We start from the raw sequence: 138846 nt of genomic DNA on the forward strand, positions 1-138846 counted from the left end.
AGAGCAGTTACTACTCTTGCAGAGGACCCTGGTTCTGTTCCCCAAATCTACATGATAATTCAAAACCATATGTTAACTTCTGTTCCAGAGTAGTTCAGTGCCCTCTACTGGCTGCTGTGGACACTGCATGCATGTGGTGCATATAGATATAGGCAAACCACAAATAAACATAAAACAACAACAACAACAACAAAAACCCCTTATTCTCCCTGTCTAGTGTTGGCATTACAGGCACGCACATACCACCAGGCCCAGTGACAAAGATGCTCTCAAGGGGGAGGGTCAGGCTCAGTGGCAGATTCTTTTCTTTCTTTTAAAGATTTATTTATTAAAACACACACACACACACACACACACACACAGACACACACTGTAGCTGTCTTTAGACACATCAGAAGAGGGCACCAAGATCCCATTACAGATGGTTGTGAGCCACTATATAGTTGCTGGGGACTGAACTCAGGACCAATGGAAGAGCATTCAGTGCTCTAACCACTGAACCACCTCTCCAGCCTCCAGTGTCAGCTTTAACTAACGGTTAGCTGAATCCATTTCTTTGGGCTTCAGGTGAGGCAGAGAGGGTGGAAGAGTTTGCTTAGTCATAGTGGTCAGAAAGCAGAGAGATAGCATTAACAGGAACCCTTTGAGGGCCCCGTTCCTGTGATTTTCATGATCTCACACTTCCTTTTCAATAGTCTATTCAGATTTCGAGCTCATAAGTGAATCAAGCCATTGATTAGAATTAAGTTAGAATTAAACTATCTAATCATCTCTGAATCTGATAGGTTTACAATCAAGAGTAACCAATTAGCTCACTTCCCACTCTTCTGTAGTTCTATTCCCCACTCCCCCAGTTCCCAAAATCGTTTCAGGAGAGCATGGTGGTACATTTTTAATCTCAGCACTCGGAGATAGAGGTAGGTCATCCAGGTCTACATAGCAAGTTCCACACTAGCCACAGCAACATAGCTAGCCAGACCCTGCCTTGAAACATCAAAACAAAGCCTAAATACATAGTCAGGGTGATATGTATCTCGAGCTGGAAGAAAACTATGAAGTGGACCTTCAGGGGTCCTTCTGCCTGTACCTCCCAATGCTGGGATTATAGATAGGCGGTAATGGGATTTTTGAGGCGGGGTGTGGCTATGCAGCCTATGCTGCTTTATTCCCTTCCACATCCTGTAGGCATTACAGCCTTGGGCCAGCATATCCTGCCAATGTCTGGTTTGTGTGTATTTAGGTCCAATCTGTGTCACTTTGCTACTGGTAGTTCAACAGTACACTTTTGGGGTTATCGTAACAATTATAAAAGCATTTGTAGCGATGTACTTCGTAAATGTTAGTCTTTCCAATGTCAGTCTTTCTGTTTCAGAACTCCTTATCCTGTGGTCTCTGGGTTCAGCAGGCATAGCACTGTTTCCAAAAGTCCATTCTGACTGTCCTCTAAAGTTTTTTGGGGGGAGCGGGGAAGCTCACTGAGTATGACATAGTCTGTATTTTCCTCAGGGTTATTTACGGGGGTTGGAGAGTTTAATTAGGTGCTTTCCTAAACCTGGCTTATTTTGGGCTTTTTCCGTACTAAGCAAGTGAGTGGGAGACGCTGCTGGGGATCCAGAGTTGGAAAAAACAGTAATGTCACAGGAAACAAACCAAAACCAAACCGCGTTCCTTTACTATTCAGGTCTCTCCTTGGACGTGTCAGCGTCGTGCCCGCTCCGTCCGCAAGGGGGCGCGCCAGGGAGTTCCGGAAGTCCGTCCCGAAACCTAGCACGGAACTTTCTTCCTGGCACTTCCGTTCAGCTCCACGCAGTCGTTTGTCCTGTACGGCTACCCGTCCGCATACGAATCTAGCCCGGGAACTAAGATTCAGGGGAGCGCAGTCACCAGCCGGGAGCCTGTCGGTTCCAGACGCCCTCCGGACTGGCAAGATGTGCTCCCTGGGGTTGTTTCCCCCGCCGCCGCCTAGAGGTCAAGTCACCCTGTATGAGCACAATAACGAGCTGGTGACCGGCAGCAGCTATGAGAGCCCGCCTCCCGACTTCCGGGGCCAGGTGGTCCGGGTGGGGATGCGGCGGTGGTCTGCGCAGAGTGGGAATGGTGGCGACGAGGCGGGGGCTCCCAGGGGACACTGGAGAGAACGAAATATATTTTAGGGCCTGTAAGGGATCCCCAGGCATGTGAGGAAGGGTAGAGAAAAAAATGAAGGATGCCGTGAATCACGTCTTTTTTTTTTTTTTTAAGTGTCAACCCTGTGAAAAAAGATTGTGGTTTGCAGATGAGGACTGAAAATTTTTGTCTCACAAGGGTTACATTTGTGGTTATGGGAAATGGGGCCGTGGAATCTCCTATGCCTAGTCCAGCCATAGGCTGGAGATGGCAGGGAGTTCTGTTAAGATTTGGGGAAGAAACTGACTGCCACCCCTCCCTCCCTTCTGAGGTATAGTGGATCAATCTTCCTGTCCTACACCTCACCAAGGATCCCCTAAAAGCTTCTGGGAGGCTGGACCATGGTACAAGAACTGCCTTCATCCATCACCGGGAGCAAGTGTGGAAGAGGTGCATCAATGTTTGGTGAGGCATAGCAAACGGTTGCTTCGGTCATGGTCTACGGAGCCTGCTTTGGGTAGCTCTTGAAAAGGCTACTTATTGCAGTCTGTGTCTTACCACCAATCATATCAGATGATCCATCTTCATTGCAAAACTCAAGGGTTTACCAGAAGCTTCATTTATCCCTCATAGCCTGGCTTGATTTTACAAACCTGCTCTCAGTGGTGACTAAATATATGCAAAGCACTTAGAGGCGTTTCCTGGCACATAAATCCCTCAATATGTTTGCCTTCACTATTGTTATCATTGCCATTATCTGAAAATCGAATCCCTGGAAATTAAGTCCCTGGGTTCATGAGTTATGTTCATTTGTTACTATGTGATACAGGACATGGGTGTAGCTCAGTTGGTGGAGTGTTTGCCTTGCTTGCAGGAAGCCCTAGGATCAGTAACTAGCACCACGTAAAACTGGGTGTGGTGGTACATGTTTGATCTCGGCGCTAGGCAGGAAGAGCTGGAGTGTGTTGCCGTTCTTGAGTGCGTTGCAGACTTGAGACTATCTCAAAACCAACCAACCAAACCAAAATGCAAACAAAACAGAAATTGGGCAGTAGCATTGTGGTGATGGTTAAATTGACTACGGAAGCACCTAGACTAGTGCCTGACATGTAACAGACACGTTTCCTGACAAAAGTACTGCTGGACATCTCAGGACGTTAGTCGGCCTTACTGATGTCTTAATTATTCCGCAGGTCTGTGTCTATGTTTTCTGCTTCCTAAGTTTCTCAAACTTGTCTCTTTTGAATCCCATACATTCAGGTTACTTCACACACACCCCCACCCGGAATCCTTAAGTAGCTTCTCTTTATTTCATTTTATTTTTCAAGACAGGGATTCTCTGTGTAACAGTCCTGGCTGTCCTGGAACTTTCTGTGTAGACCAGTCTGACCTCAGACATGTCTCTTACCTGATCCCTTTCTCTATCCTGGACTCCTCTAATATCCGAATTGATCTTTCTGAAATGCTCATGGGATTATTTGTTTCCCTTGATGAGTGTTTGAAAGTATGGTTGATACCTCTCTCTCTCTTCCCCTCCCCCTCCCTCTTCCATCCCTCACCATCCCTTCCCTTCTCTCCCTCCCTCTCCATTTCCCTGTCCCTCTTCCATCCCTCTCCCTGTCCCTCTCCCATCCCCCTCCCTGTCCCTCTTCCATCCCTCTCCCTGTCCTTCTCCCATCCCCCTCCCTGTCCCTCTCCCATCCCTCTCCCATCCCCCTCTCTCTCCTTGTCCCTCTTCTATCTCTCTTCCATCCCTCTCCCATCCCTCTCCCTCTCTCTGTCCCTCTCCTATCTCTCTCCCATCCCTCTCCCCCTATCTCTCTCTCCTCTTCCTCCTCCTTTCCTCACTCTCTTTTTGAGACAGGGTCTCATCTCAATCTGTATGCAGCCCTGGCTAGATGAACTTAGCACTTAGACGAGTTTGGCTGAGGACTTACAGTGTTCTTCCCGCCTCTGCCTCCTGCAAACTGGAATTAAAGGCATCACACTTGGCCAAGTCCTAACTGACGAGCTCAGAAAGTCTACTAACTCCAATCCCTGAAATTTAGTTGCCTCATCTTAAGTGGGCAAAATGTCATTTAGACATTAATTAATGTGATAAAGTATCTAATATCCTAATTAAACATATAAAGTGCTTGATGCATAGTTGGTACTCACTAAAATATAATACCTCCTTTTTTGCTTGTTTTCTTTGTTGAGATAGGTTATCTGTATAGCACCAGCTGTCTTATAACTTACTTTGTAGACCAGTCTGGCCTTGAACTTAGAGATCTGAGAACTTGGGTACTGGGATTAAAGCCATGAGTGACCACTACCTCTCTTCCTTTTTTTAAGATTTATTTATTTATTATATATGAATACACTGTAGCTGTCTTCAGACACATCAGAAGAGGGCATCAGATACAGGTGGTTGTGAGCCAACATGTGGCTGCTGGGATTTGAACTCAGGACCTCTGGAAGAGTAGTCAGTGCTCTTGACCACTGAGCCATCCCTCCAGCACTGCTTCTTCTTCTTCTTTTTTTTTTTTTAAGTGAGATAATGCTTCATCCAGCCCGGCTGGCCTCATATGAACTGTGTTGCTAAGGATCTTCAACGTTTGATTTTCCCAATTTTACCTACCCAGTGTAGGGTTACAGGCATAAGCTACCATATTTAATTGTATATGCTGGTGGGGGTTGAATCCAGGACTTCATTTATGTTCTACCAACTGAGACACCCCCAACCCTCTAATCTTTGTTTGTTGAATGATTGAAACCTATTAGGGGGACTTATGACAGGATCAGAGTAACTTTTTGTCTTTTTCTCCTTCTGAGGCATGATGTGGGCCTTTTTGGAGTTCTGAACGAAATTGCAAATTCCGAGGAAGAAGGTAAGGCTCCCTTTCAACCCCTTCTGTTTGTAAGCTTATTTCCTCCCCATAACTTCCCAACCTTACTCCAACACCTGTTAGCCTAGCCTCTCCGGTTCACCTGCTTTTTCCTGTCACTTTTTCTCAGTACCCAGATACCCAAAATGGGTACTGGAGAGAACGTATCCAAGCCCATCCATTGCTGTGCACAGGACTGAAGAGCTCTGACTCTGTCCTCACCCAAGAGCATGCCGGTTATAGCCCGGTGCATGATGTCATCAGAGCTGTCTCTTTTACCTCACAGTGTTTGAGTGGGTAAAGACAGCCTCCAGCTGGGCCCTTGCTCTCTGTGGCCGGGCCTCCTCACTCCATGGCTCCCTGTTCCCGCACCTCTCAGTAAGTTTAGACTTCCTCCCTACCTTTTTCTGTTGTGGGCGGGGCTGGATGTGATGACAGGGTGGGCGTGGTCATTCCTCAGGAAAAGTTGAATAGGCGGCTGCTTCTGTACGTTATGTGTATTTGCTGTGTTCTTATAGCTCAGGAGTGAAGACCTGATTGCTGAATTTGCACAAGTAACCAACTGGTGAGTGCACAAACTCTGGCACCCTGTAGGACAGAATTCCTAAACTGAAACTTCCTTTGAGGAGAGAGGTCAGGGCAGAAACTCCTCTCTATACATGTCACCCCTGTTCTGGTTTGATGTTAGCTTGGTGTAAGCTAGCGTCACTTGCAGAGAGGAAACCTGTGGGGAAGCTGTGGGGCACCTTCTTTCTAGGCCATTGACGTAGGAAGGCTGACCTCACATGGCGGTCCTGGGCCCTATAAGGAAGCAGAATGAAATCTGACATAACTGTGATTCCCTTTGACCTCAGCACTCAGACAGAGGTAGGCGGATCTCTGAGTTAGAGGCCAGTATGGTCTACAGAGTGATTTATGGGCAGCTAGAGCTCAAACAAAACAAAAAGTCCACCCACTACCAATCCCACCCCATCCCCCAGAAAGAAAGAAGAAAGCAGGCTGAGCAAGCCAGCAAACGCCACACCATAGTTCCTGCCTGGGTTCCTGCTTGGGTTCCTGCCTGACTCCCCTGGATGGTGGCCTGCAGGCTCAAGGGTTAAATCAGCCCTTGACTCTCTGGTTGCTTTTGGCTGTGGTGGTTTATCTGCCCTGACTAAGTCACCACTCTGCTCACCCTCAGAAAGGAACCAGAGGAAACCTGACATCCTTGCTCCTGGGAAAGGGAGTCTGAGTTGCTAGGCTGTTGAGGGAGGTACAGCTGCCAACTGGGTGTCATCCCACCGCAGGTCCAGCTGCTGCTTACGGGTCTTCGCCTGGCATCCTCACACCAACAAGTTTGCAGTGGCCCTGCTGGATGACTCCATCCGTGTTTATAATGCCAACAGGTGTGTGTGTATGCAAGCAGGGTCAGGTTCAGACCAGTCTCACCCTTCTGCTGGCCTTGGTTCTGCACTTCATGGGCTGGTCCATAGGCCTCCTTCCCGAATTGGGGTTGGGGACACTCCAAAATTGAATGAGTCCTTTCTGCATCTAACTTTTTATTTCTAAGACTGGATTTCTTCTAGCCTTACACTCAAAGATCCCCCTGCCTCTGCCACCCAAGTGCTGGGATGAAAGAGGTGGGCTGTGACCCCTGGTGTCTGTCTAAGTCTGACTTTATCTGTGTTCTGTCTCACAGTACCCCTGGATGGGCTACACACTCCCTTTGGTTTCACCTGTGCTGAGGATCAGACCCGGCACTTTGTACAGGCAAAGTACCAGGGTTACCTCTGAGCTATGTCTGTAGGCCGAGCTGGATTTCTTGTCTGTGGTTGTACTTTTGTTTTACTGTTTTAAGTATTGATTGTATTTTATGCATATGGGTATTGTGACTTAGATCACACATATGTGTGTATCATGTGCATGCCTAGGGCTGTGAGAGGAGTTACAGACTCCAGTAAGTTGTCGTGTAGGTTCTGGGGATTGAACCCAGCTTCTCTAAAGGAGCAGCCAGAGCTCTTAACCTCTGAGCCATCTCTCCAGACTCTTTACTTTTTTTTTTTTTTTTTTTTTGGAGGCAGGGTTTCTCTATGTAGCCCTGGCTATCCTGGATCCTGCTTTGTAGACCAGACTAGGCTCAAACTCAAAGATCTGCCTGTCTGCCTCCTGGGTGCTGTGATTTAAGGCATGGGCCATGGCACATGCCTGTTTTACCTTCTTGAAATTCTTTGTTTGTTTGTTTTTTATTTTATGTGATTGAGTGTTTGGCCTGCATGGATGCCTCCACACTGCATCCATGCAGTGCCTGAGGAGGCCAGAAGAGGGCAACATATCCTCTGGAGTTACAGACAGTTGTAAGCTACCAAGTAGGTGCTGGGAACTGAACCCATGCTCTTTGGGCGATCAGCCAGTGCTGTTAATCGCTGAGCCATCTGGCCAGCACCTTGTTTTATTCGTGGGACTCTGGTTCTTTTTTTTTTTTTTTTTAAGATTTATTTCATGTATGTGGGTACACTGTTGTCTTCAGACACACCAGAAGAGGGCATCAGACCCTATTATAGATGGTTGTGAGCCACCATGTGGTTGCTGGGAATTGAACTCAGGACCTCTGGATAAGGAGTCAGTGCTCTTAACCGCTGAGCCATCTGGGACTCTGGTTCTTTGAGTTAAGTGTCTCTGCCTGGACTTAGTTTCCTACCTCTGTACCATAGCACTATAGTTCCCTCCCTGAAGCACCGTCTGCAGCGAAATGTGGCAGCACTGGCCTGGAAGCCCCTCAGTGCCTCGGTCTTGGCTGTGGCCTGCCAGAGCTGTATTCTCATCTGGACCCTGGACCCCACGTCCTTATCTACCAGGTGAGTCCTGGTATCTCCTCCTCACCTTTCTGAGGGTCCTGCCAGGGGCCCATAGAGTGTGCAACTTTGCAAGTTATCCACCTCATGGTACTTCCCAGGGCTGCGGGAGAAGCAGCTTAAGGTCAGGTGGGTGCTAAGATTCTCTGTCTAGACAAAGGGACAGACTCAGAGGTCTCTGGATTATGGGAGAACATATCTGGGTCATACACTGTCAGACAGAGGTATAAAAGTAGACAGGAACAAATACAGACATGGGTAGGAACCATAAAAGTTAGAGCACACAGCAGGCAGTAATGGCCCAGGGCTCTAATCCCAGCACTCCAGAGGTAGAGGAAGGTGAACAGCCTGGACTACACAGATAAACCCTGTCTCAAACAAAAGGAAAGCGAAACAAACAAAAAATTGGGATACCATGATAACTAAAAACCTTAGCCAGGTAGTGATGGTGCACACCTTTAACCTCAGCACTGGGGAGGCAGAGGCAGGTGAATCTCTGTGAGTTCGAGGCCAGCCTGGTCTACAAAAGGATTTCAGGACAACCAGAGCATTACACAGAGAAACTCTTGAAAAACAAAAATGAGACAAGAAAATACATTTACTTATTATATGTGGGGATATGTGCTAGGTCAAGTGTGGACGATGGTTTTGGGGAGTTGGTTCCCCCTTCCACTGTGTGGGTCCTGGGGTTGTCTGCACTCAGGTCTTCAGGCTTTACCGCCTCTGCTCCCTCCTGTTCCCTTCTCCGCTCCTGTTTCTTTCTTTTTCTCCGTGCAGCCCCATTTTAGCACAGTCTTCATAGAGAAGGCAGGAAACTACTAAGCTTCAGTATATATATATATATATATATTTTTTTTTTTTTTTTTTGGTAGGGTCTTCCTATGTTGGCCTAGAACTCACTATGTAGACCAGGCTAGTGTTGAGCACAAAGCATTGGCACTGGTGATGCTGAGTCATGTGTCTTTGGTTCTTTCTGAGACAGGGTTTAATTAGGTAACTGACCCCCAGGTTAAGTATAAATAGGGCTGGCCTTTAATCTCGATCCTCCTGCCTCCACCTCAAGCAAAAGGAGTGTAACACACATGCCGCTTCTCCTGGGAACTTTTTTTATAGTGAGGTTTATTTTATTTATTAAAATTTTATGTATGGGTGTTTTGCCTACCTGTATGTCTGCATAGCATGTGCATGCATTGCCTAAGGAATCCAGAAGGGGGTGATGTGCCCTGGGACAAGTTACAGGTGGTTGTGAATCACCACATGGGAGCTGGGAATCCAACCTGGATCCTCTGGAAGAGCAGCCAGTGCTCTTATCCACATAGCCATCTCTCCAGCCCTTAAAATATATCTTAATGTATTATATAGTTATATTTATATAACGTCTTCTCTGCCATATTATATGTGATATATAACATGTTATAAAACATTCATATATAAATATCATATCTATAATAACAGTAAAAGCTTGGACAGTGTGTGTGTGGACACTTTAAATGCATTTGAAGAGGTCTGGGGAGCAGGCTACAGGGACAGTGGAGCTCAGAGCTGACTGGAAAGTTGTCTGTCACTGTGAAGTTGAGTCTTCTGTCAGTTACCAGGCCTCACAGCAGTTAAAGGTGGTCACTGCTGGTGGAGGGGGAACCCAGGCCGTGGCTCTGAAACTGCTCAGTGGTGGAGCACATGGAAGTGGGGGACCCTGACACAGAAAGTGATTAGGCTGCTAGGGAGAGAAGAGGGGCAGAGGCTGGCTCCTTGATGTAATGTCAGAAGAGAGCCAGCCCAGTTCAGTGGGAAGTGACAGTCCCAGCACAGCCCCTTTTAGATTTACTGCTGAGAGCGGTCTTTATCCTGGCTCACACCCTACAAATCACAGGCTCTCTGAAGAACTTCCCTTTAACCTCTGCCATAACCCTTTTTTCCAGCCCAGCTTAAGGTTAGAGGCAAGTAAGGAAAATGGAATCATGATAGGGATTTTCATTTCTGTGTTATTTGGTGGCAGCGGCCAGAGGGCCTTGTCACCCCTGGAGCTGGAGTCAGAGGTAGTGTGAGCCACCTGCAGTGAGTGCTGGGACCCACTTTTCCCACCAGGAAAGCAGCTGCATTTGTTTGTTTACTGTTTTCTCACTGTGTCTCTTTGCTTGTCCCCGGCAGGCCCTCCTCTGGCTGTGCCCAGGTGTTGTCTCACCCTGGGCACACACCAGTCACCAGCTTGGCTTGGGCCCCCAATGGGGGGTGGCTGCTTTCAGCCTCACCTGTAGATGCTGTTATTCTGGTGAGTTGTTCCCTAACCCTCAGACCTTCTTCACCTGGTGATAGAAAGCATGAGGGAGTGTGGTTGTCTGTCTTCAGAGTTTCATCTGGACTCCACATCTGAACTCCGACAGCTCTCACTGTGATCTTGAACATAGGTCTCTTTTGAGTAGAGCTTTGTGTACAGAAGAGGGAAGCCCATCTCGAACTGCTTTATAGCCTTCTGAGTTTCTGTACTGACTCGCTCTATCAGGTATGGGACGTCTCAACAGAAACCTGTGTCCCCCTTCCTTGGTTTCGAGGAGGAGGGGTTACCAACCTGCTGTGGTCCCCAGATGGCAGCAAAGTCCTGGCTACTACTCCTTCCGCTGTCTTTCGGTGAGTAGGTGAAAAGCTAGGGGAGCGAAGAACCCAGAGAAAGGCACTTCAGCCAGATGTTGGGACTGCAAGTTGTTGGATCAGTCCAGGGTTGGAGCCTGAAGGACCTCTGCTGTAATCTGGCTTTCTTTGGCTCAGAGTCTGGGAGGCCCAGATGTGGACTTGTGAGGGGTGGCCGACTCTCTCAGGGCGCTGCCAGGTAAGTGGAGACTGATCACAGAAGCTGGGAGGAAGGGAATTCTCGTGGGTCTGGATTCCTTCTGCATGGCTCCCATCTTTACTTCTCTCCTGCTTTAACCCTTTTGTACATCTATCTCCTGTCTCTTCCTCCTTCCTGTCTCCAGACTGGCTGCTGGAGTCCAGATGGAAACCGACTGCTGTTCACTGTATTGGGAGAAACATTAATTTATTCCTTGTCATTCCCAGAACGATGTGGTGAGTTAGGACATCTCAGAATGTAGACTCGGGGTGGTCAGAGGGAGGCAGCAGCTATAGGGTGCATTGAGGGATGAAGGGAAGTTCAGAAGCCATGGGCACTGCATAGGAGCCTCTGCACTTACAGGAACAGAGAAAGGACATGTTGGAGGTGCAAAGTCAGCAACCATAGTAGCAGATCTTTCTGAGACAACAATTCAGACCCCAGATGGAGAGGAGAGGTGAGTCTGAGAAGCTGTGGGAGGAGTGGTGAAGCCGGAATGAGCCATACCCAATACTTGTCCTGTCACAGGCTCGGGGGCGAGGTTCACGCCATGGTTTGGGATCCTAGTGGTGAGCGTCTGGCTGTGCTCATGAAAGGTAAGGAGCAAAGAGAATGGCTGTTTTCCTTTGAGACATGGTTTCACTGAGTAGCTCTGGCTATCCTGGAAATCACCATGTAGATCAGGCTGGCCTTGATCTCACAGGTTCACTGGTTTTGTCTGCCATTGGACTCAACTAGAGACAGGGCTTTCTTAAGCCATAGCCTTGTAGATTTCGACAGCACCAGGGCTACTGTTCTCTGCCTCTGGGCCTTTGCTTCCAGAGTTCCCTGCATTAGCTGACCCACTTCTTACAGGAAACCCACGGGTTCAGGATGGGAATCCTGTCATCCTCCTTTTCCGAACTCGAAACAGCCCCGTGTTTGAGCTGCTTCCCTGGTAAGTGCAGGCAGATCTTGGAACAGGTCACAGAGACCTTCCCACATCTGCCCCTTTGCCTTACCTCCTCTTCTTTTTGCCATAGTGGCATTATTCAGGGAGAGCCAGGAGCCCAAGCTCAGCTCATCACTTTCCACCCTTCCTTCAACAAAGGGGCCTTGCTCAGTGTGGTGAGTCAGCAAGGGCTAGGCTGTGTGTGTGCACATGAGCCTGTGTGTGCTGGAGGTCCAGACAGTAATGATGCCTTTCTTTCCCATTCTCTGCAGTGCTGGTCCACAGGCCGAATCACTCACATCCCTCTGTATTTTGTCAATGCCCAGTTTCCTCGCTTTAGCCCAGTGCTGGGTCGGGCCCAGGAACCCCCAGCTGGAGGTGGAGGCTCTATTCATGAAGTGCCACTATTTACTGAGACATCACCAACCTCTGCCCCTTGGGACCCTCTTCCAGGACTATCATCTGCTCAACCCCACTCCCCTCATTCCCACTTGTAAATAAAGCTTTCTGTTTATACCCATTTACCAGGGTGAACTCCGGTGTGGCTGGGGTGTAAGACAGACACTGCTTACACTGCTGTCACTTTCCAGCTCCTTGGGAGCTTGATCAAGTTAATTTCATGTGCAATGTGTGCCTTGTGTGTCTAGTGCCCAGAGGTGAGAAAAGGAGTTACAGCTATGTGGGTGCTGGGGATGGAATCCAGGTCCTCTCCCACATCAACCATGCTAACTGCTGAGCTCTCCAGCCCACTGAGATTGTCAACTGATTTGAAAAGCAAAACTGAGAAGCAGTGGGGAGATGCCTAAGGTCCTGCACATAGGATGTTACACTTACAAGTCTGAGAAAACTCCCAGGTTCGTGATCAGGGACTCATTAGAGATGAATCAGTTTTATTGGACTACAGCATTTGCAAGAGATACAGGTGCTATGCGCTGGGCAAGGGTGGCTCGGGCCATGTTCAGGGCACCCTCTCGAGTGTGGTGCCCACCAATGAAGCCACTGGCATGGACGAAGATGCAACCAGGAATCCCACTGACTTGGTCCAGGGCCTCATCCCGAAGTCCCCGCCATGGCTCAGGCAGGGGCAGCCTATATAAGAACAGATGGAGACATGAGGAACTAAAGGGAAGGGAGCAGAAGGGAGCAGGCGTCACACACTGGCAGCCTCCAGCAATGCTGAAACAGACCTCAAGGTAGGAACTCACCGACTCTGGAATGAGTGAGGTTCCTTGGGCACACACTGGACTCGCCACTGTCCAGCCTGGTCAGTGTAGATGACAAAGGTGATGGCCACTGTGGGGGACAGCTCAGATTCTAGGTGGTATAGATGCTCCTTCCAAGGGCATCCGCCTTTTGCAAGTTCCACTATCTCCCCACTTGAGTCTACCTGAAAGGGAAGCAGGGTGTGGCTAGGTTTTTGTAGAGCAAGAGGCACAGTTGACCACATGGGTCAGAACCATCCCTGGCCCCAAGGCCACCTCTCAGGACTACCTTGAATCTCTGTGCCAGGGCCTCCTCTACCAAGGCTCGGGCTGGCAGCCAGCTGTGCTGGTAGAAATTCAGTCTTTGCAGAAACTCCTCTTGCACCAGGTCCATCGCGCGCCTGAACCCTGCCTGGGAAGGGTTGGAATGACTAGACCATCTTGGACAGTGGTCCAGATTTTACTTCACAGGGCTTGGAAGATCAACTGTTCCTGTGTTCGGAAGTTCTGTGGCTCGGGCTCACCTCAGTGTCTTGGTTGGGCTGGTTCCAGGTGGGATTGAGCCGAGCAACCCGGGCACTCAGTGTGGTGGTCAGTGCATACCGAGGTTCGCCCTCTGCCCACTGAGAGATCCCGTTGTCCACCGCATCCACCTCTTCCACAAAGTTCTCGTACATCTAAAGCAGCAGCAAGAGAGGGACTCCTGAGGCTTAACATGTAGACACACAGCACCTCACTAGGGATGGCAGCAGCTGAGTACTGGGCCTGGGATTCAGTCACCTGCCTTCTAGCACTGTCCCACCAGCATCCAAGGCCCCAGCGTCACGGGTGTGGAGGGACATTGCTTGCTTTCTTTCCAATAAAGAAAATTTTAACTAGTATAGTGGCACACACCTTTAATCTCAGAAGCAGGCAGATCTGTGGGTTCAAGGAACACCTGGTTTACACAGTAAGTTTCAGGACAGTTAGAGATACATAGTAATTTTGTCTATTAAAAACAAAAAATTAGGGGGCTGGAGAGATGGCTCAGTGGTTAGGAACACTGACCCTTCTTCCAGAGGTTCTGAGTTCAATTTCCAGCACCCACATGGTGGCTCACAACCATCTGTATTGGGATCTGGCACCCTCTTCTGGTGTGTCTGAGGAGAGCTACAATGTACTTATGTACATAAAATAATTCCTTAAAAAAATAAATAATAGATAGATGTGTTTTATGTCTATGGGTGTTTTGACTGCATGTATACCTATGTACAGTGTATATTGTGGTGCCAGTGGAGGCCAGAAGAGGGCATAAGATCCCCTGGAACTAGAGTCACAGATTTTTGCAAAGTACCATGTGGATGCTAGGAAAACAAGTTCTGTCCATCTGTGGTTTTGTTGCTGAGATTTGAACTCAGGACCTCTGGAAGAGCAATCAGTGCTCTTAGCTGCTGAGCCATCTCTCCAGCCCCACCTGGTACTAACTTGAACATGGGTTTCAGTTCCTACATAGGCTTGTGGGAATAGACCCTGTGCTGAGAGGAAGAGTAGGTGGGTCTGGCAAACACAGGTAAGTGGGGAAGCTTGACTGACATCCAGAGCTCTGATGTGGGGCCTTCAGAGGGAGCTTGTACCACATCACATGTTAGCAGCAGCTGCAACATCTGACCTGAAGAAATAGAAAGATGCCTCAGATTCTAGAGCGGATGAGACACTGTCCTGTAAAGCAGGTCTCCATCAGTAACATGGTGTATAGGGAGCACCAACCTCGGAGCACTGTAAAAGGAAGTCCTCCCTGCGCAGCACCTCTCAGTATATACCAAGGCCTTGAGCTCACTTAAAAATGGCTTACTCAGCTACTTAGAAAACCCGCCAGAGTGGAAATGGAAACTAACCCCAGGTGTTGGCATTCTCAGAACTCAGCGAACTCCCATCATTCACCTGCGGGACGGTCGCACGGGAGCAGGTGCTGGAGAATGAAGCCCAACACCTGAGCTGGACAGCCTGCTATCTGAGGTGCAGGGAACCAGGTAGAGCTGAGGTCTGGCTGGTGAGCCTCACAGGAACAGGTACAGTTAAGTGCTGTCCTTGGTACAGCTTGGCTCAAACCTGGAGGTGTCTGTTCTTTTCCTGAGCCTGCCAAACTTCTGTGTAGGCAGTGAATTGTGGAGATGCTGAGAGATGCTCTCAACAGCCAGGGTGTCAATCTGAGCCCAGTGGTTCTTCTGATATAAGCTGTTTACTTAGAAATATTGAAAATTCTGGTTTTGTCTGGTTTTTGAGTCAGGGTCCAGGTTAGCCTGGTGAAAGAAGTGTGCTCCGCATGTGGAGCACAGGTTTTCTTGATGTATGTTAAGAAAAAGACTGTAAAATGCTTTTAAAGCCCTTCCCCAGAATGACGTGGTATTGTACACTTAGAGTTCTAACAACACAGAACCTTTCTCAAAATAACAAAATACTAAGACCACTTTCCTATATATTAATGCCTAGTCCTCACTCCCCACTCCCAGATGCAGGTTAAAAGGAACAAAGAATGTGCCTGATTCAGAGAGTGACTGAAAGAGAATGCCCCATAGGCTTATATATTTGGACACTTAGTCATCACGGAGTGGTGGCAATACTTGAGAAAAATTAGGTGTGGCCTTGTTGGAGGAAATGTGTCACCAGGGGTGGGCTTTGAGGCTTCAAAGACCAAGCTGGGCCCAGCGTTACTTTCGGCTCCTGCTGCCTGCCAATCCATATATAGAACTTGCAACTTTTTCAGCAGCACGTCTGCCTGTGTGCTGCTGTACTCCTCACCATGACGACAGATGTTTACACATCTGAAACCACGAGCTAGCCCCAACTAAAAGCTTTCTCTTGTAAGTGCTGCTGTGGCCATGGTGTCTCTTCATAGAAATAGGCCAGTGACTGACCAGAGGCCTAGTTCAGGGATGCAGCAGGGAATGCACAGATGGAACACCTCTGTCCTTAGGCCCCTACCTTGTCATAGATGGTGTCCACCACGCTGTCCTCTTCACTAGTGCCCAGCAACTGGGCCAGGAGCTTATGCCCGAAGTGCAGATAGACAAGTCCCGCACTGCTCAACTTGGTCTGCCATGGCTTCCCAGGGCACAGGGAACTCATGGTTTCTGTAAAAGTCCTGAGGAGCACAGGGAGGGGCTGAGCTGAAGGAGCTGCTCCGTGAGCTAGTGTGTATGTGCAAGCTTACATGTGGATACCAGAATATCGGGGATGGGCAGACGAGCAACCACTTGAGATGATGTTAGCAATTCCTCTGGTACAACATAGGCCTTGGCTGAAAGCTTCTACATTGGCATTCCCATGACAACATGTGACTGTATGTTGGCTTTTGTGTTTTGAACATTATGGAGAAAAAGTAAAGACCCTATCCTTTCAAGTTCATCTGTGGGACAAATGGCAGAGCAACTGTACCTTACTGTCACTCTGGTTCCCAAGGACCTGGCCGCAAGATTTCAAGTTCTTTATGTAAAATGGGGCAGTGTTTGCCTGAAACCTACACTCATCCTGCGTGTGTGTGTCTATTTGGAGACAGGGATTCTCTGTAGTCCTGGTTGTCTTGGAACCCATTCTGTAGACCAGGCTGGCTTCAAACTCAAAACATCTACCCGCTTTGGCCCTCAAGGATTGGGATTAAAGGTGCAGAACATCATACCTGGCTATAATTTCTTTTCCTGGATGGGAATGGGTTTTATGTGGTTCAGGCTAGGCTCAAACTCACTAACAGATGATGATCCTCCTGCCTCCACTTGGGAAGTGTGGGGTTACAGGTGTACATCACACACCTGCTCCTCTTCATGTATCTTCTATGTCATCTCTAAATTACTTACAATGCCTAATAGGGTGCTGATGTTGGGCAAGTAGCTGTAATACTCTAGAGGACATGAAAAGACTATTCACAAGCTGAGGGTGTTGGTGGGGGTGGCACATGCCCTTAGTCCCAGCACTTGGGAGCCAGAGGCAGGAAGGAAGTCTCTTGTGAGTTACAGGACAGTCAGGATACACAAAAAAACCCTGTCTCAAGAAACAAAAACAAACCAACCAACCAAAAAAAGGCTATTCACATTTCATATAGGTGATATTTACTTATGTATTTACTTTAAAAGGGGAAAAAAAAGAAAAAAAGAAACCAGGCATAGTGGCACACACCTTTAATTCCAGCACTTGGGAGGCAGAGGCAGCCAGATCTCTGAGTTCGAGGTCAGCCAGGGAAATAGAGAAATCATGTCTCAAAAAACACAACAGAAGGGAACAAACTTTCCTAAATTGGAGGGTGGAGTTTTGAGATTTTTGGACGTAGGAAAGTGAGAAACACACACAAGGAAAGTCTATCTTTCATGAAAGGCGGGGACAGGACGTACTTTAGTGTGAGTCCATGTGGGAGGTGAGGGATGAGGGTACAATGGTGCTGTGATTACACAATGTGGAACAGCCAGTTTTCCTAGCTTCTGTGAAAAAACACCTAACAACAATCAACTCAGGGAAGCAGGGTTTACTGTAGCCCCAGCTTCAGGCTGCAGTCCATCACAGAAGGGAGGGAGGCAGAAATTTAGAATACCGAGTCACATCTCACCCAGACAAGCGCAGAGACAACAAGAGCATGCATGCTTCTAGTGCTTGGCCATCTTCCTCCACTCACACAGCCCAGGGATTAGTGCCTCCCAAGGTGGCACTTACAAGGCAAGCAAGACACCCCAGAAACTCGGCCAACCCCTTCTGGATAGTTCCTCAACGAACCAATTCCCTGGTGATTCTAGAATCTAAATTGTGTCAGGTTGATAATGATAATTCAAATTAGCCGTCATAGGGCTGGAGGTGACTAAAAGAGCTGACTGCTCTTGCAGAGGAGGCAGGTTCCCGGTGTCTCACAGCTTCTTTAACTCCAATCCCAGAGGATCCTGGCACCTTTTTTCCTGACCTGGGGGACACCAATGCACTTGGTGCACAGATGTGAATGCAGACAAGACATCCCCACTCTTAAAGCCACCCCAGTAGATTGTCCTTGAACTGGAAGGATCCAGCAGCCTTCGGCAAAGATAAATGAATGGAAAACTGCAGGTGTGAAAAAAATTATGGCAGGAGGGGCCTGATGGAGGTTCCAGGCCAAGGAGCAGACCCAAAGCAAGCTTTAATTCCCAGAGCAATAAGTTGTTTGGCTTCAACAATGAGGCAGTGGCCTTTGCATGGACTTGGGCAATGGGGTGGTGGGATTGGAGCACTGAAGTTAAATCAAGAAAATCAGAGAACAGGCAGCGAGTTTGTGAACTCACCTCTGGTGATGATCATAACGGTGTCTCTGAGGGTTGTACTCGCCGCCCACATCCACCACGATGTCACACGAAGCCAGTTTTTCAGGATCCCGAGTCCGCACAATCTCTGCGTTCTGCAGACACAGAAGGGGCTGTCAGGTAGGAGTCAGAGGCCTAAGGTTGGGTTTCTGGAGCGTGTGTCTAGGGGAGGGTGGTGCTCAGGCTTCTGCAAGCATCAGAGGGGACCGGGTTAGGTTTGCTGGCCCATACCCTGTACTCGGGTAGGAGGCGGAGTAATGCACAAGCCAGAGCCTCGTCGCAATGGAAGGTGCCGTTGTGCGTCCCGATCCGAGGCGGTGCCATGAGGTTGTTGCGAGGTCTTTTAGGGGGCGGATCGGGCTCTGAGCCAAGCATGCGGTGTTGAACTTGAAGAACTGACCGGACCGGCAACAGTGTTAAGACACCACGCAGGAAGCGTCCACCCATATGGTTCCCTACTCAGGAAGGTTGACCCGGAAGAGGAAGTATCTGGTACAGCTTCACTTCCGCCAACCATCCGTCTCCATGGCAACAAGGAAAAAAAAAAAAACCGCCGCATGCTACTTAGTGAAAGCCTTCTTACAGCTCTCAAACGAAGGTTGGAACTGAAAGATCCCCACCACTGAGCTAGCCTGACTGCAGTAACGCCATCTTGCAAGGTAAACATGCAAATAAGCATGAGTTCAAGGTAAAAGGCAAGGCAGAGCAGTTATCTGTGGTCAGCCACCTGGCACCAAAGAGGGAGTGGAGGGTTCTTGCAAAAATCCCCCACCCAAGATAGGGCCAAGTCAGCTACTATCTAATCACCATGTCCTGGGCAGGTGGCTAAGGACCTTGTCCCCAGTTCGACCCACCGCCTCATTTAAATCAACTAATTAAATCCCTGTAACCATGCATCTGCTTCTGTAAGCCTGCTCCTGCTTCCTAAAACCCTATGAGAGCGAGTGCCCAAGCCTGGGACGTGCCCAGTCCTCCGAGAGACTGTGTGCCCGCAGGTACCTGTGTACTTTGATCAAATAAACCCTCATGCTGATTGCAGCCAGTGGTCTCCGCTTGGTTTTTGGGTTCAAGGGTCTCCTCTGGGGGGAAGGTCCTCTCTGAGGGTCTTACAGAACCTCGGTTCCAGTGTGTCTAGTCCAGTTTGGGGGCTCTTGGCAAAAGTACACCCCCTGGGAATTCCCAGTTCACCACCCATCCCTTATTTAATGCAAGAAAAGACCACCATTTGCACAGCTGGCACATTTATTAACATTAAACACAAGACCCTCTCTTCCCAGACACTTTTCCCAGGCCACTTTCCCAGGAGCCATTGCCAAAAAAGTTCCAGGCCCCTTGAAAAAGGGTCCCTCTCTGCTTCATTTCTGCAACACATTCTCATGCCTTGGCAGTAGCCTGTGTTGCCCCCAGGGCTGTGAGCTGCTGAATCTTCTGGCTCATCATTTCCATGACAGCTACAAGAAAAGAAGCAGTCACATCCTAGTGAGAATATGTTGGAGAACCCACGGTTAAAAAACACTGACAGTTAAACTGTGAGGGCAACAAATACACAGACTTCGAGGCTACAACACTGTCAGTATGCTAACCACTGGAATGTAAAAATAAACACAATGTTAGCCATAACCAGAAAAGACTGTCGTGTGAGGGCTGACGACATACAACACTGAAAAACTCAATCAGATGCTGAGCCTGCTGGACAGTCTGGACCTCAAGGCCTGCACTGGCTATAGAATAGTCCAGACACTATTGTATACTCGGATAAAATAAGGTTCTGTCTCAAAATAAAAATAAGTCCCCCAGCTGCTTTAAAATCAGACTTTTAAAGCACAGCTTCCTATACCCCTTTTCCAGATTGATCTAGTTAGTCTGAACTGGACCTACAGTTTCTTTTTAAACTTCTTGGTAATTGCTAGTGTTTATTTAACAGATTCCTATGATCCACAATCACTTCATCCCTACTCACTAACAGATTTATTTCTTCTCAATCACACAAACCCTTCCAGACTTACATCAAAGAGAAACATCTTTTATATTGTTGCTGTTTTTGAGATAGGGTCTCTTTACTTGCCCTCGATGGCCTCAAACTCAGAGATCTGCCTGACTCTGCCTCCCAAATGCTGGTTAACAGGTGTGCACCACCACATCCCACAGACATGGCTTTAACCTGGAGATGTCTTCATGCTTCATGTCTGTACACGGTGTAGACGTGTGTGTCCACTGTTGGGATTCTGTAAACCCCACCCCTCAGTTACCTATCAACAGCCAGGTATACCCCACCCCTCAACTACCCAGCAGTGGCCAGGTATGCTCCTCCCCAGTGACCTGACACTATAAAAGGAGCTGCTTGACCCCTCCTCTCTCTCTTGCTCTTGCAGCCTTGCTCTCCCCCTCCTACCCCTCCTCTTCCCTTCCCTTCCCCCCTCTCTCCCAGCTCATGGCCGGCCTCTACTCCTCTACCTCTCTCTACCTCTCTCTCTCTCTCTCTCTCTCTCTCTCTCTCTCTCTGCCTCTACCACCCTCTTAACTCTCCCATGACCTGAATAAACTCTAAACTATACCGTTGTGTGGCTGGTCCCTCAGGGGGAAGGGATTCCCAACATGGACCCCCCAGAGGCATCTCCCTTGCCCTCAGGCCTCACCACACCTCCATGGGCCATATGCCCCCACTCTCTTCATCCTTCCCCTAACATCCACCACTAGTCATATGTGTGGAGGAGACCAAAGGAGAACATGGCACCTTACTGTGCTTTGTCATTCTCTTCACAAGTACTTGGGCCATGTCCACCTTTCATGGAGATGCTGGAGATTTGAACTTAAGTCCTTATGGTTATGCAGCAAGCCCAAAGAGCTATCTCCCCAGCCAGCCTTTGTTTTTTTGAAATTTTAATAATAAATTACGTGTGTGTGTGTGTGTGTGTGTGTGTGTGTGTGTGCGTGCGCGCACACACAAACATACCATGCTCATGAAGGAGCTACAGAATGCATATCTCCTGTTGCCAGCTGCCTGTGTTTTCTGCAAGCACATTAAGTGCTAGTAACTGCTGAACCTGTTCTCTAGCCCCTATTGTTTTATGAGACATGATCTTGGTATTTCCTTAACCTGGCCTCCATCGTCTTAGCCTTCCGAGTACTGAAATTACAGGTGTGCCCCACCACATACAGATGGATTACTCATTTAAAAGGATGCATGCACACATATATGTGTATGCATACATAAAAATAAATTTCAGCTAGTACCTATTCACTGAGCTATATCTTCCCAGGCCTAATTGGACTGTATTTATTTGGAGGTAGGAACAAGTGTCTTTACTGTTCACACTGCAGCCCACCCTGGCCTTGAGCCCGCTTCGTCTACCTCCTAAATGATGGAATTTAAGTGTGTGACACAAATCCTGGCTGCTGTTTTCTTCTGAGACAGGGTCTTGCTATGCAGTCCTGGAATTCACAGCCATCCTCCTGCTTCAACCGCCTCAGTTTTGAGATTACAGATACGGACCAGCATGCCTTCCTTATGCAATGAATGTTCTTTACCATGGCGGTAGAAAGCGTCAGGCAATTCCCTGGGGAGCTTGTGAAATGGCTTAACACTAGAAGTCACACAAGCCTGATGACAGAGTTTAATCTCTAGGACCCAGAGTTGAAGGAGAAAAACAATTTCTGAAGTTTTCCTTTCAACTTCCCCATGTACATCATAGCACTTCTAATGGCCCTTGTCTGTCTGTCTGTCACTCCCCCCCCCCAATAATAAATACAACTTTACAGACAGATAATAGCAATTTTATAAAAGAGGTGCCCTGGGCAGAACTTACCTTGTTTCATAGCATGCTTCTCCTGCAGAGCTGGCTGGATTTTCTCCATCTGTTTGGTAAGAAAGTCTATCTTCCTTTTGAAGAAGTCCTTGGCATCCTCAGCTGTCTGCAAAAGCAGAGGTGAAAGACTAGAGACCCCGGCCTACGAGACTTCTTCCCTTAAGCTCCTGTCACCTTCCCCAAGGACATCCACACCCTTCTCCCCGCTCACCTTCTCCACGTAGTAACCAGTCCCCACATCGATAAGCACGTGTTCCACATCATGTAGCTTCCCAGGGACATACATCTGAAAAGCCAGGATTAAGGGAAAACTGGCACAGCATGAGACATGGCTTGTTGGCCACAGTACTAACCCCAAAGTGCCTTTTCACAAAGCTGCAGTTGGAGCCTTAACTGACTGGCCACTGTAAATGGGGGGAGACAGAGTTGGTTCCTTGGGACAAGAGAAGCTGGAACACTTTCTCGTCCTGCTCCCATCTCATCCTTAAAGGAATTCCTGTGTTTTTCCACCTTAGCCTTTCCCAAAGGAACGGGGCAGATACTTAGGATTCTTTCCTAAGGTTTAGAATGGTATGAGAGAAAAGATAGCCTCACTTCCTCTGAACCATAAATTATCACTTTTATTTAAACATATATGTATTTTATATAAATATATACATACATATGTACCTACACACACACACACACACACACACACACACACACAATTTGTGGTGGTTTGAATATGTTTGGCCCATGAAGTGCTGCTATTAGGTGTGGCTTTGTGGAGGAAGTGTGGCGTGGACTTTGAGATCCTCCTCCTAACTACCTGAAAGTCAGTCTCTTCTCCTGGTTGCCATTGGATCAAGATGTAGAACTCCAAGTTCCTTCTACAGCACTATGTCTCCTGGACACTCCCATTGCTTCCTGCCATGTTGATAGTGGATTAAACCTCTGAATCTGTAAACCAGCCCCAATTAAATGTTTGCCTTTAATTAAAAGAGTTGCCTTGGTCATGGTGTCTCTTCACAGCAATGAAACCCTAAGACAAGACTGTATGTATGTATATGCATGCCTGGTACCTGGAGAAGTTGGAAAAGGTTGCTGTATCCACTTGAATTGAAGTCATCTACCTATACCATTTAGATGCTAGAAACTAAAGCAGGTTCTCAGCAAGAGCAAGTGCTCTAACCACTGAGCCATATCCAGCCCACGTTTACTTGTTTTGTGTATGTTTTCACAAGTGTGCATGCCATGGAGCAAAGAGGTCAGAGGACGACTTCTGGGAGTTGGTTTTCTCTTTCCACCATGTTGGCATCAGAGATTGAACTTAGGTTTTATGTGTGTCACCTTGCCGACTCTATTGTTGTGACTTCGAACAGTCCTCACCACACTGCTATTCTTAGGTTTCTCTTTGGACTGTCATTTCATGATAGAAACATCATTTCAAGGGGTGGAAACAATCTAGGTTTCTTAGTGAAAGCAGTTTACAGATGAGCCGGTTAGGTTGAAATTGAGAAAAAGAGACAAGTTCCCAATTTCAATATCCTAACATTTTTTTCCTATTGCTTTAGCCTAATGCCAACTCTATTGTATATTACATTAACATCTCTAAACAACAAAGAGAAACGCATTTCAATTCTTCATTGAACTCTGATACAAAGTATTACATGGACACTGGTCCGAGGTTAGACCAGAGAACTACGTAGTGTGCAACTGTTCTTAAAATCATTGGCTGACTAATCAAAACTCTCTCTGCTTTGGGAAAGACTGTGCAAGAAGGTAAGGTAGCATTTCCCGTGGAAAGGATACAGAACTCGTCAGTGGGACCAGTAAGTCTTTTCCTGTGAAAGTAATGAAGACAAACAGCTGGGGAAGGGTAGCCGCTCCCACGTGAAGACGTTAAGGGAAGCTCCCACCTGGGCTCAGTGTCCACAGACAGTGAAAAGAACAGCAACTGAGGAATGTCTTGTAAATTTTAGATTTCCGTAGGCAGCATGCGGGGGCTCGTGTGGCTATAAATACTATGTAACCGATAGTTTTCTCTAACGAAAACTGGACTAGGAAAAAGCGACAGAGAAGCTGGCTAGCGACGTTTCCCCAGGTGCCCTCACCCGCCTAGCCCATACCCTCGTTGCTCTTGTTCAGCACGTTCAGACAGTCCTTGGCTTCCACGTACTTAGTCTGTACCACCTTGAGCTGAGCAATGGACGTTGACAAAAACTCCACTTCCTACAGAAGCCGGGGAGAAAAAGGGTCAGCTCAGAAACCGAGAAAGGGGAGTTCGGGCAGAGGGGGCGGAACCTGGGGACCCAATAGGGGTTTCCCAGGGAAAGGAAGCCTCCCCCACTAGGAGGGCACGCAATCGGAGGATGTGAAGCACGAGTAAGGTGCTGGTCCTCACCTGGTCCAGCTGGCTCTTGAGCATTTCCAGTTGCGGCAGATTCAGCTCCGTGATGTTGATCGACTGCGCCATGTTGGGAAGGAGGACTGCCAAAAAGGAAGCCGGCTGTGCGAGTGACGCTCTAGCCACTCTGCGTTAGCTCTATGGTGCCGCAAGGGGATACGCTCTGCGCCCGTGGTCTCTATGATCCTACGTTTCCGACTGGTTGTATGGATTTCAGCTTCGTTAGAGGACAGAACAGTTTTTCTTTTCGCAGGGTACACTGAGTCTGGCACGATTAATTAGTAAACGCAGCTTGATCCCTCGAAACTCACAACCACAAGATTGTAAAGCGGTGTACGCTACTGCACATTGTTGGGACAAGCTGGGAGCCAGTGTTCTGATTGTACCACTAATGTGCATAAAGTGGAAATGCCAAACAGGAGCAACTGTCAACCAACTACATTTATTTTTGAGTTTCAGTTATGCAGGCAAACCAGACTTAGGTCTTCTGAAAGAGCAGCCCAGTGCTCTTAACTACTGAGCATCTGTCTAGCCCCACCATAATTGTTACTGTGTGTTGGATATGAAGGACATATGTGCTTCCCAGCAACTTTCAACAGTTTAGTTGGAGCGACAAACATGTGAGTAGCAAACCCCATAGTTGCCGCTGTTGCCATTGCTAAAGTGTAGCAGCCTTCATGAGATAAACAGTGATTTCTAGAATCATCCAGGAAACAATGGCAGTCTAGGATTAAGAGTCTGCATTGCACTATTATCACTGCCTTTCTTTGCTCCAATATCAACTTTGCTTTTTTTTCTTTTTTAAACTGACATAGTATTATTTTGTAGCACTGGCTAGCCTGAAACTCAACAGTAAATACTAAGCTGGCCTTGAGGTCACTGTTTGCCTCTCACTCTTAACACTTTGTTTTTGGTTTTGGAGACAGGGTTTCTCTATGTCACCCTGCTATTCTAAAACTTGCTAAGTAGACCAGGCTGGGGTTAAAGCTATGCACCACTGGGCCACTTTCAGTATTTTGATGGCCCTCTATTCAGCTTCACCACCCAAGCCCCAGCTGCACCAATCTTTGTCCCGTGGTGGTCTTTCTTCCCAAAGCTCTCAAACGCTGAACCCCCTTGTACACTTCCAATCTGCTTATATTCATAGAGCAGGAGTGAGGGGAGGAGCTTGAACTCTCACAAACCAAGATTGGTATATCTTTATTAAGGTCACATTAAAGTAAATATTTCATAGAAAACACCAGGGAAAAATCACTTTTAAAACTCTAAATATTCAAAAGCAAGTTTGGAGGTAGATAGTCACAGCTTCTACCATAAATAAGACAGCTTCAGGGTGTTTGTAGAGAGACAGGTAAGCCATAGGCTACAGGTGCAGCACCAATAAGATACTTGAGTCGAGGGGCCTGGCGGGCTTGGCTGGCATAGTAGAGAAGGGGAGCCCCTGGGCCTGCTCCCAGCCAGCTCTGCAGCAACGCCTCTGTGTAACGGTCAATGTCACGATCAGTCACATCCCAGAGATTACCTAGAAACAAGGGGCTTGGGAGAAAGAAATACAAAGTAAGGGCTCTGTAACGGGAAACACTGGAAAGCATTATTGGAAGCTTGAACGAGGGGCTCCCTTGGCTGATAGTCCCAGGAGAGTCTGGGAGAGGAAAGCTGAATGTGAGAAATCAGGGTTCAGACCTGGGAAAGAACCTGAGGATAGGGGCCAGAGCTTTCACGTCCTTGCCCTTTGACCTTACCAGCCAGCCATGATGTACTTGAGCACGATGCCAGCCCCCTCCAGGTTTCCATGCACTGCGAGGGCTGCACTGCTGCAGCCGAAAAGCAGGGCCACTGCGCGGCAGCTTAGCCGCAGCACAGCCTGCCCATCAAGGAAACGGGCACCAGCTCCATGCCCTGCATAGCTAAGGCAGAAGGAAGTGAGACAGCACTGAATACCTGTTTCCAGAGGCCCTAAGATGCACAATCAACCATAAAGATACCACCCTCCAGAATGGTCCTCTCCCAACTTCCCTGCCCCACACACTCACATATATAAATCGCGCTCCGTCAGGGCAGCCTGCACCTGCTCGAGACTTGGCACTTCCCCAATCACTCCTTTCCATCCGGCTTCACTGGAGGAAGAAGCTGGTAAATCAGTACATGGCAGACAACCACGCAGCAAGGAGCATGCAGCAGAGGGAGCAGCAGACAGAATGAGACGTAGCCACTGATTGTGGAGCAAAAGCACACAGGTACCCCTGCTCCGTGCCTCAACCCGTCCCCACTCTACTTTATGCTTTCATCATCTGACCTGCTAAAACTGGCTCGAAATCTCTCCTCTGTGCTTGACAGGTTGCTGTGAGGGTTTAGCACGTAGAAGGTATTCCGTGGATCAACACCTTGGCTCAGCACTGATGAGGCCCCAGCCTGAGGGGAAAGCACTGACAATTAGGTTCTTGGTCCAGGAAGCCCAGCCCCAGCATACTCTAAGCCCCTCTATAACCGACCCATTGTTCCCCTCTCCTATCCCCCAGGGCTCTAGCCTTCTTTCCTTAGGCTTTACCCAACTGCCAATCATTCAGGCCCTGTCTCCAGTTCCCCACCTCTTTAGTGATTGAGTAGCTGAGCAGGAAGCGCAAGGATGGCAGCCGGGTGACCGGCTGTGCTCGGAGACTGGGCATGCTTTCCCATGGCAGCTTTTGCAGGTCCTGGAAAAAAGTGTTTCAGGGTCACTGTCACCAGCCAAACTCAAATGTCTAAAGAAACCTAGAGAAGACCTTGTGCTCATTACCCCCTGGACACCTTTCAGTGCCCTAGCTCTTTACCTTATCTAACACCAATACAAGATGTTGACTTGGAGGGGCTGCCTGGTTCTGTACCCGTCCTACTGCCTCGCTGAGGAGAACTTGGGCTCGCTCAGGCTGGACTGGGCACAGCCCACATGCCAAAGCATGAACATCCTGGCTGGTAAGGATTCTGGCCCCACTAAGAATGACCTAGAGGAGAACAGAGGTTAGTGGGTGTGGGTGCCACACTCACCACCATGGCTGGCGGAACACGGCTATGCTCTCCCTCATCTCCTCTACTCACTTTTAGGAGTGTGGAGTCAGGATATTCCCAGCCACATTCCTGCAGCAACTCTTGTAGTTGGGAGGCCTCCTGGGCAAGGCCAGGGTCAGTGCTACCTGGCAGCAGCAGCCCCCTCCAGCAGCCCAGCACATGCTCCTCTAGGGAGGTGATGAGTGCCTAGGGCAAGGACGGAGCTTTCAGTTATACAGAAATACGCTTACAACCAGGAAATTCTACGTCTTACAAAGTCCGAAACGTCTTCTCATTTTCACTTGATCTTAGCCAAAAGGCCGAGAAGCAATGTCTTCATTTTCGAAGACACTCACAAGGTTGAAGATGCGGCTATGTGGTTGACAAATACGAACGGTGGACAACAGTCTACATCCTTCAGTCTATTTTTCTATCTTTGTTTTCTTTTCTTTTTCTTTTTGAGATAGGGTCTTCCTATGTAGCTCTGGGTATCCTAGAACTTAATATATAGACCAGGCTAACCTCTATGTAGTATGTATTCCCTATGTAGCCAAAATGATTTTGAAGCTGGGCAGGCATGGTAGTACATGCCTTTAATCCTAATACTTGGTAGGCAGAGACAGGTAGATCTATGAGTTCAAGGCCATCCTGGTCTACAGCATAAGTCCAGGACAGCTAATACTACACAAAGAAACTCTGTCTCAAAACAAACAAGGCTTTGAACTTCTGGTTCTCCTGTGGCCATTTCCTGAGTGCTAGAATTACTAGCTTGTATACCCATTTTTTTTTTTTTCCCTGTTCTGAGGATCAAACTGAACACAGGGGTTCCTAAATTCTGAGCTAATGCTCTCTCAACTAAGCTATATTCCAGCCTTGTCAATCATAAGAGGATGGATGAATGGAAGGATGGACAGAGGGAGGGAGTGTACCTAGACTGGCCTCAAACTAGCTATGTACTTAATGATGACATAATGTCCTGCCTCTGTCTCCCAAGTGCTGGGATTAAATACGAGAGCTACCACACATCAGTGTCCTTAGCATTCCACTGGCATACCTCCTGTTAAGCTCCTTTTTTAAAAGTCCCCCTCAAATGACATAACTTGTTTTGTTTACTTTGTATTTTAGAGACAAAGTAGTACTTTGTGGTCTGGAACTCACAGTATCCCAGGATATTTTTGAACCTGAGATAGCCCTCTTTCCCAGCCTCAGGAATACTGGCAGTGCTGGAAACAGTGCCCAGATCACAGCTGGCATCTGACAAACACGCTGGCCTGGACCTCTGCTCAGAAGGTATTGCCCCTACCCCCTGGGCTTTTCTGGGACGGGACTCAGCCTCTCACAAGGGAGCACATACCTCCATCCTTTGGTCGAGTGCCAGCCGGCCCGTCCACCACACTCGTTTCTCAGTACAGCTGCTGTTTTCTTTCTGGTCCTTCTGGATGGCATCAAACTCTTTCAGCACTGCGCTTAGCGGGAACTTTGGGAGACAAACAATTTATGAGGCTCGACCTCCCTGGTGGTCCCCGCCTTTCCATCCCTTACCCATAGAATATGGCAAACACTGCTCCTTGGTATAGGAACCCTACCTTATTTTGGGCAGTGGGGATCTTCACAGTGACTGGGGGGTTGTCCTTTTCCAGGCGAGTCAGTAAGAGAGTGTTGCTCAAGGTTCCAGGCTGGAGGGTGGCCAGGGCCAACACACAGACAGTCACCCCTAACATACACAGAAGACACACCCAGAGTCATGAAAACTTTCAGGAGGAACTTGCAGCCTTGTCTTCTACAGTGTGCCTCAAAACATCTTCAAGAATCTTCCCTGGTCAATGTAGTCCCAGCTAAGCTTTCATACGCTTCACATGAACAGGCTACTGGTGCTTATATGTGTCCTTCACAGCAACTAACAAAAGTTTCCACTCAGAGCAAAGTACTCACACCATCCCTGTTCATACCAGGAGACTCTAGACACTCAAAATAGAGGAAAACTTGGAATTAAGAGTACGTCTGGTGTGAGAAACAAGTGTTAATATTTAAAAGGGCATGACTAACGAGGGATGGTGGTACATGCCTAAAATCTTAGCATCCAAAAAAAAAAAAAATGGCTATACACAAGGATCCTGTCTCAGAAGGGAAAAAGAAAAAAAAAAAAAAAAGGAAGAACACAAGTCCAGAGAAACTAAGCAGTAAGCACTAAGAACACAAGTCCAGGGAAACTGAGCACTATCTTATGCTCATCTATTCAGTCCTTTGACAGGAGACATGGGCAGAAGCAGATACTGTACCACTAGGGATCAGAGCCAGGTGCTCCTGGAAACTGTCCTTCTCTGCCTGTGGGAAGGCGCCAGACCCCAAAGTCCTGAAGGAAAAGAGACGCTGCATGCGGGCAAGTGGGACACTGCCAGGCCTCTCCTGCAGGTCCAGCCCCTGCAGATGCTCTGCTAGTCCAGGTGACCCTTGCTGCTTCTGGGCCCTGCTGTAGGTAACACAAGAATGAGTCAGGCTCCTTCCAAGTCAGAACCTTCCAGGCAGGTCACCCATTTTACACTGTGACAGCAAACCCTCACCTGAGCTTTCGGTGCAAGTGGGTGAGCAGCTGGTGACGGCAGGTGATGGAGACAGACTCAGCAACAAGAAATGCAGTGGCATAGGGATCCCGGTGGCCCAGACACAAGGCCAAAAAGCGGCAGAGGTGCGCGTAGAGCCCACTTGGAGGGCAGTGACTAACACCACGAAAAGCAATGCTTAATGAGTCAGAGATGGAATCCAGGGTAGAAAGATCTAGAAAAAAAGTCAGGATTATTGCTAAAAATGAGCACTTTAATTCTTAATCAATAGGAAGTTACAAGGAGTCCCGATCTCACCACTTACAGAAGAGCAGCTACTACTTACAAGGAATGTGCTAAGATTGTTCCAATAGGCCTCACTGCACCCTTTCCTCCCCAAAGCCCCCTTTACTATAAAGACAACAAAAGCTCAGAGAAACTAAGTCTCTTACAGAAAATGCAAAATCCAATAAGGCTCAGAGACTGCTGGATCTAGGAAGCCAAAATGAGAGACAGTTTGGGTGACAGAGAGATTACTTAGCCTGTAATCCCAGCACTTCTAGAGGCTGAGGCTCAATATTCCCGAATTCTGGGCCAGCTGGGACCAAAGCCACTTCATGCTTCGAAAGCGAGAGGAAAAAGGAAAAGCCTGGTATAGTGGTGCATGAATGTGTTTTCACCATGTGTGGGTAGAGGAGACAAGCTTTGGCTAAACAGCATTCTAGACCAGCAAAGGCTACATCACACCTTGTCTAAAATAAAATAATTTTTTTAAAGCTAAGTCTTAGGGTGTGGTAGTACATACTGGGTAATCCCAGCACGTGAGAGGCTGAGGCAGGAGGATTAGGAGATCAAGGCCTGCCTGAGCTACATGAGTTTCTGTCTCAAAAACAAAACAAGGATTCTTATCCAGACGGCTCAGTAGGTAAGTAGGAGTACCATGACTCACAAAAGGTGTCCTCTGACCTTCACAGGTAGGCATGCAAAATGCTACTTTCAAAATAAATGAAAAGCTGGGCCTTTAATCCCAGTACTAGAGAGGCAAAGGCAAGCAGATCTCTGAGTTTGAAGACAGCCTGGTCTATATAATAAGTTCTAGGCCCACAAACTGAGACCCTGTGAAGAAAAACATAAAAGACAGGCTGGAGAGATGACACAGTTGTTTGTCCATTGTGCAAGCATGCAAAGCTGTGGACGCTCAGCAGACACTGCGAGAACCAGCCAGGCATGGGCGCCTGCAACCCCAGTGCTACAGAGGCAGAAACAAGTGCAGCCCTGGGGCTTGCTGCAGCCACTCCGTCAGTGAGCGAAAGCAACTGAGGAAGACATCTACTTCTGGCCTCTACACACATGCACAAAAACGACACATCTGCATAAAAATGACACATGCAGCATACATGAACATACAAAGACCTGGATGAGATGACGCATACCTGTAATCCTAGAAGCCACGCTGGGCTAATGAGTTTATGTGTCAAGAAAATTTTCTTTGAAAAAGAAAGGATAAGAGAGCTGGCTCAGCTCTCTCTGGGTAGTCTAACCTCAGTGGTCCATACTCACCAATGGGTGCAGAAACTGAGAAGGGCGGGAGCCAAGGACTAGGGTCACCATCAGCTTCTGTGTCTGGGTATAAGACAGGCCGCTCTGCCTTGCCGGAGTCCCGTCTCAACACCTCACGCTCTCCTATGGGCAGACCAGGGTCTGCAGCTGCTGCCTTCTCACCTAGGGAGACAACACTGCTTTTCATGCGTCCTCCTCCAGAGCTAGCAAAAGACTTTTCCTTCTGGGCCTTGGTACTGTTATTTCTTACGTTTTGATCCTAGGGACACCCAACAAATACTACAGAACACATACCTTCTGCTCGTCACCCTTGAAGTCCTACCTGAGGCTGAGTCTTCCCCATCAGAACCCCTGAGAATCTCAAAGCTTTTTTCCAGCTGGTTGTCCATGGGTTCTTCTTCAGGGATACTTCTCATGGTCTCGGGTTCCTTGAGACTCTCTTCCTCACAGTTTCTAGAAACTACCTTCCTGGCCCTCCGAGTCCTCCCAGTGAGACTGGAATTTCCAGGCGCACGACCTGCAGCAACCCTTGCATCTGTCTTTAAGCTAGGGCCCTTCTTAGTTTGACCTCGGGTACGGGACACAGTCCCTCGCCTCTTAGGTTCCTCTGTAAGTTGTGTTTCAACCGAGACAAGGTCTTCTAGGTCACTGTCATCACTGAAGCTCATCTGTAACAAAGGAAGAGACTCAACAAGGTTCAAAGAGCAGGTGGCACTAGGAGGCACTGGCAGGCCTCTGATTACATCAGAACTGACTTCCCACAGTGCTTGCCACTAAAAGCCCATGGCAAGTTTCAGTTTGGAAGAGGAAGTGACAGGAGATGGAGAGGAAGGATGACACAGCTAAGAGGGTAGAGTGTGCTTTAGACAGATAATACTTCACTTGGCTGGGAGCTACTGCCCCATGCTCTGTGAAAGCTATCCTCATATCGAGATCCCACCTTACCTTGAGGCGAGTCTGGGCCCGCCTGTGGACCCTGGGAGCCAAGGGAACCTCGAGCTTGCTCTTTGTGGAGTAGTCTTCTTCAAATATGGTGAAAGGGACACGAGGGCCAGCTTGCCTAGTCCGGCCTGGGGGCTTAGGGGTACAAGGTGGCCCTTCTTCCAGACCTTTTTGGGAGCTATTATGAAGGGGTGGGAGAGCAGAGGCTACCCGCCGGCGCCCCCGTCCAGAGCATTTTTGTCTCTGAATCTTAGAGGGCTCCAAGACTGGCGGACTTTTTACTGATGGTGGCTGCCAGCCCCAGGCGCTTGCAAAAAGTTTGGTAGTACAACAGCTGAAGCGGGCCAGCTTTGCAAGGGCCTGGACCAAGAGTAGGTTGGCTTGCCAGAACTCCAAGGATTGTATCCGCGTTGCCGCAAACTTCAACCCCGATGCCAGGACCTTCCCCAGGCTCTTTTCAGATGTCTGATTCAGGCACTCCAATGCCAAGTGTGTGTACACTTGAGCCATGATTTCATCAAAGAGTCTTGGAACACAAGAGGGGGTTGTCTTGTGATTCAGAGAAGCTTGAAGACTCTGTGTGAAGCGCTTGGTGGCTGCAGGGCAACCCTTCAGCACAGCTTGCAGCAGATCCAGACCCTGAGCTTTATGACCTGTGGCCAGCCTCACTCCCGCGGTGACCAACACCCAGCGAAGACAGACTGCTGAGAGAGCAGGGCTGGCACACAGTAAACACTCACAGCTGGGCAAGTGAGACAGGAAGCCAGGACTGGGTGGTGGCTTGGTCTTCAGGACCGGGGAGGAGTTTGCAGAGGGTTGGATGGGACCGGGCTCCTTGAGCACAGTGGCCACCAGCTCAAGGGCAGGGCCTCTCAGGAAAGGTTCCTCCTCTGGTAGGGGCGGGGAACAGGGGACTTGAGTTTTATGTTTCCCTTTGTGTGTGTGCACCTTCTTCACCGAGTCTGGATGCTGGGTCACCACACCAAACTCTAGGGAGAGAGCAGATCAGAAATTACAACACTGAGAAATGGTCTCAAGAGCTCTATCTACTCAGGGCTCAAACCCTCGACTGTACACACTATTTACTGTCAAATTACTCAGAACATCTATGTAACATAAAACAAAAAAAAAAAAAAAAAAAAGGAAGAAAAAGAAAAAAAAGAAGAGAAAAAAATCTCAGTGTTTTTTTCCCACTCAACAAGGGATCAACACCCCATTCCTGTACCTCAAAGCTTTGTGTTCCTACCTGGGTTGGAGCAGGTACACCCAAAGTAACAGAGGTTAAAAAAACATTGGCAGGCTGAGCATCGTGGATACACCTTTAATACCCAGCCCACAAATAATCCTTTTTTAAAAACCGAGTGGACATGACTGCGCCACACTGTAGGTAGAAGTTAGAGGACAGCTTTTGTTTTTCAGGACTTATTTATTATGTGCAGTGGTCTGCCTGCATGTATGACTGTACGCCAGAATAGGGGAAGAGGGCACCCAAGATACCCTCACAGATGGTTGTGAGCCACCATGTGGTTGCTGGGACTTGAACTCAGGACCTCTGGAAGAGCAGTCAGTGCTCCTAACCACTGAGCCATCTCTCCAGCCCACAAGGGCAGATTTTAAAGAGCTTTCCTCATCCTACTATGTGGCTAAATGGCACTGAGCATCTTGTCAGCCCTAAAATAATTACTGTTTGATTTTTGAGTCAGGTTCTCATTACATGGCCTTGGCTAGCCTGGAACTCAGAGATCTGCCTCCAGAATCGTGTAGTAAGACACGTGCCACCACACCCAGCCCTAAAAGAAAGCAAACTGCAGCAGGGTGTACTGACTTGTTGTCTTAGCACTGCAGAAACAGACAGGTTAGTGTCATGAGTTTAAAGCCACCCAGTTCACTTAGTGAGTTCAGGCCAGCCAGGACTATACCTTGTCTCAAAAAGAAAAAAAAAAAAAAAAGAAAGAAAGAAAGAAAAGGAAAAAGAGAGAAAAAGAAAAGGAAAAACAGAAAGGCCAACCCTAACCCTCACCCAGCCAAAGTCATCGCAGTGGCACTGAGATCAGCCAGGCACACTCTGCCTGCGCAGACTCGCTCTGGAGGAACATCGGGGAGCGACAATAACAGCTGGACTGAAGTCAGTGCTGTGCAGAACCAGACACCTGTCTGACTTAGAATGCAACCTAACCTTTACATATACTGCAACATGTAATATGAACGCTCCTCACCAAACTTGGAAATGAACGTAGAGCTCACCTGTGGAAGACTCAAGCAAGAACAGAACCTGCTGCAAGTCTGACTGACAGAGGTCAATGTCCCCCCGGGCCAGCTCCAGCTCACCCTTCAGTACGAGGAACAGGGCACACCTTGTGAGGACGGGATGAGAACCAGTCAATAACCTACTGTTTACCCAGAGTCTCTCCTTGCCCCTTCCCAGGCCCAGGCCTCCACATCTTTCCCTGAGTCCTTAAACTGACTTACAGCCTCTGGTGGAAACTTTCTATACCAGTGGTTCCCAACCTTCCTAATGGTTCCCAAACCTTTAATACAGTGCACCATGTAGTGGTGACCCCCCCCAGCCATAGTTATTTTCATTGTTACTTCATAACTGTAGTTTTGCTACTGTTATAAGTCATAACGTAAACATTTGACATGCTACCCACAAAAGGGTTAGTTCAATCCCCCAAAGGGTCTGGACCCACAGGTTGAGAAGCGCTGCTGTTTCCTCCCAAATCACACTTCAGGTGATTCCCAATTGTGCTCCTTACCAAGCCCATGGGCATGAAAGCTTAGGCAAAGGTAACACACTACCTATCCTGCACACATTATCAGGCATATGAGCCTCTAATCTTGGTTATCTCAGCATTTCCTGCTTGGCCTTTTCCCACAAATTTCTAAATATAACATGGAATTTCTACAATCACTGGGGAATCCACACTCAAAAGCACATGGCAGGAGCCAGCACTGGCGTCCTCATACTCACTGGCGAGGTATCTGCAGCTTGGTCGTAAGTTTTAGGGCCTCCAAGCAAAAGGCCTTGGCTTCACTCACACTCCCCAGGCGGCCCAGGCGGCCAACCAGCCTCTCCGAACAGGTCAGCACCTCTGTGAGAACCTGCCATTTTTGCACCAGATTCTCACCTGTAGTGAATGAAAGATGTCAATACAGAGCCAAGGTCAGATATGCTGAAGACAGAACAGCTATCACATCCAGTGTCCCTAATTCCAGAGGCCTGCTCTCCTCCTCAGACTCACCGTAATCCACAAAGGGCGAATCCGCAGCTGCTTTCGGAACTGAGAGCACATCACCACCCATCAGCAAGATGATGATACTTCTGAGGAGCTTGTGAGCGTCTATCAGTGCTGTCTCTGGGGTCTGCCAGCCTGTGTGGGAAAAGTGAAGAGAGGATTGCACCTTAGGCAGGCAGAGCTAATCAATCACAGAGCTCTTTCCCTGAGATCCCTTAGGGGTCTTAGAATTCCGTTCAGCTTAACATCCCAAGCAGCAGCTGACCAAGGAATCACAGGTGGCAGGTGGAGCAGCGGAACCATCTGCTGCCACAGGCACAGGCAGACCCTAGGCAGGCTTACAGCTTGAGAGCAGCCAGCACAAGAAACCATGGCCATCCCAGAAAGCCGGCAGTCCCTTTCACCTTGGTCCCAGAGCTGCTCTCGCAGGGCACCTGACAGGAGGTTGGATGAGAGGCTGAGGTAGAAAGCCAGAATTTGCAGGGCCTGAACGCGTAGCAAGTACCAAGCCTTGGATGACTTCTGGAGGGCAGGATCTCGAAGGACAGAAAGCAACAGAGAAACGCCCTCAGTCACCTGGGAGAGACAAAAAGCCAGAGAAATGTCACATAAGCTGGAGAAGCCCTAAGATGCAAATATCTGCCTTTAAGAATGAAAAAACAGTAACAACCCCTAAAAAACCAAAGCTTGGTCAGAAGAAGAGATCAAGGCACACAACTAATGTGGGGCAAAACTGAGATCTTTTGGAACCTACTAGGTCTTGACACCAATGCTCCCGTCACCCAACCCACTGTTTCCTCTTTCTGAGACAGTCTTGCTATGCAGCCCAGGCTGACTTCAAAGTCTACTTCCTCCAGCCCCAGTCTCAGAATTACAGAAATGGCTACCATACCAGTCCATCTCCCAGTTTCTAACCCCTTTTATGTATTCTGCCAATGTAGAAACGGGCAAGAGAGAAATATGTCTACTACCAGGTAAGGAATTTCCTACTGCTTTGCAGGGTCCTAGCTGCAGGAAAATTTCAAAGCACAGATAAATATCATGAAGATGCCCCAAAATTCCCTGAGGTGCAGAGCCTTTGGAAACTCAGGTGAGGAAAGAGTGTAGCTCAGGCACTTGAACAGCCGGCAGAAGGCCCACTCAATCCTCAGCACTACAAAAGGAAAAGGGAGGGGGGATAATGACTGCCTACCATGCAAGCACCAATTAAAAACCAGAGTTCTGCATCAGGATCCATATAAAAACTAGATGGGCACAACCAACCTTCCTAATGCCGAGACCCTTTAATACAGTTCTTCATGGTATGGTGATCCCCAGCCATAAAACTTTCCGTTGCTACTTCATAACTGTAATTTTGCTATGAACTGTAATGTAAATATCTGGTTTGTTTGTTTGTTTTCCAATAGTCACCCTTGTGAAAGAAAGGGTCCTCCAACCCCCAAAAGGGGTTGTGACCCACTTGAGAACTGCTGCCTTAGGGCAAGCTCTGGACTCTTAACAACACAGACAGATAGCGGGACAGCGGGAGTCACCTCCTGGTAAGCCCAGCAGAGCTGACTTCGAAGCAGAGCGCAGGTCAGGGAAAGCAGCAGGTACGGGTCACTCGTCCGGTCCAGGCTCTTCAGGCTTGACTCTGCCTCTTCCAGATACAACTAAAAGCAGACAGACAATGCCACCCACACACTAGTCAGACTCTTCAAATTTAAACCCAGTGAAACATTTGCAAACAAGGCACCGAATACTACATTATCTCAAATATTATAATCTGCAAAAGCTATTCATTTGATGCTTACAACACTCTCAGTTAAGTAACACACCAAAAAACAAAAAACAAAGAAACAAAAACCCTAAAGGACAACAGAGAAACAACCCTCAGCCACCTGGGAGAGATAAAAGCCAGGAGAGTCACATAAAGGTCCCCAGTGCAAACCTCTGCCTTTAGGGATTAAATGAAAACCCCCGCAATGCTGGGCATGTTTTTGATCCTACACTTGAGAGGCAGAGGCTGAGTGTGAAGCCAGCCAGGCCAGCCAGGACTTATACAGAAGTGTGAGACAGCCTGGTCTATAGTGAGTTCCAGGACAGCCAGGACTTACACAGAAGTGTGAGACAGCCTGGTCTACAGTGAGTTCCAGGACAGCCAGGACTTACACAGAAGTGTGAGACAGCCTAGTCTACAGTGAGTTCCAGGACAGCCAGGACTTTACACAGAGAAACCCAGTCTCAAAAACAAACAACTCCTCCCCCCAAAACAACAACAAAACCAGAGACAGAGAGGTGCACTCTGGGTAAAGGGACCAATACAACCACAGACAGAGGGGCACATACAGGAAAAGAGTAAGGGTTCACACTGGCTTAGGCTCACAAGAGGAAGAGGCAGAAAAAAGATTGAACCAAAATATGGTGACGGGGCTCGGGAGATGGCTCAGTAGTTCAGGCTTGGTTCCCGGCACTCACATGCTCACATGTATAGTTCACACCTGCCTATAACTCCAGTCCCAATGGATCCAGTACCCTTGTGACCTCCATGGATCCTGCTCACATGTGGTACACATACAGACAAGTAGTGTAAATAAATAAGTACATGATATTGGGATCTAAAGTGAATAAATCGATGAAAAAAATCATCTTATTAAAAATGTTTTTAAAAAGCTGTGTTATAAAGTCAGGATAGTATTGTTCAGGTTGTCAGAGAAGCCATGGAGTCTTTTAGAAGGGAAAGAAGTGATCAGATCTGTGCCAACTGGCAGAAAACAGAACATGAAACAGAGCCTGGGCTTGTGCAGTGTTAGAGCCTGAAGCCCTGGGCTCAACCACTAGCACTGCCAAGAAAGAAAAGGGGTGGGGGAGACAGAGCGAACTCAAGTAGGACAGTCAACTGAGTCAAGAGGAACAGGTGGGAAAAGAGGGCTGATCTGCAGAACTCAGTGACCAGCAGAGAAGCCTCCGGAATTCCTCACTCTAATGCACTACAACCAATTTTCACAAGGAAAGATGGGCCTTGAAAGCCATTTGGCCGCTGTAGCCTCAGACTCAACAAGTCAGCACTCACCTGGGCGTAGCTGGGACAGCCAAGGTTCAAGAGTAGTTGGGTAAGCTGGCAGGAAGAGCTGATTGCCTTTGTGAGGTCCTGTAGTCTCTTAGATACAATCTGAAGGAGCAGGAGGGTCTCCAGAGCCTGCAAGGGCTGGTCATCCAAGAGCAACATGTTGACTCAAATTCTATGAGAGCCTGTATGTCCCCCAACCCCCAGGCTTCTGAAACCTGGGACCTCAGGGCGTTCATATCAACTACCCAGAAATCTATCAACTACCACCCTCAGGGGACCTACAACCACTTTACACACTTTGGGCCTTGGGGCAGGGTGTCATGTGACTCATGACACCGGCCTCACTCAAACTCGCTATGGCCTTAGGTTGGGTGGTGGTGGTACAGGCCTTTAGTCCTAGCACTTGGGAGGCAGAAGCAGGTGGATCTCCTTGAGGTTAAGGCTAGCTTGATCTACAGAGGGAGTTCCATGACATCTAAGGCTACACAGAGAAGCTGTCTTGAAAAATAAAAAAAACATACCCTCTCAAACCGCCATCCCATACACACATAATGCAGTTTGTTGAGCCAAGTTGGCCGTTTGTAAAGGAGTTGATTTGGTTGGTTAAAAGATGCACCAAACCCAAAAGAAAAGAATTCCAGAGGACTGCCAGGGCCACAGGGATAGGATTTGCAACCATGGGATTCACTGGCTCCTTTGTGAAACGGATCCATGTCCCTATAACACTGTGGGTGGCTGAGTCCTTCCTCACCCTGGGAACTAATGAGCAAATGGGAGTATGACAAACTCAGAAGTAAAATGTTCCTGGACACTGTGTTCTTTCCTTTCCTCCTTCCTGTGAGGGTTTTTTTTTTTTTTTTTAATTTCTAAAAATAATCCCAAAATAAGCATTTTTTAAAAGAAAAAAACCAATATGAATAAATAAATAAAAAGACAGAAGAACTGGTCTGAACTTCTAGCCACCTGCCTCTACCTCTCAAATGCAAGACCATCACCCCTTCTGTTTCAAAAAACAGCCACAGTAGCACAGGCTTACAATCCCAATACTGAGGAAGGGAAGGAAGGGCTCAGCTGTGATTTAGAGACCAGTCTCACTACACTGCCAGACCCTATTTAAAAAAATAATAATATACTGACTAACAAATTCATACAGTTTTATGTAAAAATTATTTTAAAATCTGAAAAAAAAGTACTGACAAAAATGTATTATATAATTTTATGCAAAAAATGCTTAAAATCTGTACATTTATCTTTGTTTTGTAAAATAAAGTTGTTAAAAAATAATAATAATAATTACAAAATAACTGGAGGCAACACTTAATCTCAGCTTTCAGGAGGCAGGCAGGTAGATATGAATTTAAGGTCAGCTGGATCTACAGTGAAGTCCCAAGCAAGCCAGAGACATACAGAGACCATCTCCAAAATAAGTAAATAAATAGAAAAATAAAAACTAAATCAATAGGGAAAGCAGTTCAGTTAGCAGACTACTGTTTGCTTAGAATGTACAAAATTCCTGGGTTTGATCCCCAGCACCACACAAATTATAGGCCTAGATTCCAATCACCCCTGGCAAATGGGTACTCACTGTAAACCATAACCTTGCCAAGAGGTTCCCATGCGCCAGCATATGAATTCTCATACTGTTTCTAATCTCAACAGCACGGAGCAGGAAACTAAGACTCATTCACAGATGTCCCATAACTTAGATAAGTTCTTGCAAGTGCTCAAGTGGTTGACCCAAGATGCAAATCTAGGTCTGAGCTTGTGCCTCCTTGTGTTAGACTTTACACACCGTATTTAAATAAACTGTGTTTACTCCATTATGGTAACTGGGGTTGAACCCAAGCCTTGAACATACTCAGCAAGTGCTCTACTGCTGAGCTACCTCCACAGCCTCTCTGAATTATGATTTTAAGGCTGAAGTCAAACTTGCACTGTCTGTCCTGCCTAGGCAGCGGAGATTGCATACGTAGCCACCACACCCACTTTGCTTTGCTTTTATAACTTTGAATATTGGGTGAGTCTAAGGAGAGCTTGAGGGTGTCTTTGCAACTCCTTAAAGTTACACATAAAAGTACAAAGTTGGCAGATGGCTGAGATAGCTCAGCTGACAAAGGCTCCTGTCGCTTAGCTTCAGGAACCACAGGGGAGTAAACAACTGACCTCCCACAGTTACCCCTGGACTGCTGTACTCACATCTGCACACATACGATAAGTAAGCACAGTTTTTTAAAGTACGTGAAATTGGGCCTCATATGGTTGCAGAGGCCTATAACCCAGAGGCGGAAGCAGGGGGATTCCATGTTTTACCCTGGCCTAGGCTCCGCAATGAGATCTTGTCTCAATCAAAAGGAAATGGGGCTTATCGATTAACACACACTCTTGCAGAGGCCTGGGATTTAATTGGCATTACCCACATGTCTGTTCCAGTCTCGGGGGATCTGACACCCTCTTTTGACCTTAGCAGGCACTGGGCACACATGTGATGTGCATATATCCATGTAGGAAAAATATTCATGCACATGTTTGTAAAATGATGGAGAAGGCAGGACCTAATGGCACAGCCACTTGGGAAGCTGAGGCAGGACAGGAAGTTCAAAACATGCCTAAATACAGAGCTAATTCAAAGATAGCACAGGCAACTTAAGGAGATTAAAAAATTTTTTTAATTATTTTACATGTATTTGTGTTTGTAGCATACATGTGCACCATTTTCATATAATGTCCACAGAGGCCATAAGAGGGCATTAGGCCATCAGAATCTGGAGCCACCATGTGGTTGTTGGGAACTAAACTCAGGTCTTCTAGAAGAGCAGCCAGTGCTCTTAACCACTAAGCTATGTCTTCAAACTCAGGAGATCCTATCTCAAGACAACAAAGGTAGCCAGATGTGGTGGTTCACGCCTATGATCCTAGCACTTGGAAAGCTGAGGCAAGAGGATTGCTGTGAGTTTGATGACTGCCTTGGCTACATACTAAGGTTAATGGCAGTCTGGTAATGTAAGCCTTGTGTCAAAAAAATTAAAAAGTGGGGGCTGGAGAGACGGCTCAGCAGCTAAGAGCACTGGCTGTTCTAGAAGACAGACATTCAATTCCCAATACACACATCTCAGCTTATCAGCATCTGTAGCCCCAGTTTCAGGAGAATCTCACACCCTCTTCTGATTACTGTGGGTACCAGACTACCCACAGGCAGGCAAGGAAAAGCACCCATGAATTAAAGGTTAAAAAAATAATTTAAAAAGGACCCAGAATGATATCACAGACATTCTCTAATCCTAGCACTTGGGATACAGGCAGGAGGGTCTGTGAGTTCAAGGCCAGCTTTGTCTACATAAGTTCCACTCCAGTGAGACCATAGTGAAACTATCTCAAAATGGTGGGAGTTGTGGCAGGGGCACCTGGATAGACAATTCAGTCCATACAGTACCGAGAACATGAGTTTGTGTCTTCATTACCTATGTAAAATTTAAGCATGGCCAGTAACCTCAGAACTGGGGAAGCAGAGGCAGGTGAGTCCCAGGCCAGCCTGGTCTACAGAGCAAGTTCTAGGACAGCCAGGGATTAAAGAAATGGTCCACCACAGCCCAGAACTAGTAGTTCTTAAGGTTAACATTGGAGTTTTCCACTTACACAAAATACCTTCGTGCATCCCCGTGTTAATGTTAACAATGCCATTCCCACCTTTTTCCCACACTGGGGACTGAACCCAGGACTTTGCACTACTAGCCAAGTATTGAACCACTGAATTATAGATTTCCTCCCCACCCCCATTTTAAAAAAAGTTATCACCATGTAATGCAAGGTGGCCTGTAACTCGTAATTCCCCTGCCTCAGCCTCCCAAGTGTACAGCACCACAGCCAGCAGAGACACACTCTCAGGGGAGGGTATCCCAGTTCTAGTTCAACCTGTGGCAGAGACTCCAGTCATCCCATTACCTTTGCCACCAACTGATAGACAGCCGCTAGGATTTGCAGGGAGGCTGCAGTCTGCTGGAGACACCGCACAGCTGGCGCTGGCCCCTTGGTAAGTACATCCTTCCACAGAGTCAGGGCCTGGTCCAGGCATTTGGACTGAGCTGTAAATCAGAAGAGGGTGACACTTTCTCCACCTGGCTTTCCCCATACCATGCTGTGCCTTTGAGCCACCCTTCTTCCTCACCATTCCACATCCCCAACACATGTCCAGCCTGTGGCACATTGGTGGCATCTGTTACATGCTTAGGAAGACTCCAGGGTGCCTGCGCCACACTGCTGACTGCCCTCACCTGCATCAGCAGCCAGATTGAAGGCAATGTTACTGTACAGAAAACGATCTTCCTGCAGTTTATCTTCATAGTTCAGGTCATTGACTTCAAATTCCTCCAAGTTACTAGGGGCCTGGGCTCTCCGATCCCGCTCGATACCCTGTTTGGGCAAGAAAGAAGAGAGATGGAAAAAAAACCCAGGACTGGTACCAGCTCGGTGGGAACAACCCAGTTGGACTCAGTTCCACATACTTCCTGCATCTTGGCCTCTAAGGTACAGATGTAGAGCCATAACAAGGCCTGTGCTTTGTCATCCAGAAGGCGATCCTGCTCCTGGGCCTCAGGACTCACAGACTCCAGAAGCTGCAGGGCTTCCTGGACAGCATCCAAAGCAGAGCTGTAGAGAGATGCACTTAAGTGGGGTGTAGCTGGTTTTTGCTACTTTGTGGGTTCTTTTCCACAACTTTAGCATCCTGGTTTCTCCCCCCATCATCAGATAGAAGAGAAAGAAGGATAAAGAGTAGGAAGAGAGACAGATATTTCTGAATCTGATTTCTTATTCTTGTTTCTTCCTTGAGCACCATTAGCAAACTGCAACAAACCCTCCCAGTGACCAACAACCACCAGCCCCACTTCTCTGGGCCCTAGCATTTAAAAAGCTTTCGAAAAGTTTCCAAAATTCCAAAGTCACACAATTACAGGAGCTGTCTGCAGCTGGCAAAAACACGCCTCTGCCAAAGCACAAGGCAAATCATAGTCAGCTGCAGCAGATTGGCGGTGTTTTTAGGAAACCGATCCCCATAGCAGAGTTCTCAGCTCTCTCTCACCAGTCGGTCTGCTGGGCAAAGTTGTGGTAGCACAGCACTTGGGCCAGTTCCACCAGGTAGGTAGCTCGTGCCCAGGCTCCAGCTGCTGTCTCCTCAGGGTTGAGCTCAAGCAGATCACAGATGACGTTGAAGCGTTCCTGCCCAGTGTCAGCCTTTACAGCCTTGTAGGCCCGAAGCTCCTCCCCCAGGAGCAGGGACTGTGTCTCTGCATCCCAGCAGCTCAGGCTGTCTCGCAAAGTCCTAAAGGGCCGATCAGCACAGGGTGAAGAGAGTGGGCACCTTGCTAAGGAGCCTCTGCCTCAGTTTAGTACTTGATGTACATCTAATTGTGTAATGCAGGGGCTCTGGGAGGGATCACATCCAAACCTGTACCCACAAAACCCTGTGTGGACTGGCTTCTAACCCTTCCAGTGGCTACACCCTATCCCATCTCCCTTCCTCCATGCCGGCTTTCTCCAGCTAGTTCCCATTTCCAAGTCTGTTTCTACTTCAGCACCTGTGTATTTTGTGATTAGTTCTTCAAGGCATTTAATTTCTCCTCCAGGCCTTACATACAAAAAAAAAAAAAAAAAAAAAAAAAAAAAAAAAAGACTTCCCTAAATGACCCACCTAAAGTTTATCCCTCTTTTAGCAGGTCATGGATATTCTGTCTTTATGAAAAATACATACAATATAGTTGGTTGTGTTTCTCCACGCAGAACAAGAACCAAACAAAACAAGACAAAACAAGATCATTGCTTCTGACCACAATTTGCCTTATACCCAGGCACAAGTACTCAATGCATAACTGATAAAGAAATCACTTCCAATCACACCTTTAATTCCAGCTCTAAGAAGGCAGAGGCAGAGGGTCTCAAGGCCAGGACTACATGGATTGTGTCAGATTAAGGGACATGTCCAATCTATGGGCAGAAATGGTGGTTCTCCTCCCCTCCAACTCACTGCAGTTGTAGCTCCTTGTCTCCTGCCCTGGCTGCGTCCATTTTGACCCGAACCCAGAAAGTGACTGGTTCGACCATGTGTTCGAGACTGTAGGGTTTCAGAGCTGACAGCCATAAGGTCACCATCTTGCAGCCCTGGGCCTGTTTACCCAGTTTCTTCAAACTCTCCACATGCAGCCGGAAGCACCTATGTAGCTGACCAGAAACAGGAGAGAACTGGAACATGGAGCTGCTGAATGTGCACAGCACAGGGAAGAGGTAGCAGGTGGTCCTCCTGCCTCTCTACAATCCCCAGGACTAAGCTTCTGGTACACTTCGCTTCAGGAGCCCTTCTAGTCAACAGCTGACCTGAAGGACTGTGTTTCCTTGGCACACGAGACTGTCTGGTTGTGACTGAAATGCAGGGCCACTCTTAGGTTTTCCTTCCTACCATGCTAACTCACAACGTGGGCCTTGTACCATCCCCTGCTTTTTATCACAGCCGCTCCTGCACAGGCTGCGAGCCCCACAACCCAAGCTCACGCCCTCCCTCAGCTCCTCACCCACACTACCCACGTCACTTGCCAACGTAGCCAACCCATCTTTCAACCAGTTCTTAAGACACTGCTTTTTACTCTGGCTGCACAAAGAACTGTCCTAAGTGTATAGGAGACTTCTAGAACATGTAGATGCTTGAGATCTAGGGTGACATAATTAACAAGGCGAGCATTACACTAAAATGTCCCTGAAGGTCACTCAGATGATTCTAATGTGAAGCTAGGATTGGAGCTGGCTTAGGAGAACACCAAATGTGAAAAAGAGAAGGAGGAGGAGGAGGAGGAAAAAGAAACCATTTTAAGGAAACTGCCAGGTGAAGAAGCAGGTGGACACCTCTGGGAGTTTGAGGCTAGCCTAGTCTACACAGCAAACTCCAGGCCAGCTGGAGCTACACAGTAAGACTCTGTATCAAAAAGAAAAAAAAAGAAAGAAAGAAAAAGGAAGAAAGAAAAGAAAGGACAAAAAGGAAAAAGCAACAGCTCAGGCAAGGTTGTAAGGGAATCATTGCCCTAGGCATGGTGCCAGCTCCGAGATCCTGAAGGGCTGTAGGCTGGCCCTTTCACAACTCCCCCTACATAACCTCCCTTTCCACACCTCATTCCCTCCTACCTTCTCAGGAGGCACTTCAGGACAAGCGCCTGACTTGCCCAAGCCCAAGTGTTGACAGACTGGCTCGGAGACAGCACAAACCTCCTCGTAGAGCTTCTGACTAAAGAAACTGTAGGCTAAGTTGCTGGTGTAAGAGGCTATAGGGAGAGAAAGGACAACTGATGTCAGAGTTGTTATTTCCCGTCTTGCCGAGATGCTCCACCTGAGGTCACCTCATTAGCTTCTGGATGAGAGAAGAACATGGAATCCAGATCATCAGGGAACTCAGAAGAGGACAACCTTTGGCTCCACATGGGCTGCTGCTCGCTATCCCCGTGAGGAAACTCACACCGGCAGCCCCTCTACACTCGCGCAAGGCTGAGCTGCACTGACCTACCTTACCTCCTCCTCCCCTTATGCTGCTGGTTGCTAACTGCATGTTCTCCCCTGGGCATCGGCATGCTAAAGGCTTTGTCTTTGTTTCTGCCACACCACAAGGCAGACCCTGAACACCTGATTCAGTGGCACTCAGACTCCGTGGCTTTCCTGGACTCTGCTTTATTTCGTTTAAAATAAAGGTTGGGGCTGGAGAGATGGCTCAGTGGTTAAGAGCACTGCCTGCTCTTCCACAGGTCCTGAGTTCAAATCCCAACAACCATCTGTAATGAGATCTGATGCCCTCTACTGGTGTGTCTGAAGACAGCTACAGTGTACTTATATAGAATAAATAAATAAATCTTTAAAAAAAAAAAAAAAAAAAAAAAAAAAGCCCTGGCTGTCCTGGAACTCATTCTATAGACCAGACTGGCCTCAAACTCAGAAAACTCCCCCTGCCTCTGCTTCCCAAGTGCTGGGATTAAAGGTGTGTACCACCATGCCTGGCTCTGTTTTTTAAAACAAGGTTTCTGTGTAGCCCTGGCTACCCTGGAACTCTGTAGACCAAAATCCACCTGCCTCAGCTTCTTAAATGCTGGAATTAAAAGCATGCACCAAAAAAAAAAAAAAAAAAAAAAAAAAAAAAAGCATGCACCATGATACCAGGTTGGCTTGTCATTTTGTTATTTTATGTGTGTGTGGTACCTACAAAGATCAGGACATTGAATCCCCAAGTACTGGAGTTACAGATGGTTCTAAGCCACCACATGGGTTCTAGGAATCAATCACGGGTCCTCTCAAAGGATAGCCATTGCTCTTAACCATTGAGCCGTCCCTCCAGTCCTGGGGGCCTTTCTAATTCTATTCTACTCCTTGCCTCCCATTTTCCATTACATTTTTCAAAACTGTATTTATTGTGTGTGCTCATGTCACAGTGCATGTGTGCTCTTAACTGTTGAGCCAGCTCTCCTTTTCATGTGTAAGTAGTTCACCTTTTCATGTTTAAGTAGTTCATTTATTCAATTAAGTTTCCCCCAAACTAGGACGAGGTCCCAGTGGCAGGAATGTATCTTAGCATTGTCTGGCAGTTTTGTTGAATGAATATGTTTTAGTAAGTTATTTGTGGAGCTGGAGGGGAAGCAGTTCTAAGGCTAAATATAAATAAACTCCAGATGCTACACATGCTAGGCAAGTGCTCTAATCACTGGCCTATATCTTGACCTAATACAGTTTCTCAAAATACACAGATGTAGTGAGGTGTGTTGGTGTATGTCTTTAATCCCAACCTCTGGGTTCAAGGACAGCCTAATCTATAGTTTCCAGGACAGCCAGAGCTATATAAAGACCCTGTCTCAAAAAAAAAAAAAAAAAAAAAAAAAAAAGGATACATATACATGCTTGTGATCCCAGACTTGGGAAGCTAAGGCAGGAAGACTGCTACTGCTATGTGTTTGGGCCCAATTCGTACTACATAGTATGACTCTGGCTAAAAAAGAAAACTAACAAAAATAAAGTCTGTAACATTGCATGCCAGGCACAAATATTTTTTATAAAAACAATTATCAAATTAAACTACCAAATATAATATGGATAAAAATAATCCGCTATCCTAAGCCTCACCCACCTCTCCTGCTTTAACCAGATCCTTACAGATGTCTCCCCCTGCCTCTTTAAACCTTTGGCACTCAGTTGACAGAAATGTACACACGTCCTACTAGCCAGCCTGACAAGTGACAGAGGTCCCCTAGAGCAGTGAGCCCCATCACTAACCAGTCATGCCCAGGTAGTCAGCCAGCTCTCGGCCTGACAGACCCTCTAAGGCCTCCAACATCCAGACAATAGCAGATCTGCAACTGTCCACTAGCTGGGCAAGCTCGGCTACCTGAAGGAACAAGAAGGTCAGGTCAGAAGAGTCATGCAAGGTTCACAGGGACTCCCACCTCACCCCACGCCCAAAACCAAAGCTTTTTGTTTTGGTTTGTTTGTTGTTTCTAGATGGGTTTCTCTGTGTAGCTCTGGCTGTCCTGGAACTCACTCAGTAGACCAGGCTAGCCTTGAACACAAAGATCCACCTACTTCTGCCTCAAGTGCTGGGATTAAAGGTGTGCACCGCCACCGCCACTACCACCTAGCTCTTCTGAGAAGCAACCTTAGACTGTCCATATTTCCTGACTCCCAGACGGTACCTGACAGCCTTGGGCAAAGTCATACACGATCCCAGTGAAGAGGTGGAAAGCCTGGAAATGCATCTGGAGCAAACATTGCTGCTGCTTAGAGGACGCTTCAGAGACCTGAAGGAGAAAGGAAGGGGTGGCTGGGCTGAAACCCAGAGACCAGAGACGGAGAGCTTTGTGAAAGGAACAGTCTAGAATTCTTGAAGCCGAGTGCAGCCCAAAGAGCAGCTTACCAAGGATCCAGAAGTTCCAGTTATTTAGAGCCACTCCCCACCCTACTCTAGGTCCCTAACTCACCTCTCGCAGGTGCCGGACAAGGGAACGGTATCCCCCAAGGAAAGCAGAGAGATTCAATATGGCATCAAGCCCATAGTGCTTCTTGATGCCTCTCTCCAGGCCTGAAAGAAAGAACTGGCAGCTGTCATACAATGCCCGGAGCGGGGGCGACTGCCCATCCATACTGTTGTTGAGAATGGCCACTGCCTTCATCAGGAGCTGGGCCACTGCCCCTGGTTTTTTTTCTGCAGCTTTCAGCAGCTCAACCCCCATCTGGCACAGCTGGAAGCTGGGAGCAATACTGCTGTTCTCTAGGTGGTCTCGAGCCTCCTCCACCGCTCTGCTAGCCTTGTGGTGGTGGTGGTTCCAGCAGAGTCGACGACAGTGTTCCAAGGTGAGTTCCAAGAGGCAGAGGGCCCTCTGAGGAGAGAGGGGACCAGGAGAGCGACCACCCTCACCTACTAAGACTCTGATCACATGCCTAGAAAGCAAGTCATATAGGAAGTCTGCATCGGCTTCATCCAGACCGTGTCCAGGAGCATCAAACAGCTGATAGGCAGCTACTGCTCGACAGGCTGTTGGAGAAGCAAAGTGAGGAACCTCACAAGGGACACTGACATCTTCCAAGAGCACTAAGAAACCCAAGGCCTTCAGCCGAGTTGAGAACGCCACTCGCCGCTCAGACAGCCCTTCTGCTGCCTTCCAGAGCAGAGAAAAACTGCCCCGGGTCACAGCCTCGTAGTCCTGAGGGGCAGCCTCTGGAGAGTTCTGTACCAAACAGGCATGAAGAGGCTGGACAAGGCGGAGCACAGTGTCTGGGCTTCCCTGAGTCAACGCGTTCCGAAGTAAGATGAAGAGAATGCGTTCCAGGTAGAGGGGCGGGCGCTGTGGGGTGGACAACAAATACCCATCACAGGCCAGCTCTGCCAGGTCCAGAATACTCCTCAGGTGGCCAGGGCAATCGAGCTTGGAGGTCAGCTGCTGGGTGCAGGCCCTCAGGATGGTATCACAGACTTGTCTTCTCTCGGTGTCTACTCTGCTGCTGGCCACATCAGTTCGACCTCTGGACAGGAACTCCTAGGAGCAAGAATTAAGCTGGATGACCAGAAGAGAGAGGTGGAGAAAGAAAAGTAGAAACAGGGCCCCACAGGTTCCTACGCATCTCTCCAAATTAAGTCAAAAAGAAAAAGTGAAGGCATGCTGGTACATGCCTTTAGTTCCAACACTTGGGAGGCAGAGGCAGGTGGATCTCTCTGACTATAAGGCAAGCCTGGTTTACATAGTGACTTACAGAACAGCCAGGGAGAGACCCTACAGAGAGACCCTGTCTCAAAAAACCTTTATATATACATATTATATATTAATATATATTATGTGTGCTTGTATACAATATATAAAGATATAAATTATATGTTACTTTTAAAAGTGTAAACAAATACAGAGTTATTGCTCTGTGGTGAAATGCTTTTCTGAACACATGAGATCCTGGGTTCAATCCCCAGTATGGAAAAATAATTTTTTTAAAAATAAAACAACCAATAAAGAGGAAAGGGAAAAAAAAAAAAAAAAAAAAAAAAAAAAAACACAGATAATCTCAGAAACTAGGTGTGTCCTGAGCCAGAAAGGGCCCCACCTTCAAGTCAGGCAGCAGCTCCTGGGTTTCCTTCTTGCAGCAAAGCAGAGTGACGAAGTTGACTCCTTTAAAGTTTCTCATGGCAAAAGTCTAGATACAACGATGGTTTGTAGAAGCCTACGAAGGGTTGTAACGTAAATAGCTGGAGGAAAGAAGGGTTTGAAGGTTGTCAGAGGATTCAGATGAAACGGGGGGGGGGGTGGAGGGGAAATCCCACCAGAAATCCTATGGGGGCGGGGCGAACTTGCCTGGACGCTAGGTTCCCGTTATAAATTGACGAGTTCACTGTTCCGCCCTCCAGGGCTCACCTTGTCCCCCGTGTGCCACCAGGCCACCCCAGGGGTCTCCACAGGATCCTGGGCGCCGACTACGCCCTTTCGGGAGCCGCCTAGCCGTTTCTCCCAGGTCAGCAATGGGAACGTCACTTACCGCGGCTTGAGCGCGCGGTCACCAGACCCTCCGCGCCTTACTTCACTCGTAGCCGCCGTTCCTCACCGGTCTAGGACTACCCTCCAGCCCGAGCTCCACCAAACACCCGATGGGCACGCTTCGTTTTCCGCGCCAGCACCTCCTTTCAAATATCCCTAGTAGCCAATCAGACGAGAGAGCGTCACGCAAGCCGGCCATGTGGTGCTCTGGGAGTTGTAGTTTACTAGCCGCGCTGCCTGTCACGTGTCCCTGGAGGAGGGAAAGACTCTGGGGCACCAGCTGGTTCTTAAACTGCAGTCAACTACTCTCACCTCCCAATCGGGTGGTCAACCACTAAGTCTTGTTTTGCCTTTATCCCCTGAGCTCAGGCAGGATTTTAAATTTCAAGAGAATTAAAATACTAAAAACCCATATGGCTGGCTTTGTGTTACTAGGAAGGAAAAGGTGTTATTAGCCTTCGATGGATTTGTTTTTGTTTTTGAGATTAGTTCTTACTACATGTTCCTAGCTGTCCTGAAACTCGCTATGTAGACCAGGCTGGCCTCTGAGAGAGATCCACCTGCCTCTGCCTTAGGAATACTGGGGTTCGAGGTGTGCAACACCACACCGGGTGTTTGGAATTCTTTAAAACTCTTGCCTTTCTATAGAGGGATGCTGCAAAGGGTGCCAGGACGACCTCCGGATTCTCCAAGATCCTCTCTCCCCAAGTGTGGATTCCAGCCTACATGTTACATATAGGCCGTATGAAAAACCTAATTTGGTGGAGAATCAAGGGCTAAGTGAAGACTGAAGGGAAGAATTCACTGTGAGCATTCAGTTTTTACTGGTACGTTCTAACCACCACTCCAAACACATGGCTCATTCAACTCCACCAAAAAATTCAGTTCAAAACGGGTCTTCAGCTACTGGTGCATAACTGGTGCTTTCATCTACATGGAACTTCCTTTCTTTTCTTTTTCAAGATTTGTTTTATGTGAGTATGCTGTTGCTGTCTTCAGACACAACAAAAGAGAGCATTGGATACTATCACAGATGGTTGTGAGCCACCATGTGGTTGCTGAAGTCAGGACCTCTGGAAGAGCAGTCAGTGCTTTTAACCACTGAGCCATCACCCCAACTCTAATATGGAACCCTTAAGGACTGAGATTATGGTAGCAAAGATAATTAAGGAGAAGAGAAGAAAGTAAGAAGAAAGGAAAAAAGGGAAAGAAGGAGGAAGGGGAGGGAATAAGAGAAAAAAAATCCAACATCTACCCCCCCCAGAAAATTTTAGTGTAGTAATGGTGATATTTAATGCAGACACTAAGGATGCCAAGATTTTCTCTCAAGTCAGGGGCTTGAGGAAGAAGCAGCCATCTTGGAAATTTACCACCTTTATTTCCTAGCCTTGGTCCCTCTCCCCATCTGCCTGCCTACTAAGTAGTCCTGGTCTCTCAGATGCACTATAAAGTCAAGGGCAGCACCAGTAAAGAATCCTCACTAAGGGAGGCTGGAGAGATGGCTCAGTGGTTAAGAGCACTGACTGCTCTTCCAGAGATCCTGAGTTCAAATCCCAGCAACCACATGGTGACTCACAACCATCTGAAATGAGATCTGATGCCCTTTTCTGGTATGTCTGAAGACAGTGACAGTGTACTTATATGCATAAAATAAATAAATTTTTTAAAAAAGAATCCTCACTAAGGAAGCTGAGGCAAAAAAAAAAAAAAAAAAAAAAAAAAAAAATGCTTGGAGTTCAAAGCCATCCTGGATTGTCTGGTGAAACCTAGTTTCAAAAACAAACTAAACAAAATCCTTTTTAAAAGGGGGACAGGTGGCTGGAGAAATGGCTCAGTAGTCAAGAGCACTGGCTGCTCTTCCAGAGGACCTGGGTTCAATTCCCAGCAACCACATGGTGGCTCACAACCATCTATAACTCCAGTTCCAGGAATCTGGTCCATCTGGGTAGCAGACACACACATGTCACCCAGACATATACATATACCTGTATGCATAAGTATATAAAATTAAAATTTAAAACCAACAATATTTGTTACAAGGCCTGTTAATCCAAAACTATAACCCCAGATACTAGGGAGCCTGAAGCAAGAGGATCTCAAGTTCAAAGAGTAAAAATGGAGGGAGTTCAAGGCTAACATGGGCTACTTAAACCATTTCACTTGCAGATGTTGCTGAGGATCCAGGTTTGATTCCCAGCACCCACATGGTGGCTGTAACTCCAGGGATCATCTGTCCTCTTCTGACCCCTTCTGGCACCAGACACACATGGTCACATACGCACACAGAGGCAAGTAACTCATACAAAAAAAAAAAAAAAAAAAGAAAAAAAGAAAAAGAAAAATGAACAGGCCTTTTAAAACAAATGAATAAAAATAAAAAGTGAAAAAGAGGGCTGTGGATGTAGCTCAGCAATTAAAGCAGATTCCTAGCATACACAAGGCCCTAGGTTCTAAAAATCGGTACCACAGTAAACCAGTCAATAATGAATATAGACATTTCCAGGATTCTCCTTGGAGAGTAAAGGATCTAGGAGAAAGGAGGTGAGCCATGAAGTCTTCTATGTTCTCAGTACTGACTTCCTCCGACACTTCAATGTCACCTTTTTTTTAAAGATTTATTTATTATATATAAGTACACTGAAGTCAGGACCTCAGGAAGAGCAGTTAGTGCTCTTAACCACTGAGCCATCTCTCCAGCCCTCAACATAACTCTTAACTATATGTTCTTTACTGAAAGCTGGACCCAGTGCAAGTCAGGAATGGGACCCAACCCTTGAGAGATGGAAAGAGTTCAAGGTCAGTTGTGGTTACTTATCAAGTTCAAGGCCAGGCTAGGTGGGAAGCCAGGAATCAAAACAAAGCCAAATGTGGTGTCTTTAAGCCCTGCACCCTGGAGGCAGACACAAGTAGATCTCTGTTACCAAGAAGCCTGACTGGTTTACATAGCAAACATCAGATCAGCCAGGACTACCTAGACACCTTATCTCAAAAAACAGGACAAAAAAAATGTGCCTAAAGAACTTAACTCAAGTAATGTATTTATGTGAAGGTCAGAGAACAACTCCCTATTTGAAGAAATCTGTTCTCTCTCCACCATGGGGGTCCTGGGGATTGAACTCAGGTCATCAGGCTTGGTGGCAGCACGAATCCTTAACTTCTGAGCCATCTCACCCGCCCTAAGTTATGTAGTTTGATCTTATATCTGAATACTGTGTAAAAGGGGCAGCCTGGAGAGAGGGGAAAGGGCTTTGAACTTGAGCCTGGGCAGTGAAGCCTGATTGAGTCCCAGCTTCATTTGCTCAGTCTCTGCCAAAGGGAGAACGAGCTCCCAGCTCTCAGGAGGAAGAGGCCAATGGTCTCTCTGAGTATGAGGCCAGGGCCTACATAATGAGTTCCAGGCTAGCCAGAGCTACATAGAAATACAGTGAGATAATCCTATCTCCAAAGGGGACGGGGATCTGGAGAGATGACTGAGTGGTTAAGAACACTGTTCTTGTAGAGGATCCAGTTCCTAGCACCCATACGACTGCTCAAAACCATTTGTTAGTCTACTTTGATGCCCTTTCTGACCTTCTTGGGCTCATAAACACATGTTGTACACATGTATACATTCTGGAACACACATACACTTAAATGTTTTTTAAAGGGGAAGGGACGTAGGGATATGGGTTGAGTCAAATCTACTAGAAATAATTAGAGGTGTATAATTATAATTAGGGATTATTAGAAATAATGAGAGTTACGTCTTTTTTTTTTGTGTTTTGAGACAAGGTTTCTCTGTGTAGTCTTGGCTGTCCTAGAACTCGCTCTATAGACCAGGTTGGACACAAACTCACAAAGATACTTTTACCTCTGCCTCCCAAGTGCACAAATCAGCTAGGGTTACATCCTATAACAAAGACTCTGGAAGTGCTTTGGATTTCAGTTTCTGGAAGTTTTGTGTGTGCAGCATACATATATGCACATGTGGAAACATATGTAAATACATTTACATGTTCAAATACATACCTAAACATGCCTATGTATATGTAGTGTGTGTATATGTATAGACACACGTATATAATATGTGTACACGTATACATATATACATATACACATGTATATACAAATGTCTTAGGAATAAGGCACACACACACACACTGTGTACTTACTTTTTCTTTGTTTGTTTGTTTGTTTTTGTGTGTCAACTTGACCCAAGCTAAAGTCAGAGAATAAAGAGCCACAGTTGAGGAAATGCCTCCATGAGATCCAGCTGTAAGGTATTTTCTCAACTAGAGATCAAGGGGGTAGGATCCAGCCCATTGTGGGTGGAGCCATCCCTGGCCCAGCCCATTGTGGGTGGTACCATCTCTGGGCTGGTAGACCTGGGTTCTATAATAAAGCAGGCTGAGCAAGCCAGGGGAAACAAGCCAGTAAGTAACATCCCTCCATGGCCTCTGCATCAGCTCCTGCCTCCAGGTTCCACTCCTGCTTGAGTTCCTGTCCTGACTTCCCTTAGTAATGAACTATGGTCAGGAAGTACAAACTGAATAAACCCTTTTCTGCCCTGCTTACTTTTTGGTCATGGTGTTTTGTTGCAGCAATAAAAAACTTTAACTAAAATAGATTTCTTTTGTTTTTTGTTTGTTTGTTTTTTGTTTTTAAGATAGGGTCTCAGATACCTAGGCCATCCTAGAACTCACTATGTAACTGAGGCTAAGCTTAAACTTCTGATATTTTTGTCTCTGCCTCCTAAGTACTGTGACTACAGGCCTGGAGCACCACACTTAGCTTAATTACAGAATTTATTATGTATTTGTTTATTTGCAGTGCTATGGGTTAAACCTAAGGCATTGCTCATGCTGGGCAAACCCTCTATCACTAAGCTATACTTCCATTTTCCAACATAATTTTGCTTGCAGTGAATATTTGAATTTACTTTGTTTTATTTGGGGGGATGAGTTTTTTGACAGAGTTTTTCTACATAGCCCTAGCTACCCTAGAACATACAGAAATCTGTCTGCCCCTGCCTCACTGATGCCCTTAAAAAATTCATTTATTTATTTCATGCATATGAACACACTGTCACTGTCTTCAGACACACCAGGAAAGGGCCTCAGATCCCATTACAGATGGTTGTGAGCCACCATGTGGTTGCTGGGATTTGAACTCAGTACCTCAGGAAGAGCCAGTCAGTGCTCTTAAGCACTGAGCTATCTCTCCAGCCCCTGATGCCCTTTTCTGGTGTGTCTGAAGACTATAGTGTACTTTATATAATAAATGAATCTTTAAAATAAAAATAAAAAGACTGGGAATTTAATCTCTACCACCACACACACACAGCACAAAGCCATGAATAGTATGACATATTTATTTTTATTTTAAATTATGTGTCTGTGTACAGTATGTGTACATGAGTCTAGGTATACAAGACACATTGCCTGGGAGTGGAGTGACAGGTGGTTAAGTCTCTGTGCATGGGTACTGGAGATAGGTATTCTGGAAGAGCAGTGTGTGTTCTTGACCACTGACCTCTCTCTCCAGTCCAGTATAATCTAGCTTTTCTTTAAAACATTGGTGGGTCCAGCAGTCAAGAGGCAGAAACAGACAGTTCAAGGCCTGCCTTGTGTACAAAGCAAGTCCTTAGAAGAGTGGAGGTCCTACAACAAGATTCCATCTTAACTAATTAACTGTCAGATATGGTGGCAAATTTAATTCCAGCACTTGGGAAGCAGAGGAAAACAGAATTTGAGTTTGAAGTCAGCCTGGTCTACAAAGTAAATTCTAGGCCAGGCTGTGGTATATAATAATGCCCTGTCATAAGCAATAATAAAAATTAAGGGGAATGGAAATATAGTATAATAATAAAATAATAATAACGGGGCTGGAGGTATAGATCAGCAGTTATGAGCACTTGCTTTCTTCCAGGGGACCTAAATTTAGTTTCTATCACCTACAAAGCAGCTCACAACTGTCTTTAACTCCTCTTCCAAAAGAGTTGATGACCTCTTTTGACCTACTTGGGCGCCAGGCACACATGTGGTACACATACATATATTCGGGTAAAATACTCAATACACATTAAAAATAAAATTAATAGGGCTGGACAGATGGCTCAGTGGGTAAGAGCATGTCTGCTCTTCCAGAGGTTCAATTGCCAGCAACCATATGGTGGCTCATAACCGTCTATATTGGGATCTGCTGCCATCTTCTGGCATGCAGGTGTACATACAGATAGAGCACTCACATAAAATAAATATCAAAAAAAATCTAAAAAAATTAAATATATTTTAAAATGTGTGTTTATTTTTATATACGTTGGTGGTTTGCCTGCATGCATGTCTGTGTGAGGGTATTGGATCCCTTGGAACTAGAGGTAAAGACCGTTTCGAGCCACCATGCAGGTGCTAGCCTTTCCAACAATCTTTAAAGAAAATGTTTCTCTATATATCCTTGGCTGTTCCGGAACTCACTCTTGTAGTAAGTCAGTCTGGCTTCAAATTCAAAAGATCTACCCAAACTCTGCCTCCAGAGTGCTGGGGTCAAACAGATGCACAGATCCAACCCCCAGCCTGACTCTCTGGGTCACTTAGTATTTTTATTCAGTGTTTCTATAGGAACATGGTAACAGACAATAATAAAGTGTGTTTCGTGCTGGCTGGTAGACTGCTGGCTTCATGTGAGCAGTCTCCATGCGTGGGCTCCATTCCTGGTACTACAAAAAGGAGACAAGAAGGAGGAGGTCATGGTGAAACCTGTAATCCTAGCACTCAGGAGGTAGAGGCAGGAGGATCACATTTGAGGCCATCTTGGGCTAAGTACTGTTTCAGGATATCCTGGGCTATAGAAACAGAATGAGATCTAAACTGCACAGCACCACACACCTTTAATCCCAGCACTGGGGAGGCAAAGGCAGGCAGATGTCTGAGTTCCAGGCCAGCCTGGTCTATAGAGTGAGTATCCAGGGCTATGTAGAGAAACTTGGAAGGCTGAAGCAGGAGGAACAAGAGTTTAAGTTGAAGTGAGAGAGATTGCTCCACAGGGTAGACAGGTACATGATGCCAAAGCTGACAACCTCATGATGGAAGGAAAGAACTGCCTCCTGCAAGCAGCCATCTGACCTTCCCACTCATGCTTTGGCAACCCCACCCTGCCACACACATTATACACACGAATACATAAAATATAGTAAACGAGCTTTTAAAAGAGTTTAATATCCTTGGCTACCTAGGATGTACACCTTCTGTTATTGCTGTTAGTCTGTTTTTTGAAACAAGGTTTCTCTGTACAGCCCTGGCTGTCTTGGAACTCACTCTGTAGAACAGGCTGTCCTCAAACTCAGAGATCCATTGCTTCTGCCTCCCGAGTGCTGGGATTGCTAGCATTAAGTCCAACACCTTTAGTTCTAGCACCTGGGAGGCAGACACAGGTGGAGCTGTGTAAGTTCAAGACCAGCCTGGTCTACAACTTGAGATCCAGCCCCAACCAACAACAAAAGAGAGGAACGGAGGAGAAAAGAGAGATGGGAGGAAGGAAGGAATTGTGCTAGGGCGTGGAACACACACCCTCCTCCAAGAAGACTGCCAGCCAGGCCTTCGGACCAGTATTTCTTCACCCCCAGCCCTGTCTGTGTCCATTCGGCTCTGTGGGGGCTTCTGTTCTCTCCTCAGGACCATTTTAAAGCCACAAAGAACATTGTCCCTAGATGGATGGAAAGGATCTGGAATTCTTGAGGGAAGACTGTGGTCTGTATCAACTGACCCCAAACTGACCTTCTCACTTGAGGAAGAGGAAGAGAGTTCAAGTAGAACATACTGACAGTTCATCTGCATACACACCCAAAGCACAAGGTCACTTGGATAGCCTGATTTGTCCATCTGCGCTAGAACCAAGAATAAACACTGCTGGGAACCCCCCAGCCACTGGGATGTGCCAAACAGCTCAGTTTCTCTTACTACCCCATCCAACCACTCTCCCCCAAAGCCTGAGAAACTCAGCTATGGTAGGAGAGTCAGCTGAGGCTGAAGGTGACACAGACGCCCTGGGTTCAGTCTCCCGTATCTAGAAAGGTAAACCAAACACTTATGCAGTACTTAAAATGTGGGCCAAGTACTATTACAAGGACTTAAGCACAGTAACATTTCATCTTCTCAAGAGCCCTATAGGGCATAGGGAAGCAATGCTGTCCTTCCCATTTCACAGATGAGGAAACTGAGGTGGAGAGTGGAGGAACCTGATTTGAACCAAGCAGCTGAGTCTAGGCACCATCTTCTCCTCCTCCTCCTCCCTCCCTCCCTCTCTTGTTTGTTGGTTTTTGAGACACGGTTTTTTTTGTGCACCCTGGTTGTCTGTAACTCACTCTGCTGGAATTAAAGACACACATCATCACTGCCCAGCTTGTTTTGTTTTTGAGAATCTCATATAGCCCAGACTGACCATTTCACACTTATGCTATTTCACCTCATCTTTTTTTTTTTTTTTTTTTTTTTTTTTTTTTTTTTTACTAAGGGTCTTGCTACATAACCCAGCAGGCTGGGTTCCAAGTTGTTATGCAGCTTAGAATGACTTTGTAACTTTTCTATGTGCATACTGTATGCTATCTTCAGGCACACCAGATAGAGGGCATCAGATCCCATTACAGATGGTTGTGAGCCACCATGTGGTTGCTGGGATTTGAACTAAGGACCTCTGGAAGAGCAGTCAGTGCTCCTAACCACTGAGCCATCTCTACAGCCCCAAGACTTGTTTATTTTTTTATAAGATTTATTTATTATATATAAATACACTGTAGTTGTCTTCAGACACACCAGAAGAGGGAACCAGATCCCATTACAGGGATTTGAACTCAGGATCTCTGGAAGAGCAGTCAGTGCTCTTAACCACTGAGCCATGTCTCCAGCCCTGACTTTGTAATCTTGATTGTACAGCTCAACCTCCCAAGGGTGAGGAACACAGGCCTGAACTACTATGCAAAGGATAAGTTCGCTCGCTGTACAGGCCCAACACAGCACCTGTGTGCGGGAGTCAGCATCTCACTGAAATTGTAGGAACTGTTACCCACAGACAGATCAGACTGTACAGTCTAAATGCTCTCATCCTGATCTATTTCCAGGGGCAGAGCTTAGAACAGAGGAGCAAGGCTAGAGACTAAACCACAAGTGTGTGAGAAACCACAGTGTGTAAGTACTGTGTGTCAGGGAAGGGTCAGGGCCTAGCAGCAAGAGGTAAATTTACTCTGTCTGTCATTCATTTGCTACATGATTGTAAGCCAATTAACAACCTTTACTTAAAAAAAAAACAAGAAAGGGGGATGGATAGGCTGGAGAGATGGCTCAGAGGTTAAGACAATTAACTGCTCTTTCAGAGGTTCTGAGTTTAATTCCCAGCAACCACATGGTGGCTCACAACCATCTGTAATGGTATCTGATGCCCTCTTCTGGAGTGTCTGAGGACAGCTACAGTGTACTCATATAAATGAAATAAATAAATCTTTCAAAAAAAAGAAGAAAGAAAGAAAGAAAGAAAGAAAGAAAAAGAAAGGTGGACGGAGAGATGGCTCAGCGGTTAAGAGCACTGGCTGCTCTTTCAGAGGTCCTGAGTTCAAATCCCAGCAACCATATGGTGGCTCACAACCATCTGTAATGAGTGAGATCTAATGCCCTCTTCCGGTGTATCTGAAGATACAGTTTACTTATATATAATAAATAAATATTTAAATATACATATATATACATATATATATATATATATATATATATATATATAAAACTTACAGTCCAGAGCTTCCGACAGTCTAACAGGAAAGAATACACCCTACGTACTCTCATCAGCCCCCCCCCCAGGGGGGTGATTCTTGACTAAGATGGGAAGTAGGCTGTTTCTTCTCCAGGCATGCACTAGGCATTGGCATGTTGTATAATGTGAGGAGGCTCAAGTGAATGAGCCTCCTGCTCTCAAGAGATTACATGATAGGAAAAGACAGAATGTCTACAGATAACTATAAAATGCGTCTCAGTCTAGTTCAACTTGGTCGGAAGAGGAAGTTAAATTATTGCAACAGACTTTGTTTTGTTTAGCCTTGAGATAATGGAGGGAGGAAAGTGATACCTGTCTTTGTCCTCAACTTCCACAGCCTGGGTGGGGAGACACTGCCTTCTGCTGAGTGCACACTTGAGATTGTGTTCCATTTCCCCCAGATCCTGGTGCAGAGACTCCTCCCCCAGCTTATGCTAACTCTCCACACTGGCTGGCACTTAGAGGACCTGGAACATCCTGAATTCTTCTGAGACCCAAAGAAAACATAGTTAATTCCTTTCAGAACAGGAGGGTCCTCCATGCCCATGTCAAGCACATTCCTGGACACACCCCTATGCCACTGTCCTTCACCCTAACCCTTCTTAAAGCAGGCTTCGATTCCCTGGAGAAGCCCAGGTTCTGCAAGTAGGAGGAAAAAGGCAGATACAATCAGAGGCGAGGCAGGGAGGGGCCCACAAAACTGGTGTTCCCACTGGTACAATTTCCTGCCCTGATGACTTACTAGCCTTCACCTAGGCTGGGTGGGGAAGAATCAGGTACAGACAAGATGCCTCAGTCCCTCACCCTTTCCCACTCTCTTCTTGGAAGCCCTTTGCTTATGTTTCTTGAAGGGACCTAGTAGGCTCAGATGGCCTTGGACAAATTGGGTATTTGAGTCACAAAGGCAGAGAGCAGAGGAGCATGCACGTTCAGAACAGTAAGTCCATTCCTATAGGAAAGGCTTTTGTTTACCATAGCAGGGTAGCCACTGCAGCAGCCCAAACATCTGGAATCTTTGTCCAATGGTCTGGTATATTGGGCACTTTCCCCTTTTCTAGAGAAATGGCTCAGTGTTTTAAAAGCCCTTATGGCATAATCATGAGGATCAGAAGAGGTCAGATCTCAACACATGTAACAGGTTGAGAGAGGGTCCTGACTGTAACCCCAAATCCAAGAGACCATCTTTCCCCTGCATGTGGACTGAGGATTTTGCTTGATGACTGGAGAGGGTACCTGTCCTAGTCACAAGTAAGACCTTAGGAGCCTCTGAATCTCCCTACCCAGTTCTGTTGGCAGGCATTTCACAGTTCTCAGTTTGGCTGGAGTCCTTTGACTTGAAGACATTAGAAATAGCATTTGCCAATAACCCAAACTGTACCTCAAAAATCTCCAGCTGCCCCCTCACCAGAAACTGAGGTGGGTACAGGAGAGGACAAGTAACTCGAATCCATTAAAAGTGTTTATTTTTACACAGCAAGGAGAAAGGGAAGGACACAGTCAGCTTTTGGCACCTTTCCAGTCTGTCACCCCCATGTCCTTCCCAAGACAAAGCACTGGCAACAGGGGTTGCAGGACAGAGTCACAAAGTGAGTCCTAGGAGGGAAGGTGGGGTTCCAGAGCCCATCTCACACCCCTTGTCCTGGAGGGTCAAAGCTCGGGGGCATAGGGCTCCCCGGTGGGGGAGGGGACCCGAAGTTCAGCATCATGTCTAACCACAGTGAAGAGTCCTGCCACAGCCAGCAGAGTTGTCACCATGACGGCAGAGCAGATGCTGAACATGTTCCTGGTGCCTGTTTTCCGATCGCTGTCGTGGAGGACAAGGAGCCCCAGACAGGCCAGCAAATGCAGGGGCACTCGGAACCAATTGAGAACGCCGGCCTGCTCTGTCTCAGGGATCACTTTCCTTCGCAGGAAGCTCATGCTGGGGAAGTAGAGCCCACAGGCCAACTCGATAAGTAAAAAGGCGATGAAGGACTCCACAGGACTTTCTTGGCCTGGGCTGGTGGAGAAAGTCAACATGAAGAGAGAGAAGACGACAATGAGGACAGCAAGGGAGAGAAGGTGCACGGGCTGAAGGTGGTACTTCTTGGAGGTAGCGATACGGTACAAGGAAGAACCCAGAAGGCTGGCAGCCATGAAGCTGGAGAACACAATGCCCAGCGGGGCCCCGTGTGGGTCCAGCACAGGTGTCCAGAGGAAGACAAAGATGAAGATGACACTCTCAAACAGGGCTTGTATGACACCTAGCAGCAACACCCGGCGGTCAGACAGGAGGCAGCGCAGGCCTCCAGCACAGGTCTTGGAGAAGGCACGCTGACGGTCATAGTTCTCTCCCCAGTTTCGAAGGGCCAAGGCCCCAGCAAGAGCCAGAAGAGGGATGGCAGCCACAAAGGGTGCTACAGGCCCCATCCCCATCCAACTAGCCACAGCCTCAGCCGCCACACCTGCTGCCACAGCCAGCACATGGTTCCAGAAGGCAGCTCGGGCAAAGGTAGCCGGGATCCACTCAGCAGGGAAGTCATGCCTCTCCACGTGCTCGTGGATGTACCAGGCCTCAAAGGCTGAGAAGAGGAGAGCTGTAGACAGCCCACCAAGTGCTCGGCCCACCAGCAGCACAAAGTAGTCTTGAGAGAGCTTGGTTATGCAACACAGAGAGTAAGTGAGGGAGAAAAGGACACAGGACTTCTTACGACCCAGCCAGTCCACAAGGGAGGAGGCCACGAGGCCAAAGAGGACCGTGGAGGCAAGGCCACAGACGTAGAGGATAGCAATCTGACCCTCCAGGAAGTGGTAATGCTGATAGAGTTTATACAGGTACGGGGCTTGGAGCCAGTCCGCTGCCAGGGCCAGAAAGTACACTTGATAGAAGTCCAGTTGAAACTGAAGGAAGGAGGGGTTGCTGCAAGCTCTTCCAGGGGGCCTGGATCTGCATCTTGACAGTTCCAGGCCCAGGCAGGAGGCCAGGAGGCCCACAAAGGACAAATAGGCAGTCACCAGCATGGTGGGCCCCCCGGACGACCTGAGGAGAGAACAGTGGTCATAGTCACATCCATAACCCAGGTAACACAGTCAAGGGATTAGGTGTCTTAAGCAGAAGGTAACTCCGCCCAACTGCACTGTCAATTTCTCTCCCCCAGAGCTGAGACTGGAGGGACCAGTTGGGTGGGTGGGAGGAGTGGTTGTCTCCTAGGAATCTGTGGGGCAGGTGAGGGTGACAGTGGGGAGAGGCCAGAGCACTCGCCCCACCCTTGCCTGGTACAGCAAGGGGGACTCATTTCAGTAATCCCGGTCCCGCAGGTTCGAAAGGGGCCACTGTCCTTCTCCATGATAGGTTCTGCAGGCTTCTTGTACCTCTCATCCTCGCAGATGAGCCAGTTTTGGAGCTTAGTGTCTCCACATCTATTCGCGAGCATCCCTTCCGCCCCCGCCGGCCTCTCCAATGCTTCGCGGTCACGCGCGCGCACCGCAGGTTCCCCGACTCCGGGTCACAGGGGACCCCCTACGCCCCCTAGCCTCAGCCGAGCGTCCCCTCACCGGCTCGCGCCTCGCCCCGCACCCGTCTCACCTGCTGCCCCGGTCTGCGGGGACGCTCCGGACACGTCCGGCTCCAGGCCGCCGGGCCACCCTCCCAGCACTGGCTCCGGCCCCGCTCGGGTTCCAGCAGCGCGCCCGCCCCTCACAGCCTGCTTCCGGGAGCCGGGCTGGCTCGTGGCCGCCGCCATGATAGTCCCGTCACGTGACGGGGGCGCGGCGCGGAAGCCCCGCCCCCTCGCCGCGCCGGGCTCTGAAGCGGAAGAACCGTGGGGTCCGGGGATGCTGGAGCGGCGGGCTACTCCTGCGGTCGCCTCTGGGTTGGGTACCATCGGGTCCTCCAGTTGGCCCGTACCCGCGGGGTCGTCCGGAAGAAGGCGTAATTTCTGTTTTCCTCCACGCGGTATCTCGGACTCCACGCAGTCCCTCCGAGCCAGCGGACACTGCTCGCTAATGAACTCCACTGCCCTAAACCCAGGCTGCTCTAGGGTTCGGACCTCCCCTGACCTCTGGTCCAGCAGTCAATATTGTCCAGACACCTGAGGGAGGCGATGTGGTGTAAAGCCAGAGATTGAGATTGCAGTCTTTACCACTTTCTCTGTGTGAAATCAGGGAGCAGTACTTAGATGAAGGCTTAAGGATCAGTGGCGGATTTAGAGTTCAAAACTTCAACCCTGGAGCTCGACTCCCTCCTGCTACCTAGGATCTGCTTTATCTTGGATTGATAAGTTTCAATATTCAATATTACGTCCTGAAGACCCTGTAATGGCATCCCTTTTCACTAAGGAATAGAATCCGAAATCTTTATTTTTTTTTAAAATTATTTTATTGGATATTCTCTTTATGTAATTAAACTGTAATTAAAAATAAAAAAATTAATTTATTGGAAATTTTCTTTATGAAATTATGTAAACTCTAAAGGCATGCAAATGCATCTGTCTGGGGGATTTTTTCTATGTCCATGACTCCATCCCTTACCACTCGGTCTCCTCTGTCTACACTGGCTCCCCACCTGGGCCTTTGTACACTGCTTCCTGCAAAGTTTCTCCACAAGATAGTTACCTTCTTTCCCTCCTCCAGTTTTCTCTCCCAGACGTCTTCATGTTATTAGAGAGGGCTTCCTGTCACGGTGTGGTGCCTCATGTAATCCTTGCACTTGGAAAGCTAAGGCAGGAGAATTTCGGAGAATTTAAGACCAACTTGAGCTATATGGAGCTCCAGGCCTAGACTAGAATGAGGTCCTGTCTCAATAAATAAATAAATAGATAAAAATAAATGCTCAGTAATTAGCAGATGAAGAGCACTTGCTGTTCTTGCAGAGGGGGTGGGGAGGAGAGGTAAAGAGCTCTTGTTCATCTTGCAGAGCAATATACAGAGTAGTTTTCACAACTGTTTGTAACTACAGCTCCTCCAGGGGATCTGACCTCTTCTGACTTCTGAGAGCACCTGTATGAAAGTGGTGTGAGTAGAGTCAGGCACACACCGTGCACATAAAATAGTAAACTTTTAAATAAAGTAAATCTTTATAAATAAAAGTAAATAAAACAAGCAAACAAAGACCCTAAGACATCCTCTTCTTTTCCCACAAAAGGGGGGTATTTTTGGAGGGTTGGGGTGGCAAGGAGTCACCTCAATTTTATTTTAGATTTATTTATTTTATATATGTAACTGTTTTCACTCATATATGTCTGTGTATCATGTTGAGTGACTAGTGTCCACAGAGGTCAGAGAAAAGTGTGGGATCACCTGACACTGGAGTCACAGACAACCGTGAAAAGATGTGTACTGCATTGACTGGGGCAAGGGGATGTCATGAATCTGCAGGCTTTTGATCTTCAGTCTTGGGAACAAGAGTGCTGAGCTTTGTGTGTGCTAGATGGGAACTTTACCAACTGGCCCACATCCCTAGCCCCGCCCCTTTTTTGGGTTACTTATTTTTTTATAGACTAGGTCTTGTGTTGCCCAGTCTGATCTTCAACCCAGTACGTAGCCAAAATTAACCTTGAACTCCTGATCTTCATGCCTCCACCTCCCAAGTGCTTGGGTTTCAGAGATGCACCACCAGGCTTAGTGGCCCCACTGTCCTTCCTTCTGTCTGTCCCTGTTTGCTACATTTTCTCTGTCACACTTGACACCATCTGGTGGGCTGAATTTTCTATTTGCTCATTTACTTCTTCTCCCTGCAGTTCTGTATTTGTTTCTCCATCTATATTCTCAATATTTAAAGCAGCCATTAACGATGTAATGAGTACTCTATAATTATTCACAGATAAATGAATTTATAATTTAATCCATGTAAATTATCTTAGAAAACCCTGGCTTGTACTAACTTATCATTTATCAGATAATTGTTATTTACCTAACCTCTGAAAAATATATATATACATATATTTGTGGTTGTTTGGATTTTTATTTATATTTGTATTAATGTGAATGTGTGTGAGTTCATGTGCGCCACCTGTGTACAGATGGCGTGGTAGGTAGGTAGAAACAAATTACCTAATATGGGTGCTGGGAGCAAGACTCCTGTAAAGGAGAAGTAAGTGCTCTTAACCTCTGAGACATCTCTCCGGCTCGCTTCAGATTCCTGAAATATATATATAAATACACACATATGTGTGTATATGTTTACATTTATATATGTATATGTATATTTGTGTATATATACATGAAATATATAATGAAAACTTAACAATGATAATAATGTTAATTAACTTTAACCAGGGTATCCCTCTGTAGCCCAGCCTGGACTAGAACCTTCCATGTTCTTGTATCAGCCTCTCAGTTGCTGGCATCATTATGCCTGGCTTTTCTTTCTTTCAGTGTTTAATAATTTATTATATTTATTTTGTGTGTGTATTTTGCCTCCATATATGTCTGTACACTGTATGTGTTCAGTGCCTGTGCAGCCCATGGAGGGTGTCAGATCCCCTGGGCTTGGAGTTAGCCACCACGTGGGAGTTGGTAACTGACCCTGACTAACTACTGAGCTGACTCTACAAGCTTTCAAATTTCTTTCTCTCTCTTCCTTCTTCTTGTTTTGTTTTTGAGACAGTTTTTTTTTTTTTTTTAAAAAAGATTATTTATTTATGTATACTATAGCAGTACACTGTCACTGTCTTCAGACAGACCAGAAGAGGGCATCAGATTCCATTACAGATGGTTGTGAACCACCATGTGGTTGCTGGGAATTGAACTCAGGACCTCTGGAAGAGCAATCAGTGCTCCTAACCACTGAGCCATGTCTCCAGACCCGAGACAGGGTTTTACTGTGTAGCTCCGGCTGTCCTGGAACTCACTCTGTAGACCAGGCTGTCCTTGAATTCCTAGAGATCCACCTGCCTCTGCCTCCTGGTTTTGAGATCAAAGCCATGAGCCACCACCGCCCAGCTGTTTTTTTTTTTTTTTTTTTTTTTTTTTCTTTCTTAAAATCAAATCCACAGGGGGCTGGAGAGATGGCTCAGAGGTTAAGAGCACTGACTGCTCTTCCAGAGGTCCTGAGTTCAATTCCCAGCAACCACATGGTGGCTCACAACCATCTGTAATGGGATCTGATGCCCTTTTCTGTGTGTCTAATGTGTCTGAAAACAGCTACAATGTACTCATATAAATATAATAATAAATAAATCTTTAAAAAAAATCAAATCCACAATTCCCATTATCAGTTACATGTCCTATAAAAGGAGGTATGGCCAATGGGTCAGAGTTGTTAAAAAGAAAAGAAAAGGAAACAAATGCAAGTTTACAAATATCCGTCCATTTACTTGGTTGTGGGGTTGTCTATACATCAAAAACAATAGTTACAGTTGTTGGAAGCCTAGACATACTTCACACCCACGGGAGCCACACACACCTTTTATAATCTCACCCATGGATTATGTACATCATCAATAGAACATTTGCCTACCATGAATGACAGCCTTTGGTCCTTAGCACTAGAAAAAAAATCTTGGCCGACTACTATGAATGGCATTTAACTGTTACAATAATTCATAAGGGAGGTGCCATTAGCCCACATGGTTGAAAAAGTTTATCCAGCATTCCATGGTGAGAGATAAAACAGCAATTAAGACTACTAGCTCATTCTCACACAGTTCCCGGGGAAATGAAATGGGTGCAGTACCTGTATAAACTACTTGTAAATGATCATTTTTTGTCTATTTAAAACCTTGGAGATATTTTAAAATCTGAAAAAAAAGTACTGACAAAAATGTATTGTATAATTTTATGCAAACAATGCTTAAAATCTGTACATTTATCTTTGTTTTGTAAAATAAAGTTGTTAAAAAAAAATACCTTGGAGAAGCCAGGCAATGGTGGCAAGTGCTTTTAATCCCAGCACTCAGAAGACAGAGGCTGGCAGATCTCTGAGTTTGACGCCAGCCTGGTCTGCAGAGTGAGTTCCAGGACAGCCACACAGAGAAACCCTGACACAAACAACAACAAAAAAATCAAAGCAACAACAGAACCCCAAAGATTTCTTTATTTTGATTTTATGTGTCTAAGTGTTTGCCTGTGGGTCTGTTTATATACTTACCATGTGCTCCCCTCCTTCAGGGGCCAGAAGAGGGCACTAAAACAAGAGGTTGCTAACTGTCCTGTGGATGCAGGTAACCAAATGTGGGTTCTCTATGAGAGCAGCATCCACTCTTACCCACGGTGCAATCCCTCCAGCCCCTGTATCATTTTGTATTATTGTAGGATCTGTTGAAAATCTGTATATCCTTAAGGCTGCTATGACCCCTCAGACTCTGAGGTACAACTGGGAAAGACTAGGGGAGCCTCTCCATTTAGTTTATCTTCAGAACAATTTCTAGTAGCTAGGATCTGTGTGTGAGAAGCCATGAGGAAGTCCTAGCTTTCAGGGAGAAGTGCTCAGAGCGTTGCTAGAAACCAAACTTACCAGAGGAGCTTCACTTAGTATTTTATTATTAAGATATCTATGACCCCATTCACATTTAATCCAGCAACGATACAGTCTGTCCCTCTCGCTTCAGCCCTCCCCACTGAGACATTTCAAACCAAGTAGACCGCTTCATGAACAACCCCAGAGCCATGTTTACCTCTAACAAAATTAGCACCAGCTTTTCGAACTATAAAAACTCAGTCCAGGGTCAGGAGATTGGCCCAGAGAACTGACTGCTCACCCTCAACCCTGACATCCTAAGTTTAATTCCCCGAGACCCACTTGGGGGAGGTAAAGAACAGACTTGAAAAGTATCCTCTGATACTAGTGTGTGTGCGCGCGCACACGTGAACGGTGTGTGCATGTGCACATGCAAGAGTCCACATACACACACGTGTGTGTGCACACACATGCACATAGGAACACATGCATTAAATAGGTAAATGTTAAGTAAAATTTAAAGCTATAGGGTACAAGCTGGGAATAATGACACCACATACACTGAACCTTACTCAGCACTGGAAAGGCAGAGGCAGTGTAAGTCACCGTGAGCTCAAGACCAGCTAGATCTATATCTCGAGTTCCAGACCATCAAGGGCTGTATCATGAGACCTTGTCTCATAAACAAAAACTAAACTACCATCCTGTCTACCGTTAAATGTTCTCAGCTTCTAAAGCTTTATAGTTGGCACCCCCAAGTCTTGAACAGAAAGAGACCCATATGTTCCACGTGGTCGTCCACATCCTCACACCCGCAGGCTTCATGCATCCTACATACGGGCTCTGTCCCAGAAGTGTGTTCTCAGCTCTGTATCTGTGATTTAAGCTCCTTCTCATTTTCCCCACAGCCGCTGACTTATTTAGGTAACCAGGTCAGATTCCCTTTAAGATTGCCCACATTTTACCAGAGTCCACTTCCCTGTGTCGTTTATGTTTCTCCATCTCCTGCGTTTCTCGGGGGTTGTAGAGGTGGCTCAGCAGTTAAGAGCACTGACTGTTCTTCCAGAGGTCCTGAGTTCAAATCCCAGGAACCACATGGTGGCTCCTTACCATCTACATGTGATCTGATGTCCTCTTCTGGTGTATCTGAAGACAGCTACAGTGTACTCACATACATTAAAAAAAAAAAAAAAAAAAAAAAAAATCAAGGTGGATCGTGCTCTGAGGAATGAAACCTAGGGTTGATCTCCATGAATGCCTGCATACACACAGGATGTGAGCATGCCACGCTCATGAACGCACGAGCACTCACACTCTCTCTCTCTCTCTCTCTCTCACACACACACACACACACACAGACACACACATACACACACACAACACACAAGACCTGAGGGTTTGATTTAATTCACATTGAGAGGTCTGTTTGCTTCTTTGGCCAGCATCTTTTCTAGGTAGTGCTGCATGCTTCAGACTGCATCATGACATGACGGCAGGCAAGCGGTGCCCGTGCCTGGCTCTACCACATTGAGCGATGCTAAGCTTCGGGTGACGCATCATGATTCCTCCTCTGTAAAGTTCTCCATGAACCAGTTAGGCACCGTGGCACACAATCTCCCCAGCACCACCGGGGTGGCTGTGGCCAAATAAGACAGAGTTTGAGGCCAGCCTGGAGTAAGAGTCTGTCAAAAAGCAAAAGAAAACAAACAAAAGGAGAAAAGGAGAAGAATGAATGGAACAAAGAGAAAAGGAAACCGGAAAGAGGGAAAACAGAGACTGGGCCAGGCAGGATGCACAGCACCCACTGCCAAGCTTTAGGACCTGAATTTAATGCCTTGGGTCCTATGTGGTGGAAGGAGAGACCTGACTCCCAGAAGTTGTCATCTGGCTTCCGCTGAGGCACTAGGGCTTGCCAGTGCCCACACACATACACACAAAGTAAATATGATGTATCCAAGAAGAGAAGGGGGAGGAATTGAGGAATGCAGTAAATTAAAAGACCAAGGGAAAGTTCAGTGTGGTGGTACATACTTTTGTGATCCCAACCCTTGAGAAATAGAAGAATAGGAATTTAAGGCTAAACTTGGCTATCCTGTAAATTCATATATAAAACTGTGTCTCAGGGTTGGGGATTTATCTCAGTGGTAAAGCTTTTTTTTTTCTTCTAAGATTTATTTATTTAATATATGTGAGTATACTGTTGCTGTCTTCAGACACACCAAGAAAGTGCCTCAGATCCCATTACAGATAGATGGTTGTGAGCCACCATGTGGTTGCTGGGAGTTGAACTCAGGACCTCTAGAATTCTTGCCAATCAAAATCAAGCATAAGGCTCTGTCCTTAGCTCCAGAAGAAAACAAACAACAAACAAAAAATTAACAAAAACCAAAACGCCACCTCACTTGGTGGCTTTTGAATATCTTGCCTCCACCCTAACAGGGAACTTACAACCACCCATGTGTGGGTAGGACCCCCTGAAACCTGAGGGGAGGGTCCCCAGCTCCTCTCTTCCCCAAGACAGATGAGCAAGGCTGTCTCAGACGGTCAGGATTACTGCTGCAAGATTGAGGTCATGAGGCTAAGTGAGTGCTTAGAAATTTCCAACACAAAAACATCCACATCCGGGTGGGCAGAAGGTTCCTGGATGAACACAAAAGACCAGAAAAGGATGTCAAAACTATCCCAGGGGAGGGAGAAACCAAAAGCTCTCTGCTCAGCCACCTCTTCTAGTCCGAGGGGCTGCTTTGTCTGGCTTAGGATGAGAGGTTAGGAGGCCAGAGACAATCAGGAGTAAGGACAGCGACCCAGAGTCAGAAGTGACTTCTGAACAAAGTGCTTCCCCATTCCTATCCTCTAGAAACTGTACAAGGAGACAAAGCAAAGGTCTCCACTGGGGTCCGAGTGGAGAGGAAGGAACCACGGACATCCTTACCTTTAAAGGGCTTCAAGGAAGGCTCTGAAGACACTTTCCAGGAGGAGCAGGTTTGGGAACCAGCAGGATCAAACACCTAGAAGCAATTGTCCAAGGACTGGTCCCCTGTTGCCTTCAGTCAGGGGTCCGCCTGATGTCACCCAGGCTCTCTATTCGAAGCTTTTGTCTAAGGAAGTAGCTCCAGGACCAGCCGAACCACCTTTTGCAGGACAGGACCGCTCAGCCTAGATTATCTGACAGAGCCCTCGAGAAGCCCTCTGTCTTCTAAAGCAGACACTGCAGCAGCCCGTGGAGCCCCGAGGCCCCCATGCAACACCATGGCCACAGCTGCAGCTGCTACTGCAGCCCAAGCGGGAGCTCCGACAGGCAGTTTGGCCGGCGGAACACGAGTAAATGGGGCATGGCGAGGGGCGGCAGTAGGTCGTAGAAGGACTCGAGCAGAGGACGCAGTAGGTATGCGGACAGGCAGGGCAAGGAGGGCAAGAACACGTGCAGGGTGGGCCAGGGAGGCCTGGACAGGAAGGGCAGGTAGCAGTGGTGTCTGAGGGACAAGCAGTGCAGAAGCATGGGGGAGGGGGACAGCTGGGACAGGGACAGGAACAGGCGGAAGCGGGACAGGACAAGCAGGGGGAGGCAGTTGGAGGTCCACGCCCAGAGGACGGAGGGGGCTCCTGGTAGGTAGCCTTCTTATTCCGAGGCCCCAATCGAAGGCCCAGAGAGAAGTCCATTTGGCTGCAGGAGGCTGCTTTTGGGGAGATGGGTGAAAGGGAGGGCTGGGTGAAACCCGAGGGTGCTCTGTGGGGGGCCGGGAGCAGAGGGCGGGGGCAGGATTAAGCCTAAGACACTCTGAGCCTCGCTGATCCTGCAGGGAGCTCAGACCTCCCCACCTGGCCATTCTTTTCTAGACGTGCCTGACTTTACATTCATCCACCCTCCCTTCTGCTGACAGTCCCCTTACCTGCACCAGATCAGGACCCGCACTTCCGGGCCAGCGGTCACACAGTTCCTTCTGCCTGGAATACCTTTCCTGTCTTAGACTGGTCTTACCTTTCTGAAATCTTCCTTCCCTCTGTTCAACCCTAAGGTACTTCTAGCAATTCTAGGCCCTGTTAGCCGGCCTGCGTTTGTCTCTCCAACCCTGATGGCCAGAACTAAGACTTCGAGGTTCTTCCGAAGCTCCCAGAGGGGCTCAGTAAGGCGGCAGCACCAGCCATAGAAGCACTCCGGGACACTGAGTCAGGGATGTTGCTGGGAGACGGTAGGAGTCTTGGGGTGCCTGGGTTCTGGGAGTTTCTTATGTGAGTCCCGGTGTGGGTGTGGGGGTGCCTGGCTGTCTACGAGAAGCCAACAACTGGCTTGGACGACTATTATCTGCTTACTTATTCTGGATCAGGTGCTGGAGTGAACAGCTGACTTTCCTATCTTAAAAAGGGCCCTTAATGTAAGGACTAGGACAGGGTGGGGACAGAAACCCAATGGGTAGATAGATAGGTCAGTATTTCAGAGCTTCAGTGGATATATTCATCATCATAGGGTTATCAGATAAAAGGTGGTTTGAAACGGGGAATCCAGACAGCACCCAGTACTTAGAATACTTCTTAAGGATTCACAGCAAAATTTCAAGCCCTGGCAGAAGCGGGGGTGGGTGTGTGTGTGTGTGTGGTGTGAATGTGGATGTCTGAGACTGAATGAACCCAAATAACCAGGTAAGGAGAAAACAAAACAAAAAAACCAAAGTTAAAAATAAGGGACCCTGGGCTGAGGAGGTTCAGGCTCAGAGGTTAAGAGCACTGGCTGCTCTTCCAGAGGTCCTGAGTTCAAATCCCAGCAACCACATGGCGGCTCACAACCATCTGTAATGAGATTTTACAGAGTGGGTACACACACAGGCAGTACTCTGTATACACAGTCAATAAATATAAAATGAAAAAGGGGAGCCTCCAGGTTTATCCCAGCACCATATTAAAGAAGGGGAGCAGGCAGAAAACATGGGTTATTAGCTGCAAGCACTTGCTGCTCTTTTAAGGGCCTGCGTCCAGATCCCAGCACCCAAACCGCTCACAACCATCTGTAACTGCAGTACTAGGGGATCTGATGCCCTCTTCTGCCCCACGTGAGCACTAGACATGCTGTGCTGCATACACACAAGCAGACCACTCATATGCATAGAATAAAAGCAAACAAACCTACAAAATAAACATAAATAGAAGGAAGAGAAGCTGGAGAGATGGCTTACCCAGGAAAGTTCTTGCCTGCAAGCCTGGCAACCTGGCACTGGTCACTAAGCCCACATGGTGGAAAGAGAGAACCAACTCCGGAAAACTGTTCTATGGCCTTCACATGCGTGCTGTGTGGCATGGGTGGGTGACCTCCCAACAACAATAAGTGAAGCAAAGTGACAAGTAGAGGAGAAGGGGACAGGGAAGGGAAGGACCCAGACTACTGGAGATCGCAATGTTAAGGAAAGATAGCTTCAGGGAAAGACTTGAAGATGGAGAACAAGCCTCGGGGATTTCTAGTGCAAGAGCATTCCACAGAGTGCCATGAGCACACTACAACACAGACCAGAGGTTAAGGCAGAGGCTCCACCAAGCAGGGTTTGTGAGCCAAGTTAGGGACTTAGATGTTTGTTTTTCAAAACATGGTTTCTCTGTGTAACAGCCCTGGCTGGCCTGGAACTCACCCTGTAGACTAGGCTGTCTTGGAACTCAGAGATCTGCCTGCCTCTGCCTCCCAGGTACAGGGGTTAAGGGAATAAAGGCCTGCACCACCACCAGCTCCCTAGGGAACTCTAATCAGGCACAGATGGTTAGAGATAACAAAGCCTGTGGGGCTTCTTGTTGCTATTCTTGAGCTGTTAGAACTTATTGTTACCTATGGTTTTTGTTTTTGTTTTGCTCTTAACTTGTTTTGTTTTGTTTTGAGCCTTCTGTAGTTTAGCTTCAAACTCATTATGTAGCCAGTGACTTGAACTTTTGAGCCCCGTTTTTGACCTCCCCAGTTCTGGGATTATAGGTGCTAGCCTACACAATTGGCCTAGTAAACAACAAGGCATTGTCAGCTACAACCAAAGCAGAAGAACATGAGGGTACAGACTTCTAATCTCAGCACTCAGGAGCTGAGGCAGGGGTACACACTCCCTGTTCAAAGCCTACATATCCAAGACCCCCCCTTGTCAAACAAAACTAAACTGAAACCATCACCAACAGAAAAAGAAAGCTAAATACAGAGTTTGATTTTCTCGAGAAACTGATGTTCAAACTGCACTGGAGAAACAGCTTAGAAGTTAAAAGCACTGGTCACTCTCCCAGAGGACCTGGATTCAGTTCCTTGTGCTCATAGAGTGGCTCGCAACTGTCTGTAACTCCCATCCCAGTAGGATCTGACACCCTCTTCTGGCCTCTGTGGACACCAGGCACACGCATGGTGCCCAAACATGAAGACAAACCACCTGTATGCATAAAAAGAAAACAAACAAGAAAGATTATGTGTAGACACAGTGTTTGAGATGGTCTGAGCTGAGTTACCTTCCAGATCTATGGTCACTGGGATGAGAGGGTGAATTGTGGCATAGGAATGCAGGAATACGCAACAACAAAGACAATTCTGTATAGACACATCTCACAGGAAAACGGAGAAAACACGACAGAAAATAGCTGCAATACCGCTCCATTACAAACACCCAAAACCAAGGAAAATGGAGTACAGGCAAGACTGCAAGGGTAATGCTGTGTGTGTGTGATGCCTCCCTTTGAAAAACTGACTCGGAATTGTCTAAGTTTGAGGCTAGGCTGGACCACACATGAAGTGGGGGGGGGGCAAAATTGAGTTTTTTAGGGAATCATATATAGGTGCTAAGGTAGAACAGATGAAAAAGTTGAGGAGCTAGCTCACTTAGTCAAAGGGGAGGCATAAAGTCCTGGGCTCCATCCCTAGCATGTGGTGTTTGCTTAAGACTCCAGTACTGGGCTGGAGAGATGGCTCAGTGATTAAGAGCACTGACTGCTCTTCCAGAGGTCCTGAGTTCAATCCCCAGCAACCACATGGTGGCTCACAACCATCTGTAATGGGATCCGATACACTGTTCTGATGTCGGAAGATAGTGACAGTGTACCTTACATACATAAAATAAATATTTTAAAAAATATTTTTAAAACATACTCAGGTACCAGGAAGGCAGAGTCATGTGTCTCTGGAGCCCGCTGACCAGCCAACTTGGTGTACTTGGTGAGCTCTTGGCCACTGAAAGACTCTGTCTTAAAAACACAGAATGGAGCTTGGTGGTGGTACCAGCTCTTAGGAGGCAAAGGCAGGCAAGTCCCTGAGTTCATGTTCAGTCTGGTCTACAGAGTGAGCTCAGGGGAATGGTGCTGGAGAGGTAGCTTGGGAACTGAGCATCTGCTGTCTTTGCAGAGGCCTTGGGTTCAGTTCCCGATGTTAGAAGACAACTGTCTGAACTCTGGTTCCAGGGGATGAGATTCCCCCTTCTGGTCACTGAGGGCAATGCAGGGATGTAGTACACTTATGTAAGTGCAGAAAAACACGCATAAAACTCAAAAACAAATGAAATCTTTAGAAAGAAAACAACATGGATCAAATGATTTCTGATGAATGCCATCTTAGGCTTACATACAGACTCGCACACACTCACACACATACACACGCACACACATGCACTTACATGCACATCCACACACATGCATGCATGCACATGTACCCACACACATATGCACACACACGTGCACACACCGATATACTTGTATATACATACACATCTACATTTGTACATACTCGTACATACACATATGCACTTGCACACACATGCATAAGCAAGACTTCACACATAAGCAAACCGTCATGTACTCCACACGTAAACAAACCATCATACACCAAAATAAACAATAATAAAGGAAAGTCCTTGTTTATTGCTATTACAGATGTCAGGTAGCTACCTTCTCTCCTACCTTGTAGGTCTCTAGATAGAACTAAGGTTGCTGAGCTTGGCAGGACCTTCACCCACAGAACCATCTGACCAGCCCTGTTTGTTTGTTTGTTTTAAGATTCGAATACACTGTAGCTGTCTTCAGACACACCAGAAGAGGGCATCAGATCTCATTACAGATGGCTCTGGGCCACCATGTGGTGGTTGCTGGGAATTGGACTCAGGACCTCTGGAAGAGCAGTCAGTGCTCTAACCACTGAGCAGTCTCTCCAGCCCGGTTTTATTTGTTATTGACATTTTAAACACTGTGTATCTCTGTGTGTATGTAAATGTCTCAGACATGTCTGTGGGTGTTCACAAAGGCCAGAAAAGGATGTCTGATTTTCTAGATCTGGGGTTACAGGCAATTGTGAGCCCCTAACCTCAATGTTGGGTCGTTCTGGTAGAGCTGCTGGTACTCTTAACCACTGAGCTCTCTCTCCAGCAGTCTTTACTGGATTTTTTTTTTTTTTTTTTTTTTGGAACCTGGTCCAAAAAATATTTACATCCTGACACACACACACACACACACAGAGACAGAGAGAGAGAGAGAGAGAGAGAGAGAGAGAGAGAGAGAGAGACAGAGAGAACCACTGGGCTGGAGACTCCTCAGTTGGCATGTATAAAGCCCTGAATCCCTTCTGGTCTCTAGCAGCACGTAAACAGGTGCTGCATGCCCAGAAATCTGCATTCAGGATCAGAAAGCTCATCCGAGCAACAGTGCAAGTCCATATATGCATCTCTCCCACCGATCTTGAAGACAGTGACCCCTTTATTTTTGGCACCTCTCAGTGCCTGGGGTATATAAGATGCTCAGCAAATGTCCTCTGAATTAGGTTATACTTAATTTCCAAGTCTCTTGTCCCATGGAGAGGGGAGAGGGAAGCTAGAAGGAAAGGCATAGAAAGCCTGCTGTGGTCAAGAGAGCTCAGGACTACCAATATCTGGTGACTGCACCTCGGTTATGTCCTAGCAAGGTGACATTGGGCAAGTCATTCAGCGCCTTTGAGAATGAACTATAAACTCTCTGGATCACATTGGTGTGTATTACATGAGATACTGCATGCACCTAGATAGTGGCTGGCACAGAGTGAATGATCAGCAAAGGATAGCATCCTGTAAGCCCTGTCTTCCTTGCCCCACATCTCCAAAAGAAATTCTTCAATCAGGCTTTCCCCAGAAGAGGCAAAAGGATCTCTGTGAGTTTGTGGCCAGCCAGGGCTACACAGAGAAACCTTGTCTTGAACCCCACCCCTCTACACACAAAAATCTTCAGATGGGGAACAGCCAGACATCAAAGAAGTCCCTAAAGGGAGGACCCACAGGGTTGGGGTCCCTTGGTCTGGGCATCAAGACGTAGTTTGACATGTAGAGTAATGGAGGTGAGCAGAAGAACCCAGGCAGTTGGTGCAAGTTGGCAGAGCAGGCAGGAGGCCTGGGTCCTGGGGCTTTCCAATCAGGGGAAGTCCCAGGTGTGGGTATAGGGGTGCCAGGCTGGCTCCACCCAACACACTGGCCTCAGGGGATGTGGGCACAGGTAGAAAAGTAGGTCAGATCAGGATGGCACTTACCCCATTGATTCCATGACCTGTACCACCTCCAGAGGTAGCAAGGCTTCCCTCCTCCAAAGGGCCTTACATTCTTCTCTACAGAAAGGAAAATCTGCGTAACTGGTATGTAGCTCCATGTAAAAAGCTCTTGTTAAACACATCTAAGGCCCTGGGTCTGATCTCAAGAACTGAATGAAAAAAGCAGCATTTGAAGGGCCATCCTTAGAACTTTGGTACCTGGGCAATGGATGGAGGAGAAGGAAGAAGTTCCTCCCCTCCCTAAGCAGGTTCTGTGCAAAACAGACAGCTGCGCCCGCCTACATGCTGCTGGCAGACACCTGGAGTGCTCACCTCGTACACACTGTAGCAACTGTGGAGGCAGACATGCTAGCTCCAGGGAGTGGGGCAGGTCAGGGCTGGATCTGCAGGAGGGCGGAGTACACAGGGTGGAGAAAGCTTTTTCTCCGAGGAGAGGCTCCAGCCAGGCAAAGCAAGATTCTTCATGCTGGAGAATTTGCCAGTTTGGAGCCTTCCGTGACTTTAGCATGGCAATCTCAAGCCTGAGCCTGCAAGGCTTCCCCTTTCCGTTTCTCAGTTTCGCCCTTTGGAACAGGAGAAAGAGTAAATGGATTCATTCAGGCACAGCATCACCCTGTATCCTAGGGCTACCTCTGACCTCAAGGAGGAGGGCCTTACTATTCTTCCATCAGGGCACACTGGACTCAGGAAGAGCACATAAATAGGGACCCCCCCCTTTTTTTTGGTCAGAGTGATGTGGTTGAGGGCTAGGACCTCAACCCCAGGGTCTTCGAACATTTCCTTTCATTACCCTCCTCTTTCCCTTCTTCCCAGAAAGCTCTCTTGATGCCTCTGGCTGGGTATAAACACACCCTTCTACAGCACCTCTCCATCCTGATTGCCTGGTTAGTTAACACCTGACACCTCCATTCCAGCCAACAAGGGCAGGGACCAAGTATAGTATTCCCAGGGCTTAGCATACTGGTTAGCACATAGTGTGGTCCATTCAAATTTGCCAAATTAATGAACAGCGCATGTCAGGAAACAAATCCTCAGAACACATAAAATGTCATGCTTGAAAACCAAGGTACTATTCTACATGGAGGTCTGGGTAGCCCTGGGACTGGTTAAGACCTTCCACATACAAACTTACAGAGCCAGGGAGTTGGCAAGCACAGACGGACCTGTACCAGGGTAAAATTGAATCAGCACCGAGCACAAAGCCAGTACCAGCCTTGGCACAGAGCACACCTGGAGGGAGGAGGTGGAAAAGGAGGTAAGGAAGGGCGAGGAAGGCACACGTGTAGCACAAAACATGTTTTCATCATGTTCTCCCTGGGTGCCCTGGTCTCCAAGCCCCTATAGTACTTCTGTGCCTTAATGATGTCCTTGGGGATTGTAATCCAGCTTCTCCCAGCCCCCACAGACATCTGCTAGCAACCTCTGAGTGTGGCATGGGGCATGCCTGCAGGACCAGACCAAGAAAATGACCTAGTCAATGCCTTGAACCTAGTGGGGTGATATGAGAAATACAGAACCAGGAGGATATTCCCGAATCCTCTTCTCCCTGAAGTTCTTCTTGGTCTTTGCTCTGTTATGCAGGAAGTAAAGGGAGCTGGAGGGATGGCTCAGCAGTTGGCCATGCTTTTGGCTTTCTGAGGACCAGGGTTTGGCTCCCAGCACCCGTATAGAATAACCTTCTGTAACCCTAATTCTAGGGGACTGGATGCCTTCTTTTATTATTTTTTTTTCTTTCCTTTTTTAAGACAGGGGTTCTATTTGTTGCCTTGGCTGTCCTGGAACTCCCTCTGTAGAACAGGTTAGCCACCGCTACCTGGCTGCTCAACACCCTTTTCTGACCTTAAGTGTCACTGGATGTATGTGTTGCGTGCATGTGCGCACATACATACATACATACAGACAGACAGACAGACAGACAGACAGACAGACACACACACACACTCATAAGATAAATATTAAAAAGCAAGGGTAGCAAAGGAGGAATCATGATTCTAGGACCTCCAGGATAACACTTTTCTGAGCTACCACAGTGAGCAAGTAAAACACCTATAAATACAGCAAAGTCTAGAAGCAGCCTTAACCCTGGGGAAAGATAGGGGAGCAGAGAACAGAAACAGAATGTGACTCCGCTGGAGTGATGGGAGGGAACATTTTAACTCTTCAGTTTTTCTACCTCTCTGCTGCATCTACTGGGACCTGAGCCTAGGACTTTATATTGCTAGTCAAGTACCAAAGAACTGACCTAGCCAGCCCTCTTTCTTCTAAGTTTTATTTTAGGTGCATGGATGTCTTGCCTGCATGTATGTGTGTGCACCCAAATCCTGGTCCACAAGGAGATCATAAGAGGACAGAGGTGCTGGAAACTGAACCCGGGTCCTCTGTAAGAGTAACAAGTGGTCTTAACTGCTGAGCCCTCTCTCCTGCCCCAAGGAGATGGGGTTGGGAAGGAATTTCAATGTACTCTTTGATGACTAGTGAGGTTGAACATACTTTCCATCGTTTCCTGGCCATTTATATTTGCCCTTTGAGACAGGTCTGTTCATTTCATCAGCTTGTTCACTGCTAAGCTCTTCCTCTTGTCAGACGCTGGCAAAGATGTCCCTGCTGCTCTGTGGCCGTCTCTCCAGTTGGTTATCACCTGTCTCCTTTGCTGTACAGAGCCCTCTACTTTTCACCAGGTCCCTCATGCTATAGCCTCCCAAGTACTGGGATTAAGACCTCTGTCACCAGGCCCTTTCTGTTGTGGCTATCTGCTTCTGTGTACAACTCCAGGGGTTGGGTTTGGTGAGGGGCAGAGACAATTCCTGATGAGAGGGGTTGGTATAGGGCAAGTATTCTTGGACAGCATCTCCCCTGCCCCCCCCCACTTCCCATTCCAGTAATAGGCTGCAATGAGTAAGTTTCAAGGAGTTATAGTAACCAGGATGGATAATAAATGAACCCACCCACCACAGACAAAGACATATGGACAGATCAAGACAAAGAGGACAGGAAAACAATGGGATTTTAGATTTACTGCCCTCTTGTTTGCTCTCCCATGTTTGTCCCATTCCCATCTCCTTCCACCTTTGCTACCCCAAGCTGCAGCCTCAGAGTTCCAATGTCTGGTCTCTGGTTCAAGTCCCCGAGATCCTCTAAGGAAGGTGAAGGGAAGAGCCAGTGGAGAGCACTGAGCAGGGTGGTGCCTGGGTCTGTGTCCCAGTGCCTGGGCAGGAAGGGAATGGTGCCCAATCCGAGTTCATGAGGACAGGAGACTCATTCACTGTAAACCAACTACAGATGTGCTGGGGTGGGGTGGGGAGGGGGATTAGGGCCACATTCCCAAACCGCAGCTCCTTCCGCCAGCCACCACCAGGGCAGGGCAGGAGGGGTTAACTTAGCAGCCTCCTGGCAGGATCCCTGCCACACAGGCAGCTCACTCTCCCACCCCAGCCTGAATGCCAGGGTCCAACTCCCTGACACACACCCCTCCCACACTGCTAAGGGCTGCTCCCAGGGTAACCGGCAAAGTCAACAGCAGTCGGGCCACCTGGGGACGGGACCCTGGAGTACCTATTCCCAGCCCTGGAGTGAAAGGCAGAGTTTGTCTGCGCCCCCCTCTTCCCCCATGACGTCTCTGCCTCCTGAGATTGCCACAGCTTGCCTCTTCTTCTCCCTTGTCCTTCAGCTGATAATGGCTACCCAAAAAATAGTCTTTCCCAGGAGGGGGATACTTGGCCCCTAGGGTGACAGCAAGACCAGAGCTGAGTAATTCCAGGGTGGAAAATGTGATGTGATTCTGGGGCCCATTCCCCAGGTGCTGGCCGCTCTGGGAGTGTTGCGTTGCTGGGATGGTCCTATGGGCTAGTGCCTGGCCTAGGCCATCCAGTGATTTTTCTTTTCTTCTGGAGTCGTTGACCATCCCTGTGGGAGTGCTTCTGTTCTGTGCAGAGGACTTCACTTTTCTCTGGCTCTGTGCTCCGTAGTATAAAGTTAAACTACTGGCTTCCCTCTCTAGGTTTGAGAACCTTTCAGCCTTGGTTTGTTTGGAGTCAGAGAACGTCCCAATTAGACACAGGCTATGTATGGGCTTCTAGAGACCCAGCGTCAACAACATTCGTGGCGCATCTACCAGGCAGCCCGGCAGGCCTTGTTGGCTGAGCCAGACACACACCCTCGCCTGGGCTTTCTCCCTCACACCCAGCGCAAGGCTCCTCCCATCCTCCCTCCTCCCTAAAGTTCTTTCAGTCCTCCTCCCAGCCAGCTTCTCCCCCTCTAAATCCAAGCCTAAAGGTGGGGACGATTATTGGCAGCGAGAGACCCACGCGCCTTAACTCCTGGAGCTGACTGCAGGCAGAGCGAGAGGGAGGAGGTCTGTGAACCCAATTCGCTGCACCCTCATAACTCCCACTAGTTAAACCAGTTTGCTCCTAGACCATAGGACAGAAAAGGCCAGGGGAAGGGAAACTGCTTCGACCTGCAGGTGGAGGTTAACTAAGAAAAGAGGACAGTGTCTTCTCCTCTAGTATACTCCTGCCCCATCACTCCACGTCCTGGGAGTGTCCACAGCCCTCACTGCCTATCCTGGGAGGTACCAGAGACCGGCCTGGCAGAATACAGCATGGCCAAAGACAACTCAGTCTCCCCAAATGGCTGGAAGGGGGATAGCGCCAGAGAGAAAGGGTTGGCATCATGGAGCCCAGGACACTGACCTCTGCCAGCTCTGCCCGGCCTCCCGGGGATGGAGCCACGGAAGCCTAGCAAATGGGAGGGGCAGAGACCCAGGCGTCCTGGGCCGCCCCGCCCAGTCCCCCCCCAGCCACCTCCCCCCCAGCCCCAGGGCACCGAGGAGGGAGCCGGGCAGGGGCAGGCGGCAGGGGAGGGAGGAGCGAGGGCGGGAGGGGGAGGAGGGAGCCAGGCAGGGAGGGAGGTGGGGGGGTAGGGAGGGAGAAAAAGAAAGAAAATATTTTCCGTGTCCCCGCCTGCGGAGTCAGTGTGCGGTTTGGGAGAAAATGTGTCGGATATTTTGGGGCGGTCACGTGGGCGGGCGGGCTCCGAGAGGCCCCGGGATTGTCCCAGCCTAGAGCCGTGCCCCCCTGAAGCCCCCCATTACCGCGAGTCACTAACACCGCGGCGCTCCATCCCCGAGACCGCCCGACGCCGGGACCTCGGGGCTCTGCGGCCTTCCTTTCCCCCGCCCTCCCCTCCAGGTGAGTCAGGCGGGGAAGCCGGCTCGCCCGCTCGCCCGCCCTCCGGCCGCGGACGCCGGGGTCCTCTGCTGAAATGAGCCAGGGGCGGGGGCGTCAGGAGCCTTGGGGTCCTTTCCTTCCCGGGGTGGCCAGGCTGTTAGCCGGGCTTGCGAGGAGGCTTCCTGCCCCAAGTTGGAGTCAGTCGTGACCTGGGAAGGGAAAGGGAAGATTTTTAGACAGACTGAGGATGGGCCGGGTTATCTGCCCTTGATTTTGGTGAGTATTGAAGGAGAGCATTTAGGAAAGTCTTGGGCAAGCGAACTTATCTTCCTGTACTCGGAATGTCAGAGAAGACGGGTTTTCCTCCTCTGGGAAAGAATGGCATTCTTCCACCGGGGGTTACTGAAGGGTGGATCTGATGATCTAAGTACCCTTTCTCCAGCGGGATGGCAGGTCTCTGCAAAGGGACCAGAAAAAGTCTAGGAAGTGGTCCTAGTTGTGTCTAGGTGGGTAAAGTGGTCTGCAGACTCTGGGTTATCTTTGATCTATCCCTAAGTGCACAAGTGGATCAACGAAGGGGAACTCTTTTAGAATATTCTGGGGGGGGGGTGTCTGATGGAACAAAGGTGAAGGTTCAGGACAGGTTCAGGAGAGCCCCAGTTCAGGACTGCCACTGACAGTGCCTCTCTTTTTTGTTTTTGTTTTTTTTCCCCAGGGGTTTCTACCAGCTCCCTCACCTCAGCCTGGCCCAGTATGTAGGAGGGAGTCTCTGCAGAGGCCAGAGGGTAAGAGAATATGTTTAGTTGGTGGTCATTCGGATGGGGCAGCAGGGATGTCTGACTCTGGGAGGGGACTCAAGGACAAAATGCTCAAATAATTCCCTCTTGCAGGATTTAAGCCTTGGGCAGTTGGGGTCCTACTTCTCAAGTTTGAGGCTTCTGCTCTTATGGTCATTCTTTAGGTACTGAGTTGGGGCTTGAGGACTACAGCCATTGTCAGTAAGAAGACATGAAGGGGGTTAAGGGGAGTGTGGGTGTCCAAGGTGCTCGGAGCTTGGATATCCCAACACACACACACACACACACACACACACACACACACAGACAGACACACACACACAGTGGTTTAGAGCTGGTAGGCAGCACAGGACACGCCCCCCAACCCAGGCACACCCCCACCTCTGGCTCAGAAAGCTACCTAACTGGCACCTCCAGTTCCCCCCTCGGCCCCACCCTGCCCGTGCCCTCTGATGCCCACACACATTCCACTGGCATTGCCTGCCTGCCTCCTGGGTACTGCCCCTCCCTGGGGCCAGTGGGGTAGAGGGAGGACACCTGAGGATTCAAAGTGGAGAATCAAGGGTCTAGACTCTCCCAACAACAGCACGGAGCCAGAGGGGCTAGGTCCACTGCTGCCTCCTGGAGAGCAGGCTGGGAGCTCAGGCTAGAGCAAAGGATGCCTGGGTTCTCCGCCCATTCTGAAGATGGGGTCATGGAAAAAGGTGGTCGTGTTTATACAGAGGGGAGGGGGGCAGCGGGTGGAGAGCAACTGACAAGAGCAGCTTTGTTCCAGGCTCTGGAGCGGGCAGGGCAGCAGGGAGACGCCCCCCTCCATCCGGCAGCCCCCTTCATCCATGCCCTCCCCTCAACTCCACCTCATCTCTGAGAAAAGCTTTGTAAGAACCCTTTCCCCAAGTCATTTGCCCGCCTTCTAGGCTGCGCCATCTGAGGTGGCATCTTGGAAAGAGGGAAGCGTTCTCTCATCTTCTGCAGATCCCACAAAGAACCAAGACAGTTAAGGCCGCCTTTAGGATTTCCTTTGACTCCACACTATCTTGCTCTCTTCTACCTGGAACTGAAGTGTGCCCCTTCCCAGAGAGACCAGACTTAGGAGAGAGGAATCTTTGTCACATTATTCTTTACCTCCAAGCCTCCCCTCCCAGGTGGTTGAGGAGGAAGGCCAAGGAGAGTTGTCCTTGGTGAGGACCAGGAGCCTGAACACCCCCAGCCTCCCAACCCCCGTTGAAGTCCTGCCTTACCCTAGAGGTCTGTTTCTTATCTGTAGGTAAGATGCCAAGACAAAGATGGCTCGAATAGAGAGCCTATTCCCAGTCTAAGCAGAATCTGGGAAACATTGGGGGGGGGGGGTGCTCTACTAGCTAGTCACTCTTGGCATTGGAGGGGTTAATCCACTTGGAATGTAACCCAGCCTGTTGAGCTATGGCCCAGGGGCCTAGGGGGCCCTGGACTCCTGGATCCACCTGGGTTCAACTTGGGATGAGGACCTCATGGATCCTGAAGGTTCTGAGTTAATACTGTAGGACTCTGGAGACAGCAGGGGTAAAGAACTGGAGGGTCCTGGGCCTATCAGTGGTGCCTAGTGAGGACCAGAGTCTCCTTTACAGGTTTGTTTCTAGGAGTCTGGAGGTTGAGAGAGATGAAAGAGGGAGAAGAAAAGCAGAGGTACCAAGACAGGGAAAGAGATGCAGATCCTAGAAAGTTTCTAATGGGAAGGGATGCCCACCTGTGTGCTCACTGGGGTCTTCGACCACCTTCATTTTCTTAGCTATAGAGCGAAGCTGCTCTCCCGGCCCCTTAACCTCCACAGTGGTAGGTGGTTCTGGAGATCCTGATGCAGAACCTTTCCCTTCGCCACAGCATGGTGGTGTGCAGGACCTGGGTTTCCTCAATCAGGGGTCAGACGAAGTCACATCTGAGGGAGGAAAGGACATAGAAAGAGTTTTTAGAAGTCCAGAGAGAGAGACGGAGGAGCAGCAGTGCAGACTGAGGACAAGGAGGGGATTTTATGGTGCTACAATTCTCTCATAGTAAAGGCTCCACCTGCACGGAGAACGGACCGTAGGCTGACTGTGGGATGGTTGGTGTCAGAGGAAGAGTTGGGAGGGGAAACAAGGAAGACTGAGGAAAACAGAGACAGCAAGTGATAATTGAAAGGCACGCAGGAAGCAGCACAAAACATGACATTTTTTGATGTAACATTTGGCGTGTGCTCCTACCTTACCCTACACACCATGTGCACCTTACCAACGGGTGGGTCCTGTTGTTCTCCAAATAGTAGATGAGGACACAGAGGCACAGAGAGATTAAATAATTGCTCCCAAGTCCTCCAGCCAGCAAGTGTGTAGGGGGTCTGCACATGACCAGAACACCGTTTTCTCCAAAGTCATATAAGACTCAGAAGTTACAGTAGAGATTGCTGCCACCATGGTGGTAGGGGTTTGAATTAATTTATTTTTTAATGTGTTTATTTATTTGACGCAAGGTCTTACTGTGTAGGCCTGGCTGGCCTCAGACTGAGAGATCTGCCTGCCTCTGCCTCATGGGTGCTGGGATCAAAGGAATTCAGGGCTTAAATTAAGGAGTACATGCTCAGTTCGAAATGTGTCTCTTCCTGGTCCTAGGTATCGAACCCAGGATCTCGCACTTGCGGCATCCTAAGCCATTGACCCACCGCTGAGCTATATATACTCCCAGTCTGAGTGCTTGACTCACTCTCTAGTTTGCAAAGACAGGTGTTAGAACAGATGCCTGGCCCAGCTCTGATGCTTCACCAAAAGATCTCGAACCGTTATTCACCTTAGAACCTCAGTTTACACCTCCCTGAAGCTTAGCTGAGGAATTTCTCAGAATCTGTACAGCTTTCCACCCTGCCCGCTCTATGGAAGTGCACAAGCCAGGGCAGTAGGTCTAACAGAACACTCACAGCCTCGTGCTGCATGGCAATCCACTGGGTAGTCGTCTGTCACCTCATGTGTCCTTTTCTTTTATCTCTCCCTAGGACCCTTGGAGACCCATTGGGCAGGCCAGGCAGGGTGGGCACGGAGCCTCCCAGGCCAGGGCAGTGGGCATGGGCGGGGGCTGCAGCTGAAGACCACCCCCGCCCACTGCAGAGTCCAAGGGATTCCCACGCTGCAGCTACCATGGCCACCAATAAGGAGCGACTCTTTGCGCCCGGTGCCCTGGGGCCTGGATCTGGTTACCCAGGAGCAGGCTTCCCATTCGCCTTCCCAGGGGCACTCAGAGGGTCACCACCATTTGAGATGCTGAGCCCTAGCTTCCGGGGCCTGGGCCAGCCTGACCTCCCCAAGGAGATGGCTTCTCTCTGTGAGTCTCAGGGGTCTTGGGGAAATGAGGGCAGATGGGTCGGGGGTGATATAGAAGATGGACACCCTTGTTGAATAGGTGGACAGGGACGGAGCTTTCTTGGGAGGATGGTGGTGTGTCAGAGAGGGGTAGTGGGGGTGGAGTTAGATGTATTTTGTGGATAGTATCTATGGATGAAGGTTCAGTTCAAAGATGATCTCAAAGTAGAGGGTCTAAAACTGCCTCCTAGGCCACTCAGCACAGAGGGAGCACAGTCCTGTGGATACCTGAGTGTACTTGTACTTCTGGTGTCCTTCAAGGCTGCATTCGGTTGGGGGTGGTGGGGAGGGCAGACCGGGACTAGAGAATCTGAGAAGTCTGTCTGTCAGCTGGCTCTGTGATGAAGAAGGGCATTGGGGTTCTAAGACTGCAAACAGGAAGGAAACTCAGTGCCCAGTGCGTATAGACTTGTGGGGCTGGGAAAATGCCTAAAGGCTCCGAGGACAGAAACAGCCCGGTTGGCAAAGAGGTGGCTCTTGGTCCACAACATACCTAGATTGGAGCAAGGGTTACGCTGGAGCATCCTCTCCCTTAGTCACATGTTTCTAGACTCCTCCCCTCCCCCCATGTCTGGAATAGTCCCCACACACTGCAGATCCCTACTTGTCCTGGGGCCTGCCCTCTTTAGGTTGTGTTTCAATGGTGCCAGCAAGTAAGGCCTGAGCTTCCTTTCTCCCTCTGGGACCCCTCTTTGCCCACTTGTCGATTGTCCCTCCTTACCAGGACATGACAAGCAGGGGTGTGGTGGTGGTGGGGCCTCGTGTACTCCAGTTTCAGGCACAGGGCTCGGTGTATACAGTGAAGGTGCAAAAAAAAAAAAAAAAAAGTGAAGCAAAAGCTTTGCCGGAGGGTAGGGGGTTTTCGGGGGTGGGGCGGGGGTGGTGGGTGTGGGGATAGAGACAGAAAGAGAAAGATGAAGACACATTTAGCATGGTGGTTCACACTTTTAATCCCAGCACTGACGAGGCAGAGGCAGGGATCTCTGAGTTTGAGACCAGCCTGGTCTACACAGAGAAACCTGCTTCAGAGAGCAACAGCAACAACTGCAAAGGTGTAGCCATGACACTGAGCAAAAGAGAAAGATGGCCTTTAAGGCAAAGGGGGACACTTGGAGGGCTTTGTATATAGGGGGGACTAGACTGGGTTGGCAGCTCCACTGGAAACAGTCTGTTTATCTGGAGTGTGTGTGTGTGTGTGTGTGTGTGTCCCAGACCTTGTGTGGTTTGTGTGTATGTAGCATCTCCTAGATAGACTGCTTGTACACACAACTTCAGGAGCCGATTATCAGGAATTCGTAGGGCTGCTGCTGTTTGGTAGGGACTGTCTGTGGTGTGGTGTAATACAGCAGAAGGTGTGCTGTGCAGGGTGAGTGTTTGGGAACTTCAGCTGGGCTCCCTCTTCTTGAATATCATTCTGTGAACCTGCCCGGGCACCAGGAACTGGGATAAGCCTCAACTCCAATGAGCCTTGCAGGGAATCATACACCTCAGTTATACAAACTTCCGACTTGTTTTCCCAGGTTCTGTGGGAGGTAACTAAAGGAGCCAAAGTCAGAAAGGAAGAAGGGTGGCAGGAAGAATGCTGAGAGACATGGCCAAGTACCCCGTGAAAGTCTCCTTGTGTTCCTGTATTCTTCATACATGGAGACGGAGATCAGGGTTCGAAGTGAGGTCAAAGGTCGCCCTGAAGGATGGGGACTGGAAGGAGAGAAGAGCCAGCACTAGGGAAAAGGCAGCTGAGGAGGGTGTGGCGGGCTAGGTTTGGAGAGGCAGGCCCAGGCAGGGAGGTAGCAGGTGGGGTAGGGAGGAGGGAAAGGCCTGGGTCCAGACAGTGTGCTTGGGGTGGGGGCATCCAGCAGTAAGGGAGGAGGAATCCTGAAGTTTAGGGAGCCTCTCTTGGTGGCAGAGTAACTGACCAAAGGACGAGAGAGTGGTATCTCTCCTCTGCTTTGATCCGTTGTCACTTTTTGGATGTAGCCATCTAATCATAAACGGGAGGGGTGGACCAGAGCCATAAACCTCAGGACACACCCATACTCACCTACACTGTGAGCCTCTGTCTCTAGTTACATCCTCTTATTCAAATGTACCATCCTCTTTCTCAGGATAGGAAGGGGTAGTTTAAGAAGGGGCCTGAAGCTTCTCCTTGGGGGCTGGTTTTTTTGGATAGTATTGAAAAGTCAGCCCCTGGCACCTTGGGGGGATATCTTTGATGAGAAGTCTTGCTCTACCTCTTGAGGCTCTCCTGGGGCATCAATGGGTGAGGCAGGCATCTTAGAACCCTGTTGTGAAGGAGGGGAGAGGCGAGTGGAACATGTGCTACCTAGCTAGGCAAGCATAGGCCTGTGTGCATGAAAAACGGAGGGAGTGCACGCGTGCGCACCCGTGTGTATGCATGCGTGGTGCATGCATGAGTGTGGACGAAAGGCCAAGTGCATCTCTCACGAACACTGATGTGCAGTGTGTTTGCTTTTCCAGACTACAGGAACAGTGTGTCAGCAGAGAGAGGATGCTGTGGTCTTGAAGACCTGGCCCAATTTGTCGTCCAAATATCGTGGCAGTATAACTGCCATGACCGTGAGGCCAGTGTGTGGGGGGCAGGGAGCCCAAGCTCCACTAAGTGACTTGGGGACCCTGTAAGCAGGCTGGCACAAGCAGAAACGGATTTAAACTGAGATGCCCAGATCTAATCCAGAGCGACAGCTATACAGGTGTAGACTCAGAGAAGGGCCAGGGACTAGGAAAAGAAGCATGGAGAGGAAGCCGTGGCAGTTGAGGGTGGCAAGCAGGCGGCAGAGAAGTCTCCTTCAGGAAAAACCCCCAGTGGCTGCCTCTTTCCCCTCCCCTCCCAGTCTCTCCTCCTCCTCCGGCTCCGACTCCAGCTCCAGGCCGACACAAACGGGGCTTTGATTGCAACAGGAAACCTCTCCGGCGGGGGGAGCCGAGTTTGCCGCCGCTGCTGGGGCCCAGGCGGCACCCCCCCCTCTCCCGGCCCCCTACCCTGTCCCAGCCCCCATCCTGCCAAGAGCTCCTCACATCCTTGCTATGGGCCTCACCCTCTCTTTCACACCTCCCTCTGCCACCCCCTCCTAGTCTTCAGAAGACCCCTCCCAGAGCTCCTCAGGTGGGACCTATCCCTTTAGGACTTACCCTTTTGGGCGGGGCCTACTTTGGTTTGAAATACCTCTTCAGTTTTTAAGAGTGAGATTTTGGGGGGAAAAAAAGGAGAGTTATTAAGCAAGAAGAACTCCAAAACAGTGATCCTCAAACCTCATGTAGAGGTGGCAAGACGGGGGTGTGGGGGGAGAGAGGATTTAGCTGTCCCGCTCCCCCAACCCAGTTCAGGCCAAACTCATTTTTGCCAGGGACTGGTAGAGCTCCGAGGGGTGACCCTTCCCAGTGGGGGAGGGGCACATTCTTTGCCCCTGGGACCATAGCTTTTCCAGGATCTAGCTGGGAGGGGGTGCACCCTAGTGGTGGGGATCTTAGGGAAGGGGGTGAGTCAGGCACCAGCCCCCCCTTTGTACCCTCACCAAGGCTGGTGGGGAACATCTGGTTCCCATGAAATGCTAGAAGGCTAATGGGTCTAATTGCTGCAATAAGGGTGGGGGGTGCTTTGGGGAAAAGAGGGGCACTAGGTCCCCCCCATTTTACTTTCTATCTAAGGCTGTACAGTGTCTTGAACAAGGGCTGGAGCTGATGGCATAGGTGGGTCTGATACCTTAATGCCTGGTCCTAAGGCACCTCTCTCTGCAATGCAGATGGGGTGTGAGGAGGATGGGGTGCATCTGGTGAAAAGAAAGGGGGGCTTTTTGAGAACTCATAGCTTCCTGGAGCCCTCCCCCCACTCTGTGCCCTCCTCCCAACCCCCTCCCTGTGGCCTGGCCACTTCTGGTTCTAATTACCAACCAGGCAGGCCTGACTTAATTGGGACCTTTCAGATTTCTGAGGGGGAAGGGGAACTTACAAGCCTCAAGTTGACTTGTCAAGGCTCCTTTTTCCTTGTTTTTTGGGGGGTACTCTTCATTTTATACCTTCTTTTCCTACTGGTTCTATTCCAATTCAGGCACTTAATCTTGTTTTGTTTTGGTTTTTTTGGGGGGGTACGGTTGGATTCAGAAATGGAGTCTAGGGTTGGACATTATGAGAAAAGTTCACATTAGGTTGGAAAGATGTTGTCTTCCTCTTCGTGCCTGCAGCAAGCTCCCAGTTTGCCCGTCCACCCCAGCCCACCATCGCCATCCGCATTTTAGGCCCTCCTCTCCAGCCCTGCCCCCTGAGTCCCTGGCAGCCTCCCGTTCCCCTCCCCCGTTCCCGCCTTCTTTGCCTACTCTGGCACCCCTTCCTGCTTTTTATTCTTCCAACAGGCGCCCCACTCTCTCTGCACCCCAGTGCGACCCCGACTCGGTACAGCAGATTCTTAGAAAAGTGCGCCCCGCCCTGGTTCAGCCACAGCGGCCGGGCGGGGGAAGGGGTCGGGCCGGGCGCCGCTCCCGCTCCCGGGCGCTCCCCGTGTGAGCCGCGCTGACAGAGCCGGCTGGGCCGGCCCGCCGAGCGGTCGGGCGGCCGGGCGGCCGGCGGGCGGGGCGCGGGGGAGGGGGCGGTTTCCGGGAGTCGCCGCCACTGGCGTTGTCCCGGGGCCAGGGTCCCCGATTCGACGCGGCCAGGCAAGGGCAAACTTCTGACGTGGCCAACCCCCTCCCTTGAGTGTCCAGGGGGCACTGGAGGTGGCACTGAGGGAGGGGCAGCTATTTCCTTCGGTGGGGTATAAGTGACCCTGAGCAGTGAATGACCAGCAGGGCAGTTACTGCGGAGCGGGGTGGGAGGGGGAGCCCTTAGCACAGTGGAAACTCGGGGTGGGGGCAGTTGTCATTGGGAGGGATCAGTTTCGTCTGAGTCGCAGTTTGGTTCTGTAGGGACAGTTTAGGGGGTAGTTTGTGCTCTGAAACTGAAGCCAGGTTCTGGGAGCGGGCAATGAGCGAGGTAGCAGGGGCACTTTGGGAGTGTCAGTCGCGGGATAGAGCTTTGGGGACTTTGAGGGAGGCGGCCCAGCCCTCGGCAGAGGAAGGATAGCCGGAGCTAGGAGGGGTAGACTCCGCTGCGCTGGAGGGGGCGGGAGGGGGGGGACTCCGCTGCGGAGCTGGCGACGGCCTGGGCGGGGTGGGGCGGGGCCGGGTCAGGAGGAGGTGAGCGCGCCCGGCCACCCGCCCCGAGGGGGGTTCCCGGAGAGTTCACCGCGGGAGCGCGCTCTGGCCCTTGGACCGGGGGTGGGAAGATCGGGAAGGAAGGAGGCGGCGGCGCGCACTGAGCCGCAGGAATGTAGTATTGAGCTCCGAAGCGCGCGCGCGCGAAGGAAGAAGGAGGAGTCGGGCCTGGGAATGAGGGGGGTGGAGGTAAGGCAGGTCCTACGAGTCTGGAGAGCTGCGTAGCGCAGGGCATCTCAAGGTTCCCTTCTACGCAGCCATTCTACATCCTTGCTTGTGTTGACTTGTATGCCGAAGAAAGGGTTGAAGGGAGGGGGGAAGACGCTGTGAAAGGAAATGTGCACATTTGACTCCTTCACGTCTTCCCCCAAATCCCCACCTGGGCACAAGCCTAGTTGAGACCTCCAGGCTGTCGAGAGAGCGGGATTGCAAGCATTTTTTTCCTGAACCAGGTGTATTTGCACAAATTCTTACACCTATGAATGTATGTGCGTGCAGACAAGCGTGTGCACTCTTGCACGTTTGGAAATTTGTGGTGCCTGCCAAGATAAATGCTTGCACAGATGTATGTCTAAGCAAGCGCGTGCGCCGCGCAGCTAGTAGACGTATGAGTATGTGTATGTGCTCCACTCCCAGCTCTGCTCATCTTGGTGCCCGGCCCCTTTCGCTCTTCAGGCCCCACCCCCATGCCTCTAGGCTCTGCTTTTACAAAAGATCTCCACAGAGCTAGCTGCCTAGGCACCCTAAGTGAGGCAGACGGAGGCAGAAGCTACAGCTTCGCCTTCGCGCCCCGCCCAGTCCCTTTCCCTTGCTGGGGATCCCCCTCTTCCCCGCCCACCCCTTACCCCCCATGCATCTCAGCGCCCTATGCTAGCCCTCCCCCTCCCCCCTCCAGGAGCGGGGCGCTGCGGGGGGAGGAGGGGGAATGGGCTGCGGGTCCTTGGTGTTCTAGCACCCAGTTTCTCTCCAAGCCGGGTCGCGATGTACGACTGCATGGAATCGTTTGTCCCGGGTCCGCGACGGCTGTATGGGGCGGCCGGGCCCGGGGCCGGCTTACTACGCAGAGCCACTGGCAGCTCCTGTTTCGCTGGACTTGAGTCTTTTGCCTGGGCACAGCCTGCCAGTCTACAATGTAGGTATTCGAGCTCGGAGATCGGGTATTGGGTGCACGAGAGGTTGGTACTTACTATTTCCGTGTGTAAAGTTTGGGACCGGGGTATAAGAGGGTATTCTGGTGCTTTCTCTGAGGTACTGGCCCTTTAAACATGAGGGCCTCCGGAGTCTCCTTTGCGTGTGTGCTGCAGTGTTTGGAGTGTATGTGGTTTTTATGGTGGATGTTTAGCTAGGGCTTTGGTTGATGCCACTCCAGAGTCCCTGGGTGAGAGACTGATGTATGTTGCTAGTGTGTCCGCCAGTCCTTAGTCTCGGAGGGATATGGCACTCAGTACAGTGGGTAGCGTTTGTGAAGTCTATGCGGAAAGTTGGGAGCGTTAAAAAAATTTGCAGAGCGTGTGAATTCCTGGTTTGTGCAGACCTAGGAGAGGTGGGTGTGGAGTAGGGGGTCTGTCCACTCACTGTCACCCTCGGCCTAGGTTGGCAGTCGTGGCCCACTGTGGGGATGTTTGTGTGCCTTGCGTGGCTGCGGGGGCGTTTTTTTTTGGAAAGTGCTGTGTCCTAGAGTGCACCCTGTGCTCTGCTTTTGGGGTGCAAGGGATGTACACAGAAGAGTGAGGAAGCAAGATTCTGTGTTCATCCTCATTAAAACAACAGCAGCAACAACAAAAATCTGGAAGTGTGTATGTGTTCGGTTATCTTGACAGATGACTTTTTCTGCATCTCCAACACATCACTTAAGCAGGAAGCGAAAAGTTTAAAGCCAAGTGTATGGAGGGGAGGGGTGTCTGGAAATGACAGCTGGTAGGGAAATAACAATCGTAAGGCCCCCAAATATCCATCTTCCCCCTCTCTGTAATGGGAGATGCCAGGCATGGGGCCCTGGAACCCCTTTCCAGAGCGGCAGTAAAAAGCTGGGGAAGGAGAGGCAGTAAAAATAAAGTCCAGATGAGAAGCAGCTTTGAAGCCTGGGTCACAGTGCCTGGCGGGGGTGGGCTGTTGGAAGGGGCTGAGAGAGGAGCCTGGGACACCCCCCCAAATTTACTGGGGGTTGGCACTGCACTCATTCGCAGTCTGGGTACGGATGACTGCAGACCTAGGCTGGGGGCACGCTGGGAAGGGGCGGGCAGCGGGCGGGGTGGCTGGCGCAGGGGGAGTGCGCACGCCGGGTCACTGAGCCCCCGCCAACGCGCCTTGCTCCTTGGCAGTCCGAAGCGCTGTTTACAAGTTCAGTTGGGTTTTTTTCCCCTTTGTTTTGTTTTTTTTTTTTTTTCCACGGCAGAGCGCTCAGATTTAACTGGGATAATGGAAAAGGAGGTATCAGACAGTAGACAGTACTTTGAAGTTGGGTGGGTTTAGAATTGATGTGCTGCTTAAAGGCTGAAGAAAAGATGGAACTGGTACATTGCACCAATTTTCTGTGAATTCTTAACCTTGCCACGCCCAGTATAATGGGGAACTATTAGGCACACTGGCTAGCATCTGAGCTACAGGGTGGGGGGAGTGTTGGCTATAGGGATCCTGGGCAGAGACTATATATGTATACATATATATATTCTTATTTAGGCCTCTGGAGAGATTTGGGGCTTGGTAGCTCAATATTTTTGCATTTCTGTTTGAGCTATTAAGTTTGGCCAGTAATGGGCCCACAGAGTCAACTATATACCCCCTGCCACACTCTCCGGGGGGCGGGGGAGGAGGGAGATGGTTTAGAGTAGAGCTGGATAGTGTGTTAGAAGCATTTGTATGGAGACTTTGGTGTCCTAGTGTTGTGCTGACTGAATGTGGTGTTTGGTAGTAGAGCAGTTAGCTTGGATTCAGCTCTGTGACTTGTCATGTGTGATGTTGGCCTACAAAAGTGTGTGTCTTCGAGTAGATTGTGTGGTAGATTGTGAGTCCAGGCAGCTCAAACTCTGGGCCTTGCAGCTGGGAGCGTTTACAGCCGGTTATAAAGAGTTTGTTTGAAGCTCTGCTCAGCCTGGCCAGGAATTTCCTCAATTTCAGCAATTTGGGCTTTAAAAGGAGAAAACCCGGAGCCCACCCCCTCCTCCTCAGCAGGGGCCCCTGCCCAGCCCAGGAGCAGCGTCCCAGTGCAGAGGTCTCAGCTCAGGGTTGAAGAGGGGATACCCGGGTGTCCCAGAAGACCCAGTTAGTTTTGCAGCCCCCTCCACCCACAGTGACCTCAAATCCTTTGAATAGCACTTTCGGATACAGGAGGCGGGGATGTGCCAGAGGGGTGTCGAGAGAGGGTAACCATGCCACTAAGATGGGAAAGGCTGCCCAAGGGCAGGCTCTCTGGGGCCTCCGTCTTATAATTGGCTGGTGCTGCCTGCCCCATGCCAGCCTGACCGCACCCAGGCCTTGCGCAAGAGAGGAAATGAGGAAATGAGGCAGCGCTCTGTGGGTAGTGAAGGCGTCAGTGCAGGGGAGAGTACCACCCCACGCACAGGCCTGTGGACCCCAGGATAGCTGAATGTGAAGACCTAAAAAACCTTCCAGTCTTTTCCAAACCTCCCAGCACCTACCATTCAGGCAACCCCACCCCCAGTCTTGAATAAATTCCCTGCACCCTTCCGCCCCCTTTCTTTTGAGGGGGAATCTAACTCCAGCAGGATTCTTATGCTAATTGAGTGTGTGGGGGTGGGGTGGGTGGCGAGGGCTTCCCTCTTTGTAAGGTGGTGGAGCTGGTTTGGAACCCCCAACCTATGGTCTCGTCTGTCCTCTCACTACCTTGGGTCGTATGGACTTGTGACCAGGTGGGTTACGTGGCGTGGGAGGAAGGGTGCACACAGGAGGTGTTTTCAAAGGATGCTGGAGGTCTTCAAGATTTTTTCAGACCACTTCCAAATTGGGCAGCAGGTCCTGCAGGCTGGATTATTTTCAAATGTCCTGAGTCTCTCTGAGGGCGAACCCTACATTCACCCAGCCTGTGGCAGGCCTGTACTCAGAAGCCGCCTGTATGAAGTGTGGCTTGGGCCTTGGCTAGGACTCCGTATGAACTACAATTACTATTTTCTGAAGCAGTTCAGGAGAGAAGACTGGCTCAGAAAGGGTCTGGGGCAGTTCCCTTCCCCTCAACTCTGTTTACCTAGTGTCACCTGACTCTGCTACACCCCAAACTGCTCCTGGACCTAAGGCCCTGAGTAAATCCCTGTCTTCCTCCTCAGCGTCTTTCACGAAAGGCCACGTTAGCTATGGTCAGAAGGCTTGGGAGCCCGGGCTCCCCTGTCCTCTGGAAGTACGGTCACTCAGCTGCAAATGCTCCCCTTCTGACCTAAGAGGTCTTTCAGGTTTGACCTGAATTGTCATTCAGTCTGGTGCCAGCTGGAGGAAGCCTGTAACTGCCCGATCTGCTAACCCCCACCCAATTGCTTCCAAAGGCTGAGGATAGTGGAACTCTGAGGTTACCAGGGTCAGGAGTGAGCCCTAACCGTTCAGCTCTATGTCCCCCCCCCCCACTTTTAAAAAATGCGCATGGTGTTCTGTCTGTATGTATTTTTGTGTGCCATTTTTGTGCCTGGTGCCCACGGAGGTCAGAAGAGGGAACCGGTCCCTCTAGAATTCACAGATAGTTGTAAACTACCATGTAGATGCTGGGAATCAAACCCTGGTCCTCTAGAAGAGTAGCCAGTGCTCTTACCTGCTGAGTCCCAACTAGTCTTCAACATTATGGAACAGAGGCAGAGAAGTTAACTCCCTGGAATTCGCAGAATTGAACTAACATTTTTGTAAAAGAGTTGGTGGTGGAGAGGGGGGCGTTGGCAGAGCCTGCAATCTCAGCAAGCCACAAAGAGTGGTCTGGGCTTTCCGGGAAGTACCTGCTCAGGGCTTGCGTACAAGGGTGACAGCAGTGGTCACCAGCGGGTCACCTTCTTCTGCTGATCTTCTGATGCTTTTCCTTCAGCGGTGGAGACACAGAGCACCAGCTCGGAGGAGATGGTACCCAGCTCCCCGTCACCCCCACCACCTCCTCGGGTCTATAAGCCATGCTTTGTATGTAATGACAAGTCTTCTGGCTATCACTACGGGGTCAGCTCCTGTGAAGGCTGCAAGGTTCGTATAGGGGGCGATGACTTTAGAACTCAGGGTTGCCTGGGCTTACGGGAGTGCAAGGCTGGGAGTGTAGCTTAGCAGTAGGGCAAATGCTTGCTCAGAGTTCTTGAAAACTCAGCAACATGTCAGAGACCCTCTTGAGGCAGGGGTGGGCCAATCTCTGTGAGTTCAAGGCCAGCCTGGTCTACGGAGCTAGTTCCAGGACATACAAAGAAACCCTGTCTTGAAGAGCCAAAAAGTAATGAATAAATGACTAGATAAATAAAAATTATTTTAAAAGATGGGGGACCCAGGGGCTGTGTTCACATGAGGGATTTTTGGGGGTTTTGTTTTGTTTTGTTTTTTGTTTTGTTTTGTTTTTGCCTGTGTGGGATGAGGGACTACTTCGGGTATGGATGATTAGCTGATTGGGTGAGGTGCTGAGAATCTAGCTGATTGGTAGAATGAGTACAGAAGGTTTGATCACATAGGCATGCACACACACATACACATACACACATATACACATACACACATATACAAATACACACACACATATACACATACATGCACACACACACACACACACACACACACACACACACGCCCCAGACAAACAAACTAGATTGGTCAGGTCTAGCTAGGGCCCCTTGTTGTGTTTGAGAAGTACTGGTATTCCCTGCATGCTGTTTAGTGACACTCCTGCTCCCAATTTCAGGGCTTCTTCAGACGCAGCATCCAGAAAAACATGGTGTATACATGTCACCGTGACAAAAACTGTATCATCAACAAGGTAACCAGGAATCGGTGCCAGTACTGCCGGCTACAAAAGTGTTTCGAAGTGGGCATGTCCAAGGAAGGTGGGTTCTCTCCCATCCTGTCCTGCCGTCTGGTTGTCCCTTTTGCCGTCCAGCTTCCCTGACCCTGAGACCAAGGCTGCCCTGTAACTGCTTTCTTCTCCAAGACCAGTCTTGTTAGGTTAGCTCTCTTCACCCTGGATGCTATATGGTCTTTTTCCATTCTCTCTCCATCATGTTCCCGAAACCTGGCACTAAGGGTTTCCCTTCTGTTTGGAGGAGCAGGAGGGTTGGGTTCATCCCTTCCCTCTCCTGTTCTTTCACAGGACAGATCCTGAGATGGCTCTGAGCTGGCCCCTCCTTTCCACCCCCCCTACCATTGTGCTGCCAAAGCTATAAGTGGATATCCTGCCTGCATATCCTGCCCCCCTCCAACCCCCAGCTCCTGCAGGGCAACCGGAAGGGCAGGATGGAGCCGAATTGGCCTAGGGAGGGAGTATGGCTGTGGGTTCTGGGTGGGGCTGGGGCAAACCAGCCTGAAATTAGGAGCCTATGTAGCAGAAAGGGAAACTAAGGCACTAATATGTATTCTTAGTGAGATCTGACCCCATTAAAGCTAGAATGAGAGAGGCTGTCCAGAAGGAGGGTCTGAGGGTCCTGATCCTTCTCTTCGCCTTCAACCCCAAGCTGTAAGGAACGACCGGAACAAGAAGAAAAAGGAGGTAAAGGAGGAGGGCTCGCCCGACAGCTATGAACTGAGCCCACAGTTAGAGGAACTCATCGCCAAGGTCAGCAAAGCCCACCAGGAGACATTCCCCTCTCTCTGCCAGCTGGGCAAGTACACCACGGTGAGGAGTGGGCAGAGTCTGGGCGAGGGTGCTGTGCGCCTCAAGAACGGGCAAGGCTTGGGGGGCAGCGCCCGGGGGGAGCCTTCACGGCTCTCCTCTTCCCTGCAGAACTCCAGTGCAGATCACCGGGTGCAACTGGACCTGGGGCTGTGGGACAAGTTCAGTGAACTGGCCACCAAATGCATCATCAAGATTGTGGAGTTTGCAAAGCGGCTGCCTGGTTTTACAGGACTCAGCATTGCCGACCAGATCACGTTGCTCAAGGCTGCCTGCCTCGACATCCTAGTGAGTTAGGCGGATGAGTTCTGGACCCCTTTCCTTCTACCACTACCACCTCATCCTTTACCCTCCTCCTCTACCCAAGCTCTTTCTGTTTTAGCCGTTGGTTGCCTTCTGGTTTGCCTAGACTCCCTTTCCAATCTCGGAGTTCCACCTCTGCCTTACTCCTCAGGTTCAGGCTTGAAACCAAACTTACTTAGGAATTTTTCCTCAGGGGGCAGCACTAACCATCATCCTTACCCCCAACCTCCAGATGCTGCGGATCTGTACCAGGTATACCCCAGAGCAAGACACCATGACGTTCTCGGATGGGCTGACCCTGAACCGAACCCAGATGCACAATGCTGGCTTTGGGCCCCTTACAGACCTCGTCTTTGCCTTTGCTGGGCAGCTCCTGCCCCTTGAGATGGATGACACAGAGACGGGACTTCTTAGTGCTATCTGCCTCATCTGTGGAGGTGCGGGGCGCCCCCTGGCGTCTGCATGGGCTTCCTCTCCCAACAGACTCCACAAGTTTGTCCAGGTGGCAGAGCTTAAGGGTCATTCCCCATGGGATTGTTCCCACTGACGGTATCCTACAGACTTCCCGTTCTATGTACAGCCTTTCAGGCTAACCAAGCTCAGGGAAAAAGAAGGAGGCAGCGTCCAGAGAACTCAGAAGGCCTGGGTGCAGCGCTGAGATAGGAATTTAGTAGGAGTGGTATCCTAGAGCAGGGTCCTGGCTGAGGGGTAAATGTAGGGCCTTACGTCAGAGGAGATGACCTGGAGGTCTCAGTGACATGAGTGAAAGACTGATGATACAGTCTGGCAAGGTCTGTTAGGCACCAGCCGCCCGTTACTGTGTCCTTCCCCGTCTCATCTGTTGTCTTTGTATAGACCGAATGGACCTGGAGGAACCCGAGAAGGTGGACAAGCTTCAGGAGCCCCTGCTGGAAGCCCTGAGACTCTATGCCCGGCGACGGAGACCCAGCCAGCCCTACATGTTTCCAAGGATGCTTATGAAAATCACGGACCTCCGGGGCATCAGCACTAAGGGTTAGTTCTGAGTCAAGCCCCTCTTCCTTCCCAGATCTGCAGGTCTCCTGAGTCACACAGGAGGACAGGCACAGGCAGGAAGAGAAAGGAACCGAGAACTAGTGAACTCCATGGAGCCCTGGCTTGCTGACTCCTTCCTTTTTTTTTTTTTTATAAGTCCGTTGTACCTGTCTTCAGACACACCAGAAGAGGGCATCTGATCCCATTACAGATGATTGTAAGTCACCATGTGGTTCCTAGGGATTGAACTCAGGACCTTTGGAAGAGCAGTCAGTGCTCCTAACCACTGAGCCATCTCTCCAGCCCCCGCCAACTATATCCTAATGGGCAGGACAAATTCTTTTCTGTTTTGGTTTGGCTACTGCTGTGTGTGTGACTGTGTATGTGTGTTGCTGGGGGAGGGGAACCCCATGTCACGCATATATTAGGGAAATGGTCCATCCAAGTGACAGCCCACCCTCCTTTACTTTTTATTCCTCATGTTTTGTATTTGGAAACTAAATGGGCTAAACTTGATCCTACTTCAGAAGCTAATTGTAGGGACTAAGCGACTACAGTACATAGTACACTTAGAGATGAGAATTAAGAGCCGTACGTGGTGGGTTGTTCTTGCATGTCATTCCAGTACTAGGGAGGCTGAGGCAGGAGGTTACTCTGAGTTCATGGGTTCGAGGCTAGCCTGGGCATTTCCACCATCACAATGCTTGTAACATCATGGGCATTTGATAAACAGTGTCATAAAAGCTCTGAACATAGAGTCTGGCTGCCATGCTGGGTAAGGGAGCCGGAAGTCCGTTACCACATAATGTGGTCTTCAAAAACAGTCTTTACAGCTCAGAAGTGATGGTGTACACCTTTAATCACATCCCCCAGGAGGCAGATGCAAGCAGGTCTGAGTGCTAGGCCAGCCTAGTGTATACAGAGAGAGTGTTAGACAGTCAGGGTTACAAAAAGAAACCTTGTTTCAAAACAACAAGCAAACAAAACCCCAAGTACCCTGACTTGAAAAACAAAGGCAAAGTGTTTATTTATTTTATGTTTATTTGATTGATTGATTGATTGATTGATTGTATATGGGCAGTTCTTGGTCATCTCATGAACACGAGGTAGAGAGCAGGGGGGTCACTCACAGGAGTAATTTCTGCTCCACATTGTGTGTGTGTGTGAGAGAGAGAGGGTTTGTGTGCCGTAGCTTGTGTGTGGAGGTCAGAAGGCAACTTTGTAGAGCTGGTTCTCTCCTTTCAGCTTTGTGTAGGTTCTTGGATCAAAGTCAGGTTATCAGACTGAGTAGTATCACAGACCTACCAAGCAGTTTTGAAGAGATACTGATCATGGTAGCATACACCTTTAACCTCAGCACCCAGGAGGCAGAGGCAGGCGGATCTCAGTGAGTCTAAGACCAGCCTGGTCTACACAGTGAGTCCTGGGACAACTAGGACTACACAGAAAGACCCTGACTCAAAACAAATAAACAAACAAGCAAAACAAAAACAAAACCAGGGCTGGAGAGAGATGACTCAGGGGTTGAGAGCACTGGCTGCTCTTCCAGGGTCTTGAGTTCAATTCCCAGCACCCTATGGTGGCTCACAACCACCCGTCATGGGATCTGATGCCCTCTTCTGGTGTGCACAAGTACATGTAGATAAGACATCCATATGCACAGGTAACTAAATCTTTCAAAAGACACCCTGAAAATTAGGCATGGTGATGCATACCTGTAATTGAAGCACACAGGAAGCAGAGCCAGGAGGATTGCTACAAGTTCAAGGCTGACCAGAGCAAGATAGCAAGATTCCATCTTAAAAAACAAAAAACAAACAAACAAAAAAAAACAACTAAATGCTTTGACCTGTGCCTCTGACCCCAAGGATGGCTGCAGGTTTGCAGTCACATGAACAGAGGTTCATGATAGCCAGGGCTCCTGTCTCTAAAACAGCCAAGAAGAGGAAGCTTGAAAGCTAGGTGAAGTTCAAGGCAGAGTGGGAACACCACAGGAAGGGAGAGGGTGAAGGCTCAGCAGAAGCGGCAGGTCTGAGCTGGAAGCACTGGTGAAGCACAGAGCAGGCCTCCACCCATGCGCTCCCCGATCCTCCGCTTGTCTCTGTAGGAGCAGAAAGGGCTATAACCCTGAAGATGGAGATTCCAGGCCCGATGCCCCCCCTGATCCGAGAGATGCTGGAGAACCCTGAGATGTTTGAGGACGACTCCTCGAAGCCTGGCCCCCACCCCAAGGCTTCCAGTGAGGATGAAGCTCCAGGGAGCCAGGGCAAAAGGGGCCAAAGTCCCCAACCTGACCAGGGCCCCTGACCTACCCCACTGTGGGGTTGGGCCCCAGGCAGCAGACTGACCATTTCCCAGATACTGCCAGTGACTGGGGGAGGACCTGCCCTGCCCACTCCTCACCTTTCCAATGAGCTCGTTGTTTTGCCAAAGTTTCTAGGGGTGCCTGTGTTCATCCCTGTCCTGTTTTAACCGGCTCCTTCTACAGTCCCGAGGGACTGCTGCGCACCTACCCGAAGAGCCGGAGAAGGGGCGAACCTGGGTCTAGACTCTAAAATCTCAGCACTGCCTTTCAGATTCAGGCCACAGGCTCCCCACGCAAGAGGAAGCCCTGCCTTCCCATGGCCCCTTCCTCTGCCAGGTGCTTGGGCCTCTGGGAACAAACAGGAACACTAGAGACCAAAAGGGGGGCCCTCAGGGAGGGCTGAGCCCACCCTCGCGCCCCACCCTGGGAGCGCCTGAACCTGCCGAGCTCAGTGCCCTCTGCGCCCCATCCTAATCCTCCTGCCTGGTGTAGGGGCAGGCTGGGGCCTGCATTTTCTGGGTTGGGGCCTGAGGGGGAAGGGAGAAATGTGAGCCCATTCTGTACCTCTGCTGAAGTACAGCACTCATCCTGGGCCCTCTATTTTACAGCCTCTCCCTTACTCCTGTTGTGCCTTGGCCCTCCTGCCCTCATCTCAGCCATCAGCCAGGGCCCTGCTACACTACAGAGGGGCCAGGGGGCCCTCTCCTAGTGCCTTCTACCCTTGACCCCCCAGAGCAGCTTGGCCCCAGGGAGGGGAGATGCTGCTTGGCTGACCCACCCTGACCCAAAGGAAGCCTCTATTTATTTATTAGCTTTTGTTTACACCCTGGAATGACCCCTTCCTCCAGGGGTCTTGGGAGGGGGAGCCCAGGGCCTCTGTGACCCCCTCCTCTCTCCCCAAGCCCCCCAGTTTATATTTAGCTGCCAAATAAGATTCCTGCAGGCTCCCCCTTCTCTCTGGGGGGTTAGGGTGCTGTCCCCTCCCCTCTGTTTACATCTCCTGTCCCGCTGTTCGCATATTGCTGAGTTTTCTATTTTTGCAAAATAAAGTGATGGAAACTCAATAGGGTGTAGATCCCTTTAAGGCTGCCCAAGTTGGGGAAGTGACCTGCGGACCTGGAGGAGAGGCTGGGCCAGGTGGTGGAGCTGCTAATGAATGGACTTTATAGTTTCTTAGGGGAGCAGAGTACCAAGTATGATGGGGGTGGCAAGGGAGGGCAGCAAGCTGTGGGAACCACTCTGAGTCTCCCTCCCCACCACCACCACCAGCAGAGAGTTCTTTCCTGCCTTTGCTGGGGTCCTGAGGTTCATGCTACTGCCTGGATGTGTGTTTGTTGGGGTCCTGAGGTTCATGCTACTGCCTGGACGTGTGTTTGCCGGCTTTGGACAGCAATCTAAGCTTCCATTTGTTTTGCAAGTTGTCCCTGGACCTGGAAGACCTGCAGCGCACTAAGCTACAGTGTTTTTAGGGTTTGTTTGAGAGAGGGTCTCATTCTAACTAAAAGGGCCTCCGACTCGTAATCCTCCCTCAACCTCCTGAGTCAGCCTGGATCACAGGCCTGAGGCACCACTCTTAGCTCAGTGTTGAACTGACTCCCAGGGACCTCTCCCATCCTTGGTGACCACACTCTCACCTTATGACCTACTCACTGGTGTCTCTTCACCCTTCGACCTCAGTCCCATCTATAGCCCTCTGGTCACTTTGTCTCCTAATGTTCTTTACTTTCTCCTGCAGGCCTTCACTCTGTCCCAACCCTTTGGAAGAGACCCTTGCCCTCCACCACTGCCCCTTGCTCTCTGTGACTCCCCCTACAGCCCCTACTAAGCCCCAGGACAAAGCTTTCCTTACCTTGCTCCTGGCTCTCTTCATCAGTGACCTGAGCTATGGGAAGGAGGAGGGTGTGGGTCAGGGGAAGCCAGAAGAGGAGGGAGAAAAGCAGAAGAAGAAAGTGAAAGAAGATTTAGAGGAAACCACAGGGCCAGGGGGAAAGAGGGCATTGTCATGGTTACCATCGGTTGAGGGGGAAGGGCAGAAAGGTCTGGCCATCCCTTATCCTGGAGCCAGCTAAGGTTCACCCCCCACACCCCCAGGACTCTCCTCCAGCCTCTGTCAGCGGCTTCCCTTTCGGGGGCATCTATTTGAGATAGGAATAGTTTTGCTCTGTATCAGGGGAGCCAACAGGAGTTGTTTGTGCTCACCGGGAATGCTGCTTCCCCTTCCTGCAGGGAACCTCGACCAGCACTGAAAAGCAGTGCTTGCTTCCAGTGGGTAACTGGTCCAGGGAAAAATCCCATTTGTATTTACAGAACTCGTCCTTCCATAGGCGAGATCCTGCCTCATCCCAGGCTGTCCTGGCTCCTGGACCTCCAGTGGCACCTCCAGACCTAACCATCTGCCTCTAACTTGCCAACTGCCAAGACCCTTACATCCTCCACCTCTTCTCCCCTTAGACGCCTCATTCCCACGGAGACTGCCTCTCCCTTCTCAGTGATGGAGACCGAACCTAAGGTCTCTTGAAAGCTGGGCAAAGATCTTGACACCGAGCTGCATCCTCACCCCACCCCTGTTCTTGTCTCACCAGATGGTCTCTTAAATAGACAGCATCTTATTTTTACAGAGGTCTGAGTGCAGATGAAATGGCAGCCATAGGGCGTTCTCCCCTTCCGGATGTCACCACCCCTTAATCCAGTTCCACATGCTGTGATGACCCCCCAAGCAAAACCATTTTCATTGCTACTTCATAACTGCAAGCTTTGCTACTGTTGTGAGTTGTAAATGCAAATACCTTGATATTTCTGATGGTCATAGGCCAACCCCCGTGAAAGGGTTGTCCAACTCCAATGGGTTCGTGACTCACAGGTTTGTGAAACCCTGGATTAAAGACTACAGTGAAGGGAGTTTTACTATTTCCTGCGAACAGAGAGAGCCAAGATTTTAACTCAGGCAGGTTGGCTTCAGAGTCCAAGTAGTTTAGCTGTGATACTATTAGGAGTTAGAGACATCTGGGAAAAGACCTCGATTCAATCCAGATTACAATTAGTTAAATGTATTGATACTGGTAAGCAGGACAGCAATCTCTGAGCCAAGTCAGAGACTGTCACTCCAAGGGGAAAGGTTTTCTTGTTTTTGTTTTTTAAAGATGAAGACCACAAGACCTCGAGTATCTGCATAAGGAAGCCAAGAGCTGCTTTGCTCTGCCAAGGCTAGGTAGGTAGTCAAGGGGACCTCAAAGTAGTCCTTGAAGGTCTGCGCAAGAATGTTAAAGAAAACAACCAACAGCAGCAACCAAATACCAGTTATATCAAAAACAAGTACAGATGCATATTCCTGGGGGGAGGGTCATTAGGAATGTACATTCCTGGTAAATCAAAAGACAAAAGGCTATTGGAACCAAGATGGAGTCCTGGCATGAAATGTAGTCATCACAACAACACAACGGTCCCTGGGTTTTCCAAAGGAACAGAAACCATCTTCTTTCATGTTTCTTCCTCTCTGGCTCCTTGCTCTCTGAGGTACTGGAAAGTTCATCAATTCTGGAAGGAAGCTGACTTAGGTTTAAGTTAAGTTACGGGTAGTTACTTGCTACCCGTGTGACATTTTGCAAAGTTGGTCTCTCTTTAAAGTCTCAGCCTCAATCTCTGTGTCTGTGGTAAGTGTGGGGGCAGGGGTGGGGGGTACCATCACTATCTGGCACGGTTGTTGTGCCCCTTAACTGTACTTCTTGGTAGATGGGACTCCTAGGTCCTTTCGTTACCCAGCCCACCCCTTCCTATCTGCTCCACCTTCTGCTAGATCAGCCACCCCCCTCCAAGAGTCCCCCACCCCAGGGTGTGTCACTTCCTCCTCTTCAGCCTCTAGATCTGTACACAAAAGCTGCTGCTACTGCCACCAGCAGAGGAAGGGCTGCTCCTCAAGCACCTGTGAGTATCATCAGGGCGGCAGCCCACCCATCTCCTCCCTCATCCAGTCCCGCTTGTCCGGTACTTCTCCGGGAGAGGGCTGCGATCTGGGCTCTCCGATGCCCTGTCTAGTCTTGAGAAAAGGCTCAGAACCCCTCCCTGCCCTCCTGTGGTCCTCATTGTTTCCTTCTGTGCGATTGCAGCCTCCTGATGCTCATCCATTAGTGTCCCCAGTGGAGCCGGAGGGAGGGAAGGAGATTGTGATGCTATACATGAGTGTATTCCTTGAGCCAGCATGGGCTTGTCCCAGCATCTCCTGTCTGTCCCTGGGCACTATCTTTGCAGCTTGATGCTTTTTGCAGAGCCCGGAATTCTTCCCACTTGGCACCTTAGCCACGGACTTCACACTCCTGGCCTACTGAGGCTCGAGTTACACATGTGCACACTCACACACACACATATGTGCACACATACACATACATACATGTATGTGTACATGCATGCATGGGAGGAGACAGACAGGTGGCAAGATGCAGGGATTGCCAAAGAAGGAAGAAGGGGAAAGAATTGAGAGGGCTGGAGAGGCTATGTTTGAGTTCAGAGCCGCCTTTAGGAGAGATGAGTGGACTTGATGTCTCTGTGTGGAGAACAGGGTGGAAGTGGAGCCCCATCTATGAGATCAGTCAAAGCTAAACTTTGTGCTGCAGAGTCTCAAGCCTCCCTGACCACAGCACAGAAAGCACGCAGGTCTGAGGTTTCAGTGAGGCTAAGCCTGGGGTCAGCCTCTCCCTGAGAGCAGAAGCTCTGTAATGTACTACACCCATCTGAGGTCACATGGGGTGGTGAGCAGGATGGGGTGTTCAACGGCTCAGTACCCCACCCTTCCCCACACTCCCAGTCAAGAGCATCAGTACCTGAGTCTGGAGCCAGGCTGAGGAGAAGGTGGATGCTTTCTAGCAGGCTCTTGTACACTGCTGGTGGCCATGGGAACACCATAGCACAATCCCTAGGGAGCTTATGTTGTCCATGGTTACCAACATTGCGAACAAATGATGGCTGCCGGCTGGTACTGCATGTCTTCCAGAAAGTTCCTAGAGAGTCATCTGCACCCGTGTAACGGCTGCATGTGCTTTCCTTGCATGTCATGATTAGTAATAGTAGGCAATTAGAAACCATTATGTTTTTGAGGTCGGAGAGAGCATTCAGTGGTTAAGAGCACTTGTTGCTCTTGTAAAGAATCCAGGTTTGACCCCCCCACTTCCGCCAGCACCCACATATTGCTTACTAATCATCCATAACTCCAGCGGCAAGGGACCTGATGCCTCTTCTGAGCTCCGAGGGCACACGCGTGTTGTACAACGATTTACACATCAAGTAAGAGGGATAAATCCAACAACAACAGCAACAAAATCTAAAAGAGCAAGAAGAAACGACGAAGTTTTTATGTGAAGATGAAGGTTGAAAGGAGGGGTTTTAACATGCCAAGCAGATGCTGTGCTAGTGAGCCACCACATTCACCAGGCCCCAAATAATCGAATGTGACACTCATCATTTTAGGTTAACTGCTTCTTGTGAACTCACACAATGGGGATTTATAAGGAAATGCTTTATTGCTTTATTTTACATTTTCTCTCTCTCTCTCTCTCTCTCTCTTTTTTTTTTTTTTGACAGCCTATGTAGTCCAGGCTGGCCTAGAACTCTTTATGTAGACCAGGCTGGCCTTAAACTCACAGAGATCCCCCTACCTCTACCTGTTCCGTGCCATCACACATAACTCTGCAGCTCTAGTTCTGGCCCACTAATTCAAACACTTAACTTTAGGTCAGTACTACATTGTTTTAATGCAGCATTGTTTTGTTTTATTTAATTTTACTTATTTACTATATGTAAGTACACTGTAGCTGTCTTCAGACACACCAGAAGGGGGCACCAGATTCCATTACAGATGGTTGTGAGCCACCATGTGGTTTCTGGGATTTGAACTCAGGACCTCTGGAAGAGCAGTCAGTGCTCTTAACCACTGAGCCATCTCTCCAGCCCGCACTGTTTATTTTTGATGAATTAAAACATCGTTTGAGACACGTAGTTCAGGCTGGCCTTGAACCCTTGTTTACCTGCTTCTCTCTTCCAGGGTGGGATAACAACAGCTTGAATTGCCCTAACACCTTTTATTTCTGAATCATTGCCTATTCAATTTTTATTCATTTTAATTTTTTTTTCTTTCGAGATAGGTCACTCTGTGTAGCCCAGGCTGTCCTGGAACTCAATCAGTAGACCAGGCTGGCTTCTGCTTCTCAGGTGCTGGGATTAAAGGCATGTGCCACTGTGCCCAGCTGGGCCTGCTCAATTTTTAAATTAAATAATCAACTAACTTTTGTAGTGTTATCTAGGACCTCATGCACAATCACACTTTCTACCACTGAATTCTCAGCCACAGAAAATTTGGCTGGGTATGACTACTCACACCTGGAATCCTAGTACTTGGAAGGGCTAAGCCATGAGTTCAAGCCTAGCCTCGGCTATACAATGAGGCTAAGGACAGCCAGGTCTCTGTCTCTAAAACATCAACACCAAAACAACAACAGAAAAGCAACTGGGGCGTTTGCTTAGAGAGTAAAGATGCCTGCAGATGAGCCAGATGCCTTGTCCCACAAGTTGTTCTCTGCTCTCCACACAAGTGTATAACATGCTGTGGCATATGCACGTCCACCACTATAAATTAAACACACGATCATAAGACACAAAACAAAGCTAAGCTAAATGTACAAGGCTGGAGATATCGCTGATACAATGTGTCAGGCTCAGTGGTTAAGGGCCCTAGCTCTTCTCAAGGACTTGGGTTTGGTTTCCATGGCAGCTCACAACCATCTATAGCTTTAGCTCCAGGGATCTGCTGCTCTCTTCTGCCCTCCAAGGGCACCAGAGATGTAGGTGGTGCTTAGACAGAATAATGAAATGAAATATAGATCCCAACATCAGTGAGGATTTCTTCTTAGTAGTTGTCCTTCCTCTGGTTACTTTGTGCCCGGTGTGAAACCTTCTTTCCCTGAGCACAATTCCTTCACTTAACAGACATGGAGACTGAGGCTGTGGAAGTGGGGAGGGGAGAACCGGACGTTCATCTTGCTATGGAACCACTGAGGGATGTAGGTGGGATGGAATCTGGTGCTACCATCACTGCAGCTTGGATTATTGGTGAAGAGATTGGAGTACAGTCATTACTGTTGCAGACTGTCCCACCCTCTTTTCCTTCCTGCCTTCTTTGTTTTTGAGAGAGATCTCACTGTATAACTCTGCTTTGCCTGGAGCTCACTCTGTAGACCAAACTGGCCTCAAAATCACAGAGATCCATTTGTCTCTGCCTCCCACGTGGTACCACTACACCTGGAATAAAAATAAAAATTAGTGTGTGCACGTGTACCTGTGTGGATGTGTGCACTCGGGTTCTGGTGCCCACGGAGGGGCTGTGGCGAGTTACAGGTGCCCACAGAGAGGGAGTTAAGGGCAGTAACGAGATTCCTGAAGCAGTCTGGGAATAGAATTCAGGTCCTTCAGAAAACAGTGTGCTTTTCTTTTTTTCCCTAAAAGAAAATTTTTTAAAAGATTTATTTTATTTATATGAGCATACCATAGCTGTCTTCAGACACACCAGAAGAACAACCAGTGCTCTTAACCGTTGAGCCATTTCTCCAGCCCTTCTCCTAAGATTTTATTGATTTTTTTGTTTTATGAGTATGAGTATTTATTTCTTACTGTATGCATTTCTAAGTACCATATGCATGGCTTGGAGGCAGAAGAGTGTGTTGTATCCTCTGAAACCAGAGTTACACTAAGCTGTGAGCTGGGTGCTGGGAATGCAACCCGGGATGGAAGGGCATCCTCTGGAAGAGGATTTGATTGGTAAGCCATCTCATCAATTCCACGGTGCTCTTAACCACTAAGTAATCTCACAGACCCTCTCTTAAGCTACTTTGTCCACCCTGGGTACCTGAAGTCTACAAAGGAAGATATGTCTCTGAGATCCTGCCCTTGCTCTGGCACCTGTCCCTTTGTACCATTTTGAAAAAGTCGCTGGGGGCTGGAGAGATGGCTCAGTGGTTAAGAGCTCTTCCAGAGGTCCTGAGTTCAAATCCCAGCAACCACATTGTGGCTCATAACCATCTGTAATGAGGTCTGATGCCCTCTTCTGGTGTGTCTGAAGACATTATATATAACAGCTACTTATATATAATAAATAAACCTTAAAAAAAAAAAAAAAAAAAAAAAGCTGCTGAATCCATAGGGGGTTATGAAACTCCGAGGAGAGAGTGCGGGTTGGGGTAAGGTTCAGTTTGTCGATCACAAGCTAAGTTTAGGGCCCTCCCTGAGGACCCCTGTGTCTGTCTTTATATTCCATTACAGGCCATGGTGGATTCATCAACTGTTCTCATTCTTCTGCTCGTTCTGGGCGGAGGTCGGAGTGAGTTAGATACCAAGATTACATCCTCGGGGGAGACCGCAGAATGGGAGGATCCTGACCTGTCTCTGCAGGGATCCTGCCAGCCAGCTCCTTCCTGCCAGAAGTGCATACTTTCCCACCCCAGCTGCGCATGGTGCAAACAACTGGTAAACATGGGTCTGTGGCCCTTGAATGTGCTGATGCCTGTTGTGTTGGAATATTTGTGATTTTCCTGGGTACACTCTTCAGTCTCATGTGTGACTGAGTTTGGACAGACAGGATTCCGATGCGTGACTCATATGCACGTAAGTTTCTGTGCATACATGAACAGAACCCGTGACCCATGAGCTCAGAGGAAGATGTCCTTCTGGGAGTTTATGCTTCCGCGTGTGAAAAAGTGGACTGGCCAGTTAAGTATTCTGTGTCAACATGGAACAGAGGCATACTTCTTATGAATTGAGAGGCTTGGAATTCATCTGGTTTTCTCTGGAGGACTTTTCCTGGCTTAGAGATGGACTACCTTCTTGCCCTATTATTACGTGGAGACTGAGATCTGGGGAGGCGGTTCCTCTGCTGTTGATTCTTTAGAAAAGATATTTATTTTATGTGCATGTGTTTTAGTGTGTGGATGTGCACCCCGTGTCTGCAGGCTCCTGAGGAGGATAGAGGAGGGTGTTGGGGCCCTTAGAACTGGAGTCACTGGTTGTGAACCACCACGTGGGTGGTGGGAACTGAACTTGAGTCCTCAGGAAAGAGCAGTGAGTGCTGTAAACCACTGAGCCACCTCTCCAGCCCTAGCTGTCACATCTTAAGAGGGCACATTTTATTATGAGGGTTTCACCCTCAGGACTTCACCTAAACCCAACCACTATCTGAAGGCCTCACCTCACATACCATCACAATGAGAGTTAAAAATTAAACATAGGTGGGGAATTGTGGCACATGCCTTTAGTCCAAGCACTTGGGTGGCAGAGGCAGGCAGGGCTCTCTGAGTTCAAAGCCAGCCTGGTCTACAACTCAAGTTCCAGGACAGACAGAGCTACATATTGAAGATCTGTCTCAGACAGTAGATGGATAGATGGATAGATGGCCAATAGAGAATTTGGAGGGAGAATTCAGTCCATAACAGAATGTGCATGATAGGGCTTCTGAGTCTATCTCAGGCATATATGGGCAGATCATTATTTCCCAGCATGCAACTTGGAGGAGGAAGTAAATGAAAGCTTCCAAAAAACCCGTGGACTTAGGAGAGAGTGTTGGGAGGAGGCCAGTGGGAAGATCTGGGGTACCTGAAGGGCACAGGATGCTGGGAACTGTGTATTCCTTGCTAGTCAAAAAATCTGTTCTTTTTGGATGCCTTAAAGAGGAAGTGCTCACGGAAGAGCTTCAGAGGCAGTCTCTCACAGAAAGATGGAGGCTTAGAACCGTGTAGACTTGGTAAGATATAGGGCACATGGACAGGCAGCCATATTTACAGCTGCCTGGGGGGGGGGGGTCCAAGAAACTACTGATACTGAAACTGGAAGATAGACTTGTAGGCAGGGAGGCAGAGGTCCTAGACAGTGGCTAGAGAGATAAGGCTCTGGGGACAACCGCTGGTCTGTGTCTACCTCTTCCGTTCCCTAGGGGCTGGCACCAATGCCCACTGAGAAGCCACCTAACCATTTCCTTCCCTTGCGGCTTGTCAGTCAGTGCAGGGTAACAGACATCGTGAGTGTGTGTGCTGTGTGCACGTTTGTGTGTGTGCTTGCGGATGTCTTTCTGTCCTCCTTCCCAGAAACTGGTGTGACTGACAGACCCCCCTTCTTATTTTAATCGGGTCATGCAGGGGAAGTTGAACTATGGGGGTGAGGGTGGGGTGGGTTCTGTATCCCCCTGAGGTTCCTGAGATCTCAACAGGAAGTCTGTGGCTCTAACAAGAAAGGATAGGTGGAAGGCTGCGGGAAAGGGGAGTTGAGATTAGGAAAGGGGGGAGAGACTGCTACAGGAAGTTGGGCACTGATGAAGAAGAAAGGACTATAGGTTTTCCACAGTAGCTGTGGAGTAAGCGGATTGTGAGAATAAATCAGGGCTCCGGGAAGCTGGCCGAGAACAGAGTGGGATGTGCAGGCGGCGGGGTTTGCAGGGTGGTGTTGGTAGTCGCGTTAACGGACCGTGGGGGTTGGGGTTCAGTGTGCCTTCTCTTGGGGTACAGAACTTCACTGCCTCAGGGGAGGCAGAGGAGAGGCGCTGCGCGCGTCGAGAGGAGCTACTGGCCCGCGGGTGCCCCGCGCAGGAGCTGGAGGAGCCGAGAGGCCGCCAGGAGGTGCTGCAGGACAGGCCGCTCAGCCAGGGAGATCGCGGCGAAGGGGCCACCCAGCTGACCCCGCAGCGGATCCGCGTCACGTTGCGACCAGGTGGGCGGCGCAGGGTGCAAGTCTTGGCTGGTCTCGAATGCACTGGGCTGCAAAGTCGATCCTCCCTTTCTCTATCAGGGGAGCCCCAGAAATTCCGGGTCCGCTTTCTCCGGGCTGCGGGGTACCCCGTGGACCTGTACTACCTTATGGACTTGAGCTATTCGATGAAGGACGACTTGGAACGTGTGCGCCAGCTCGGGCAAGACCTGCTGGTCCGGCTTCGGGAGGTCACCCACTCTGTACGCATAGGTGAGTATGTGCTACCCAGACCCTGCCAGCCCTTGTCACTGCCTTTGGCTTCCACCACCGCCCTGGACTCACCCATTATTTAACAGGCCATTGGATCTTGACATCTCTCCCAAGAGACACTCATCTAGGACTAAGCTCGAGGAGTTTAGGATCAACCATTGGAGGATCCCTTGCCTTCCACGAAGGCCAGCTGAGGCTCAGAATCTAAAAGACTGTCCAGACATACGGCTGGTTGGACACTGTCCTTATGCTTCCGTCTCAACCCAGGGGTTCTGGATAATCTAGATGCAACGTTCCTGTTCCACATTCTGTAATGCTTTTGTTCCCCATGGCTCAAAAGCACCCTCTTGCCAGGTGGTGGTGGTGGTGATGCATACCTTTAATCCCAGCAGCATTCTGGAGGCAGAGGCAGACAGAGCTCCGAGTTTGAGGACAACCCGGTCTACAGAGCCAGTCCCAGGACAGCCAGGGCTACACAGAGCCACCCTGAGTCAAAATAAAGCACCCCCTCTGTGCTGCCTTCTGCTTGACCCTGGTGGCCTCAGCCTCCAGGAAGGCTACCGCTGTTGGGTCCTCCTCTTCATCTCCTCTATTCCCACGTTCCTGAGGCACATTTTTGCCCCCACTGGGTGCCAGGTCCCTGACGTATAGGTGTAGTCTGAGTATTTTGCAAGGACTCTTACGTCCTGTCTCCAACCTCTGACCTCATTGCTTTCAGGTTTTGGCTCCTTCGTGGACAAAACGGTTCTGCCCTTTGTAAGCACAGTGCCCTCCAAGCTTCGACACCCGTGCCCCAGCCGGCTGGAGCGCTGTCAGCCACCCTTCAGCTTTCACCACGTGTTGTCCCTCACCGGGGACGCTCAAGCCTTCGAGAGAGAGGTGGGACGCCAGAATGTCTCTGGCAACCTGGACTCACCTGAAGGTGGCTTTGACGCCATTTTGCAGGCTGCGCTCTGCCAGGTGAGATAGGGTTAGGACCGGAGCCCAGGAGCTGTCTGGGGCCAGGATGCCTGTTGTGGACGTGGGGTACATCTGTATCCTCTCACTGAGGTGTGCATGCTTGCCTTAGAAGTTATCTGGTATAATGGGGTATACCATTCTGAAGAAGAGGCACTTTTCCTAGTTCATAAAAGGGCCTCCACTAACAACAGACTTGTTTGGAGGAGGGTGTTCAGAGATCCTGGAGCAGAGAATTAGAGATGGGAAGGGTGGCAGACAAACTGACTTAGAACCATTTTGCTGATTTCTTCGACTGGGATGGCTCAAATGCCATGGCCAGGTACAGGTTGCCCCCTTCCCCCTCAGGAGCAGATTGGCTGGAGAAACGTGTCCCGACTTCTGGTGTTCACTTCAGACGATACCTTCCACACAGCTGGGGATGGGAAACTGGGTGGCATCTTCATGCCCAGCGATGGGCGGTGCCACCTGGATAACAATGGCGTCTACACCAACAGCGCAGAGTTTGTGAGTCCTCCCTCCCCTGTGTGAGTGTGAGCCCCAGCTCTTCTTTCAGAACTCATCCTGGGACACTGCCATCCTTCCGGGCTGCCCCTGCTGGTGGGATTCTGGGTCCTGGCTCTCTTTGTTCAGTGTACTTGGCATACTGAAGGGAGACCAGCAATAGTCACCTGTTCCCTCTCTGCCTCAGGACTATCCCTCTGTGGGCCAAGTAGCCCAGGTCCTCACTGCAGCGAATATCCAACCTATCTTTGCTGTCACCGGTGCAACGCTGCCTGTGTATCAGGTGAGAGAGTCTCTGAGTAAAGACATTCTGATCCAATGCCTCCCATCATTTCTTAGCCCCTGACTCCAACCTATTGTGTTCTTCCCACAGAGCTCTTTCAGACCCTGCGCACCCCCCCCCCCCCGAAGTCCATTCTCTTAAAGCTTCATTCATTATCCCTCTCTCCCCTCTTCGTAACCCAGGAGCTGAGCCAGCTGATTCCCAAGTCTGCTGTCGGGGAGCTCAGTGAGGACTCCAGCAATGTGGTGCAGCTCATCTTGGATGCTTATGACGTGAGTAGAGACTGGGGGGCGGGGGAGATGGAGAAGGGTCCTCAGGTGTCAGGGCATCACTGAGAGGGTACGAGAATTCTGGGTTCTACACTTTCACAGCTCCTACCTACACTTTGCACATGGCTGCCCTTAGCTGTTTCATATACTCACATCCATAAATATATGTATTTCCTTGCATATGGAAGATTGAGTCTAAGGCTTTGCTATGCTAGGTGAGCATTCTGCCACCGAGCTATATTCTTTACTGAGCCATAATTCTATCCCTTTTTTATTCATGTAAGCCATATTTAAGAATGCCAGAGGAGGGCTGGAGAGACAGCTCAGAGGTTAAGAGCACTGACTGCTCTTCCAGAGGTCTTGAGTTCAAGTCCCAGCAACCACATGGTGGCTCACAACCATCTGTAATGGGATCTGCTGCCCTCTGCTGGTGTGTCTGGCAGGTCCAGTGTATATAGACAGTGCTGGGGACTAGACCCAGGGTCTCTTGTTTGCTGGGCAAGAATTCTAACCCTGAGCTACACTGTCAGCACTTTATTTTTTATTTGGAGGCATTGTGTAGCCATTGAACCTCCCATACCCTTGTTTGGACCTTAGATTACCATCCTGTACCATGAGGTCCTGCCTGCCTGCCTGTTTCATAACTACTCTCACCCCCATTTTACCAAGGAAATCAATATAGGAAGCTATTTGGAAAGATTGGGGGACTTGATGCTTACACTACATTTGTAAAACTCAGGAACAGAATTTTGTGGAGCTTGACCATCTCTTGAGCGGAAGGCTCATTTCTTCTCTAGACTGTAGACCTCTTCTTACTTTTTATTTATTTATTTTAAACACAGGGTCTCTCTAAGTAGTCCTGGCTGTCTTAGAATTCCATGTGTGTAAACCAGGCTGGCCTTGAACTCACAGGGATCCGCTTGCTTGCCTTGGCTCCCCCCCCCCCTTCCTGGGATTAAAGGTGTATAGCACCTTGCCTGATTGTGTTACAGTCCGTAGCAAGGACCTTATTATTTATTACCTGAACATGGTGTCACATGACTGTGAGTCTACACCTGAGTGGCAGAGGCGGAAGGATCAGGAATTTTCAAGGCCAGCTTGGGCTACAGAGACCCTGTCTCAATAAACAAGAAGGATGTGTCCTTGACATTGGTGAGTAGAGATACAGAACTTAGTGGACACTGGCCTAGCATATCTGATTCAATTAGAATCACGGTCCCTACCCAACACCAATCTCTTAACCGTGGTGAAAAGTCTGAGACAGTGCTGGCCTCCACAGATAATCATACTGAATGAGTCTGCCTGGTAGATCCTACACACATGGCTGTGTGTCTAGAGCGCATGTGGCTCTAGATCCTGGGTGCGGGGTGGGGGGGTGGGGGGGTGGGAGGGGTTTGCTTTCACAGGATTACATCCTCCCCCTCTTTCTACAGAGCCTGTCATCTACTGTGACTCTAGAACACTCTTCACTCCCACCTGGAGTCAGCATCTCTTTTGAATCTCACTGTAGGGGTCCTGAGAAGAGGGAGGGTGAGGCTGGGGACCGGGGACGGTGCAATCACGTCCGAGTCAACCAGATGGTAAGAGCCAGTCAGCCAGCCTTCCCACTTACTACGGGGAAAGTGGGTGTGGAAGTGGAAAACAAGCAGGGAACTTGGGGCGTGGGGGCAGCCATGGAGGACGGGTGCACTTTCTTGTGTAATTAGTACACTAAGGGCTAGGGTTCTGCGTGGTTAGTAGACTCTGTGTGTGTGTGTGTGTATATGTGTGTGTGTGTGTGTGTGTACATTAGGGTGTGTGTGTATGTGTGTATAGCTTTGTCTGATCTTCCTGTCTTCAGGGTGTGTATGTGTGTGTATAACATGAGGGTGTGTTGGAGTGTATGTGTGTACATGAGTGTGTGTGTGTGTGTTTGTGTGTGTATACATGAGTGTGTGTGTGTACATGAGTGTGTATATGTATGTATGTACATGAGGGGGTGTATAGCTTTGTTTGGTCCTCCTGTCTTCAGGGTGTATACATGATGATGTGTGTGTGTGTACACAAGGGTGTGTGTGTGTGAGCGCTTGTGTGTGTGTACATGAGGGGGTGTATAGCTCTGTCTGGCCCTCTTGTCTTCAGGTGGATTTCTGGGTTACTCTTCAAGCCTCTCACTGCCTCCCAGAAGCCCATGTCCTACGGCTCTGGGCCCTTGGCTTCTCAGAGGAGTTAACTGTGGAGATGAACACACTGTGTGACTGTAACTGTGGTGATGCCCAGCCTCACGCTCCTTACTGCAGTGATGGACAGGGGGACCTTCAATGCGGGATATGCAGGTGAGGGTTTTCTGTACTCCCTTAGCTCCCAGCAACTGACCGTCTCCCGTGTTCCTCCTTTGCTCTCTGCCCTCCTGGAGTCTCCTAGACATCTCAGAACTCTACCTGAATGTCATACCCCAAAGCCTCACATATAAGCTAAGGTCTTCACCTTGACCCGAGTCCCCCTTCCCCGCCTTGACCCTTGGAACACTTCTATATCTTAGTTTCAGCTGCTCTGTCTCCTTTTCCCTTGAGAACAAGGCCATAGTGCAGCGGTTCTCAACCTTTCTAACACTGCAACTGCAATGTTGGGGTGACCCCAAACTGTAAAATTACTTCTCACTGCGGTCTCATAACTAATTTTGCTACTACTCTGAATTGCAATGTAAAGATCTGTTTTCCATGGTCTTGGGGGACCCCTGAGAAAGGGCCATTTGACTCCCAAAGGATTGCAACCCACAGGTTAGAAACTGCTAGCCCAGGGTCTTTTGAGAGACAGGTCAGAGATGATTAAACTCTGACCCACCTCTCTGTTTTCCCCTGCCAGCTGTGCTCCTGGCCGTGTTGGTCAGCTATGTGAATGCTCTGAGGCTGAGCTGTCCTCCCCAGATTTGGAATCTGGTTGCCGGGCCCCAAATGGGACAGGGCCCCTATGCAGTGGGAAGGGTCGATGCCAGTGTGGCCGCTGTAGCTGCAGCGGACAGAGCTCTGGGCTTCTGTGCGAATGTGATGATGCGAGCTGTGAGCGGCACGAAGGCATCCTCTGTGGAGGTACAGAGCCTTGGGGAAGATGAAGGGGGAGGGAGAGGGAGGAAAGAGGGGGAGGGGAAGAAGAGGAGGAGGAGGGGGAGGGGAGAAGGGGAGGGAGAAGGGAAGAAGGAGGGGAGGAGGGAGGGAAGAGGGGGAGGGAAAGAAGAGAAGGGGAGGGAAAAGGGAGGAGAGGAGGGGGAGGGGAGAAGGAGGGGAGGAGGGAGGGAAGAGGGGGAGGGAAAGAAGAGAAGGGGAGGGAAAAGGGAGGAGAGGAGGGGGAGGGGAGAAGGAGGGGAGGAGGGAGGGGAAGGGGAGGGGAAGAAGAGGAGGGGGAGGGGAGAAGGGGAGGAAGAAGAGAGAATGGAGAGGAGGAGGGAGGGGAGGAGGGAGAGGGAAGAGGGCTTTCTAGGGCACTTCCAACTCTGAGAGGAAATTTCAAAGACTGGCATATGAGCCAGAGGATGTGCCTGGCATGGTGGACACATGGTGGAGGGATGCTGCGCCAACCATGTGTGAATGGTGGTCACCCTCTGCACGGTTCTTCCCTAGGCTTTGGGCACTGCCGGTGTGGAGTGTGTTACTGTCACTCCAACCACACTGGCAGAGCATGTGAGTGCAGTGAGAGTGTGGACAGGTGTGTCAGTCCTGAAGGAGGGCTCTGCAGTGGGCGTGGAGTCTGCAAGTGTAACCACTGCCAGTGCCTGGACGGCTATTATGGGGCTCTGTGTGACCAGTGCCTAGGCTGCAAGTCACCGTGTGAGCAATACAGGTGAGGCAGTGAAGCTTGCTGAGAATTCCTGCCCATTGTCCCTGAGGGTGTGTGCTGAGGGCTGGTGGGTAACAGCTGCCCAGATGTGAATCCATGAGTTGGCATTTGTGGGACAGGGATTGTGCAGAGTGTGGGGCGTTTGGTACCGGACCCCTGGCGGCTAACTGCAGCGTGGCCTGTGCTGACGTGAATGTGACCTTGGCTTTGGCCCCTAACTTGGATGATGGTTGGTGCAAAGAGAGGACACCAGACAACCAGCTGTTCTTCTTCCTGGTGGAGAATGTGGCCCGAGGAGGGGTCGTATTGAGAGTAAAACCCCAAGAGAGTAAGTCATAGGTGGGACTTACCAAGCAGAACCTCAGAACTGGGGATGCAAGACAAGGGTAAAGGGTTTGAAATAGCTGGAAACCTAGGGCAAAGGCAGAGGGGATGAGACTAAGGTCCTAGGAGGGAGGACAGCCTTGGGTTCTTTTGGGTCCGGTTTTCAATGACTGGGCTGGGGAGGCTAGGCACTCTTTGGGTTAACTGTGGATCAGCCATTATGCCTTGGCTCCATCAGAGGGAGTGGATCATACCAGTACCATCATACTGGGCTGTGTAGGAGGCATCGTGGCAGTGGGACTCGGGCTGGTCCTGGCTTACCGGCTCTCCGTGGAAATCTATGATCGCCGAGAGTACAACCGCTTTGAGAAGGAGAGGCAGCAACTCAACTGGAAGCAGGTGAGGCCAGCTCTGAAGCTTCCCAGGCAAATTCCTCCCTCAGCATAACCAGGCCTTCTAGATCTGGCCTCCTGGGGCAGTAATGGGGAGAGCCTGAGAGTTCTCCTTATAATGTACATTTTCTCACAGGACAGCAACCCTCTCTACAAAAGTGCGGTCACAACCACTGTCAACCCTGGCTTCCAAGGAACAAATGGTCCAACCCCAGAGGATGACTGACTTAGGATTCTTGTCTTGGACGGTGGGGACAGTGGGGACAGTGGGGCCGGGGCTATGTTTGTGAGGCAAAGCTGCTGCTGCTGCATTTTTCTCAGAGTGACCTTCAGAGGGCAGCTTACCACTGCATAGCCACGCCCACCACATGAAGGGCTGATCCTTCCATGATAAAGCTTTTTGCTTCAGATTTCCAGCCTCTACTTCACTTCGGAACAAAACCAGAAAGAAAAATACAGACTATGTAGCCAAGGTCTCACACCTGAGTTGGTGGGGTCTTGGATGCTGGAGGCACTACCTTTGAAGGTACCCTTCCTAGCAGGAGGCAGACCTGACCTGATTCTGTCAGGCTGTTGAGAGCCTTTTATTGTTTTTTAAAAGCAGAAATGGTATGTTTTTGCCTCTGATGCTTCTCTATGGAAAAAAAGATGTTTTAACAGGACAGCTGGCCCTGCTGCAAGTTGTAGGGGGTTTGTATTGAGGGGAGAAAAGCAACCTATTGAAACCACTCTGGCCTTTGGAGAAAAAGCTTCCCCAACACATCAAGTCTTCTTAGAGAGGACGAGGAATGTAGAAAAGTGTCGTCTTTTTTATTTAAATATCCTAAATATGTCAGGAAGGAACATACACCGCACTTTAATGGTAAAAAGATACAAGTTTATAACATCTTATAAAAACTACATTAAAAGTGATCTTGTCCATTTGATAGTCCCCTCCCCCATAGCAAAATAAGTATATTTAAAAAAAAAAAAGGAGCACGGTAGGAGGGGAATTGAAGATAAAAGCCCAGGGCCACAGTAGGAGCAGGGAGAGGGTGGAAAGTGTGGTCACCCCACTCCTCTAACCCTCTACGTCAAGCCATTAAGTATGATCAGTAGCTAAATGATGACAAGAGGCTGTTGGGGACGGACGGACGGAGAGGGCAGGCACCAGCGAGGGCAGGACAGCAGGGCCTGGTGCAGGAGTCCACCCGAGGACTGGTATTACTCTCCCCACCAACTGCACACCCACATTCTGATGTCTGAGCACCCACCTTCTCCTCATTTCCCCTTCTACACACACCTGAGACATCTGTCCAGTGCTAACCACCCACCCCAGCAGAGGCGACATCAGGCCTAGGAGCCTTTGCAGCTGTCTGTGTGTTCCCTGGGGTAGAGATGTGGCCCCTGGGCCCTCGGCTGTTGTGTTCCTACTCTCCACCCCAGAGCCTGTCTGCCTTACCCACCACCAGCTCCTGAGTTTCTCACACCCGGCCTTGGCTGTGTGGTTCTGGTTGAGCTGTCTGTATTTATCTCACTCCTCTTGGCTTCCACCCAGGCAGAACCCACGGTCTGCAGGGCCTGCTCTGACCCAGAACACGTGGTCATACACGCAGAGGCAAGGGTCACTCTTCTGTCAGCACAAACGGATCATCTTCAAGAGGCAGGGAGGGATCCCACTCTCAAAAGCATTTTTGGGAGGACACTTTCTCATCATACCCTCTTTCCCAGAGTTGACTGACAGAAAAATCCCAGCCCAGCATAACCTCTAACAGTAAAGGTCTGTGTGACATGCACATGGGTGGCCAGGGGACACATGATGTCAGAGGGAGAGCAGGAAGCTAGGACACAGGGCAGTGCATGTTCCTCAGACCTCCTCCCTTCTCTCCACCATAAGTATCCCTGCTCTGACGCTGTGGCGGACCATCTCCCAACACACTGAAGAGGCCTTAGTGCGGGTTGTTGCCTGGCTCTTATCTGCCAAGTCAAGAACTTCCTCCTGGAGACCCCCATCTCAGATTCCTACCCCCAGCTGCAGCTCTGTGCTCAGGGGTAACTTGATTACACCTCAAGTAGGCCTCAGGGGTCCGGTAGTGCTCATCAAAATCCCAAAATCTCCACTAAGAATCCTTTCTTTAGCAGGAAGAGAGTTACTTCACCTTAGGAAATACATGTTCACAAGCCCTGGCTTAGAAACACTCTGACCAGTACACTGTTAAATCGACCTAACAACAAAGAAAAAAAACCCAAAAAACAAACCCTCAACACCCTTCTGGAACAAACCCCTCTGTTCCCTTGTTCTTAGCGAGCTCTAAGAGGCAGACATCCTTCAAGTGAGGTGGGAAGGCTGCCCTATGCTTCTGTCCTAAGTTGGTGGCCAAATAAATTCTGGTCAATAATTTTCATCCCTTCCAAGCAAAGAAACACAGGCACTCACAAATCAGACACACACACAAGTCCCATCACTATTCCGGGGGTAGACAAGATGGAAGGGGTGTTGGAACAGGGTTAAGGTCAAGAATAAAACAGACATTAGGTGTCTTCCTGCGATCCTCCCTCTGACACGCCCTCATCCACCACTCTGTAGGGATACTATCAAGGAGGGAGCCAAGGTTGGTTCTTTGAGACCAGACCAGACCTCTGTCTCCTCTACTTGAACAGGCAGAGGGCTCTATCACACAGGTCACATTAGGACTGTCACAATCTTTGTTCTCACAGTTAGCAAAACTTTGGACTATCCTTGTCCTAAGAGGGCACAAAAGGACAGCCCACTCGGACACCCACAGCTCCCTGCTCAACTCTGCCTGGATCTGGAGTCAAGGACAATCGAGGTAGCCACAAACCACAACCGAGACCAGCCGCCCAAAGAAAAGGGCTGAAGGGCTACCCCACCCAAGTTTCCTCCACAAGGCACTTGAGCTGACCCCCATCAGGCCCCAGTGCTGCACAAACCACGGGAACACCCACAGCACAACACTGCTCTTCTTGAGCAGATAAAAAAGTATGCCCACTCTTCTTGTCCAGCCCACGTCTGTCCTTCCCAGTTTCTCCTTTTGTCCTCACAGTGTATAAGAAGTCCAAGGAAGCTCAGCTGCCAGCCTGGTCCTATTTGCTTTCGAAGAGGAAGTAATGTGCAGGGCTGTGGAACACTGAGGGACTACGGTGACAGAAATGGCTGGACCTGCCACAGTCCTTGCTGTGCTTCAGGACTTTACCTGTATCCCCCGTTTACCTGCTGAGATTGCTTTTGGATGAACAAAAACAAGAGCAGAACAAACAAATCCCCTTCCCCAGTCCTTTCCATCTTAGCTGCCAGTTCCAGTCCAAGGTTGTGGGAACATTTCAGTCTTGGTCCTGCATCTCTGAGTTCCCACCTCACCTCAGCTGAGGTTCAGGGACCAACTCCCTTACCCAGGAATGCCGCAGGTGTCCCTGGGACACTCATAGTCTCAGACTTGTTACAGAGCAGAGGCTCTGGAGCCAATGTCCTCTGACGCTCTTCTGTTTACCTGGGACCAGTCATCTACAAAGGGGGACAGGTTCAGAGGGAGCGGTGGTGGGGCCGTCAGAGCACTCTCATCACTCCCACCACCTAGGGCCCCTCGTGCCTATAGAGAAAACTGCCCATCAGAAGTCTTGGACTGGCATCCTTGGCACATCCGTTTGTGTCTGAGTAATCGGTCTGTCCGAGAAAAACACTGTAAAGAGAGAGAAAGGGAGGATTAAGTCAAACTCCATCTCCTGTTAGTAGGTTCCTTTCTTGAAGAGGAGGCATACGCTGTGTTCTTGTTCCCTTAGCATCTACAGAGCAGAAGCACAGTGGATAGGAGAGCTCATTTTGCTGAGCTTTGTGTCAAATGTCTGTAATCTAATCCCAGAACGTAGGAGGCAGAGATAGGTGCATAACTGTGAGTTCAAAGCTAGCCTGGTCTACATGAGGAGTTGTAGTACAGACAAGGATAGTTAGAGACCCTGTCTCAAATAAAAAGAACCAAGTGCTGGTTCAGGGGCTGGGGATGCTGCTCAGGTGGCAGACTGCTTGCCTAGTACACTGCAGCCCTGGACTTGACCCCCAAAGCTCTATGAACTGAGCATCGTACTGTACACCTGTAATCTGAGCACCTGGGGGTTAATTTAGAAGTTCAAGGTCATCCTTGGCTACATGGCAAGTTGGAAGCCAATGTGGACCACTTAAGATCCTATCTCAAAAAAGGAAAGGAGAGGATGATGATGAGGTGGCTCAGTAAGTCAAGCCACCTGTTGCCCAGCCTGATGACCTGAGTTCGATCACCAGATGCAATATTAGGAGAAAACAGATTTCTAAAAGCCACCCAGGCCCTCCACACTTGTGCCGTACTATGCACACACAATAATAAATGTTACGACAAAATCGACACCACCATCACCAACAGCAGCAGCTGCTGCTGTTGGAGCCAGAGGGCCTTTGATGCTGGTTACATCACTTAAGTCATGTGACAGGGGGCAAATTACCTAACCGCTCTGAACCTGTCTGTTCACCTGAGGGAACAGGTTAAAAGCATCCAACACAGTGTAGCTGCTTCGTTCATCAAATATTTATTGTTTATTTTGCCAGAGTGGAGCTCGACCTTGGAGGACATTCTTGAAAAGCACAAACCCCACTGGCCTTCATCATATACTTATTGTAAGGGACGAGGACAGGCCTGAGGACAGGCCTGAGGACAGGGTGGAAAACCGGGAGGGGGGACATCCTTCATGTCTGTTGAGACTGGTCTTGCTATTTAATTGAGGCTGGCCAAGAACTTGTGACCCTCTTGCTTTGCCTCCCGAGTGTTGGGATTACACATGTGCTACCAAACTCAGCTCTTTGGTGGCATGTCATTAGGCACAGTGACGAGGGATGTGGGTTACGGCCTCGCGCGTCGTCGTCAGGAGCAGCAGCTCTCGTCCTAGCACTCAGTGCAGAAGGGCTCAGCAGAGCACACAGGAGAGCCAGTCACCACCACCTCTCATCAGACGCCACACCCCACGGCAAAGATTCTATCTCTTCCTCCAAGGTGCAGGAGCTTTGAAGTTGGACCAAATTCAAACTCTACTCTTATCTGCTGTGTCTCTGGGAAGTTAAGGTCCCTCAACTTCAATTTCCCTATTATATAAAATGAGGGTGGCACCGCTACCCTAAGGAGATAACATGAGATTAAAACACTCCAGCAGCTGAGTGGTGTGCACGCTGTTACTCCCGGCACATGGGAGGTAGAGGCAGGAGGTCTGTGAGTTTGAGGCCAGCCTTGTCTAGAGTGAGTTCCAGGACAACCAGGATTACACAGAGAAACCCTGGCTTGAAAACAAAACAAAGAACAACAGCACGAAACCCCCAAACACCTCACCTTGTCTAGCACTCCTCGAATTCTATGTTCTCTCAGTGCCTGTCAGAGAACTGACTGGCTTAGTACTCAAGAAATTATATGATCAGGCAGATCTCTGTGAGTTTGAGGCCAGCATGTTCTACAGGGTCAGTTACAGACAGCCAGAGCTACCTAGTCAGACCTTGTCTTGGGGAAATAAAACAAACGAGAGCTGGAGAGACGGCTCAGTGGTTAGAGCACTGACTGCTCTTCCAGAGGTCCTGAGTTCAATTCCCAGCAACCACTTGGTGTCTCACAACCATCTGTAATGGGATCCGATGCTCTTTTCTGGTGTGTACTCACATACATAAAATTAATACTAATAATAATAGATTTAACAAACAACCTCAAAACTTAAAAAAAAAAAAAAAAAAGCAAACCAAACCTAAAATAAATGACATTATTGTGATATTTTCAAACGCATTCCCAATGCCGAGCTCCATAAGGCCTGGGGTGCTAACTGTACTGAGGAGGCTCCTCGGTCAGCCAGGAAGGGGCGGGCTCTACTGCTCCAGGGGGATGATGGGAGAGCTTACCTGATGACATCGTTCACACTGGTAAGGCTTTTCGCCGCTGTGCACCCGCTTGTGGCGTTCAAGATGGTACTTCTGGATGAAACGCATATCACACACGTCACACTCAAACGGTTTCTCACCTGGCCCAGGGGCAAAAAGAAGTGAACACCAAGAGAAATTATAGCAGACTATGTATTCCAGTTATCCAGACACCTAGTGACCATAACATGTAAAACCACTGGTCTCAGTTGACACCAACACAGAGCCATGCAACCTCTCTGCCTCCACACCTAATGCTCTCCTGGAACACAAGGCTAGCGGGAATACAAGCTTCTTCTCCCACCTGAATCGAATCTGATAGGGCAGAGACACACCAGTGTGGATGAGGACGTACTGAACACAGCAGACTCACCAGTGTGGATAAGGACGTGCCTCTTGAGATGGTAACTGCTCCGAAAGGCTCCAAAGCAGTGTTCACAAATAAAGTTTTTGGGAATCTTTACTTGGAAAGAGCCATTTTGTTCCACTACCACCACCTGGGGGCAACAATCAGGCATGTCACATGGACGTCTCTGTCCTCTTCCCAGACTCTTCTACTCTGGGTCCATTACATCTGCTGGAGTGAGAACCCGAGAACCTTCCTGACACTGTGAAAGGCAGTGCCGTCACCTGCCACACGCCTTGAGCTAAGAGCAGTGAAAGGAGGAAGATGGGGTAGACCGGCCAGCTGTCTTGCCACAGCCAACAAACACCGTGTGAGTGAGCTGGGGTCCGCCTGCCCTGCTACAAGAGCACAAGCCACACTTCCCACCAGTACCAGAATGCACGGCAAGGGTAGACGGCAGCTGTCAGTGGCCTCGGATGCGATCAGGGTATGAATTCACCAGGGAAAACTGTAAGTCATGGTCCTAAGGAGATGATCCCCATTACCAAACTGCATGAGTTTGGGGCTTCCCCATTACCTGCCTTTTTAACAGTCTTTTTTGAATGAGAGGCCTCAGCCAAGTTGTCATCGTCTTTGCGGTTGCGGGATTTATCACTGTCTTTTCGGTGGCCCTTTGAAGAAGACAAATCAAATCTGGGCTTACAGTCCATCTGGGAATATAAAATATGAAACCAGATACAGTCTCTTGATAAACAGTTTGCAAAGGAGATAAACCATCTGCTTCCTCTCCACACAGCTACTTCCTCTTTCCCTCCTGGTCTAAGAGTCTGCAGGTACCACAAAGACCTTCCTCAGCTCTCCAGATACCCACACTCCTTCCTTCCCAGCTGGATCCCAGTTCCCTACTTCCCTAAACAGAAAATCAGGGCAAAGCCAGGGGAGAGCCACAGCGTGGTACCTCTGGGCAGAGAGCTGGGGCCACCCAACCCCGGGCACCACAGTGGACTCAAGTTCTGTACCTGAGTGGAACACCTCAGCACATCAGGGCTACCTGCCCTCTCTCCGTTTTCCGCCTGCTTGCTGGCAATCTGGCTCAGCATCATCTTCTTGCTGGCTGCAGTGGGAACCAAACTCACCCCTGCTAGGCCTTCACAAGCCAGAAGACTTGCCTAAGTTGAAAAGGAGATGAGGCGTCAGGTCTCCTGGTAGGGCAGAGGCAGGCTGCCAACAGACCCATGTCTACACTCAGCAACAACTCGCTTCCCTCCAGGGAATGACTCCCCACAGCCATGCCTGGCTTCCTTCAAGTCCTTTCTAACTGTCTCACCAGGAGCGACTCCCCCCTTTGCATCCCGTAGGTAATAGAGCACAGATCAAGTTAAGCAAGCAGCATCAACACTTATGGTTACTGTACCAAACAGCACATGGGGTTACACATTACATAAGGCACTTCTGAGCTTGAACTGTAGGTATGACATCTGTCTGTCTGACCCATGGAGACTGGAGATTTCCTAAGGCCATGTCTTCCTTCCGAATCCTTTTTATTACTTCTATCTATTTATTGTGCGGTGTATGTGCCTGCATGCCAGTATCATGGAGCATGTGGAGGTCTGGAGACCATCTGAGGAGTTGGTTCTCCCACCATGTGGCTTCTGAGATCGAATGCATGTTGTTGTGACCCCCTCTTCTGTTTTTGTAAGATTTTGTGTGTGCTCATGCCACATGTGGGCAAGGTGCCCAAGGAGGGCGTCAGATCCCCTGGAGCTGTCAGGGACTGATGAGGGTCCTCTGGAGTGCTGATTCAACAGTGCTGGGCCCCCTAAGTGCAGCAAAACCTCCAGATTCTGGAGTTGAATATAGTTTCTTTTGACCACTTTTGCCATTTATTTCACTTTTTAGTTTTTTTTTCTTGTAAAGACTTATTTATTATATATAAGTACACTGTAGCTGTCTTCAGACACACCAGAAAGAGGGCATCAGATCTCATTACAGATGGTTGTGAGCCACTATGTGGTTGCTGGGATTTGAACTCAGGACCTCTGGAAGAGCAGCCATCTCTCCAGCCTGTTCTTTTTTTTAAGGTTTTTCAAGACAGGGTTTTTCTGTGTAGCTCTGGCTGTCCTGAAAATCATTCTGTAGACCAGGTTGGCCTCAAACTCAAGAGATCTACCTGCCTCTGCCTCCCGAATGCTGGAATTAGTATGTGACACCACACTTGGCTCCTCCCACCCCCTTTAAGCCATTTCTACCTGTGCACTAAATAAAGTTTAAAAAGTTAATTCAACAGGAGTGCCGTAACTTTCTCTTATTCAAGAAAGTCTTTTAAAGAAATAGTCAACAAACTCCCAGATTAGTAAAAATATTTTCTTTTGGATGATTAGTGTGTCTTGGGATCCCTTTTCTCACTTTCATGAACTAAAGTTAAAAAATCTTAGTTTTGCTGTTTGGTCTATACAATTCTGGGCAAGTCTCTCTACCTTTGAAGCCTTGCTTCCCTCAGCTGTGAAATGTGTCAGAGTGCCTACCCTCACAGGGCCAAGGAGAACGAGAGAGGGATTTAAAACGCTTAATGCCAGGCACAAAGTCAATGCTTGGTAGAGACAACCTTTTCAGAAGGCACAGTAAGCACAGTGCTGTGGAGTAAGCTGCAAACAGACAAAGGAAGAAATCCAGAGGCATGCTGCAGCACTTGGAAGAAAGCCAACCCCACTGCAATCGGGCTGCCATCCTGGTGAGACTGGTAGAGGTTTCCTCAAAGAAAGCTCAGAGAAGCGCATGGCCCTCCATCCAGAAGACTGTAACGGTCCCTCTGATCCCTGTGGTCATCTGGTTCTTCCAACCCATCTGCCACCTTCACAATGACAGCTATCTTCTGATCAACACTTAATAGTCTTTGGGGAGTCCCCACTCCCTGGATGATAGAATCTAATTTCTTAGGAAGGCATGAAAAGCCCTTGGGCCACACTGCTGACTTTTCTAGACAACAACCCCCCTCCTTCATAACCTATCCTGTCTAACCACCCCCCCTTCTAACTACCCACCAACCACCAGTAGTACCCCGTCCCTCTAAGCCTCTGCCCACATAGTCCCTCTGTCTGAACACCCTTCTGTTTATTCATCTAGCAAAATCCTATGCTAACTTCGAGCTTCATTTTCCTTTTCCTATCTGGGCAGAAGTACCACCGCACAGTAACAACCTTCTATCACTGTGAACTCCTTTAGTCAACAGATTCAGAGTCTCTAGTACCAGCCAGCTATCTCACAGGGCACCGTGAATATAAGAAAGATAAATAACAGACTGTCTTTCCGTCATCCCCTTCCCCTCCCCCCGACTAGCCTGGAAGCTTACTGGGGACAAGGACAATCTTAGTCATCTTTGTATTCCAAGCACAATGCCTTGCATGTAACAGGAGCTCAATAAAATTCCTGTTGGGAAAAAAAAACAAATGAAGCATTCACCAGACTATTCACTCCCTTATGCCCGAGTACTTCACGTACCAAAAGTACACCGGGTAGAAGGTGATTTGCCAACGGCCCATCAGTGCCTGTGACGCGGTGTATTGCCTACCTCCTTCATTTGACTGGAAGCTCCCTGAAGGCAGGGGCTGTGGCCTGTCTCCTTTCCTTCCTCTAGATCTCCCCCTGGTGCTTAATAGAGAGCTCGGCTCACTGGGGATGGTCAGTACTGTTGACTAAGGCAGAATTCAAGAGTGACATTGCAAACAGGCTTCCCAGTGAACGGTCTTGAAGGAGGGCGCTAGAGCTTTTTACCTGAGCCATGCTGACTTCTCCCTTAATGAACCCCAAAAGTTCAGAAGTTCTTTATCCAGTTTTCCTTAAGACACTGCTGTTTGAAGAACTGTCACCAAATCACAGTAATGGCTCCTTCCTGTTCTCTCAGTTCGGTTGCCATACTGAACTGCCTTCAGTCTTCTCAAAGAACTTAGTGTCCTCCAAAAGGAAAACAGGTGTCCCAAGAATCCGTGGTCTCTCTCTGACTTCTGCCTCTTGTCGGAAGAAATGAGAGTCTACCCGTCTTGGTTTCCAAGTTGAATTCTCTTGGTGAAGCTCTGGGTCGGTTCCAGAAACCTGAAACCAGAAAGGGAGATGAGGCCCTTAGGTGCAACATCCTCAGGCCACACAACTCTCTCGACTTATTTTGCTGGGCGTTCGTTCTGAAGCTCAAAAGGAGGACAGGAGTCAAGAGCTTTCTTTCTAGGTCAGTAGAAGAAACTGGCCTCCTGGGCCAGAATGAGCAGCCAACAGGAGCAAAAGTAAGTTGGGCCTTCTATAGAGAGGATCTGCCAACGGGGTAAGTGCTGGGATTTGCCATCTTAGGAACGGAAGAAGGGGGCGGAGGCCCTTTGGGGCTTTTGTGCCGAGTGGGCCGGCCTGCAAAGCTGGCACTTCACAGAAGAGGGCAGAACCGTGGTGGAAGGAAGATCGGGGGGCCTCTGCCGAGCACCCGGGTGGCTGGCAGTGCCCGCACGTGAGCGTCACTCCGAGCCCGCCCGAAGGTGCGTAAATTCGCCGGGGAGGTGGAGGACGGGCCTGTGAGCTCTGCAGGCAGCCGCAGCGCGCGGACCGGGAGCGCCGAACCGCGCGCGACCTGCGTGCTCGCGCCCGAGCCCACACCCCCCCTCACCGCCTGGCGAGCCCCCACTCCCGGCGGGGGGCGGGGCGGCGGCGGCCCTCCCCTCGCGCCCCCTCCCTCCGCCGCGCGCCCCTCCTCCGCCTCGCTCCCCTCCCCCTTCGCGCGCGGCGCCCCACGGCCTGCGAGCTGCCGAGGCGCTGCTGTCCGCCGGCCCGGCCGCCCTCTCGACGCTGCATCCCCGCGGCGCGCGCCTACCTGCCCGGCGCGGCCTCCCGCCGTCTCCTCCGCCGCGCGGCGCCCCCTCCAGGCCCCAGGCCCCCGTGCCAAGCCCACGGCCGCCGCTGCCCGCGCCGGGACCGAGGCAAGTTTACAAACACCAACCCGGGGCCCGTTTCCCCGGAAGCACTTCTCCCTCCCCCTCGCCCTTTTTGCCAAGCGGCCACATCCACTTCCGGGCTCGGGAGCCGCAACAGGAGCGGGGGCGGGGGGGGGGCTCCGAAAAGGGGTGAGGCTGGGGACGCGCGGAGAGCTGCAGCTGGCGAGTGGGAGGGGGACGGCCCAGAGGACCGGAGGAGGGTGGTGCGAAGGGCGGCGCGTGCGCCCTGGCGCGCGCGCGCCCCCGGCCGCCATCTTGACTGAGGGCAGCCCGCAGGCTCGCATGGAACCTTTAGGCGCGGAGTGTTCTCTCGGAGAAGGTTCGCTAAGTGGGCTTGGTTGGTTCTCGCAGAAACTTCGTCTCTCTCCTGTCGCCCCAGGTAGAAGACGGAACAGTTTGTACTTCTGATCTTTAAGCTTGGTCAGGTTTGTCTTTCCGGACCTGCAGACAGGTCAGCTGGGAGGAGAGTTAAGCCATTGCGCACTCCTGCGGTACACACTAAACCTCAATCTGCATGAGTCTCAGAGCCGCTCTCTAAATACTCAAGACAACGTGTCCTGAACCCCCCCCCCCCCCGCAGTCTTGTGCCCCGAGGCAGATCTCTATTCTAAGTGAATTAACTAGCCTAGGCTTCCTTTCAAGGAAGGCCTTTTTCCCTTCCTTTTTCTTCCTTGCCCACTGCCTTTTCCCCTTCAGTGGGCAAGTCTTGTTGGAGACTTGGAAGTGCGTCTTGTCCTCAGGGCCAGGCCGCATTTGGAAGATTGAGCCCATCCTCGAATACTAGACCCGTGTCACCCTGCTTTAGCATTAGAGAGGAGTCCTGCTAAAAGATGGGGTATTCGAAGTGCACACTTGGCAGAAGGAAACGTGAATTCCGCTTAAGTCCCAGTTTCTATTCTAACTGCTGTCTGGTGAGTTTAGCAAACTGTAAGGCACTATCCAAAACAAACCAACCAACCAAACAAACAAACAAAAAAACCATAAGGATTCCTAATCACAGACATGGACATTTGAGACCACTAAAGTAAGTTCCATTTCTCTTAGGATCATTCTGAAACTGATATAAAATGGAGAGAAATGTCACCAGGAATGTTTTAAAAAAAGAAAAAAAAACAAATTAGGGGCCTGAAGAGATGACCCAGCTGTTAGAGTGCTTACTGGGAAATCTTGACCAGAGTTTGAATTCTGTTATCCAGGTACCAAGCCTGCTAATGGGAATATTCATACAAACCCAGCTCCGAGGAAGGTGGAGCCTGGAGAACCCGGGGACTTGCTCGGTTCCACCTTAACTGAGAAAATTAGAGCCCCAGGTTGGGGAGAAATCTTGCTTCTAAAGGAATAGACAGTGATAGGTAGGGCATACAACACCCTCTTCTGACTTCCAATTGTGCACAGGCTGTTGGACTCCCGTGGACATAGCCATGTAATAAACAAACGTGAGTGTGGCAAATATCTTTAATCCCAGCACCTGAAAGGTAGAGCAGGCAGATCCCCGTGAGTTCAAGGCCAACCTGGTTTACATAGCAAGTTCTACCAGCCACAGATATACAATCTTTAAGAAACAAAGAACAACCTAATCCATTGCCAGTCTACAGAATACAAAAATACCTAACTTTTCCTTCTATCCAAGCTCTTGAAGGTAATCATTCCTATTACTGTTTCTCATTGTATATTTAATTTAAAAAATATGTATGTATGTATGTATGTGTGTGTGTGTGTATGCATGTATGTCTGCGTGCCACTTGAGTGCCTGGTGCCCTTAGAAGCCAGAAGAGGGTGTGGGATACCTAGAATGAAGTTCCTGATGCTTATGAGCCATCTGGAGTAGCAGACAGTATGAGCCACCACTAGGGTGCTGGGAGAGCAGCCAGTGCTCCTAACTGCTGAGCCATCTCTCCAGTCCATGTTATTTTATTTTTGAAGGGTAGTGGGGCTAGTTGGGATTCATGGTCTGTCACATGCTAGACAAGCTGTCAGCTTTTGAGTTTTCCATCACTCTCTAAATCCCCAAGTCTTGCCAGTCTGGTGAACTCTATACAATGAGACCCTTTTTCTGAGTTCATACTTTTTTTTTTTTAAACCCAGTTTCTTTTATTTTCTTTTGATCACCTAAAATGTACTATATACTATTTTTATTTTCTGTTTCTTGTTTGTTTGTTTGGAATAGGTCCTTGTTCTGTGGCTCACGCTGGCTTCAAAGTCTCCTAAAGTTCCTCCTGCCTCACCCTGGATTATTGGGTCTCAAACCCAGCAGATACGCCATGTTAGATATCGAAGTGAGTTCACATTTAAGAATTGTTTCATAACAAAAGCTGCTCAAGATGATTCAGACCTGTAGCCTCAACTGCTTAGGAGGTTGAAGCAAGAGAATCACTTGAGCTCAGGAGTTCAGAGGCAGAACAGCATAGTGTGACTGTCTCAAGTCGGAAAAACAAAATTAAACAAACAAAAGAAACCCTGCCCGAGCAGCAGTTCATAGTGAAGGTGTGATTCATGAACTGGGAAGGAGAAGCAGGACACTCTGAACTTGAAGGTCATCCTCAGCTACACAGTGAGTTTGAGGCCACCCTGGGCTGCGTGGTATCCTGTCTTGGGGAATTAAAAAAAGAACATACAATAATAATTCAGCAGTGGATATCTTTATGTGGTTATCTTTCTGCATTTATGGGACTAAATATGAAATGTGACTATGTAATATGCCTAAATACTTTGAAGATTTATTTTTGTTTGTATTTATGTGTGTAATGTAAGTGTATGTTTTGCCTGCATGTGTGTATGTACATAATATTCGTGCAGTGGAGGGCATTGGGTCAATTGAACTGAAGTTACAGATGACCCTGTAGTGGGAACCACACCTGGGTCCTCTGCAAGAGCAATATGTACTCTTTACACTGAGCCATTTCTCCAGCCTCCAAAGTTTTCTTCGAGCCTCCAATTTTAAGCATGGTATTGAAATTTGAAAACCATTCTGCCATGAAGTGCAGCTGTATGCCAGGTCTCAAACTTTTTTTTCTTTACAACACGTGTATTTATTTTGTGTGTACTTGGGTGTATGGGTACATATGTGTAGAGGTTAGAGTATAGCTTTCTATTTTTATTTTTCTCGAGACATGCTGTGTCTCTGTAGGCCTGGCTGTCCTGGAACTCTCTATGTAGACCAGGCTGGCCTTTAACTCGCAGAGTTTTGCCTGCCTCTGCCTCCCAAGTGTTGAGAGTCAGGTTTTTCCCTTCTGTCATGGGGGTCCAAGGATGGAAGAGCTCAGGTCACCTTGAGAACAGGCGGCTTCACCTGCTGAGCCATCTCAGAGGGTACAGTTTGTTAATGTTCTAACAATCAGCTTAGTTGAAGAAACTTTGGGAGGTATCTAACTGTCCAGATCTCAGGCAGGGCTCTTCTGGTGCAGGGTCCTTAACTCAGCCTCTTTCAGACTCTTTCTCCATTGCATAAGCAGATACTGCTGTGATGACCCCTGTGTGCCCATCAGCACAACCTGAAGGACAGCACGTGGCTTTCACCTGAGTGTCTGGACTGGGCAGGTGTTCAGACTGTACAGCAGGGCCTCTCTGGAGTGAGTGCCTGCCCCATTTCATGCATGGTTTTACCTTCAATCTGGATCTGGGTTCTTTTCCTGGCTGCTAGTTGGAACCCACAGGATAAACACAGTCCCTGGGGCAGTTGCCAGTTAAGCGGCAGACATAGACAGTCAATGTTTGCTGAACAAGCTGAACCCATTCTCTTGAGAGCTAGCATGGATTGCATAATAGAAACAAGCTGTCTAGCGCTCTTTGCCATCCCTTAGACCTTTGATGAGACTGAATAAAGAGGTTGGGAAATAGATTGATGCACAAGGGACATCTCCTTGAGCCTGGCAGTGTATGTACTTCAACATTTTTGTTTTTGTTTGGTTTGGAACCGAGGACCTTGCCTATTACAAAACTAATATTCCCAGCTTCTTCTCCTTCTTCTGTTCTTTTAGAGGTTTATTTGTTTATTTTATATGTGAGCACACTATAGCTGTCTTCAAACACTTAAGATGAGAGCATCAGATCCCATTACAGATGGTTGTGAGCCACCATGTGGTTGCTGGGAACTGAACTCAGGACCTCTGGAAGAGCAGTCAGTGTTTTTAACCACTGAGCCATCTTTCCAGCCCTCCAGCTCCTTCATAACCTTTAAAAATTATTATTATTAATTATTATTATTATTATTTATTTGTTTGAGAGGGTCTCACTATGCAGCCCTGGTTGGCCTGGAACTTGCATGTAGACCAAGCTAGTCTTGAACTCACAGAGATCAGAAATGCACGACCACACTCAGCACCTTCTCGGTCCCTTCTTGTTTTAAAGTAACTTTCATTCTAACGGAATGTGTGAGGTGAGATTATGTGTAATTTGTTTTAAGTAAGGAGAACTGACGATTGTCTTTGTTAACTAGCCGTAACTCGTCTCCTCTGAGGAGCTGTGTAAATCATGTTGGCTTGTGGACACATCTGTAAGATACTTCTTCACCCAGGCAACTGTGGTGCCATTCCCCAGGCTGGGGACCCTGGACTGTATACGATGTAGATAAAAGGCCGGCTGAGTAGTGAACATGCAGGTAGGAGTGTGCATTCATTTGTTTACTCTTTTTTTTTCTAACTTACTTGTATACGTATTGGGTGTTTTGCCTGCATATGTGCAGCAAATGCAGACACTGCCTGAGGAGGCCAGAACTGGGTCCCTTGGGATTGTAATTACAGTCCACTTGGGTGCTGGGAATCTAACCCTAGTCTCCTGGAAGATCAGCCGGTGTTCCTAACAGTGGAGCCAACTCTCCTGACCCCTATATATGTCTGCTCCATCCTGTGAATGTGACTCGATTAGATTCATTAGATCCTACCCCCAAAAGATGGACTGCAAACTGGAACCATGAGACAAATAAACCCTTTCTTCTGTAAGCTGGTTTTTGTAGGGTTATTTGTCACAACAGGGGTGAATTAGGACTGCTGGGGCCATGGCTTCGTGGGCGAGCCTACTGAGCAAACATGGGAACTAAGTTTGCATCCCCGGCACCGCATACAAGCCAGACACACGGCAGACAGGCTGATCTTGGCAACTTGCTAGTTATCCAGTCTACCTGAGACATGGAGCTTGGCCTCTGTGAGAGAGTCTGTCTCAGGATGAGGTAGAGAGTCATGGGAAGACCCTGCACACTGCCTCTACGTGAGGCTCATGAGCACTGATCATAGTAAAGATTATACTGAAGATTAGGGCTATATAAACACAAAATCCAAATCACCTGTGATTTATTCCAACACCACAGTGATATTTAGAAAATGCACAGGGGCTGGAGAAATGCCAAGGACTCACCCAGGTTCAGTTCCCATAACCCACATCACCTATAACTCCAAGTTTGAGGGGATTTAAAAACCCTTTCTGGATTTCTCGGATACTTAGATGTTATGGGTACCATAAGCACATGTGCTCCCCACCCCCAACCCAGGTGGATCTCTGAGTTCGAGGCCAGTCTGGTCTACAGAGCAAGTTCAAGGCCATCCAGGCTGCGTGAAGAAACCCTGTCTTTAAAACCAAATAAAGAAAGAAAAATGCATAGGGCTAGGATGGGGATGTAGGTAAGAGTTTAACCCTTGCTCCTGGCTGGAGCTCAGCTATATGAGACTAGACAGACTGATAAATAACGGTTGTCAGATGGCTTCTTGAAGGGTATGGATCGAATCCATTCAGTCTGGAGGCAGGAGGATTCGTGGTGGTGTTGAAGGTAGAAAGGAAGTAAAAACAGAACTTCTGGAAATTGATTACCAAGAGGAGGTGGCCAGACGGGACGTGTTATAAGAGGCTTGAGCAACATAAAATATGAAGAAGGAGAGGACCAGGATTGAAGACATGAGGGTAAGATAGATATCCTTGAAGGGGAAGGAGAGAAAGCTTAAGACCAGGGGATCAGACTTACCTAGCTGCAGGTGGAAGAGCCAGGGCAGGGGATCTGCCGTGACACATGCAGAGTCATAAAGGGACTGTGCCCAACAATAACCCTCCTCACCCACCATCCTGGCTTTGTCCTTGAATAGGAGAGACACTTTCCCCTGAAGCCAGGAGCTCAGCACGTGGCTCACTGGTCAGCAGAATGAGAACAGCACATGCCAGTCTTGGGTGAAAGCAAGGCTGGTGTGTGATTTCCTCTGCATTTTGTTTTGAGGTCCGTTTTTTTCCGGCCAGGCTCTTAGAGTACAGGCGTGTGCCTCGGTGCTTTAGCGGACAGCACCATTCGTATAAACCATGTAGAGGAATACACTTGTGATACACATATAAACCAGGCTAGCCTGGAAACTCACACTTTGGTCTGGACTTATGACAATCCTCCTGCCTCAGCCATAAATACTGGAATTGCTTGAATCATAAGTCTCTTTAAGTTGTGCTGTGGTTGTAGGGTGCTTGTCAGGCATTCACAAGGCCCTGTGCTCTACCCAGATCTACAGAAAGGAAAGAAAGCGAAGCTGAGGGCAGGAGTATGCACCTAAAGGCCCAGTCCTCATGGGGCTGAGGCTTGAGTGCAGGGGTAGACAGGGCCACATGGCACAACCCTGATTCATGAAGCAGGCAAACAGAAGACCCTCTCTGTTCTGCTATCATGGGGCAGTGGGATTTCTGAAGTTTGTCATTGCTTCAGAGAAACTGACTATCCACTTACATAAAACCACACTGAGATATGTGTGAGAGTTTGTGTGTATTAGTGTGTATTTGTGTATGTGTGAATGTGTATAGAGGTCAGAAAAACACTTCTCAACAGGAGTCAATTCTTTACAACTACCACAAAGAGTCCAGGGATCACATTCAGCTGCTCAAGCACCTTTAACCCATTGAGCCGTTTTGCTAA

The 138846-nt window shown here is 49.0% G+C and overlaps 10 protein-coding genes across 16 annotated transcripts in view; 4 read left to right on the top strand and 6 right to left on the bottom strand.

The window, feature by feature from the left end:
- The first annotated feature begins 1889 nt into the window (after positions 1–1889).
- Positions 1890–12063, top strand: AAAS (aladin WD repeat nucleoporin). The gene is made up of 16 exons (XM_080939918.1): positions 1890–2051; positions 2444–2571; positions 4921–4976; positions 5260–5351; positions 5492–5538; positions 6260–6358; positions 7664–7807; positions 9953–10073; positions 10305–10429; positions 10568–10628; positions 10774–10864; positions 10992–11085; positions 11157–11224; positions 11484–11565; positions 11651–11735; positions 11832–12063. Exons 1-16 carry the CDS (start codon positions 1929–1931, stop codon positions 12054–12056), a joined length of 1641 nt encoding a protein of 546 aa, XP_080796044.1. The 5' UTR covers positions 1890–1928; the 3' UTR covers positions 12057–12063.
- A 386-nt stretch (positions 12064–12449) lies between these two features.
- On the bottom strand, positions 12450–18505 carry MYG1 (MYG1 exonuclease; the record flags this gene model as incomplete). Its single annotated transcript, XM_080938907.1, has 7 exons — positions 18281–18505; positions 18032–18144; positions 15723–15882; positions 13286–13438; positions 13051–13173; positions 12765–12946; positions 12450–12648 (listed from the first exon to the last, which is right to left on the bottom strand). The coding sequence occupies exons 1-7, from the start codon at positions 18494–18496 to the stop codon at positions 12450–12452; spliced, it is 1146 nt and encodes a 381-aa protein (XP_080795033.1). The 5' UTR covers positions 18497–18505.
- A 774-nt stretch (positions 18506–19279) lies between these two features.
- PFDN5 (prefoldin subunit 5) lies at positions 19280–24339 on the bottom strand. Its single transcript, XM_080938852.1, has 6 exons — positions 24239–24339; positions 23964–24066; positions 23647–23678; positions 22067–22141; positions 21856–21961; positions 19280–19500 (listed from the first exon to the last, which is right to left on the bottom strand). The coding sequence occupies exons 1-6, from the start codon at positions 24308–24310 to the stop codon at positions 19424–19426; spliced, it is 465 nt and encodes a 154-aa protein (XP_080794978.1). The 5' UTR covers positions 24311–24339; the 3' UTR covers positions 19280–19423.
- A 1230-nt stretch (positions 24340–25569) lies between these two features.
- On the bottom strand, positions 25570–50271 carry ESPL1 (extra spindle pole bodies like 1, separase; the record flags this gene model as incomplete). Its single annotated transcript, XM_080939808.1, has 30 exons — positions 25570–25777; positions 25984–26148; positions 26275–26358; positions 26538–26653; positions 26830–26934; positions 27052–27222; positions 27317–27472; positions 28620–28742; positions 28852–28979; positions 29545–29735; positions 29827–30040; positions 31366–31527; positions 31688–32033; positions 32311–33296; positions 34552–34661; positions 35279–35435; positions 35550–35678; positions 35948–36119; positions 37076–37195; positions 38596–38730; positions 42532–42671; positions 42861–42999; positions 43092–43236; positions 43667–43906; positions 44609–44802; positions 45754–45890; positions 47878–47989; positions 48294–48398; positions 48579–49634; positions 50191–50271. The coding sequence occupies 30 exons, from the start codon at positions 50269–50271 to the stop codon at positions 25570–25572; spliced, it is 6327 nt and encodes a 2108-aa protein (XP_080795934.1).
- An 11585-nt stretch (positions 50272–61856) lies between these two features.
- On the bottom strand, positions 61857–64102 carry MFSD5 (major facilitator superfamily domain containing 5). Its single transcript, XM_080939627.1, has 2 exons — positions 63958–64102; positions 61857–63411 (listed from the first exon to the last, which is right to left on the bottom strand). Exon 2 carries the CDS (start codon positions 63390–63392, stop codon positions 62040–62042), a length of 1353 nt encoding a protein of 450 aa, XP_080795753.1. The 5' UTR covers positions 63393–63411; positions 63958–64102; the 3' UTR covers positions 61857–62039.
- Positions 64103–71925: 7823 nt separating this feature from the next.
- Positions 71926–72429, bottom strand: LOC308437810 (uncharacterized protein; the record flags this gene model as incomplete). The annotated part of the gene is made up of 1 exon (XM_080938984.1): positions 71926–72429. One exon carries the CDS (start codon positions 72427–72429, stop codon positions 71926–71928), a length of 504 nt encoding a protein of 167 aa, XP_080795110.1.
- A 10929-nt stretch (positions 72430–83358) lies between these two features.
- On the top strand, positions 83359–104278 carry RARG (retinoic acid receptor gamma). The gene is made up of 10 exons (XM_080938949.1): positions 83359–83460; positions 84155–84224; positions 87238–87563; positions 97823–97971; positions 98669–98810; positions 99435–99595; positions 99704–99880; positions 100128–100332; positions 100751–100909; positions 103017–104278. The coding sequence occupies exons 3-10, from the start codon at positions 87380–87382 to the stop codon at positions 103214–103216; spliced, it is 1377 nt and encodes a 458-aa protein (XP_080795075.1). The 5' UTR covers positions 83359–83460; positions 84155–84224; positions 87238–87379; the 3' UTR covers positions 103217–104278.
- Positions 104279–111515: 7237 nt separating this feature from the next.
- ITGB7 (integrin subunit beta 7) lies at positions 111516–121120 on the top strand. 2 transcript variants are annotated; one of them, XM_080939040.1, is made up of 14 exons: positions 111516–111719; positions 113747–113948; positions 114027–114197; positions 114916–115157; positions 115503–115661; positions 115846–115941; positions 116124–116213; positions 117644–117790; positions 118332–118525; positions 119055–119278; positions 119807–120026; positions 120143–120351; positions 120586–120746; positions 120876–121120. In XM_080939040.1, the coding sequence occupies exons 1-14, from the start codon at positions 111519–111521 to the stop codon at positions 120963–120965; spliced, it is 2406 nt and encodes an 801-aa protein (XP_080795166.1). In that variant the 5' UTR covers positions 111516–111518; the 3' UTR covers positions 120966–121120. The 2 variants fall into 2 exon arrangements, with proteins under 2 accessions (XP_080795166.1, XP_080795167.1); XM_080939041.1 differs by lacking the exons at positions 111516–111719; positions 115846–115941 and having other exon boundaries at positions 113852–113948.
- Positions 121121–121550: 430 nt separating this feature from the next.
- Positions 121551–132039, bottom strand: ZNF740 (zinc finger protein 740). Of its 4 annotated transcripts, none has more exons than XM_080939616.1 (8): positions 131852–132039; positions 130774–131091; positions 130352–130428; positions 128022–128171; positions 127584–127712; positions 127030–127153; positions 126639–126757; positions 121551–124416 (listed from the first exon to the last, which is right to left on the bottom strand). In XM_080939616.1, exons 4-8 carry the CDS (start codon positions 128103–128105, stop codon positions 124327–124329), a joined length of 546 nt encoding a protein of 181 aa, XP_080795742.1. In that variant the 5' UTR covers positions 128106–128171; positions 130352–130428; positions 130774–131091; positions 131852–132039; the 3' UTR covers positions 121551–124326. The 4 variants fall into 4 exon arrangements, with proteins under 4 accessions (XP_080795742.1, XP_080795741.1, XP_080795740.1 ...); XM_080939615.1 differs by having other exon boundaries at positions 130571–131091; XM_080939614.1 differs by lacking the exon at positions 130352–130428 and having other exon boundaries at positions 127584–127673.
- CSAD (cysteine sulfinic acid decarboxylase) overlaps positions 131335–138846 on the top strand; it is a 25846-nt gene continuing 18334 nt past the window's right edge. For 2 of the 3 annotated variants that reach the window (XM_080939610.1, XM_080939609.1), the window contains exon 1: positions 136474–136569. The gene's annotated coding sequence lies outside the window, so the exon portion shown is untranslated. Of the gene's footprint in view, positions 131520–136473; positions 136570–138846 lie in introns of those variants that run through there. The other variant, XM_080939611.1, reaches the window with a different exon arrangement.

Source organism: Micromys minutus (genome assembly GCF_963924665.1).
Source record: "Micromys minutus genome assembly, chromosome: 27".
Classification (NCBI taxonomy): Eukaryota; Metazoa; Chordata; class Mammalia; order Rodentia; family Muridae; genus Micromys; species Micromys minutus.

Coding starts and splice junctions, on each gene's coding strand:
- AAAS (XM_080939918.1), top strand. CDS start 1,929: ATGTGCTCCCTGGGGTTGTTTCCCCCGCCGCCGCCTAGAGGTCAAGTC. Junction 2,572..4,920: donor AAGAGGTGCATCAATGTTTG/GTGAGGCATAGC, acceptor TCTCCTTCTGAG/GCATGATGTGGGCCTTTTTG. Junction 10,074..10,304: donor CTGTAGATGCTGTTATTCTG/GTGAGTTGTTCC, acceptor TCGCTCTATCAG/GTATGGGACGTCTCAACAGA.
- PFDN5 (XM_080938852.1), bottom strand. CDS start 24,310: ATGGCGCAGTCGATCAACATCACGGAGCTGAATCTGCCGCAACTGGAA. Junction 24,067..24,238: donor TCAAGAGCCAGCTGGACCAG/GTGAGGACCAGC, acceptor CGGCTTCTGTAG/GAAGTGGAGTTTTTGTCAAC. Junction 21,962..22,066: donor CTGGTTACTACGTGGAGAAG/GTGAGCGGGGAG, acceptor CTGCTTTTGCAG/ACAGCTGAGGATGCCAAGGA.
- MFSD5 (XM_080939627.1), bottom strand. CDS start 63,392: ATGCTGGTGACTGCCTATTTGTCCTTTGTGGGCCTCCTGGCCTCCTGC.
- RARG (XM_080938949.1), top strand. CDS start 87,380: ATGGCCACCAATAAGGAGCGACTCTTTGCGCCCGGTGCCCTGGGGCCT. Junction 99,596..99,703: donor AGCTGGGCAAGTACACCACG/GTGAGGAGTGGG, acceptor TCTTCCCTGCAG/AACTCCAGTGCAGATCACCG. Junction 100,333..100,750: donor TATCTGCCTCATCTGTGGAG/GTGCGGGGCGCC, acceptor GTCTTTGTATAG/ACCGAATGGACCTGGAGGAA.
- ITGB7 (XM_080939040.1), top strand. CDS start 111,519: ATGGTGGATTCATCAACTGTTCTCATTCTTCTGCTCGTTCTGGGCGGA. Junction 117,791..118,331: donor ACGTCCGAGTCAACCAGATG/GTAAGAGCCAGT, acceptor TCTTGTCTTCAG/GTGGATTTCTGGGTTACTCT. Junction 120,747..120,875: donor AGCAACTCAACTGGAAGCAG/GTGAGGCCAGCT, acceptor ATTTTCTCACAG/GACAGCAACCCTCTCTACAA.
- ZNF740 (XM_080939613.1), bottom strand. Junction 127,713..128,021: donor TGCTGAGGTGTTCCACTCAG/GTACAGAACTTG, acceptor TTATATTCCCAG/ATGGACTGTAAGCCCAGATT. Junction 126,758..127,029: donor GCACGTCCTTATCCACACTG/GTGAGTCTGCTG, acceptor CCCCTGGGCCAG/GTGAGAAACCGTTTGAGTGT.